This window comes from Mesoplodon bidens (genome assembly GCF_964165515.1).
Source record: "Mesoplodon bidens genome assembly, chromosome: 11".
Lineage (NCBI taxonomy): Eukaryota > Metazoa > Chordata > Mammalia > Artiodactyla > Ziphiidae > Mesoplodon > Mesoplodon bidens.
The window spans coordinates 3,488,852-3,633,030 of NC_138167.1; the positions used below are offsets into that span (position 1 = coordinate 3,488,852).

A 144,179-nucleotide genomic window follows, 5' to 3' on the forward strand; every position below is an offset into this window, starting at 1 on the left:
ATATTTGTGGTGGTTGACCTGTGATCCATGATCTTCGATGTTACCATTGCAAGAGGAATGCAACTTGCTGAAGGCTCAGATGATGGTTAGCATCTTTTAGGAATAAAGTATTTTTTAGTGAATGTCTGTATATTGTTTTTCTAGACATAATGTTATTGCACACTTAGTTGTCTACAATATAGTGTGAACAGAACTTTTCTATGCACTGGGACACCAAAAACTTCATGGGACTTGCCTTATTGCCATCCTCACTTTATTGCTGTGGTCTGGAACTGAACCCGCATTAATTCTGAGGTCAGACTCCACTCTACTTAAATATCCCCCTTGGCAGTCTCAAAGCTCCCTAACTCCCTTCCCCTGCTTGAGTTTTTCCACAGCCTTATCATCAATTGACATTATATATATTTCCTTTTTAGTCTTGTTTGTTTGGTTGTTCATGGTCTCTCTTTCCCTATAAAAAAGTAAGCTCCCTGATGGCAGGAATTTCTGTCTGTCTCATTCACTTCTGAATCCTCATGGCCTAAAATGTGTCTGACATGTAGTGGACACATAATACATATGTGTCAAATGACTGAATGAATTTCTCCCTTCAAAATGATTTTCATATTTCCCCCTGCATTTGTCATTCAAACTTACTAGCCCCAGTTTCGGACTCACCTCTTCAGGTCTGTATTACTGTAATATCCTACACTCTGGTGTCCTTATAAGAACAGGACCAAGAGCAGGACACAGGTTCCTGATCCCCGGCCTGGTTCTCCCCACTGTCTGGCCTATTTAGCCTGTGTACATTTTTACTGTTCTGTATTGTTCTGTCTGTAGCATCCAGCTGTGAGTGTGGGCTTAGCCAGAGATTCTGGGACAGCACAGAGCTTGATCATGCCTGAGACCCCCGTTTAAACAGTCATAGGAACAAACTCTTTTGCCCATTATTGGAGGTTACAAAGTCTTAAATGATCCTCTTATTAGACGCTGTGGTTTAAGTAACAGTACAGAGAGTTGAGTACATAACTGGGAACAGAGGACAAACAAGCACATTCTTTTAGGGACATCTTGAGTTTCTGGGAGCCCCCTTTCCAGGGCAATAATGAGGCTGAATTGAGTGTAAGAGACATATCTGTGATTTTCATATCCTTTGCTCCCTTCTTTTGCATATGGCAGCAGCCTTTCTCTCTGAAACCAGGAAAACCAGTAGAGCATCAGCATGGCCTAGGGCACTGCAAATGCAGATACCAGCAGGACCAAGTGGAGGGTGTAAATGAGGATAGAATAGGAGATTATGGCACCCTGGAGGGGGCGTGGTCTCTCCAAAGGGATCGCCATTACTCAGTTTGGCCAGTGGTCGACATGGGGAGAAATGTGGGTCCAGAGATTTTCAAAAGAAGCTGGAAATCTGGAATTTGATGTAAAATCTCCTACATTGTAAATGTTGGCAATATATTCAAAAATTTTAAAATACAGGGTGGGCCAAAAAACACATCTCTGGGCTGGATTGTCCTGTGAGCTGCTTACCTACAGCCTGTTATGTAGAAGAAAGCATGAGTTGGCAGAATCATACTGATTCTGAGTTCAACCCTTGGCTCTACCTTTTGGACCATGAACAAAGTTATTTCAAGTTACTTAACCTGAGCTTCACTTTTTTCCCACCTTTAAAATTGGGACGGTGCTTCCAGGATTGATAGGAAGATTAAATGAAACCACGTGGTTGGTACTCAATACTAATTTCCCTTGTTTCTCCATCTCTCCTCTCCCCTCTTTCTTACTGCACAGTAAACAGGAAAGAATAGCTCCTCCACATTCGTATTTGAAGCAAGTGAAGCAACATTTTTCATCATTTGTCATATGTTTTTCGAAGAAAATGTACCACGAGGAGCCTGAATGCCCACTTCCAGCGTCTTATCAGACCTCGTTTGCATCTGTGATGAGAAGCAAGCCTAAAGAGGAGCTTTTTGTTGCTGTTGTTATTGTGTTTTATTTTATTATGTTGGTGTTTTGTTGTTTAAAGGTAAGAGGACAGAGGATGTATTAAAGAAACATTCTTCCTGCAACCTAAAAATCCATCGACAGATGAATGGATAAAGAAGATGTATATACAGTGGAATACCACTGGATATACATAAAAAAGAATGAAATAATGCCATTTGCAGCAACATGGATGGGCCTAGAGATTTGCATACTAAGTGATGTAAGTCAGAGAAAGACAAATATCATATGATATCCCTTATATGTGGAATCTAAAATAATGGTACAAGTGAACTTATTTATAAAACAGAAATAGACTTACAGACATAGAAAACAAATTTATGGTTACCAAAGGGGAAAGGGGATTGGGAAGGATAAATTAGGAGTTTGGGATTAGCAGATACACACTGCTGCATATAAAATAAATAAACAACAAGGTCCTATTGCATAGCACAGGGAACTGTATTCAATATCTTATAATAAACTATAATGGAAAAGAACCTGAAAAAGAATATATACATATGTATATATATACACATATATATATTATAACTGAATCACTTTGCTATAGACCTGAAACTAACACAGCATTGTAAATCAACTATCCTTCAACTTAAAAAAAAATTCTTCCCGAAATTAAATTCTGACACCACGATCTCCCACGATCCCGACAATGAAGCAAAGGGAAGACCCAGAGCCGGCGAAGGAAGCCCTCCAGCAGGAGCCTTTACAACAGTGCAAGGGAGGGGCACAGAACAAGAGGAGAACAGCAAAGAGTGTCATGGGTTTGTAGCCATCGTGTTAGCAAGGCTGGGGCTCAGAATCTAGCTGAGACTTGCAAAAAAATGCTCCGGAACAGCTAAAAGAGCTTTGTGTGAGTGTGCTTTGAGCTGGGAGAATAGGGAAGGGCCGGGGCAGATGGTGTTAGGCTAGAAGATGACAGATACAAAGCAGAGTTGCTCCACTCCTAAGTAGCTGTCATGTCCTCTATCTCCAAGAAGGATCTTCAACATGGTTAAAAGGAAACTACAGCCCTAGGTGTGAAGCTCTGCAGGAAGTAAATACCTGGCCTCTTTAAATAAGCTCAGGTCTCCAGGTCCTGACAAATCTCATCCTGGGGGATGACAGAACTTGTAGGTTTCATCACAGAACCATTGTCGGTAATCTTTCAGGAATCTCAGGAGTGATGCCAAAGGATTAGTGATGGGAAACGGTCCGAGTTATCAAAAGGGGGAGTATGTAGGTTCCGGAAAGTTTGCACCGTTGAGTTGAACTTTGATCCCCAGCAAACCGTAACCTGGGTTATTAAAGAGGTAGATTGAAATCGCTTCAGAAAGGAAGCAGAAATCTCAAAAAGCCAGCACAAGTTTGCGTACAACAAACCACATCATACTAACATCATTTCATATTTTTTTCTTTCTTGAAAGGTTATCAAAAATCACCAGGTTGTCCCAGAGGTACTGAATCTTTCAGCAGGGGTTTGGGCAAAGTTTCTCATGGTAAGATGAATAGATAAGGAAGAGGTGATCTCCAGCTGGGTAAAGGCACAACTAGGCAACCCACTGTATCCAGAAAGCCCTGAATGATTGAGCCAAGTCATCCAAAGAAAGGTGTACAGTACAAGATGCCTCCGGTCCTTCTGTGGGGACCAGTTCTGTTAAATATCTTTCAATGACGTGAACAGTAGGCCAACATATAAATGAAGGCTGACACAAAATGGAAACGTATAAGTAATACACAGCATGGCAGAAACAGGATATGTTTGCTAAGCAAGGAGCCAAAACAAACACACGGAATTTAATGGGGGAAAATGAAAGATTTTCATTTTGATTTAAAAAAAAAAAGACTCAGTTATTCAAACTATTGACGGGAGTTCATGTGAAAAAAAAAAGTCTTGAGGATTTTAGTTAACAAAAAGCTCAAATTTCTGACAAATTTCTGACATGGCTCCAAAAAACTAATGCTTGTCATGGCCACACCAAGATGGTGAGCACCCCGTTGGCTGCCCGCATCAGAGCATCCGGGTTTGTTCCAGGCACCATGTTTCTCCTTCACATTCAGCTTTGTGGGCCTCCGTATTTTTTTTTTTTTAATTACAAAAGAAAAGTATAGTCTTGGTAGAAAACCTACAAATGTAGAAAGGTGAAAAAAAGAAAACAAAAACTGTCACCATTTAGTGATAACTCCTGGTATCATTTTGGTATGTGTCCTTCAAGTCTTTTTTTGTGTGAGATGGAGGAATATGGAGGGGAATTTTTTTGTTGTTTTGAAATGAAAATCATATCCTGAATTCCTACCCCCAACTCATTATATATTCTTTGAAAACACAGTTTTAATAGTCACACCATCCATTATCATATGCATATGCCTTAATTTGTTTAAATTGACTCACTCGTGGACATTTAAGCTGTTTCCATTTGGAGGCAATGGCAGGGAGGTGCCACCAGGTTTGAAAAGGACATTGACCAGGGAGTGGGCACCCCAGGGAGGCCAGCCTGTTTAGGGAAAGGTCTTAGAGGGACAGTTAAAAAGCTGAGAATGTTTATCCCAGGGAAAGGCCCTGATGGCCATCTTCAAACCCTTGATTAGCTGTCAAGGGTGGAAGGGAGTGAATTCGTTTTGTGTTGTTCCCGAAGGTTGAACTAAGACAAGTGGAAAAAGGTTGGAGGGAGTCTGATTTCAGCTCCATCTCTAACTGTCACTGCTGCCTGCCCGAGGACCGAGATGCTTTGAGAGGGAGTAACCCTTCCATCACAGAAAGTGTTCAAGCCAAGACAGGATGGCCACCTGGGGCCGGAATTTGTAGATAGGACTCCTCCACTGAGTGGGAGACTGAAATAATAACCTCCAAGATTCCCTCCAACTGGAAGATTTCGTGCTTCTTTCTTACCCTCCTCTGAGCCCACTCACAGGAAGAATTTATGGCAGGTAGGGAGTAAAGAAGTCGATGTCATTAATTTTACGGCTGGAGGAAGCGTTGTAGCTCAGAGATGCAATATACGTCTTTGTCCTCTGTGCGTTCTCACATCTAGACAGCATTTTACAGTCAACAAAGCCTTTTTCACGTAGACCTTAGAACGTAATTCTTGTAACAGTTTTGTGGAGTGGGTGTTGTCATAAGTGTTCTCACCTTTAGTTATTATGGCTTTACAAGGTATTTCGATCTCTAGTTGGGCACGTGTCCCCAATATTTTTCCCTTCCAAAATTGTCTGAGCTATTCTTGGCCCTTTTTTTCTTCCCATATTAATTTTTGTATAAGCTTTTCAAGTGCCTGGGAAAAAACTCATTTCCATTTTGATTGTAATTGCCCTGAATTCATAGACTTAAATTGGAGGAGCACTAATGCTATTGGGTCTCTCCATCCGTTTATTTGGGGGTAGCCTCTTCCTCAGTAATCTGCTCCACACCACCCCCTTTCTTATTGGAAAAACACACTTCCCACGATAGAGACTGAAAATATGAGATGCTTTCTCAGCCTCCCTTGCTGGTAGGCATGACCTCACAACGTAATCCCGGGGAGTGCGACTAGAGGTGACATTCTATGAGAACAGTTTGATAAACACGGATGTGTGAGGAGATACTTCTTTTACTTCCTTCAGAATGAGGCTGTACGAAGGGGACTTTACGCGTAGACTGTAGCTAATACAACCAACCTACAGCCATGAGAGGACAAATCTGAGGGTAGAAGCCCTGCCGCAGAAAGATGGAAAGATCCTGAGCGTCTGATGACATCTTTGCGTTGCAGGACTAACCTGTACCTGCCTGTGCTGGACTTCTTGTTACGCCAAATAATAAATATTCTCATAGTTAAGACATTTCTGGTTGGCATGTGTTACCTGCATGTGAAAGCATCCTAATTAATATACCATGTCTTTTTTCATTTCCTTCAATAATATCCCATCTGTTTCTCCACAAGCACCTTCTTCAGTTTTGTGAATAAGACATTTTAAAAAATTACATTCCTAATTGTCTAAGACTGGTGATTAGGTAGGCTACTGATTTGTTTGTTGGTCTTACATCCAGCTTAGTGATCACTCTTACTCATTCCAAAAGTTTACCTATAAAATTTCTTACAGACTATCATATTGTCTGCTAATAAAGACCGTTTTCCTTTTGCTTTTAAATTCTTTATCTGATTGTATTAGCTAAGACTTCTGGTACAGGACAAATACCGTATGCTAACACATATATATGGAATTTAAGAAAAAAAAAAGTCATGAAGAACCTGGGGGTAAAACAGGAATAAAGACACAGACCTACTTGAGAATGGACTTGAGGATATGGGGAGGGGGAAGGGTAAGCTGTGACAAAGCGAAAGAGAGGCATGGACATATATACACTACCAAACGTAAGGTAGATAGATAGCGGGAAGCAGCTGCATAGCACAGGGAGATCAGCTCGGTGCTGTGTGACCGCCTGGAGGGGTGGGATAGGGAGGGTGGGAGGGAGGGAGACAGAGGGAAGGGATGTGGGAACAGATGTATATGTATGACTGATTCACTTTGTTATAAAGCAGAAACTAATAAAAAAAATTAAAAAAAAAAAAGAAGCAGTGAGAGTGAGCAGTTCTGTTTCCTCCTGACTTGGACATGGGTGCTTACTGAGTTTCACTTCTCAGGACCCCTGCAAGGCAAGACTCCAGGGGCTCAGCTCACATTACTTTGCCACTAGATGTGATTTTGTAATATATTTTAATAAATATTCTTTACTAGGTTAACGTGTTCCTTTTTCCTATCAGTTAGGATTAGGCTTGGCTGAGAGTAACACAAAAAGACTAAATGGCAGTGGATTAAACAAGATAGAAATTTATTTTTCATGCTCAAGAGATCCAGTCTGTTTGGGACATCTCAGAGATCCAGGTTCTTCTTATTATGCTGTGCCATCTGAATGTAAAGGGTAAAATTTTATGCTTTTCTCAAGGGATGAAGAAAAAACATTCAATAAAATTTATCGTTGACTTACGAATTTTTTAAAAACTTAATAAACTAGGCCTACAAAGTATGGCTGAGATTGCTAATTTCACCCTGGTGTTCATTCTCCCTTTGTTCCATTGTAAAAAAAAAACCTTAATCCTTTCTTCTTAATTTTCAATTTTATTTGCATAAATGTATCATTTTCTCTTATGATCTGTTTAATCTCCCTTCTAAGGCAATATAGTTCTGTTCCCCTTTTTGTTTTTGGTATTGTTTATTCGTGCCTTTTTCTTTATTATGCTTACTAGACTTTTTTCTTTTATTCAAAAAATCAAATTTTAATTTTATTGATCTTTTGTATTGTTAGTTTTCTAGCTCACCCTTATTTTTTCCTTCCTTCTCTTTTTAGGGTCTTCCTGTTTTTTACCCCCCTTGCTTCTTGAATTGACTGTAGACTCATTTACTTTTTACCTTTCTTTCTTTTTATAAATTAAATTTAGGTCTTAATTGAACCTTATAAGTCTACTCTAACTGCATCACATGTGTTTATGTAATCCTTTCCTTTTTTCTTAGTTTAAATTATTTTAAACTTTATGATTTCTTCTTGAACCCAAAAGTTATTTAGGAGAGCACTTTTAAGCTACCAAACATGCTTTTTTCTCCACTTATTAAAAAAAAAAAAAAGACAAAACAAAAACCTCTTTCCCTGGCTTGTAGATATCGAATTTAATTTCATAGTGATCAGAAAATATGTATGATATAAATTCTTGGAAAATTGTTAAAATCTTCTTTGTGACATGGTCACGTTTGCAAATGTTCCATGTAACATGAAAATCAATTATAATCTTTATTTATTGTGTGGGGGGGTTCTGTATAAAGCTGTTAAATAAATTTACATATATTTTCTTCAAATATTCTATAGTCTTACAAAGTTTTTTTTACAATTCATCATTTTCTATTGGAAGAATATTAAAAATCTCCTATTATTTGTATAAAATGATCAGTTTCCCCCTTTTATATCATTTGAAGCCATGTTGTTCAGTGTATGCAAAGTCATGGTTGCTACATCATCTTGGCAGATGACTCATTTTTTACTATATGGTATCTCTCTTTTTCTTTATTTTTTTGCCATAAATTCCATTTTGTCTAATATTAATATTGCTGCTCAACGTTCTTTTGGAATTTGAATGATCTATCTTCTCTCTTGCCCACCCTTTGTTTTCAGTCTTTTGGACTGGTACTGTTTTAGGTGTATTTTTCCAGTCACTAGTATATGGTTGGATCTCTTTCTCTTTCTCTCTCATTCATTTTGATAATCTCTGCTTTCAGTTGTTGCCTTTAATCCAACTGCAAGTACAGAATTATGAATTCTTATTATCTTATTTTGTTTATTTTTAATGAATGAAATTTCTTTTCCATCTCTTTGATTATTTTAAACTTTCTATTTAAGCCTTCATCAGACTGCTTTGTAAAATTATTTTCATTTGGCGTGAATTATCAATTTTGTTGATTGTTTTTCTTAGCACTCACTTCCTATGTATATTCTGGAAAGTTTGCAGGCTCACTTTACACGGGAGGCTTTTTGTTTTGTTCCCTCTCTCTTGCATCCAGTTGAAAAGCTTTGTGCATGCTTCCACCCAGCACCCTACGCCCTCAGTCCATAGCCACGTTTATGATGGTTTTCTGGGGTCTCCTGCCCCACAGTGAGAATAAGAACATTGCAGAGTCACTCACAGAACCTGGACCAGTTCCTTGTTGGGAGCCTGGGTCCCACCTCCCTCATCCTACATCTTCTGGGAGAGTCAGACCCTGTCTTCGGACAGTTAGCCTACTTCCACCATCCTTTGCATGGACACTTAGCTTCTGTTACCCCATAAGAGCCAGGCTCCTTTCTGCTGTGACCTGCAAGGCCATGGCTTCATCCCTCCTCACTGCTTTGAGTGATCCATACAGATATTTTTTCTTCTTTTTGAGTTTGGCTATATATTTTTAGGTTTGTTTTTTCTTTTTATACTTTGTCTTTCATTGCTTTGTGCTTAGAGCACAGCGAATATGGAGAAATATGAAATGAACGGGAGCCTACTTGACTGGAGGTCCATTTCATATCATCTTTTTCTTAAAAAGTAAAATATAAACCCCTTGGGCTGGCACTCAAGGTCTTTTGCAATCCAGATGCAGTCCACTCCACGGCGGGCATCCTGGATTCTGCTCACTTGAAGTTAACTGCTGCTCCCTGAACATAGCATGTGCTCTCATTCTTCTGTGTATTTATATGTGCTGTTTCTTCTGTCAGGATGGCCATTCTGCCACATGTGTAATCTCCAAGACCTTGATCAAAAACCGTTTCACCTGGGAAGTTGGCTTGAGATCCTCTAGGCTAAGTTATTTCTTCTCCATACAATGCACTCAACACATGTGTACTGAGCGAATGAATGAATGAATGAATGAATCATATGGTGTAAAAGATTGGGTAGACACAAGTACATGTGGTTTACAGCCATAATGTTACCTCTATGGTCAGTTGCTTATCTAAAGGTCTGCTCTGATCAACTGTAGTGTATCATATTGATCAAGTGCATTTAGAAATAAGGGGAAAACAGTGGAGACAGTTTTTCCATGAAGCTTGTCTTATATCACGGCCATTATGCTAACTCTGCATGAAGCTGGTTAAGATAACCCATAACCCTTCTGTAAAAGTGTGACTTTTACAACTATTAAGGCAACATGATTAGGGACCAACTGTCTCACTTCCTTCCTCAATATCAGGGTATCCTTTTAAAGAACAGATGTTACCCTGAGCTCTATTTTTTTATTTTTAGAAAAGTTTAAAATATGATGGAGGGCTTCCCTGGTGGCGCAGTCGTTGAGAGTCCGCCTGCCGATGCAGGGGACACGAGTTCGTGCCCCGGTCCGGGAAGATCCCACATGCCGCAGAGCGGCTGGGCCCGTGAGCCATGGCCACTGAGCCTGTGCGTCCGGAGCCTGTGCTCCGCAAGGGGAGAGGCCACAACAGTGAGAGGCCCACGTAAAAAAAAAAAATATATATATATATATATATGTATATATATATATATACATATATATATATGATGGAAAAAGCTTAATGACTTCAAGCTCTAGTATGCTTAACTGTTGTAACACTATAAAAACCCGTTTGGGGCTTCCCTGGTGGCGCAGTGATTAAGAGTCCGCCTGCCGATGCAGGGGACACGGGTTCGTGCCCCGGTCCGGGAAGATCCCACATGCCACGGAGCGACTGAGCCCGTGAGCCATGGCCGCTGAGCCTGCGCATCCGGAGTCTGTGCTCCGCAACGGGAGAGGCCACAACAGTGAGAGGCCCACGTATCGCAAAAAAAAAAAAAAAAAAAAAAAAAAAAAACCCGTTTGTATCTTTCTATTCATTACGATTTCATCTCAGGAGAAAGGTTACTTTTTTCTTTTTTTTTTCTTTTGCTCCCTTTTTGACAGGGGAAAGATAATTTTTCAAGGAAAGTGATACCAAATGGCATGTTTTTTGAGCAAAAATATTTACCTAATTGTCCAGCTTTTTGGGAATCCTTCAGGAGACTATTTCTTCCTCAGGAACAGAATGAAGGCTCTGTGACATGCAAGAAACCAAAAGGGTTTCAGTCTGGTGGAAGTTCCTTGTGCTTTCTTTTTCTTCAGCTTGGTTGCACAGCTACGGCAAAAACAGAAGATTCAAAAATGAGTAGCATTTTTGTTCTAAAAACATCTAACATTCATCTCAAACCTGTATCTCTTCTGGGCAGAGAAATGCAATCCATTCTAACAAGTAATTAAACAAACAAACAAACGCCTAAAACCACAGTCTCCTCTGGTGCCTGGCTACACCCGCTTCTTGCCTGTACCTCTTCCCCCAAAGCCCAGCCATGGTGATCTCCTCTCCCACAAGCCCACCTTCCCCTGGTCCAGCACTGTCACGGCAGGGCTCCTGTGTCTGGCCCAGGCACGGGTTGGGTAAAACTACATATGCAAAACATGGGGAAGAGAATTCGGAAGCGAAGGTGAACTTATCATCCCATTTAACTCCAGAACTTTGCTCCCTGTTGCCAGGAGTCGTCACAGACTTCTGAAAACCTGAAATTTAATTTATGTGAGATTTTTTCTTCTTCTTTTTTCTTCTTCTTCAGAAAAAAAAAACCCTAAATTTTTCTCCAGATTGCTATTTCCTCTGCATTCCTAATCTGAGCTCAAAGCTTTATTCATTTAACGTTATTTAATAGAAGATGGTTAACTACTTACTCTGCTCTTTGCACTGTTTCTCATAGATACTTTGAAGCTGTCGTGGGGCTTCAAAGGGAAGGATGTGGAGTTTCGACAATTGAGAATTCTGATCGATTTCAATGTCTACAGAAAGGATCGAAATTCGATAAACTGTCTTTTCTCCTTGTATAACCAGCCATCTCACTGTACTTGAGAGATCGTAGTCCCTCCCAGAGAAGGGGATGAGGGAGTGGGACATGGGGATTTTTGTTACTTAAAGAAAAAATATCTGGAAATATCTTTTTGCTTATTGGCTTGATCTTTTGTGCTAAGCAACTATGTATTTTTGAAGAGGAGAACAAAATTCACAATATATAAACGTCCAACCATTATGTTGCGCACCTTCAACTTATACAGTGATACATGTCAATTATATCTCAATAAAACTCTGGGGAAAAAGAAGACAGAGGAGAGCAAACAATAGCCACAAGAAAAAGAAGGACTGTCTAAAGAGGATACATCAATTAGCTCTGAGACAGGTAACTGTGGTACATTTCAGTTCTTTTCATTTCAAATCACATTTACGAGCATCTGCTAAGTGCCAGGTTCTGAGCTGAGTTCTAGAGCAGTACCACCCAATAGAGATATAATGCAAGCCACATATGTAATTTGGAAGTTTCTAGTAGCCACATGAAAAAGATTAAAAGGAAATAAGTTTTGCAAATGTTCAAATATTGGAAAAAATAAAAAGATTAAAAAATAACATTTTGAACTTTGGAAAGATTTTTTTAAAAAAAGAAATAGGTGAATGTGGTCTGGCCCTGCTGACCTTCCCCCCAGCCCACTGCTCCCAGCCTCCTTCCTGAACTTCGGCCTCCCTGGCCTTCCAGGTCCTCCCACAAACCAGTCTTTTCCCCTGGGGTTTTCCAAAGCTCAGGTCTCTGTCTGGTGTCCCCTCCCCATCTCTGCCACTACTTCTTGTCGTTTGGTAAAGAGAATGCAGTGATAGATGGCCGACAGGAGCTGGATGGGTACCCAGTATCTGGGGGTGTTCACACTTGATGAAGTGGGGAATGATGCTTTCATCCAGGTACGTAGAATGGACCCTCGTGATGGAATTTTGGACTCCATGACGTTAGGACTTTCATCTACGATTGTGTAGATTGTTCTTGACGTAGAACTTGAGGCTGAGGGGTGAGTGAGACGGTAAACCCATCTGCACTCTGCTCACCAAGCCACGCCCCGCCGGCACAGAGCCGTGTCCTCCTGAAGGAAGGGCTGACTTTTCTCCTTTTCACAGAGCCACTGACCTAGCCAGGGGCAGTTTTGTGCTGAAAGGGGATTTGGGGGCTGGGGAGAGGTCTTGCCAGCCCCTCTTAAGATGCATCTCACAAGTGGCCCCCCTGCATTGTCTTTGTATAAGTTCTGTGGAGTCGAGGAGATACATATTTGTGTATTTGTGATCATTCGTAGGTCTTGACCTTGAGATTCTCTCAGGGAGAAACAGAAAAAGAATAGAAATATCAATCATTTCAATAAATCTTATTTTGGGCCCAACATGAATCCTCTCTCCTCAAGACTCTGGTTCCCTGGAATTCAGATGGGGTTTCCATGACAACAGGAGACATGAGCGTCTCAGACTCTCTCAGATGGAGTATTACTAAGAATTCAGGGAGGACAGGGTCCCATCCAGATGAAGGAGGCCTTCTGGAGAAAGGTCCGAGAGACACAGCCATTGGATATCACTGTCCTGATGGTAGAAAACTTCCCCTACGATATCATACCCACTGTATAAACTCACACCATTCATTTAAAAACCCCTACCCATTCAAGCAACATTAGACAATTTCCAAAACATCCCCTTCCCTTCTTCCTTCTTCCCATCTGCCAATAATCATCCATTAAAAAAGAAAAATTAGTGCCTGCTACGTGCCAGCAGGTACAAGGGGCCACAGTCAGTCTCTGGTCTCATAGATTTTTTTTTTTGCGGTACGCGGGCCTCTCACTGTTGTGGCCTCTCCCGTTGCGGAGCACAGGCTCCGGACGCGCAGGCTCAGCGGCCATGGCTCACGGGCCCAGCCGCTCCGCGGCATGTGGGATCTTCCCGGACCGGGGCACGAGCCCGTGTCCCCTGCATCGGCAGGCGGACTCTCAACCACTGCGCCACCAGGGAAGCCCTGGTCTCATAGATCTTAACAGAAGTTTCCAAGGTGGTTTCTCCAAACAGAAGATTTTAGGTCTGAGATGATCTCTGGGAATTTGATGCTCCGATTTCCAGAATCCCCCGATACCCCTTCACGCTCTGTAATGTGTTGCCAAATGCTGCAGGCACTTAGTTCTAAGTTGCTGATTACATGTCAAGGAGAACAAGGTGCCCAGCCTCTCCCCAAAAGGGATGAAGCTACTTCTTCCCTGTGCTCGCTCACCCCTTGGGAAGTGCATTCAGATTTCCCAAACGCCAAGTCGGTGACACTGACCTCCAGGACAGGACTTTATCCAACTTCCTCTCCAAGCCCCGGTTGCTAAGCACACCATTTAGGTTTTCTTCACTCTCTCTCCTTCATCAAAGGTTTTAGGCCATCTGTAGCCTCCTATTTATTGCTTTAATGTCAGATGTTGGTTGAGCTTCTGTGTTAATTTTGCAATAAGTTTGGATAAACAACAAAAATGATAAGACACAATCCCTACCACGTTTGAACTCATGGGCCAGTTGGGGAGGAAGAAAGTAGGTAAACTATTTCAGTTTAGGGTGATCAAAGCCATAGCAAATCCTACAGAAAGACAGAAAACATAGCTCTTAACTTTAGCTGATGAAACTGGGGAGGCTTCGTGGAGCAGTCATGTTGAGCTGAATCTTAGAGTACAAACAGGAATTAACCAGGTGGGGAGGGGAGGGAAGACGAGTCTAGGCAGAGGGAACAGTGTGTGCAAAGTGCCAAGGAGGTTGTGCTGGATGGTCCAAGGAGACACACCCTCCCTCCAGGGCAGTCTTCTCTTTCTGAGCACCTGGGAACTAACGAGACAAGTTATCTGCCCTCTCCCCTACACCCAACACACGGTGGTGGAACGGGCATGGAATAGCCACTAGAGACACTCCCATTCAAAAGGGGGGAAACAGGAGACATACTGGAGTCCCTGGTCTAAAGCAACTCTGAAATCTGATGGGAGCAGGTGGTCCGTTCCCTGATGAGAGACCAAAGCCCTGGAAATTACCTGCTGCGGTCTTGGCTCTGTTCTAACAGCCGTCCTTCCTTTTCCTGAAAAGGTAAAACCTATATTTGCAGCTGAGACATTTTCTCAGACTATTTTCAGTCTGTAAAAATTTGGGGGTCCAAAGACCTTTTTCTTTTTTCTTTTTTTTTTTTTTTGGTATGTTCTCTGTCTCTTTCAGTCCAAGCTAGTGGTGTTTCCGCTTGTACAATTTTCTTAAAACCTTTGGAAACCTCCTATGAATCTTACTGTGGTTCATGCCATTAGAAAGATAAAAAGTCACATCCACAAACCTCTTGGGGATAAATCATTCTCTCCCTTTGGCTTCTGCCAAAGCTACCAAGGATTCTTAAAAGTCCTGGATTTTGTTTGTTTGTTTTCATTTTTGTTATCGTTTTTGAATGAACAGTTCCCTAAGGCATTACATCTTTCCAAGGTCTTATCAAAGGACTTTACAATCGTACTCTCAATTTTGTCTTTACACCATGTTTTTCTGCCCATTCTCTGAATTTCATTTTTTTCCAGACGCTATTCTTGATGTAACATTGATGTCCATCTGGAGAGGCAGGAGACTTTCCAAACTGTGCAGAGTGTGTTTCCTTTATATTTAACTTTTTTGTTTCCTTGAGCTTCTCTCTCTCCTCTCAAATTTTAATATAAGCAGCAAGAAGAAGTCAGGGTGACCTTTAACCCTGCCTGGAAATCTTAGCTAGATCACCCACCTCAAAGGGTGCACTTTCTATTTTCCCCATTATTGCAGGCAAGAGTGTTGCTCAACTTTCTGCCTCTGCGTAATGGATCCTCTTCTGTCTAGTTGCCAATAACATTTCCCTCATTTTTCTTTAATCCTGAGAGCTAGCTTTCTCGAGGGACACCAGGCTTCTGCTAACAGCCTCTTTGAGACCCTTTAGATTTTTACTAATACTGTCCTCAAGGTCGTTCCAGCTGCCGTCCTCCACTGTCCCAAAGCCACTCTCTTATTTTTAGGTGTTTGGTGACAGCAACCATTCCACTCGTCTCTCACCTTCTGCACACCGACGACTTTGAACTCCCTTGTCTATTTCCACCTCCAGCGGCCGCCCAGGAAGCCTGCTTCCAGTCCCCTTCCAGGCAGTGGTAGACAATTTTCTTCCAGAACTTCGACTGCTTCTGAAGGTCCTGGGAAATCCTTCCAACATACCCCTCCAAAGATTGGTTCCCCAGAGGAGCTGTCTTGGGAAAGAGCTGAAAGACAGGCTTAGTCAAAGTTTTTATTGGAGGCTGTCTTCAAAAAACAAACAAACAAATACCTTTTCAGGGTACCAAATATTTCATCTGGAGAAAAGCATCAGAATTCTGTGGGAAACATTTTTAATTCTCTGTTTGCAAGCAAAACCCAGACAGTGAGATCCATTTCTAACATCTCAGGAGAGAGAAGGAAAAAAATGTGGGCTTAAATTTATGTTAGGCTAATGTAGGTTATTATTGTTTTACTTTTATTTTCAAACATTAGCTTGACAGTAGAAGGAGCGCATGGCCAAGTGGGGAAGGCTGAGGACTCATGCAGACCTGGGCAAGTTTCCTAAGGCCACAAACCTCAGTTTCTCCATCTCTAAAGTGGAATTATAATTACACTTACCTCCAAAGGTTGATGTGAAGGTTAGAGGAGATACAAAGTATGTAAAGTAGCAGAGCAGAACATCCAGCAGATGATCACTAACCTCCTCTGGCCTCATTAATATGGAAACTACAGAAGTGACTCCGCATGGGTCCTCTGAAACCTCCACTGGTCGTTCCTGAAGCTTTTGGAATCAGGAGTCTATGCTCCCACGGGGAGGATGCTTTGCTGGGGAGGAGTTGGGGGAAGGCAGCTTCCCTCTTGCCCTCTTAGGAAGTAGGATCGCTCCCATACTAAAAAAAATCCCCAGTTTAGGACTATGGAATGTGGACATCTCCAGGGACCACATTGAATCTGTTCCCAAGGGACTATTTCAGGGAAGAAACAAGACCCATTTAATTTTACGTCTGCCTTAAATCCACCCTGGATGTCATCTTTCTGGGTTTCTCTCCTCCACAGCCCAAACCTCCTCCATGCTGCTTCCCAGCAGAAGCCTTCAACTCTGTCTCCCAAGCAGCCCTGAAGCAAGAGGCTGGAAGCCAGTCTAGCCCCTGCAACCAGCAGCAGGTCCCGGCTCCCACTGTGGCATCAAGCTGGGAAAAGCATGGGACTGGGAAAAGGAGAGAATGACAAAGGTGAAAATGAGATTCAGAGAAGGACTTTTAGGAGATGAGAGAGGAAACATCGTTTGGAAGCACGATGATGTACCCAGGTGGGAGGAAGTTCTTGGGGGGAGATGTGAACAAAAGCAGAGACACAGGAGAGGAATTTGAAGGGGAGGAGTATGAAATACACTCGAGGGAAAAGCTGCGTAAGGCGGGAGTCGGACGGGGAGTTAGTTAGACTTGCTGGGATTCTGGCCGGTTCCTCTCCCTGCTTCTCCCCACCTTCCTCTGGACGATTCCACCTTTTTAGACACTCTGTCTTCTTTGCCCCCTTCTGGCTTAGCTCAGCTCAGGTTGTCTCTCTCTGGAGATGACGCAGCCTCTTGGCCAACCGGTCCCTCCCCACGCCCCGGCCCCTACCCATGCAGCTCACAGCCCCAGTGGCCTGTCTTTAGTCTGATCTAGTCCCCGACCCACCTCCTACCCCAAGCCCCTTGGTGGATCCCACACCCTCAGGATCAGGTCAGAGCCCCTCATCGTGGTGCGTCAGTCTTCTGTGATCTGACCTCCCAGCCCCATCTCTCTCCATCATCTGCTCCAGCCTCTCTGGGGAGCCCATCACCCAGAGCCCGCCTGGCCCCCCTCCCCTGTCCTGCATTGGTCCTGCCTCTCACCGTGTCCCTTCTCTCTCTCTGGCCGACTTACATGCATCTGAGCACATGGTGCGTTTCCCCGTCATGTCAGATCCATTTGCCCTGCTTCCCCAGCGAGTTCCCTTTTGGTTTTCACGTTTCGGCTCAGACACCCTCTTCTCCTTGACGCCTTCCCTGCTGGTACCACCCCTCACCCCCGCTGAAGCTGACCCAGGCGCACCCACGCTGGCTTCTGTTTTCCCGCTTGCTCGGCACCAGCTTGCCTCTGATGCTTCCGGACGGAGACGCTGCCTTATTCTCCTCTAGGATGGTTTCTGGAAGGAGTCCCACACGGACAGAGTGAACGGATGGATGGGCGCTCACCGGGTGGCACAGAAGAGGTGGTCGGTGGGGAAAGAAAAGGTGGGGGGGGGAGCCAGTGAAGGAAGGAGGTTTGGTGAGGAGGAAGGTGCGAGAAAATACAGAGAAGAAAACAAAGGGTTTGGGTAAAAGCAACACATATATTTTTGCGAGGGCTGGTAACTCCTATTTTAGGGGAGAAAAGTCCTGCACATCCAAACAGCACCTTGGGCTATTTCTGCTGCTTCTAAATGAAGACTGAGAGTGGGAGGGGGTCCCAGACCCTAGAACCAGCACCACTTAGGAATCACCGGCCTCCCCCCTTCAGGCCTCACTTCCTAGGCCTCCAGATGCCTGACTTCCTTCCCTTGGCACTAACTCCGTCCCTGCCCTGCCTTTTGCTGCACCCCCAAACCATCACACCCCACCAGGGACAAACCCCCCAGTCTTCTCTCTTACTCAGGGTCCCCACCTTCCTCCTCTTTTCCCACGCTGATTCCCTCCCCCAATTCATCTCCCTTTTCCACACCCTAGGAGGGCACGTCATTCATCCATTGGTCCGAATCCCCAACCAGAGGCATGCTGCCTTAACTGCTCAGCTTCCTAAAAGCCCCCCAAGTTCTGTTAAGACAATAGGAACTTTTAGGGACAATCCTTTTTTAAAACCTCCAAGGCACTCCATTGCCTCTGCTCAAGATACCACTTGATCCAATGTCTTGGACGTTGCAGGGCCTGGCCCGGAGCTGAAGATTAATGTCCCTGCATGTCCGGAGTCAATGGCTCGTGGGGTTTTATCAGCGTCGGCAGAGTGGGAAAGGTAACGGAGAACCAGTTCAAGGGACCCCAATCCCCCTACATCCGACCCTCACTCCTTTGGTGCAAACGCCGTCTCCAGAGCCTGTGCACCACCGTTTATTTTTATCTGTTGATTTTGCAATTAACAAAGAGAAGGCGCCTCTTTCTGATGCGCCGGTTCAGGGGTTCAAAGCATCTAGCTACCTTGACCTCTCTACCAGCCTCCGACGTCGCGGTGTGGCTGCCCAACTGGGAAAGATTTATACTTATTTTTCTATAATGGAAAACTCATTGCCGGACATCGAGTTACTCACTTTGATTTGTTTTCTTTGGAAGAAGCGGCCGGCGGCGGCGGCAGCAATGCCCCAAGCTGGGTCATTAATATGGCAGCAACAGCAACAAAGACCTTTACAGCCGCTGCCTGTAAACCGTGGATAAAGTTCAAGCATTTATTCTGTCTGAGGCCTCCCAGTGTCTATAAAAGCCCAGCACGATTATATGATCAGTGTCAAGACCCACTTTCCCTCTTTGTGCTCTGGGGTGCATTTCCTTGCCCTGTCCCTCCGTGTTGCCACCGCAGCTGCTCTGGTGCTAATAGCAACCCAAGGCACAGACGACTGGAGTGTTCCTTGGGCTTTGTTTTAAACATGGTGTTTGCTTGTGTTAACTACCGCCTGGCTCTCTGACACCCGTGAATGGAGCTATGCGGGGCTGTCAATCAACTACAATAATAATGCCATCTGGGTTTGAATAATACTAACGAGAAGAAGAAGAAGAGGGGTACTGTGTATTAACATAGCACCTTTGTCCCAGAAGCTCAGAGGGCGTTTGGGATAATAATTCATTCATGCTCGGAGCACTGCTTGGCGTTAGATATTATGATCCCACCGCGGGGGACTGAGACACAGAGAGGGCAAGTGGCTGGCCCCGAGGTCACACAGTAAGTCAGGGGTGGCATAGAACTTAGTTGCTGCGAGTCCCCCAAAGCACTGGCCCTGCAGGATCACACGGATCTATGCCTCTGTGCCTCTGGTTTAAGCTCTAGTTACAGGAGGAGCTATAAGACCTAGTTTTTCCATACCTTATGGGATGAAGGAAAGGAAGACGTGAAAAGAATGACCTAGGGTGGAGGACCCCTCAAAGATCCTCAGCGTTTTAATAGAGCCCATCCAAGCCACGGGCAAGGAGGGGACGATGACCGGATGTAGGGGTACCATGCCGAGAGACCGCTGGGATTTGCGAAGGGGTGGGAGGATGGTGGGAGGATGTTCAAGCGAGATGGATAAAGAGAAAGAGAGATTTCCCAAGGAGGGGAAAAGGTGAGCTCAGCACAGAGCCAGAAAGCTCTCAGAGGGCCAAACAAGGAGCAACAGCCAGCCAGAACGAAGGATAAGGCTGGAGATGCCAAGAATTTCCTGGTTTGGTCTAAAATCCCATTCTGCACTTTGCAGGTCCCACCGAGGTCCCTCCCTTCCCAAACCCCTTAGCACCCAGGGGGTTCAAACCTGTCACTTTAAATCAGCAGATTCTCTCCTAACTTCTCTGGGCCTCAGTTTCCACCTCTGTAAAACCGGTTAATAACATCGTCCCATTGGGTTGCCTCGCACAACGCAATAGCTTCCAAATTAATCTCTCCGACTCCAACCTCTCTCCGATCTCTGTCATTGGATCGTGATGAGGATGAAATAAGCTAATATATAAAATGCTGAGAAAAGTGCATGATACAGAGCGGTGCCCTATAAACATCGGCTGCTCTTATCACAAGCGGTAATAGGACTGTGATTGTCACCAAGTCATCTTCCTCTGGTCTGCTGGCCTCTTCCTCCTGGACAGCTAAGGAATGGAACAAGCACCATGGAGAAAGTGTCCAGCCGTATAAGGCCATATGATGAAAGCGTCCAGGGCCTCCTCTCTCGGCTGTGCTCTGTCGCTTTCAGGAACAGCACTCTGCAGCCCGGCACTGCGCTATCCTCACGCCGCTGTGTGCTTTAATCCTGTCTCCTCTGATAAGACTGAACCACGCACGGTAACACATCTAATTCTCCTCCATTCCCCAGGGCACCCAACGCCACTTGACAGGCAGCCTTTGCTTGGAAGACACGTGTCACATTTCCATGATTTCTTGACCACCTGCCATGTGCCGGCCTCTGAGCTGATGTATTAGGGAGGCTCTTCCCCCGGGGAGATCAACTTCCTTTGTAGAAGAGATAAGCCACATAAGGAATAATTCACAAACCTTAGTGGGCCTCAGAATTCCTTGGACGGCTTGTTAAAAAGAATCTAAAATGACTTCGAATGCCCATCGAAATTTTATTTTTATTCTTTTTCAGTGGAACTTGTGAAAGTTTGTAACAAAAGAAATGACGAGATCAAAGAGATAGCCCAGAAAATCAACCTTGCAACGCTGTAGAGCGTGGATGAGACCAAGGAGGGATTGAAGTTGGGGAAATCAATTCGGGAGTAGCTGTCGTATTCTAGGGAGGTGCGAAAAGTGCGGAACGAAATAACCAACGGATGGATTGGTTTTGAAGTCTTCTTAAACCTCTCAAATCCTTACTCTCCCGGTTCCCTCTCCCTTGCAGAGCTGGAGCTGACACCTTCTGCCCTATAAGTTCGTTATTTATGGTCTCGTCCGTCCTTTGCTTTTGTCCCTGACCCAGTTTAGAGACGCTTTATCACTGGGACTGCCTCTGCGGCCCTCTAGTTTCCAAGGCAAGCATTCTTGGCAATCAATAAACAGATTTACAATTCCTCCCCAGACTTTCCAGGCAGAAAGCCCCTGTGTCACATGTCTCCAGGGCGGAGGCAAGTCCTCCTCCCTCTTCTCCATCCCTCACCCCATGCCTTGAGTGGACCTTGAGTGGATTTGGGCTCCCGTTTTCTCTTTGCCTCTAGACTCTGAGCTCCTTGAGGACAGACCCCAACCTCTATCCCGCATTCCTTTTCAGTGTAGCGGCTGCCATAGCGTAGGTGCTGGAGAAATCTGTCTTGAACATAATTAAGGATACATTTTATTAAAACTATCTGTCATTCTTTGTGTATTAGATATGGAATGCCACATCCCCTGTAGGTATCCTTGTGAAAGCATATGGCTTACGGGATTTCTGTTTCAGACAGAATTTGTTAGATCCACACAAGAAGGCAGTGTCTGTGAGCACGGCCTTCAAGAACAAGAAATCACCTCCGTAACAGAGGAGTCTTCACAAAAATATATGACTTCTTCCCTCCTTCCCTCCCTCCCTCCCTCCCTTCCTTCCTTCCTTTCTTCCTTCCAGCAACACACGGTGACTGTGTGAGATTCTTATACAAGGCACTGTGGGAGATTGGTTCCTGCCCTTAAGAAGTTCAAAATCCAATGAAAGACACACCCCCACTCATCTTTTTATTGGATAAACTGAATTTTATTTTAAACCAAGGCACAAACCACACAGGTCTGCCTGTGCAGGAAGGAGAAACAGGATCGCGGTGCTGGAGCTAGAATCAGGGGAGCCAGCTGGACCGCTGGGCTGCTTCTCCGCAGGGGAGCTGCAGGCACAGCCTGGTGGGGTGCGGCCTAGGGAGCCAGAACCGCAGCGATAACGTGGTGAGCTGCGGCGGGATGGAGAAAGATATTGATGGACCTAAATGAGCCGCAGTGAGGACACGGGGTCCTACTCACAGGCAAGAACAGGGATGGAAGCTTTGGGAACAGTGACACGAACCCCAAGTCCAATAGCGCTGGCCCCAGTGGTCAGCCGGCCTTGGCCCTGTGTCTTGAGGCTGCGGTGCTTTCTACACTATCCCCCGCGGCTGCAGAACCCACTGGACGCTTCCCTCTGGGGCCTGGGGATTCATCTGGCCTGGGGCTGGATCTGTCTGTCCTTGGAGCGTTTTTCTTGAGAATCCTCACTGCCTTCCCTCTCCTCAACCAGGCCATGGTCCTGACCTTCAGCCTGAGCCGGCGCTCTCAAGCTGAAGCTCTCAGTCTTTGAAGCTCTGTGCTCCCCCCCAGGAGATAGACCACCACGATGGGCAAAGGGCCCCCGGGCGCCAGCCCCCTGCTCTGGCTGCCCAGTCCTCACCACGTCATGGATTTTCCTGGAGGGAAACAGAGGAATCCACACGCTCCCGGCTTGAAAAGATTCCACGCTGTCTGTACAAACAGAGCCTAGAGTCTCCCGGAGCTGCCTTGCTCTCACCTCACCCCCAGAAAGGCTCCCTTCCCAGCCCTTGCAGGCAGGCTGTGAATTGTGGCTCTGACTGCTACACACTGCTGTACTATGGGGCTGAGGCTTGGGGTTTCGGCCTTAAAAAAAAAAAAAAATACTCTCTGCATTTCCTCTCTGCACTGGTCATGCTTGTCTCTGAGGACCTTTACTTCCCAGGCAGCCCTGAGCAGCACACAGACAAGGGGATTCTCGGGAGGGGCCTGACCTCACTGCAGGCACCCAGGCATCGCTGTGTGGTCTGCAAACATGGTCAGCCGACGTCCACCAGAGCCACACACACGACTAACCGTTCACCACGCTCCGGCGCCTCTGCCCACAATGCCCCTTCTTTCCTGCTCTGCTTGGGGAACTCCTGTTCATTGTTCAGTGCTTAGCTTTAAGGGCGCTCACGTGGGGAAGACTTCCCCGCCTCCCAGGTAGAAAGATCCTGGCTTCTTCCTTCACTGTGCTCTTTGGAGGTGCCTCAGTGACAGTGCTGAGGAGGCTGATTTATGGTGGTCTGTTTAGAGATCACTTCCCCATCTAGACTATGAGCTACCTGGGGGAGGCCCTCAGGAGATAGTTGTACAGGTTGTGCACTGTTCAACCCTCTGGGGTGCCATTCACACTGTAGTCTAAATATATCCTGCACAGTTCTAAGCAGCAGCTTTGGGCTAGTTGGATCTTATTGTTAATAGGGCCTGGCACACAACAAAAGTTTGTTTATTCAACCTAACGTGAGGTCTCTGCTCAGATTTTTACTCCTCCTGCCCTGGTCCCATAAAAGATGAAAGAAACACGAGTTAGCCCAATAGCCTCACAGTGAGAAAATGTCCAGTTCCCCTTGGAGACAGTACATTAGTTATAGATCTAGGAAGATACTCAAGATCTCAATAAGGCCTTCAAACAGCTAATGGCTGGTCCAGGGGTATCAAAGGGGGTTTCAGCTCATGGGCCAAATCAGATTAGGAGACAGTGACTCCCTCCCTAAAGCGTTACACTGACAAGTCCGCTGAGTCAGCATCCAAGCTCAGTGGGAAAGAAGGCCCCATGGATTTGCGAAGTCTGTCCTGGAGGAGGGATGGGAAATGCAGGCTTGTGTGACACGTGGCTGTCACCCTTCCCAGTCTGGTCCTGGACGAGTGACAGGGAGAAGTCAGACAGTATAATAGGAGTCACTGTCCTATCTTGCCCTGATGTTCTCAGGGTCCTATGACTGGTACATGAATTTTTGTCCCAGTGCCTCAGTTTCCCATCTATGTAATGAGATATCCTTCTTTTAGGGTTTTGGAGGGTCAAAGGGGAGCTTCTAATCCCGTCCCCGCCTCCAGTAAAAGAAAAAGACTCTATGGGATACAGAGAGGCCCAGAACGCCTTTCAGCTCATCAAGCAATATAGGATCCGCCCCTATCCTCACTCTGACACCCATTTATTTTCTGGGCGGCCCCCCTACCCCTGTATCCTGAGATTAGGAGAAAATGAAGATGGGAGGGTAGGAAAGGCAGTTATAATAATAACAACGATTCTGACTACTTGAAATGCAGTAAACAGGCATCAGTGGGTAGGGCAAGGGTTCTGGTTTGCCCTCTGTCACTGAAGGCAGGGCCAGAGGGTCGTGATCAGGACCCCAGCCTCCAGGACCCCCTCGCCTGGGCTCAGCTGTGGGTCCTGATACTAGTCAGAGATGTGACGCTGAGCAATTTGCTTCACTTGACACTCCAGTTTCCTTTTCTGTGAAAGGGGGCTGATGTCGCACGTAGCTCACAGAGTCGTGAGGATTAAGTGACCTAAGAAACATGTGGTACTTAGAGCAGAGCCTGGTTCACGGTCAGTTTCCAGTTACTGTTACCATATGGTGCTGCTCTCCCAGCCCAACGAGGAAGGGGCCGTGGACACAGACAATGTGACAAGAGCACTTGAGGATGGACGGGGGGCCACCCAGTAGACCAGCAGTGACCCACTCCCACTGCTTCCACCCCACCTCCACCCCCGTTATTATTCTAGCTTTCACGGCCTCAGCTCAAGCTGTCCTCACCTCCCACTGCATCCTTTTCTCAGGTGGTCTGTGCATGAGTAAACGACCACCTGCCCCCAGCGTGCTCAGCTCTCTGCCAGGAATGTCAGAGCTCAGACACTTTGTCTTGAGTGCCAACCATTTAATAAAAGACCCTATGGACACTGGTACCTATAAGGTTTGCAAATCCCCTGGATGGTGCTGACTTGCTGCACTACTTCTAAGCTCATTCGCTTATTATTCTTTTATCACATGCTAAGTTGACTATGAGAGCAAGATCTTGGAGGAAACAAGAGGGATGCTTGCCCAGCCCTGGTGCATTTCCTGTGGATCAGTGTGTAGAATGCCCGGGCCTCCCCTGTCTGCCGGGCAAACGCTTCTCCATCCTTTCAAGCTCAGCACACCCACGACCTCCTCTGGGAAGCCTTCCTGATCATCCCCTAACCTCTGAGCAGACTTGGTAACTCTTCTGTGAATTCCTTTTGCCTATAATTTACAATAGACTATCTGACGTTATGCTTCAATTGCTTATTACATCCTGAGCATCCTGCAGCCAAGAAAATACTAATTTACCTCTGACTGCCCGGTGCCTGACAGGGCCCGGTGCACTGGAGGAGTTCATCATGTTTGTAGCGACACCTCTCTGCCCCCAAAACCTCTCTGGGGCCACGGATTTTCAAAGTGTAAGACTTGGTTTCAGGTATGAATCCCAGGCTGCCAGAAGGATTCAAAGCAAATATGAGGGAAGATATGTTGACAATTATGGTCATAAAACTCCAGAAAAACTTAGCAGAAATTCTGGAATCTTTTTCTTGGGCTTTACAAATGAGGGAGGATAATTTGGTCCTGATCCTGTTTGGTGGTGGGGACAGACCTGGCTCTCCACTGCCCTTCAGCTCCAGGAGTCTTTAAGATGACTTCTGGGCATATGTGGGTGCCCGTGGGCAAGAGGCTCACCCATTTCCACCTCTCCCTCGCCCTGTCACACCGGGTAGGGTGCCCAGCCCTGCCTTTCTGCCCAAGTTATAGCCTTCTTTCTAGTCAGGTCCAGTCCCACCTTCCCCACAAAGCCTCTTCTGATCAGCTCCATCCAAAGGGAAACTCCTTCCTCTGGGTTCTGGGCAGCATGACATTGACCAGGCCTCTGATTGGTTCAGAAATGTCACATGGGGAATTCCTCTGAAAGAAAACATTATTTCTCTTAGGCCTCTGTTTCGCTCCTCAGCGCTGAGCACAGTTTGGGATCCTGGTGTGTGTGTGTGTGTGCGTGTGTGTGTGCGTGTGTGTGCGTGTGTGTGTGTGTTGGCATGGCAACATAATATGTATAATCCGATTCGGAGATCCTGGTGTCACATCTGGAACAAAACAAACTCATTTCTAACATCTTGCAGGGTGCATGATGTCTCTGCCACACTAAGGTCTCAGAAAAACAAAGCAGCCCCCAAACAGGGTGGAGGGCTGACATTCCTTCCCTGCCTGCTGGCCTGCCCTCCCCCTGCCCACCACCCCAGATACAGAATGGAAACTTTCAGGGGAAAAGAATTCTGAACAGCTGTGTGAGAGACCACACAGATTCCCCACATCTGCTAGCATCCAGTCGGTGAGCTCATTTCCCCGGGGGCTGCCGTCTGAGTCTGTGGGGTCCACGTCAGTCTACCTCGGGAGGGGCTGCGGAGGAAAGAGGAAGTGGCCCCAGGTGGAAGGAGACCTTTCTCACATCAGAAAGCTCACTGGAGACAGGCTGAAGGGCGAGGGAGCCCACGGACGCCTGCCTTGACGAAGAGAGTTTGCTTTCGAGAAAGTCCCTTTGTCCGTTATGGTTGAAAGGAGGTATTATCAAATGTACAATGGATTTTAAAAAGAAACTTCACTCCCATCAAGTGCTCCTCCTCCCTCCCCAAAGTCAAGGTCAAGAAGCGACTGCTGGTTAGAAAATATCCTACAAAGGAATATGGTCCTGGACCACGACAGCTTTCTAGGGTTAAAAGTAATGTTTTAATGCGTACATGCCCCATAGTCCACAAAGAGCTTTCACCCTTTCACTTGTGGCATCTGATCCCCAGGTGGCCGTCTGGGAGAGGTGGGCAGATAGCGCTAACTTCCGTGTTGGTACCAGGATGGGTACTGATGTGGATACTGACGTGGGCAGAGCATCCACCCTGATTTTCTAACGTGGAAGCGGAGACTTACAGAGGCTTCCTGGATCGCCCAAGTTCACAGACCAGAGCAGAGGACTCAGGCTCTTGCATCTGACTTGTAAACCCACGTGCTTTTCCTTTTGCAAAACCGTGACGTGGTCTCTCAAGCTGGCTTTTTCTTCTTCTCCCACTTCTTGAGGCCCCTGTCTCACAAATCCGACCGAGCCCTGGGATTCTTGTGGGTAGGACACAGTCTCTTCCCAAGTTGAGTTTGGTGTCCACACACCCCGGCAGAGCAGCAGAGGGGGTTTTCAGCCACACGCTCCAACCCCTTTGGAAAGCCCACCGTGATCCTCTGGATGTGTGGCTATGGCCCCAAGGTGTGGGGAACCAGGCTTGTGGGAGATCTGGGTACCCAGGCAGCCTGGCATCTCCTGTCGAGCTGTAGGGCATCACCCATCCTGGGCCTGGGCGTTGTCACCTGTAAATTAAGGCGGCGGGGCCAGAGATTTCCAGAGACACTCCCAGCTCCCCGGCTTCCAGGGTTCCATGATGGACAGGGGACAAGGGTGGAGCATTTCCCTGGAGGGAGCCTGTGCCTCTGAGACCCTTCCCTCCAAGCTCGTCCTGCTGTCAGCCTGGAGCTGGGCCGGCCCTGCCTGGCTTGGGGACCCCTTTGTGCAGCATCGGTTGAAGGCTGGGTGAGGGCGGGCTGGGGCCAGCAGGGGGGAGACCCGCTGGGGTATTTTTGTCAGATGCATATGTCCCCTCTCAGGCAGCCCTTTCAGCGCTTGGGACAATGTGCTCTTTCTGTCCCCGCTCTTTCAGCCGCCGGTTCATTCTCTTTGCATCTGCTGTCATACAGGACATCCCGGCTGGCAGGCGACCATGGGGACACATTGTGCTCCCTTAATGAAGCATGGGGCTGGGGATATGGGGGTGGTTGGGGGCCTGTGAGGGCTAGGGGTGAGCCAGGGGCACCCCATCTTTCCACTCCAGGCTCCTCTAGAGGAAAAGGACCCTCAGCCCCTCTTTTACCTCTCACTGTCCAGACGGATGTGACTAGTTCCACATCAGAGGCTTTGGAGATGGGATGCTTGGTTTGGGGGGGGGGGGTGGATGTGAGCTGGAAGACAGAGGGTACCGTTTTCCCTCAAGGAAACTGAGGCACAGCTGGGCAGTTAGGAGGGAGGTCCTGGGAGAAGGGGGGTTCCACCAGGAGCACTGGGCCTCCATCCTTCCCACAAAGAAATTCCCTGTGCCATCCAACATCCGAGCAGGTAAGACAGGATGCTGGGTACCCTCTTTCATTCTGTAAAAACTTGCCATGCCATCACCCACCTGGGGTTAGTTTCTGAGGGGTAAGTTTTGAAGCCAGGGTGGTCAGGGGAATGATCTCTTGGGGTCCCCTCAGGCCCTCATGTGTTAGAGTTGGAGGTCTTCTCCATCCAGGTGAAGAAGGAAAAGCGGGATGGCTACAGAGTTTGCAGGAAGTGGCCAAGGGCCGTACAACGTACAATAGCACACAAGTGGGCAGCTGGGGGAGATGACAAGGTCATGCATGGGTCTTCCCCTCACCCCAAATGTTCTTTAAGAAGGTCCTGTCATCGCGCTCCACACCGCCCAACAGTAAAGAGAAATGAAATCGCTGGAATCCTGGGGGAAGAGAGGCTTTTCTCCCTCTGTGGCTTGTAGACACACATCTGTGATCTCTGCACCAGAGATGATGATACTACCAGAGCCTACGGCTGTCTGCACGGTGGGTGTGGCCAAGGCACCTCCCCGTCTCCCATCCTGGTGCCAGCGGGCAAGGCAGCCCCGACGTTTCCAGACAGCGCTGCCCTTGGTCGTCTGCGGCCCTCAGGGCCAGCAGAGATCCTTTTCCCCAAAAGGGAGCCCCTCACTCCAGGCCCTTCCCTACTTGCTAGAGTCACCTTGCGTATGCCAGGCTTCGCTACGACGTTCTGGCCTGTGCAGATGGCTTCCGGAGGGTTCCTGCAACTTCAGAGTTGGTCTTTCTGGTGCGTTTCCCGCCCCAGTCCACCCCTCACTCCTCCTGGCCTGCTTCCCCGCCGCCCACCACCCTAAAGAAAAAAGCCTGGGCCTTGTCCAACAAGGCCCCCTGTCCCCTTTAACAAGCAGAGTGTGCTGGCATTGCGATTGGTGGTCTTCTCCCTGAAGGTCGTTAATTGGTACAGAATGTAGACTTTAGTTGTCTTGCCAGCCCCGATGAAAACGCAGCTGGCAGGTAGCCGAGACGGAGGAATTTGTCATAGGTTAGATCAGCCCAAGCTCTAAGAACCAAGTGTACGGCTTATGCAAATAGTTTTGCTTAGCATGGATCCTGTGTTCCTCTCCCCCTCGCTCCCCCCGGCAACGTTTTTCCAACCAAGGGTGGGAGGGGTACAGGGGAGGGAGCACTGCAGGCGCTTACTTGCCAGATCTCATTCGACATCAGAAAGGAGCAAATTGCTTTCCCTAAAAAAAGAAAAAGGCAGGGGGAAAAGAAGACAAAACACCCATCCTTTGGGCTAATGTACAGAGCCGTTTGAAAGCTGAATGGCTCAGTAAGAAGGGCCAGCAGTGAGTGTATTTGGAGAGAGACTATTATCCCCCATCAAAACCCATTCACGCTCTCTGGGAGGGCTGCGAGCACCTGGGTGGGGACTTGGAACACGAGGATCTCTTCTTCCCTTGGCCACGATGATGTCACCTCCTCAACCCAGATGCTGACGTCAGCCTCATTTGGCCGGAGCATCTGGGCACCTGCAAATCCCAGCAGAGAGGAGGGTTGCAGTGGCTACTCTCAGCATGTGTATCCAGCAGATAAGCCAGTTCCAAGCTGTGTGATTTGGGATACATCGCTTAACCTCTCTGAGCTTCAGCTTTCTCATCTGCCGAAACAGGGGTAGAACCCTTCCCACATATTGAAGTCCTATACCTGGCACATAGTCAGGGCTCAGTTAATATCTAATGAGAATGAATAAAGCAAGATAACAAGAGAAAGTAATGAGCACGCTGCCCTGTAAGCCAGAAACAGTAAAATGTTGGCTGAATCTTGACTGGCTCCTAAGGTTGGTGAAAAGACCAAAAAACAATCAAGAGAAAAGTTGAATTTCAAGGCGTCAAGGTGGTTCAACCCTGGTTGTACGGAAGATGCGGGCGTGGGGTGTGATTGGGGAAGAAAACTGCGAGGTTAATCTAGGACAGGGTTTCCCAACCTCAGCTACTGACATCTGGGGCTGCGTGATTCTTTGTTAAGGGGGTTGCTGTCTTGTGCCATTAGGATGGTTAGTGTCCTCTACCAACTAGATGCCTGTAGCAGCTTCCCCGGTTTTAACAACCAAAACGGTCTCCGGGCATTTCTAAATGTTCCCTGGAGGACAAAATCTCTGTCAGTTGAGAACTACCACTGGTCTAAGAGAATTTCCCCCAGGCAAGCAGATGAGTGACCTGGTGAGCCCCTCAGATGTGGGCATGTGATGCTTACACTTCTGCTGCGACCTGACACTATGGCAGAGATAGCAGTTCCTTGGTTAAGGATCACCATGAAGGTCAAGGAGGGTGTGAACCGGATTTCTGTACATGCCAAGGAGGGAGAGGGTATCATTGACTTCCAGTATCTAGTCTCTCATGGAAAGAGCTTGGAAGTCATCACTCCATCCTGCCAACAAGTAAAAAGCTAAACAAACTGAACAATCAACAAATCTTAGATCCATCAGAGAGGTGAAGTCAGAACCCAAAGCACTGCCCCCCAAACTGGACAGACAGACAAGTGAATACAGAAAAGCACAACTTAGAGGACTAGAAACCCACCAGCCAGGGTAGGAAAACCTAAAGTGTAACTGACAGGTGCTGGAGCCTCAGGATGGACAAGTCTGAGAGGTAAAACTCCAGGGGGAGCCCCTCCCCATTTTTGTCAGTTTTACCTCCAGGATCTCTACCAGGTTCTCACAGTGATTATTGGGGGTGGGGGAGGGAAAAGGAAGAGCATTCTGTTCTTCTTAACAAGGCCTGGGGCTTCCCTGGTGGCGCAGTGGTTGGGAGTCTGCCTGCCGATGCAGGGGACACGGGTTCGTGCCACGGTCCGGGAGGATCCCACGTGCCGCGGAGCGGCTGGGCCCGTGAGCCATGGCCGCTGAGCCTGCACGTCCGGAGCCTGTGCTCCGCAGCGGGAGAGGCCGCAACAGTGAGAGGCCCGCGTACCGCAAAAAAAAAAAAAAAAAAGGCCTGTCCTCAAGAGAAACGATTTTACTGGAATCTATCCTACTGGGGTCTGATCACAGCCCAACCAGTGGGGGAAGGGAAATACCTACAGCCCACTCTAGACATCGTATCCCACCTAAAGCATGGAGGTGGAGGACTGAGAGGTGCTTCTGGAGCTCACAGTCCAGGGACACAAGCTCACTAAAGGACTGAGACCTATTAGAGGACCATAGAAGGCTTCCTCTCCCCCTAGTCTCACCACTACATCCCTAAAGTCTTTGCACCCAGGATATCATCTCCACTCATCAAGAACAAATTACAAGGCATACTAAAAGGCAAAGACAAAGTTTGAAGAGGTGGAATAAGCATCAGAACCAGACTGGTATGTGGCAGGGATGTTAGAATGATCAGACTAGGAATTTAAAACAACCACGATTAATAACCTAAGGGCTCTAATGGATAACACAGATTGGCAATGTAAGCAGAGAGATGGAAATTCTAAGAAAGAATCTAAAAGACAGGCTAGAGATAGAAAGCACTGTCACAGAAATGAAGGATGCCTTTGATGGGCACACTAGATCACATACAGCTAAGGAAAGGATCTCTCAATAAGCAACAAGGTCCTAGCACAACAAGGTATAGTATAGGGAGCTGTATTCAATACCTTGTAATAACTTACAATGGAAAAGAATTGGAAAAAGAATCTCTATCTATCTCTCTCTATATATCTCAACTTGAGGATATTTCAATAGAAATTTCCAAAACTGAAAAATAAGGAGAGAAAAAGACAGAGGAAGAAGAAGAAGAAGGAGAAGGAGAAGGAGAAGGAGAGGGAAGGGAGGGGGGGAGGAGGATGAGGGAGGGGGAGGGGGAAGAAAAAGTGTTTCAGACCTGGGAGACAACTACAAAGGGTGTAATGCCTGTGTAATGGGAATACCAGAAGGAGAAGAAAGAAAGAAAGAACAGAAGAAATATTTGAAGTAATAATGACTGAGAATTTTCCCAAATTAATATCAGACACTAAATCACAGATGCAGGAATCTCAGAGAATATCAAGCAGGATAAATGCCACAAAACTATACCTACACAGGTCATATTCAAACTGTAGAACATCAAAAATAAAGAAAAAATCTGGATAGAAGCCAGAGGGGGGCAAAAAACCCTCATCTATTCTATAAAGAAACAAGGATAAGAATTACATCCAACTTCTCAAAAAAACATGCAAGCAAGAAGACAGTGGAGTAAAAACATTTCAAGTGTTGAGGAAAAAACTCACTAACCTAGAATTCTGTATCCATCAAAATTATCCTTCAAAACGGAAGGGTAAATAAAAACTTTCTCAGACAAACATTAAGGGAATTCATTGCCGGCGTATCTGCCTTGGAAGAAACGTTAGAAGAAGTTCTTCAGAGAGAAGAAAAACAGTATCAGTCAGAAACTTGGATCTACATAAAAAGAGGAAGAGCATTAAAGAAGGAATAAGTGAAGGCTAACTTATTTTTCTTGTTCTTAATTCATCTAAAAGATAACAGTTTGTTCGAATTAATAGCAACAATATATTCTATTATGTATGCTTATGTATATATATATATATGCTTATATATAAGTGAAATGAAGGACAGCAAAGATACAAGGTATGGGAGGGAGGAATTAGGATTATTTTGTTAGTACAAAGTACTTATCCATGAAGCACTACAGTGTTATTTGAAAGTGGACTTGGATTAGTTGTAAATATACATTGCAAACTCTAGGACAACCACTAAACAAGCTTTTAAAAAAAGAAGAAGTATTACTGATACACTAAGAAACTATAGAAAATAGAATCACTGTAAAATGCTCAATTAAGCCCACAAAGGCAGTGGATATTACGCTGAGATCACAGGAAGTAAAAGCAAAAACTGAGAAACAGAACTACATCAAACTTCAGCACAGCAAAGGGACTCATTAGCAGAATTCAAAGGCAATCTATAGGATGGGAGAAAATATTTGCAAACCATATATATGATAAGGTATTAATATCTAAAAAAATAAGAAACTCCTAAAACTCAGTAGCAAAAAATTTTTTTACCTGATTTAAAAATGGGCAAAAGACGTCCATAAGCATTTTTTCAAAGAAAGCATGAAAATGGTGAATAAGTACATGAAAAGATGCACAACATCCCTTTATCATCAGGGAAATGCAAATCAAAAACCACAATGAGAACACCTCACACTCATTAGGATGGCTACTATTTTTAAAAAACACGCACGGAAAATAACAAGTGTGGTGCCGAAGGTAAAGAACTTGTAACCCTTGTGCACTGTCGGTGGGAATCTAAAATGGTGCAACTGCTATTGAAAACGGTATGGAGGTTCCTCAAAAAATAAAAATAGAACTACTGTATGATCCAGTGATCCCACTTCTGGATATTTAGCCAACAGAATTGAAGGCACAGTTCTTTTTTTTTTTTTTTAATTGGAGTACAACTGCTTTACAATTTCGTGTTAGTTTCTGCTGTACAATGAAGTGAATCAGCTATTTGTATACATATATCCCCTCCCTCTTGGACCTCCCTCCCTCCCACCCCCATCCCACTCACTTAGGTCATCACAGAGCACAGAGCTGAGCTTCCTGTGCTTTACAGCAGGTTCCCACTAGCTATCTATTTTACACATGGTAGTGTATAAGTCTTGAAGAAGTATCTGCACTCCCACCTTCACTGCAGCATTATTCAGAATAGGTAAGAGGAGGAAACAGCTTAAGCATCCATCAACAGACGAATAGACAGAGGAAATGTGGTATACACACACAGCATAATATCAGCCTCAGAAAAGAGAGACTCCTGTCATAAGCTACGACATGAATGAACTTTGAGACGTTATGCATAGTGGAAAAAGCCAGTCACAGAAGAACAAATACTGCATGATCCCGCATAGATGAGGTGTCTAAATTAGTCAAACCCACAGAAGCAGAAAGTAGAAGAGTGGTAGCCAGGGGCTGGAGGGAGGCAGATACAAGGAGTTGCTGGTCAACAAGTATAAGCTTTCAGTCATGCAAGATGAAAAATTTCCAGAACAGTTTGCATACAGTTAACACTTTTGTACTGTACACTTAAAATGGCTAGGATGGTAAATTTTATGTTATGTATTTTTTACCACAATAAAACACACACATACACACACCATAAAAGAGAGTGGAAAACAAAAATAGGAATGAAGAATAAAGACAAGGGATAGAAAACAGTAACATATATGGTAGATATTAATCCAACTATATCTATAAGCACTTTAAATGTCAGTGGTCTAAATATACCAATTAAAGACAGAGATTGTCAGAGAGGATAAAAAAGAAGACCCAACTATACGTTATCTACAGGAAAACCATTTAGGATAGGGCTTCCCTGGTGGCGCAGTGGTTGAGAGTCCACCTGCCGATGCAGGGGACACTGGTTCGTGCCCCGGTCCGGGAAGATCCCACATGCCGCGGAGCGGCTGGGCCCGTGAGCCGTGGCCACTGAGCCTGCGCGTCTGGAGCCTGTGCTCCGCAACTGGAGAGGCCAGAACAGTGAGAGGCCCACGTACCGCAAAAAAAAAAAAAAAGAAAACCATTTTAAATACAAAGACACATATAGATTAAAGGTAAAAGGATAGAGAAAGATGCTAACAGTATGCTAACAGTAATCAAAAGAAAATGGTGCTAACAGTAATCGAAAGTGGTGCAGCTATATTAATTTCAGACAGAGCAGATTTCAGAGCAAGACAGGTTCTCAGGCATAAGGAGGGGCATTACGTAATGATAAAGGGGCCAGTCCTTCAAGACGACATAACAATCCTAAATGTCTAGGCACCTAACAACAGAGTGTCACACTGTGAGGCAAAAGATTGAAAGAACGGCAAGGAGACGTAGATGAGTCCACTACTATAGCTGGAAATTTCAACACCCCTCTATCGGAAATGGGTTGATTGAGCAGAAAGAAATTAGCAAGGACAAATTGAAATCAATAGCACCATCAATCAACTGACTATGATTGATACCTATCAACTCTTTATCCAACAACAGCAGAAGGCATATTCTTCTCAAGCTCACAGGCAGTGTTCACGAAGATTACCACATCCTGGGCTATGAAACACATACTAATGTATTTTAAAATACAATGTCTGCTCTCAGACCACAGTGGAATTAAACTAGAAATCTATAATAGAAAGGTAGGTGGAAAATCCCCAAATACTTAGAGAGCAAACAACACAGTTCTAAATAACAGAAGGATCAAAGAAGAAATCTCAAGGGAAATTAAAAAAAAAATTTTTTTTAAACTAAATGAAAATGAAAATAGAACTTGTCAAAATTTGTGAGATGCAACAAAAACCATGCTTAGAGGGAAATTTATAGCAGCAAATATATATATTAGAAGAAAAAAAGATCTAAAATCAGTCATCTAAGCTTCCATCTTAAGAAACTAGAAAAAGAAGAGCAAATTACCACCCCACCCCCCCAAAAAAACAGAATAAAAGAAACAAGAAAAATTAGAGTAGAAATCAATACAATTGAAAACAGGAGATCAATAGATAAAAACCTGTAAGGCTACAGGCAAAGCAACTGCACATAAGCACTGTACTCCAGCTGATAAAGTTATTTCCTATGGGGGTAGGAGTAAACAATATGATTCTGCTATAACTGTGTACTGGAAATGGACAATTAAGTAAATGGAAGGTGGGGAGTGGGGGCCAATTGTTCACTGTTGGAGTGAGAGATTACAGATAAGCAAGGGGTGGAGGCTAGAATAAACCATGTGGTAATGGATTAGAGTTGAAGACGTTAGCATGAACTCATGTCCCCACATGGTTACACCTGGAAATCTTTACTGATATGTGTACTACATACATGAGATAGTATACACACATTTATCGCCTTGCTTTGCCAGCTGAAAGAGCCTAAAAGCAATGGCACTCCAGTAGCAATGAGCACAGCTAGTACCCAGATCTTGGTTTCTAACACCATCCTCCAGTGAAAGGGACAAGGCTTCTCAAAGAAATAGCCGATTCAAAGACTGGGTCAGGAAATACACAAAACAAGTCTGGAGCACCTTGCATTTCCAGAAAGTAAGGAAGTCCTCAAAAAGTAAAGGGAGTGAAAATTAAAGTGAGATAATATATATGAAAGCAGTTTATACAGCATTATGGCTTTTAAGAATTGTATGTCAGTAAGAACAAATGGATCTGAGTAAGGTCTGTGAGTTTCAGTGCATGGGCAGTATGATATCTGCTTTGACTGCTCTGAAGGTTTCCTGGTTCTAGGATGTTGAAGTTGTAGAATAAGCAAGGCTGAACAGAAGAGATATCACTGTATTTAGAGAAGAACAGGTCCTTGCTTTTGTAAATATCTTAGTACACAAATTATCCCATTCCCAGTTCACATAGAGATAAATAGCTGCTTCTCTTACATGTGCATGTTTTAGATTTATCAGGGTTGTGAAGCCTGAATCGTAAACTCTAAAAAGCCCAGACCCTTCGGCAAATATCTAAGAGGGGCGTCCTGCATTCTAAGCACCATGGTATTTTCTTTCTTGACAAGGAAGCCAATTCATTGCCCTCAGTGTCCCCCATCTAATCCTGCTCTACAAAGATCGACATGAAAAGGTACAAACGTTCTGTTTTCTTGTCTAAAACTCTATACAGTAAGCCCCCTACAAACAAACGAGCTCCGTTCTGAGAGCGTGTTCGTAAGTGCAGTTTGTTCACAAGTCCAACAAAGTTAGCCTAGGTGCCCAACTAACACCATCGGCTATATAGTACCGTACTGTAATAGGTTTATAATATTTTTCACACAAATAATACATAAAGAAACAAAAAATAAAGAAAACTTTTAATCTTACATACAGTCCCTTGGAAAGTACAGCAGTACGGTACAAGAGCTGGCACACAGGGGCTGGCATCGAGTGAACAGGCAAGAAGAGTTACTGACTGGAGGAGGGAGAGGAGGTGGGAGATGGTAGAGCTGAAGGATCCTCAGCAACAGGAGACGGAGGCGGAGGGCAAGCTGCAATTTCACTCACGCCTGATGTTGATGGCACAGGTTCTGGTTCCTTGCTGGATTCAATTCTATCCAACCTCTTGAAAAAACGATCCAGTGATGTCTAGGTAGCAGCTCTTTTTTTCTCATCATAGATGACACAGTAGCACTGGATTGCATTCTGAACGGCTGCTGCAACCTTCGTGCACCATTCTACGTTCGGGTCCTGTGCCTCAAAACCTAACAGTGCCTCCTCAAGTAAAGAAAATCCCCTTGCCATTTCCTGCATCATGCATCTCTTCAGTTCTTCAGTTACTTCTTGCTCCTCTTGTCTCTCTTCGTCCTTTTCTCTGGGCCTCCAATTCCATCAGGTCTTCATTACTCAGCTCCTCGTGTTGCATGGCAAGGAGTTCAATGAAGTCCTCCTCTTGCAGATCTAGCTTGAAATAAAGACACTCTACTACGGTACTCTATACAGTACTGTACAGTAAAGTACACAAAAGCACAACCACTTGTAGAGGATGCACGCACGTGACAATGTACGTCAGACACGTGAACTAACTTACGTGATTGGACATGTGAACGTTTGCCTGTTTGAAAGTTCGAAACTTGAAGGTTCGTATGTAGGGGACTTACTGTAATGGCTCCTTGTGGTCAAAAGAAGTGCTTTTCTGGACATTCCTTTGAACCGCAGCACAGTTTTTCCACATGAAATATTCACTAACCCATTAAATATAACGAGTAACAGCTGGAAACAACCTGCTCCACCACCCCCTTGATACTAGTAACTGCTCTTAAGGTACCTCCAAAGGACCACTGGCTTCACATGACAGAGCTTGAGAAACAATGGCCTAACAGACAAGAAGCCAACTCCATAGCATGACACAGAATGCCCTTCACAATCTGGCCCCAAGATTTCCAGCCTTCTACTGTGCTACATCTCATACCCTCCCTCCACACATGTGAGCATCTGTGTACCTCAGTTTCCTCATCATTAAAATGGGGATGATAAAACTCACATGGCTGTTGGGAGACTCAGTTCAGTTCCTACACTTAAAGTGCTCAGATAGTGCCTGGTACTTAGTAAGCACTCAATAAATATTAGTCTCTATTAATTTTTTACATTTTGACACAGCCCTACAGAACTTCTTATTGTCTCCAAACAAATAGTGTTTTTTAGAGCATCTGTATTTTGCATATGTATTCCTCTACCTAAAACCTCTTGTCTCCTTTCTTGCCTTTATGGCCTAGCAAACTCTTACTCATCCTTCAAAACCCATCCCAAATATTTCCTTTGGGATGCTCTTCTAGTTTTCAAGGTAAAAGTCAAGTTTTCATCCTTTGTTCTCCACAGCACCCAATACATACCTCCATCATGGCCTTGCCACACAGTACTGAGGGTCAATCCAGGCCAGTAGTGAAATATGCATCCACATAACCATGAGTTCTGACATCCAGCAATCATGCAAGAAACTTTTACTGGGGAGAAATGCAGTGATAAAGGCAAAATGGGGCTTCCCTAGTGGGGCAGTGGTTAAGAATCCGCCTGCCAATGCAGGGCACACAGGTTCGAGCCCTGGTTCGGGAAGATCCAGCATGCCGCGTAGCAACTAAGCCCATGAGCCACAACTACTGAGACTGTGCTCTAGAGCTCACAACCCACAACTACTGAGCCCATGTGCCACAACTACTGAAGCCCGTGCACCTAGAGCCCGTGCTCTGCAACAAGAGAAGCCACCGCAATGAGAAGCCCACGCAACGAAGAATAGCCCATGCTTGCCACAACTAGAGAAAGCCCGCGTGCAGCAACGAAGACCCAACGCAGCCAAAAATAAATAAATAAATAAATTTATTAAAAAAAAAAAAAAGCAAAATGGCCTAGTTGCAAACTGGTAAAGGATTAACTTTAGATTTTATTGTAAAAATATGCCCACAAGAGGGCAAGAGGTGCTTAAGAATGATTGTTTTAAAAGTGGCTTTGAGGGCTTAACTAAAAGGGCACAACTGAATGTTTTAGCGCTGGAATTATGACCCAATGGCAGCTTAGCAAGGACACTACTCCCACTGGCTCAGAAAAGCCTTCAAATCAGTAATTTGGGGTCCACTGCCTTCCCTCCTGGAACGTCTCTCAGCTGTTTGGATGACCTCAGACACCCAATGCCCACATTCCACTGCGTGCTCATGGAACCCTCTGCTCAAGACCCACCTCCTCAATAATGCTCTGACTTGGACCCTTCTCTGTCTGCTACTCATCAAAACTTGTTGTCTGATACCCCATCTATTTAGAGACTTTGAAAGATCTAACCGTAGGTTTTTTTTAAACAACTCTACTGAGATAACTTTGACATATAAAAATTGCATATATTTAAAGTGTACAACTTGATGTCTTGATATATGTATTCATATCCACTGAAAAGTTTAAGAGGAGGAGGGTGTCGAGCAGGTAGACAGGACCACGGGTAGTTCTTTGCTGGCACGGGCTCCTTTTGTGCTCTTCTGTCTATGTACTGGCCTCACGCATTCTGCAGGAAACCCTACTTCAGGAAAGCTTAGAAAGACTGCATGAAAGTGGCTTCTCCATATCCCCACTTCTAAGCCAAGATGTGACTAAGCGCTCAGATGCTGACCATCTTGCTGTTTAGTTGCCTGGTCAGTCCAGGCCAGGATCTGACCACCAGTTCTGGTCAGACACGTCTTACTTACACGTCCATTGATGGAAAACCATATTGGACCCCAGAATGGCAGTGATTGTGGACTCACTCATTCGTATCCTCAAAGACTTCTCAATCTTCTGTTCTCTTTACTGAGTACTTTTGGTGTCTTTCTTCCCAAATCCCATGTTCTGCCATGTGGTCATTTCCGGAGCTTTCTTCTAGATCTTTACACCCCCACCCTTGCATGTAGTTGCCACCCCTTCCACGGCCTTAGGACAAGCACTCCATCCATTCATCACCACCTTGGCTACTGTCCCCTCTCGGCTCCTCTGCTGATAACCTATTGAAATCATCAACAGAAGTAGATTATCCACCCTGGGAATCTATTTTCTTTGACTCTAATCACCCTGGTTGACTTCTCCTTCTCTGAGACTACAAGACTTTCTCCTTTCTCTCACAGCCGTCAATTGATTTGTCATCACTGATGTAGAATAATTCTTCTAGGAGTCTAGACAGAACGCGCACGCACACAGACAGTCCTTTGCCACTTAATAATAAAAATAACTTAATAATAATGACACTTAATAATAAAAATAACGACAACAACGTCACCAAATGGTGCTGCCTGGACTTCATTTTTATGAGGAGGCAGAGACAAAAGTAACCAGCTGATATCATAGAGTATTTTAGAGTAGACAGAGGACTTTATCTATTTCAGCAGAAGCCTTCTGCTTGAGTGCTCACTTCATAGTCTGTCTGCTCCCAAAGTAAAACAGTTCTGTGTATTCCAATGCCTGAGAGAGGGGCTCGAGGCAGATGATTTAAGACGACAGAGCCAGACCCAAAGGTGCCGGAGCAGGAACTGGTTCCCCTTATGCTCTCTCTCTTCCTTGGGGGAGAAGCTGACAGCGGCTGATTGTAGTTGCTACCCAGGAAGAGAGGCTGAGCATAGGAAGTGCTGCTTCCTCTCGAGGTCTCCTTCCTTGGACGAGGTGGAGCAGATTCCTTTGCCTGTTGTTTGCCCTTGGAGCCCCGCAGAAAGAACACCCCAAGTGTGAATGCTTGGGTAGGAGGGACCCAGGGCTATTGTGGAAAGTCTGTGGGTGTGGGGAGATGGGGGGGGGCATTGAGGTAGAGAATGGGGTGGGGAGAAGCAGGGTGGGGATTCAGTGGAGATCAAGTGTACAACCACTGCATGGGGTGGTTAGTGAGGAAGTGAAAGGCTCTTTGCCCCAAAATATGGCTTCCCCAAGCCTGAGAAAATAGCTGGAATGCCCTCATTACATATCCTGCTTCTTTAATACAATAAGAGCTTCTGATAAAATGCAAAGATTTAATCGAAAAGAAGTAGCATCTTATACTTCGTGTATTTAATGCTGAGCCAAGCATAAGGAAGTGAGACGGCAGACGGATAAGTTCTGACACGTCAGGAAGGATGGTTCAGGAGAGACGCCCGATGTGAGGAACTGCCCAGGTGATGGATGCAATGTGATAACAACATGAGCCCAAGTGGGGGGAGATGGCGGCTTTAGGGGAGGTGGAGGGACACCTATGACAGGACTCACCCATTCCCCTACTTTGCTTCAGCCATCCCAAGCCCGATGTGAATTTCACTGTGCATGTCAGTTACTCAGGGGGACCCTGAGCATGCATCTGGGTCAGGTTCTCCACGCTCACCTCTATTCGGGGCACTCATCTCAGACTGTGGCCACACACTCAGTCAGGAGAATGTTGACTAATGTCTCTCTCCCCTGCTGGCCTGTGGCCGCAGGAGAGTTTGGAAGGGGGAGGGGGTGGTCTGGTGTCGGTCCTCACTTTATTATCAACATCTGGCATGGGGCTTCCTGCATTGCGATGGAATGAAAGAATAAACAAATATGCCAAGAAAGAACACACAACATGGAGAAGCAATTGCCAAGTGAGAGAAAAGGTAAAACAGCATAGGAATCTGGAAAGGGGAAAATATCTGGAACACTCATACTGTTGTGAAATCATAGAATTGCAGCGCTGAAAACGCCTTGGAGATTGAATGTGCAGCTCAGTATATAACTTATTACTACAATCGCTAGCCCTGTCCATTGTCAGAGAACGTTAATCTTTGGAAACATCCTTCTCAAACTGAGCCAAAGATTGCCCGTTTACTTCTACTTGTTGGTCCCAGTTCTACCTTCTGGAGTTAGCCATTTAATAGTAATAGCTAAATGTATTAAAGTTTATGTGCGAGACCTTGTTTTAAGAATTTTGTATACATTACATCAGTTAGCCCGCAAAATAGTCCTATTATTATCTACATGTTACAGGTGAGAAACTGAGGCTCAGAGATGTTAAGTACCACATGCAAGGTCACACAGCTAAGTAAGTGGTAGAGCCAAGATCCAAACCCAAGTCTGACCAATTAGGTCTCTCTCTTACCTTCGACACCTCATTCTGTAAGAGTAATTTCTTTATGTGGCATCCCAAATGTGTGTCAGCAGTTGTGATATCTGCCCTGTGACAATTCTAACTACGTCATCGTTGCTCCATTGTTCACATGTCAGAATAACAACAACAACTTATTTTTGTATTTAATCACATGCCAGGCATTGTAATAAATTCTTTAATATATTATCTCACAACAAACTGTAGAATAGATATTCTTCTTCTTTTACAGATGAGGCTAAGAGACACGGAGCCATTTACCCAAGATGAGACAGATAGTAAATGACAGACTCAGGATTGAAACGTGACTCTCTCTTACACCAAAGGGAAGGTTTTCATTTATTTTTTTAATGTTTCTCAAGTTACCATCTTGACTTGGCCCAAAACTGAGATCCTCTAGGGAACAAATTTTTTAAAACCATAAACTTAATTGATAAACAAGAAATATGATTATTGAAAAGAACAATAAAATAAATATTTGCCAACTCTGGTAGAGAAAACTGTATTAAATATTTTTAGAAACTTAAGAATGAGAAAAGAAACATAACAAAAGATATACTGATATTTTTTAATTGCGAAAGAATACCATATATAATTTTGTAACAACTTTAACTTAGATGAAATAAATGATTTTCTAGGAGACTTACTTAAAAGATGTAGAAAACCTGACTTAGAGCAATAATGACAGCAAAACTGAAAAGGTAATGAAAGATGTAACTCTTAAAATGGCATCAGGAAATGCTCTAACCTTTTAACTTTCAGTCATGGGAGCTTGTTCCAGCCTGTTTTAGACCAAACCTGTCCCTGAGAACAAGTAGAAAAGCTGGATTAATAGTTAAATAAATAAAGAAATAATCTATTCAAGGCACTGGAGAGCCACCAGGGCAGCAAATATTTGTAAGAACAAGATCCCAGAGGGAAGTCCAGATTGGTGAGTTCAGCACTCGATGTGGCTTAGCGACATTTGATCAAAAATTGTGGCTGTGAAGCTGAGAGCACTTTCAGCACCTGTCAAGGTTTGGGGAACAAAGTTTAGAGATCAGAACCCCCCAAGAGGAAATACCTGGTTACCCTCCCTGGTTTTCCATTGAGATCCCAAAAGACTATACCTTAGGGGTAAGAGTGAACCAGAACCATACTGGCCCCCACCAACACGAAAGCCCACTTCAAATCTCTACTTGGATTACTGATCAGCCCTAATCTAACTGCCTACAAGAAACAACAACAAAATTCTATGGAAGAGGACACTACATAGAAAATCAAATTATCTCTCCAATATTTTATATAAAATATCTAGATTAAAAAATATACAATGAAAACACTAACCCAAACAAAACTTGCAGCTGTATTAATATCAGACAAAGTAGATTTTAAAGCAAGAAATATAGAAATATGTCTTTAGTAGAGACGAGGAAGGTATTTTAATATGGTAAAGGAAGCCATTTCACCAGGAAGACGTAAAACTTGTAAATTTGTATTTACCAAAAAAAAACCAGCCCACATACCTTCAAAATGCATAAACAAATATGGACAAAACTTAAAAGTGAAATGGACAAATTCACAACCACAGTGGGAGATATTTAGTGAAATTCTTATCAAAATATATCATATATAGAAAAGTACACAAATTATAAGTGTAATGCTTTATAGTGGGAGATTATAATATGTTTCTTAGGAACTATAGAATAAGCAGACAGAAGTCAGTAAGATTATAAAAGATTTAAACAAGATAATTAACAAACTTGACTTAATTTACATATACAATGTATGATACCCAACAAATGCAGAATTCAAGTGCATATAGACTTGATAAAATATATTTACCAGAACTGACTATATGCTAGTTCATAAAGCAAGTCTCGAAACATTTTTAAATTATGCAGAATATGTCCTCCGATCACAGTAGATTAAACTAGAAATCAATAATACAAAGATAATGAGAAAATCTCCATGTAGTTGGAAATTAAGCAACATGCTTCTACATAACCTGTAGGACAAAGAAGAAATAGTAGATATTTTAAAATTAAATTATTATGAAAATATGACAAATCAAAATATATAGGATACAGCTAATATAGTACTTACAGGGTAAAGTGTATAGCCTTAAGTGCATATATTTGGAGAGCTAAGTTTTTAATCTAAAACTCAATGATCCTACACATAAGGAAAAAACAAGTAAGTGGGGGAAAAAATAGGTAAACATCCCAAATAGGCACTCACAAAAGACGATATCCAAATTGCCAAAACATGTAAGAAAATGTGCTCAACTCAGCTATCAGGAGCAGCGAATTTAAACCGACTGAAATACAACTGAACACAGACCACAGTGGCTAAAATAAAATAAAAAAGAAGACTCATAATACCACCAAGTGTTGGTAAGGATACTGAGCAACTAAAGTTCTCATGCACTACTTCTGGGAATATGAATTTATACACCCACTTTGGAAAGCAGTTGGTGGAACCTAGTAATGGTCGACATATGCACATTCACTGACCCTATTTTTCCACTCCCAGTAGAAATGTGTGAGTGAATGCCGCAAAGACATGTACAAAAATGTTCAGAGCAGGGTTACTCATAACGCTCTAAAACGGAAAATCATGCAAATGCCCCTCAATAGCAGAATGAATAGATAAATTGTGGCATATTTTATACAATGAAATACTAGACAACTAAAATGAACAGACTCTTGCTTCACACCGCAAAAGAACACAAGAGTATATATACTGTATGATTCCATTTATATAAAATGCAAAATCAGGCAAAACTAATCCAAGGTGACAGAAGTCAGGGCAGCGATGATGTCTGGGGAGGAAAGTGGGGGGCAGCGGCTGGGAGGACGCAGGAAGGGGCTTCTTGGGTCTAAGTCATGCTCTATTTCTTGGGTATAAGTCATGCTCTATTTCTTGGGTCTAAGCCATGCTCTATTTCTTGGGTCTAAGCCATGCTCTATTTCATGGCCTGGGTGGTGGTCCTAGGAGAATGTTAACTCTGGAATAATTCATCAAGCCAAAACTTATGCATTGAGTGTTTATCTCTGTGTATGACATACTTCAATTAGAATGTTAAAAAAAAATTTAAAGTCACTAGACCCAGATGTATCCATGGATGAACTCTACCTGACCCTAAAAGTTGCAGATAATCTTTGTGATATATAAATTGTTCCAGAGCAGAGAAAAAAGGTGAAGGACACAAAACTCATTAAAAATGTTTAATGTAATCCCAAAGACAAAGCCTGACAAAGAAATTATAAGCCAGCCTTACATATGAACTAGATGCAAAAATCCTAAACAAAATATAGGCAAATCAAATTCAACCATATAATATAAGGATAATATCTCATGACCAAGTAAGATTTATTTCAGGAATGCAAAGCTGCTTCAACACTAGCGGCATAATTTATATATTAACATCATAAGAAAAAAAAATCCCATTTTCAAACTAGGAATACAAGGAAATTTTCTTCAGTGTATGTGGGTTATCTACCAGGAATGGTGAAAACAGAAGCCTACCCATCAAAATGAGGAACAAAAAAAGGATACCTCGATTATTGCTGTTACTCAACATTTTACTGGAGATCCAGACAAATGCTATACACACAAAAATATACACAGAAATAATAAAAAAGAAAAGACAAAAATGTTATTGTATGCAGACTGCATGATCACCTACTTTGAAAATCCAAGATTATATCTATCTATCTATCTATCTATCTATCTATCTATCTATCTATCTATATATGTAAAATTATCCCTGGCGGTCCAGTGGTTAACACTCTGTACTCCCAATGCAGGGGACGCAGGTTCAATCCCTGGTCGGGGAACTAAGATTCCACATTCCGCGAGGCACAGCCAAAAAACCAAAAAATTATTGGAATCAATAGATGTCAGATAGTGCTAAAAATATACAAGAATGAATTGCTTTCCTATAAATCATCAATAACCAAATAATAAATCTAATAGCGTTTACTATAGCAACAAAGTCCTAAAAATAGACATATACTTAATAAGAAACATATAAGATCTATAAAGTGAAACTATGACACTTTCTTTACTGAACAACATAAAAAAGATTTGAGTAAAAGGAAGTTTCTGTGCCACGGTAAAAGTGTTCTATATTATAAAGTTAATTTCCCCAAATTAATTCATGAATTTTAAAAAATCCCAATGAAAATTGCAACAGATGTTTTTAATGTATCTTGACAAATTAATTGTAAAATTAATCTAGCAGAGAAAATAAACAAATAAAGGCGGGACTTTTTTGGTATAGAACAATATTACAATAAAGGCGTCAATGAATTTTTTTAAAAATAAATTTATTTATTTATTTTTGGCTGTGTTGGGTCTTCGTCGTTGGATCTTCATTGCTGCATGTGGGCTTTCTCTAGTTGCGCGAGCAGGGGCTACTCTTCATTGTGGTGTGTGGGCCTCTCACTGCAGTGGCTTCTCTTGTTTCAGAGCACAGGCTCTAGGCGCGCGGGCTTCAGTACTTGTGGCTTGCGGGCTCTAGAGCACAGGCTCAGTAGTTGTGGCGCACAGGCTTAGTTGCTCCGTGGCATGTGGGATCTTCCCGGACCAAGGATCGAACCCACATCCCCTGCATTGGCAGTCAGATTCTCAACCACTGCGCCACCAGGGAAGCCCCAGTGATCACTTATTTAGTGAACACCTACTGTTCAAAATAATGGTGTTTAAAACACAATGGGACCTCCCCACCCCTTAGGTATGGGCTACGCATAGTAACTGTTTCCAAAGAGATCAATATGGAAAGAGTGGAGAAAAGAGTAAGTTTACAATGAAGAAACCAGAGAAACACTGTGACAGCCAGGTGATCCAGGCCAATGTCAGCAGTTAGAGGTAATGTTGATAATATGCACCCTTGATATGACGTGAGGAAACTGGCACTTTACTTCTGTGATCTTCCTCCCCAAATTTATAACCCCAGCTAAATCATGAGAGAAACATCAGACAAATTCCAGTAAAGGGACATTCTACAATATACCTGACTAGACCCCCGCAAAACTGCCAAGGTCATCAAAAACAAGGGAAGTCTGAGAAATTGTCACAGCCAAGAAAAGCCTGTGTGACATGATGACTAGATGTAACGAGGTTTCCTGGATAGGATCCTGGGGAAAGGACGTTAGGTAAAAAATAAGGACATCTAAATAAACTGTGGACTTTAGTCAACAATGTATCAGTATGGGTTCATTAATTTCAACAAATGTACCACACTAATGTAAGATGTTAATAATAGGGGAAATTGGGTAAGGTAGTATATGTGAGCTCTCTTTACTATCTTCTCAATTTTTCTGTAAATCTAAAACTGTTCTAAAAGGTAGTCTATTTTAAAAACAAATAAGCAAACAAACAGTATAAATGATATTATTACAAATGACCAGAAACCTCTCCCTGGGTGATGGACTTAAAGAGAAGGTTCAAAAAGCTCTTCTTTGTGTTTTCTGCCGATTTAAAAGTTTCCACAATTAACATGCATTACTTCTGTGCATAAAAAATACAATTTAAAGCCAAAGCAAAGAAAACTAGTATCCTTTTGTCTCCTTCCTCCTAGGCCCCCTCATCTCTCAGTCCTTTGCATATTCAGCCTCATCCTAGGCTTTGAGACCGGCTCCAATCTGTACCAAACCCCAGCAGAGGGGCCTCGAGTGAAGCAGTAAAAGGGAAAGCTGACACTTGGCTGGAGCAGAGAGTTTATCTTAAAAAGAAATTGTGCAAACAATGCACTTCCTTGCATGCTCCTCACAGTGCAATTCACAGTAGCCAAAAGGGGAAAATAACCTAATGCCCATCAATAGATGAAAAGATAAACAAAATGTTGTCTATCTATACCATGGAATACTACTAAGCCATAAAAAGGAATGAAGTTCTGATCCATGTTACCATAAGGATGAACCTCAAAAACATCACGCTCAGTGAAAAAGCCAGACACTCTAGGTCACACAATATATCATCCCATTTAAGTGAAATACCCAGAACAAGGAAATCCATAGAGTCAGAGCAGACTGCTGGTTGCTAGGGGCTGGAGGGAGGGGGAAATGAGAACTAACTGCTTAATGGGTACTAGTTTCCTTTCTGGGGTGATGCAAATATTTTGGAAGTAGATGGATGTGGCGGTTATACAACACTGTGAAGATACCAAATGTCACTGAATTGTTCACTTTAAAGTTGGTAATTTTATGTTATGTAAATTTCCAATAAAAATTTTAAATTCTCTATAAAATTTTAAAAGAAATTGTGGAGATGAGCCTCTCTGGGCCCTTTGTTTCCCTGGGGAAGTGGTACATATCCCGGTTTTGGAAATCCTGGATGCCTCTCCAGGGAATGCGTGTGAAAGGCAGAACTTCTGACTCAGTCTAAGGACTTCACAACTTACCCAGGAGGGAAAGGTGAGTGAATGTAGTGGATGGAGTCAGAACAGTGGGGATGCAGACCCATAAAGCTGCAGAGAAGGCTGAGCTAGCTGGAGGGAAGGAGAGTCAGTCCCTGGTAAAAGCGTGGGCTCCAGGTTCAGAAAAATCTGTGTTTGTACCCCAGCCCTGCTCCCAGCTATAGGAAACTCTTTACTTCTCTGAGCATCTGTAACTTAAGAATACTGATATACCACAATCTCTCATCCACAATCCCCGAATCCCAACAGGAAGTTCTACTGTAAATTTGGTGCAAACTCATTTGGTTGCAAAACCGGGCTTGACCAGAAGTAAAGCTATTTATAGGCTTTGTTTATTCCACTTAATATGAATATTCATACATTTCATTTTAGACATATTAATGCATTTGATTAGAGAATGCTCCCTCCGACCCAGCTGAGGGTGTTTTATTAATGTTCAGTGCAGGTACCTCATTACCTTTCTTATATCTGCAAAATTAATTAATAAATTAATTCCAAAACTCATCTGGCCCTGAGGGTTTTGGATAAGCACTGAGGACCTGTAAATGATCAAATGTATTACATGTTTGTTACATGCTAGTCTAGTGCCTCACGCTTTGCATAGATTTTCTCATTTGATGCACATAAAACCTGTAACAAATTGGAACTCAATAAATATGAGCTGCTATTATGGAGTGGCATCAATATGGGAAATCTCCATAGAACAAGTGAACTTCAAGGATTTAAAGGTGGCGAGTTGGGAGGGGAATGGTGGATAGCGTGGGAAAGGCTTCTATAAAAGGTGGGAAGAGGGGCTATTTCCATTCTCATTTTTCTCTCATCTCAACCGCTGAGAAAAGAAAACAGTTGGAGACAGTCAGGAACCCATGGCAAGGAGTTTGTATTTGCTAAGGAAAGGTGGGAGGGTCTGAGGAGGAATGACCATGTATTATGGATTTCATAGTCCAGCTGGAAACTGGATTTCCATCATTTCCCCTCACTCTAGTGCTTCCACATAAAATCAAATGAAGGTAAAATGTAGACACGACCAGGATGTTTTGTGGATGGAGAAAAACCATATGTGGGTAGTTCTTTAAGGATGTTGAATTCAATGGCCACGTTCGTGTAAGACGTGTTGCAGAAGGTGTCCTTCCTAAAAACCTGAAAAGATTTATATCTTAGCGCTTGATGGAATATCCATCAAGGTATTCCTGGATAATTGAGAGAGGGCACAAAGAAAAGCAAAATCAGAGTCAAAATTGAGGACCACAGATTCAATTTCCAGCCCAAGGTCACAGATCTGCCTAGAATAAGGCCAGGGAGGGGACTCAAATATCCTTCCTTTCAACAACAGATGTATTCACTGCTCTAGGGTGCACTTAGAAATGGTTGAGTCAAGGACAGTTCTGGGGAGGATTCATCACAGAAGCCCCACTCTTAACACCAATCCCTAGTAGCTGTTCTAAGTGTCTTCTTTTGTCATAGGTTACATTATCCAAGTTTAAACCAGACAATGAAAGATCCAGAAAGATCTCAAAGGAGAGCCCACAGAACAATTGGCAATGAAAGGCAAAAGGGTTTTGCCTCTGTCTCCCTGGATTTATGGCAGGCGACAGAGGTAGTGCCCAGCCTAACCCCACCACCAGCCCCTTGGATGTCCTCGGGCAAGACCGCTACCATCGAACAAGAGGATTTAACAACTAATCGCCAAGACCTCTTTCAAAAGTTCTTAAAATGTAGCTTCAGATATATAGAAAAGTTGTGAAAGTAATACAAAGAATCCATCTACACTCTTCATCCAGATTCCTCAAAGATTAACATTTCACTCTGGTTTATCCTTTTCTCTGTGTGTGTGTGTGTGTGTGTGTGTGTGTGTACTGTGTGAGATTAAATTGCAGACATGAAGCCCCTTTACCCCTATTTACGTCAGACTGTCTTTCCTAAAAATAAGACATACTCTAATACTACCAAAATACAACTCTATAAATCAAGAAATTAGCATTGATAACAATACTACTATCTAAATTACAGACTTGACAAAGATTTCACCAATTGCCCCAATAACGCCCTTTTATTGAAAAAGAAAATCCAGACTCGTCTTGTGTTCATTTATCACGTCTCTAATTTAGTCCCCCTTCACCTGGAAGAGTCCCTCAGTCTGTCTTTGTGTTTTCACGCCGTAGACATTTTTGAAGAGTAGAGCTCAATTTGTTTGTAAACTGTCCTTCAAGTTGGGTTTGTCTACTGTTTCCTGGTGATTAAATTGTACATAGTTGGCAGGAACTCCATTTCGGAAAGCACATAAAGTCAATTTGTCCCATTATTGCTGATGGTAATTTTGATCACTCATTTAAGAGGGTGTCTGCTAGGTTTCTCCACTGCAAAATGACTATTTTCCCCCTTGTAATTAGTAAGTGTATGATGGGTAGACATTGAGATTATATAAAATTTGAATACTCCTCAAACTTCTACCAATCGGTTTTACCATCCATTGATGTTTCTTGCCTAAATCAATTATTATGATGGTTGCCAAATGGTGATTTTCTAATTCCATCATTTCTTCTACATTTATTAGTTGGCTTTCCATGATAAGGAAGAGCTTTTTTTTCTTTCTTTTTCCCTTTCTTTCTTTCTTCCTCCCTTTCTTTCTTTCTTTCTTTCTTTCTCTCTCTCTTCTTTCTTTCTTTCTTCCTTCCTTTCTTTCAGGTGTTGATTCATGGATTCTTAATTATTCCTTTAGTATTATTATTCATTTTGATGTTCAAATTGTTCTAGATTCTCTAAGACCTTCTTTAATATTCTATAAGAAGAGAAGGATGAACATTGTGTGTTTGTAAACACTCAGTTATTTTTAAGGGTGATGTTTAAATTATAAACCAAATGTTGAACCACGGCCTAAAATTCACCAAGGAAAGAGATGCCATGGGTGAGTACCCAAGCCTTAAAAAAAAGGACTGAATGCTTTGAACCTAAGTGTTTGTGTGGGGCTGGGAGAGAACAGCTATGGGAAGGGGACCCGTGAGTACAGCTAAGTCCGTGAACTGTGGAAACCTCTCTGATACAATGGGAGGTTTGAGTTTCCCGTTTCACTCAGGTCATAGCTGAAGGTTATTTACTTAAGCTTTTCCAGGAGCTGAGTCTGATGGGCCATGCAACCCTTCCACTCTTGTATTTATTCTGACCACTATCCAGTTGGCTTAATTTCCTCCCACTTCTTCTTCCACACCTGCCCACAACTAGCAGGAAATAGAGCCTCTGGCCATCACCGTGATGCTGAATGAATTATCTGGAAATGGTTTCTTCAAGCACTTGGAATGGCATTTGTAACTTCTGGGTTTGGTTCATGTGAAAAATACAAAAACCTCACTGGGTAGGAGAACTCAAAGGTAATCTACAGGGCTACAAACTGTGTGCCCCTTGTGTTGGTCAGAACTTGAAAGTGTCATTCACTGTCCACCCTCATCCCACCCCAACTTTAGATAAATCTACATATACGTTGGTTCAGGCTGGAAGGGAACGGTTCTCTTCTTAAGCTGGGCTCCACTAGGAAATAACAGCATGCCTGAAAATCACTTGGAAAAGATAAATACCTCTGCCAAAACCCAGTCATCTAAATTGGTTTAACATCTTCGGGCCGGGGCAGAGGATGACTAGTCATAGGCGCCTAGGTAACCTGCATTTTCTGGACTCTCTGGACAGAATGAAGAGGTGGGGTGCGTGGGAGGGGGCAGCCTCATTCCCTCTTGGTCACCCAGCTCAGTGGCCAGGCAGCACAGGAATCTGCACATGTGCTTTCAGGAGACCAAGGAGCCTGTGCTTCAGTGGTGGCATTTAGATGTTCCTCTGAAATGCTAATAAAGACTCAGTTTGGGGATTGCTAACAAAGTTCTCAGACTTGTTAATGGATCACTCCCTCTGAAGGTCAGAGATAGCAGCGTTGAACGAATGGCTCAAAGTACCCAGAAGGAATTATTGCCTCAGCTGAAAGACTTCCCAGGAAAGACATTTCCTGGTTTTCCTTGATGGCACATTCTGCTCACTCAGTTTCCTGGCCGCCAGTGTGTTGGCTACATCTACCCTCCATCTCTCCAGCTGATTTTAACCTTATTTCCAGCTCATCACCCTCTAAAGAAATATCCAAATGCTCTCTCTCCTTTCATGCTATCTCCCTCTTCTCAGATTAAGGAGAAAAGGAAATTGAGGGGTAAGAGGGACATGGAAACTGAGACAGAGTGCTGCTAGGGTCCGGTTGTTGAGCGGTTCTTGCATTTAATCCTCACAACCAATGAGGTAAAGCTAAGGAAACAGAGACTTGGAGAAAATATGTGATTTGCCAAGAGCTCTGAGATCCAACTCTCTTTCCGGGTGCTGAGCTATGTCTGGTGAGTCAGAGGACTAGTTTATGGTCATAGCTTGGCTACAGGTTTTCTGTACAACTTTAAGTAAATCATATAATTTCTCTGAACCTGTTTTCTCAACAATAAAATAGGGATTTGTTTGTATTTATACAAATGTATATAGAGAGATAGATATGACTATCCAAATGGATATCCATATATATATCCACATATATTTGTGTAAATATATCTATATATCTATATCTATCTCTCTATCTATCTCTATCTATCCATCTATCCATTCATCCATCCACCCATCCACCCATCGTCTATCTATCCAACCATCATCTATCTATCCATCCAGCTATCATCTATTTATCCATCCACCCATCCATTATCTACCTATCTATCCATCCATCATCTATCCATCCATTATCTATCTATCCATCCATCGTCTATCTATTCATCCATCCATCATCTATCTATGCATCCATCCATTATCTATCTGTCCATCCATCCATCATCTATCCATCCATTATCTATCTATCCATCCATCATCTATCTATCATCTATCTATCTATCTATCTATCCATCCATCTATCTCTCTATTTCCCTCCTAGAAAGGATTTGCAGAGCCTCCATCTCCTTATCTCCTACTGCCTAATCAACCCACTCCAATTTGCCTTCCTATCCCATCCCTTCAGGAAACAGCTTTCTTTAAAGTCATCAGTGACCCCCAGGTTGCTAGTTTCAATGGATATTTACAGTCCTTATTTTTTCATTATATTAGTTTCATACAACATAATGATTTGATATTTGTGTATACTGAAAAATAATCACCACAAAAAGTCTAGTTAACATCCATCACCACACACAGTTACAAATTTTTTCCCCTGTAGTGAGAACTTTTAAGATTTACTTCCTTAGCAACTTTCAAATATATAATATGGTATTATTAACTATAGTCACCATGCTGTACATTACATCCCCAGGACTTACTTATATTATAACTGGAAGTTTGTGCCTTTTGACACCTTCATCCCTTTTGCCCACCCCCACCCACCACCTCTGGCAATTACCAATCTGTTCTCTGTATGTATGGTTTCAGGTTTGGGAAGACTTGATAAAGGTAAGGTACCAAAACTCGCTTAGCAGTGAGTGAAACAACTATAAAAAATTGGGGAGGGCATTATCAAAGTACAGAAGAATTCTGCAGATTTCTTTTCAAGTCTGTCTTTAACTTCTCCCTCCCCTTTCAAGAAATGAAAACAGGAAATCATGGACGATGCATTAAGGGTGTGTTTTATACAAGAAGGATGACAGAAAAGGCATTGGCTCTGCATCAAAGGATTCATGCAGATGTGTGTGTGTGTATGTACACACACATATCTTTCATGTTAAAATACATATTCATGGTATATATCTTTTCTTAGAATTCCTTCCTCCAGATCAAACCTTCATATAGGTAGTAACACTGGAACATCCCCATCAGGACTCATCATAGAATTCACAGAGCCCAGTGTAAATGGAAATATGGGCTCCTCATTCAAAGTGTATTAGGTATTTCAAAATGGTAACAGCACAGCCTTCAACCAAGTGTGGCGCCCTGTGAGTCAGCAAAGGTCACATCCCCATGAAACAGGCTCTGGTTCCCATCTCCTAGCACAGAATTTGGCATGTGATAATTGACTCTTTCACTCAGTAGGTATTTATCAAGGGCCTTCAGTGTGCCAGGCACTGCTCTAGACTCTGAAAATATAGTACAGAACAACAGAGAATCAGTGATGTTTGAGCTATAAATTTGGCTCTGAGCTTCCTGGTAACCAAAGCAAAACATGAGATACCATCAGTCACATCATCCTTATTATCAGAAAGGAGGAAGCAAGCCAATGTCCCAGGGATAAAAAGAGATAGCAGTCGACCTCTTACTCCCTGACAGAACCAAATGAGATGGCAGCTGTGAAAATAACCTAAAGAAACAGAAGGTGCTATGATACACAGGGAGGTATTAGCATTAGAATTCTTTCTTTCTATTTATTTATTTATTTTTGGCGGCGTTGGGTCTTTGTTGCTGCACTCGGGTTTTCTCTACTTGTGGCGAGCGGGGGCTACTCTTTGTTGCAGTGCGCGGGCTTCTCATTGCAGTGGCTTCTCTTGTTGCGGAGCATGGGCTCTAGGCACACAGGCTTCAGCAACTGTGGCACGTGGGCTCAGTAGTTGTGGCTCACGGGCTTAGCTGCTCTGCAGCATGTGGGATCTTCCTGGACCAGGGCTCGAACCCGTGTCCCCTGCATTGGCAGGTGGATTCTTAACCACTGCACCACCAGGGAAGCCCCTAGAATTCTTTCACAGGATGAAAGGGAAAACTTTTCATTGTGACATCTGTTTTTCCTGGAAGGGTGCTCAGTAAATTCATCTTCGTAGGCAAAGAAACTTTCAAATCGCCTAACGTTTTAATGTTGGAATCCAACCATCACTTCAGCCTACAAAAATTTCAACCAGTCTGTACAAGTTTCACCAGTCTCCCTTCCTGACCCTTACAAGAGGAAGAAGACTGCCCAGTGCCAGGCGGGCAGACATTAAAGATACCCTGGGTCTCAGTCCTCCCCTCCCCTCCCCCTCCCCCATTCCAGGAGGATGGAGGCTGGAGATGCTGGAGTCTTTTCCTGCTGCTCGACCCTCATAAGCCCAAGGCCCCAGTGGGTCCATCCTCAGTGACGTGGACAGGACTTGTGAACAGACAGACATGAAGCCAAGACAATGCTGCTAAGAGCAGACAAAAGGAACGTCTGCCATCCTCACCTTCCTGCCATTTCACTTCTCTCTTCCTCTCTTCCTGGCTTGCTACTCATTTCTTGGTGTTTCTGTGCTCTCTTCTCACCACCATCACCACCATCATTGATTTAGAGGAAGTCCTATGTAGTCTACGTTTCACAGAGACAGACAGTCGGCAGGCCAGACATAGGCAGGCTGGCTTTGCCTTTCTTTGTGGCTGTTATCCTGTGCCTGTGTATCTCTCTCCCACACACAGACAAACCAAATAAAGACCTGTGTGTACTTCAAAGAGAGAGAGGGAGTTTGATGGGAAACCAATAAATAAAAAATACCAGCTATCTTGACTAGTAGACTATCTTTTATCTAGATGGAAAAAAAAACAAAACCAAAAACCTCATTAGGTCAGAAACATCTTAGGACCCTAAATGGGGCTCAGAGAAGTTCATTTCGTGACTATTTGAAACGTTAAACAATGAGCCTACAGATTCCCTCAGCCACCTGTTTTAGGCTTTTCAATACCAAATGTCAACCCATAGAGACCAGCTACAGCCAGAGAGAAAAAGATCTGAGCATTTCCACCGAAGATGTCACCAGACTATGAATCTACTGCCCTTTGAAGTCCCCCAGAAAATGTGAAAGAGAGAGAAGAGCATCCTCACCAGCCACTGGCGTCAACAAGTGACACGGGCCCCTTCAGTGGGTACCCACGTAGGTATCAAAGAGACACCTTTAATGAGAGAAGAGCTTGCTGCGGGATTTCTATTTTAGGCCTCGTGCTAGTAAATATAATTCTGTTTACACAGTCTTGGGTCTGGGACCAGCTCGAGCTGCAAAATGACTGTTTGAAGTGCACCTTAAGTGTGGTCTTTGAAGCTCTGAGCTGTGGTACATGTGGTCGTGTCTCTTTCTTTTTCTCCACCGTGGCAGAATTGTCAACTGTTCTTCAGTGGCTTATATAACATCCATGTGAACAAGGTGAGGACCTGGGGGCTGGGGGCCCAGCCCACTGGATTGTGGGTGGCTGTCCTTGGCATTGGAAGAGAGCAGCACCCCTGGCCTCCACCCACTAGATGCTTGTAGATCTGCCCATAGTCGTGACAAACAAAGAAGTCTCAAGACGTTGCCAAATGTCCCTGTGAGGAGCAAAACTGCCCCCAGTTGAGGACCACTGCTCACAGCACTTCTTCACGACATCCCTCAAGCTTTATGAAGTAGGATTTTAAGTTTTGTTCTAAGGCTCACAGATCTTGAAATCAAACTTATGGTTACCAAAGGGGAAATGTGGGGGAAATGATAAATTAGGAGATTGGGATTAATATATACACACTACTATATATAAAATAGATAACCAACAAGGATCTACCATATAGCACAGGGAACTCTACTTAATATTCTGTAATAACCTATATGGAAAAAGAATCTGAAAAAGAATCGAGATATATAGATATAGATATATAGATATATCTGATTCACTTTGCTGTACACCTGAACGAACACAACATTGTAAATCAACTATACTCCAATAAAAATTAAAAGATATATATAAATAAAAAATAGATTTTGTTCTAAATATTTGTTCATTGATATTATGCTTTTTTCTTTAACCTATGAATCAATTCGAAAGGTTTTAAATTCTAAACGTATCTTGCTTTTTTTTAGTTGCCTTTTTGTTGTTCATTTATAACCTAATTAGACTGGGTCAGGGAAGGTGGGCTCTACAATCCTTATTCTTTTGCATTTGTGGAGACTTGCTTTGTGGCTGAGTACCTTGTCGGTTTCTGTAACTATCTCTTCTGTGTTTGAAAAACGTGCATTCTTCAACTGTTGGGTACATGATTCTATACAGGTCTGTTAGATCAACTTGTTCATTGCGTTATTCAAATCTTAGACAGTCTTGTCAATTTTTATGCCTCCTGACTTACCAATTACCAGAAAGGTGTATTTTAAAATCTCCTGTAATGATTTGTCAGTTCCTCCCTGAAATTCGGTCAAATTTTTGCTTTTGTACATTTTGAGGGTCTAAAATAGGTAAATACAAATTTGGATGTGTTATACCCTCCTGATGAATTGTTGCTTTTATCACTATATAATGACCTTCTTTTTGCCTTAAAGACATTTACTCTGCTGCAGGCTTCTAGTTAGTTTTGTTTTGATTAGTATTTGCCAAGTATACCTCTTTTTATCATTTACTTTCAATTGTTTTGAATCCTTCTGTTTTAGATATCAATATGTATTTTGAAAGCGGCATAAGTAAGTTTTCTTTTTATTTTTTTCACATCGAACCTGACAACTGTCTTTCAACTTGTGAGTGTAATCCACTTAGATTTATTGTGTTTCTTAATATATTTAGATTTATTTCCTCCATTTCTTGCGGGACTTTCTATTTACTCCGCTTTTTAATGCCTTTTCTTCCTCTTTTTTTGGTCTTCTTTTGGATCGGTCAAGGTTTCCGTATTTCTCTCTTTCCCTCAATTAATTTAGAAATTACATGTTCTGTTTCTACTCTTTCAGGGGTTATCCTGAAACTTTTGTCAAGCCAGTTGGACCTAAATTCTAAAGTTAATATTACTACCCTCTTCCTAAATAATATAAGGAATTTAGAATATTTTAACCCATCTTACATATTATCGCTATCCAACATTTTAGATAGTTCCACTTTAGTTTTATACCCTAAGTGTTATTATTTTCATTATTGTTGGCTTTGAGCAAATTAATGCATTTTTTGGCTTTGCCTGGATGTTTATCAGCATCTTTAATAACCATGCCTTCTTGCCTCTGAATCTTTACCTCTGACTTCAATTTCTCCTTTCCTAAAACACATACTCTAGAAGTCTTTTCCATGAGTGTCCTTGAATAATACATTTTTTTGGTCATTGCTTTAGAATATCTTTATTTCCTTTTTTTTTTTTTTTTTTGAGGTATGCGGGCCTCTCACTGTTGTGGCCTCTCCCGTTGCGGAGCACAAGCTCCAGACGCACAAGCTCAGCGGCCATGGCTCACGGGCCCAGCCGCTCCACGGCATGTGGGATCTTCCCGGACCGGGGCATGAACCCGCATCCTCTGCATCGGCAGGCGGACTCTCAACCACTGCGCCACCAGGGAAGCCCCTTTCCTTTTGTTTTTAAATGATAGTTGAAGATGGTAGAAATGAAGACTGACCATTTTTTTTCTCTCAGCACCTTAAAAATATTATTTCATTGACTTCTGTCTCCACTGTTGCTTTTGAGAAGTCAGTTATACGTCCAATTATGATTTCTTAGTGAGCAATCCATATTTCTCTCTTGCTGCTTTTAAGATCTATTTCTTTTTGGTTTTCAAAAGTTTTTCTATGATGTTATGGGTACAAGTTTCATTCAATCTTTCTTAGGACTCATTTCCTGCCTCTGAAGATTTGTTTCTCTCATAGGTTCTGGAAAATTCTCAGCCTTTTTCTCTTTGGTTGTTTTCTTTCCTCCTTCTCTTAATATTCTCTACCTGAAACTCTATTACTCATACGTTTCCCTTCTTTCTATCCTCCATGTCTCTTCATCTTGTTTTTATATTTTCTATTTATGTATCTATGCTGCATTTGGGGCAGTTTTCTGAAATCTGCCAGTTCTTAAACTCTTACTTCAGCTATGTGTAACCCATGTCATTTACTGCACTTTGCTTTTCTAGGTTCTATTTGTTTCTTCAAATCTGTCTGGGTTTCTTTTGGTAGTGTCTTAATGATTTTTTCCCCTTTATATATACCTTTAACGATTTAAAGAAAACACTGATGTCTAGTCTGTCTCCAATAGCTCTATTTTCTGAATGAAGATTCTCGGTGATCTACACCTATTGTTTGTTGTATATGCTGATGTTCGCCCATGGGGGGTTGTGAGACTATAACTTCAGAGTTGAGAATTCACTATGGTGGGAATGAGAATTCTGAAGGGGCTGCACTGAGCGTGTGTCCTGCAAGGGCCATCTGTGTACAGTTCTCCATAGGATCCCAGCAGCACTGTCCAAAAGATGGCTTCTCATTATTTTGTTGATTTGAGGGTTCCTGGACCACTCAAGTAATGTCAATGCAAACCCCTGTTCCACGTGAAGGTCAGCATGTAATTATGAGATTACAGGGGGCACTTGTTTTCCTTCCACTCATAGCCCAGCCTCAACAGACAAGCTTATACAGCATCTCCCTTTGTAGGTGAGCAGAATGTTTCCTTATAAACCTTTTCCTCGCGTTACGTGAAAGCCTTCATTCCAACTCTCCATCTGGCACAGACCCAAGGCCTCATATTCAAATTTCTGTGGACCTAAAAACCCAAACTAAATTAGAAAAATTTAAATCCTAAAAGCCTAAAAACCCAATCCTCCCCATACCTGTCCCAGCATCCAGGGTCACCCCACATCCGTTCACTCATTTTCAATTCCTGCTTGTTTTCTCCTGCGGGATCTTTCTTACTTTCTGTGAGCTCATCTTTGCATGTAGAAAAAACAATTTTTTAATATATATTTTTTGTTCAGCATTTCTAGGGGTTTTGAGATAGGAGAGTTTTCAGGTCATCTAATGTGCCATATTGTAGAAAATAGGGATCCCCCCTACCCAGACATAACAGTCAAAAGCACTAACTTGATGATTCCCCATTACCTAAACAGTAACTACCCAGCTCATTAGCATGACCTGGAGAAAACAGTCTGGCTCATACGTGCTTTTCCTGTTCTGTTTTCCATCTCTCTCTTCTTTTTAAAAAATTCTTTTTTATTTTTACATAATTTTTAAAGTTTATTTTCCATTTACAGTTACTACACAATACTGGCTATACTCCCGTGTTGTAGAATACATCCTTGAGCCTGTCTGACACTCAATAGTTTGTATGTCTAAATTCCCCACCCCGATATTGCCCACCGTCCCTCCCCACGGGTAACCATTAGTTCGTTCTCTATATCTGTGAGTCTGCTTCTTTTATGTTATAGTCACTAGTTTGTTGTATTTTTTTAGATTCCACATATAAGCGATATCATATGGTGTTTATCTTTCTCTGTCTGGCTTATTTCACTTAGCATAACTCCTTCCAAGTCCATCCATGTTGCTGCAAATGGCAAGATTTCGTTCTTTTTTATGTGTGAGTAGTCCACTTCTTCTTCATCCATTCATTTGTTGATGGACACTTAGGTCGTTTCCATGTTTTGCTTTTTGTAAATAACACTGCTATGAACAATGGGCTGCATGTATCTTTTTGAATTAGTGTTTTGGGTTTTGTTTTTTTTTCTTTTTCAGATATATACCCAGGTCCATCTCTTCTTAATGCCCTACATTCTAGCCACACAGACAGCTCATGGTTCTACCAACTTCCACACACCTACAACTGCCAGACGTAGGCTCTGCTGCATCCTTCTCTCATTTCACAAACTGCTGTTTTCTGGCCAGAGCAAACCCCAAATATTGGCTCCAACACTCCAAAACATAACTAATCAAGCCCCACCCCAATGCTCCCACTACATACATACCTTGTTTAGAATCCTTATCACATAGAACAAAGCATTTTTACATCTTTAGCTAGATTCAGATCTTTTATGGGGCCAAAGCAAGATTTTATCCATCACCCCCAGCATGTAGCACAATATCTGGCACATGGTAGACACTCTAAGATGCAATAGCAATTGTCTTGAATTATGAGGCTATTCAATTCTTGCCCAGAGATATATAGCTTGCAATTATGGTACCTTTGTGTGTCATTAGCAGCCTTATTTTTGAAAATTTCTGCATAACTGCTAATTGTCACTGGTGCTAGGTTAGTCACAATACAGGGCAAATAGGCTCAGTCTAGCCTCTGCCCATAATTTTTATTGGATATTAGTCCTGACTCATGACGAAATTCCATTTCGATAGCTGAGTGAGGGGTCACTTATAATCTAGGACAGACAGTACAGCTGCAAGACATGAAGACAACAATACAAAAACATAACCAGGCTGTCTTACTCACTGTTGTAACCCCACAGCACAGTCACTGACATGGAGCAAGTGTTCAATGAACACACGAATAAACACAAACGAGTGGGCAAGAGATTATGTGATAAAAAAAGGGAAACTTTAGCCAAGTGGCAGACAGAGGAAGTTAGAAGGTATGTCTGACCACTGGACTTATGGCTTGGATCGTATCTTATTCGTCATGGTATGTGTCTCGCATGTACAACACACTGAGTTGAGTGTGGACTAAGCAAACACTTCATTTGCTTGGATGGATGAATGAATGAAAAACTTAATTATGTGCAAACTGAATGAATGAAAAACTCCCAGATCTGGAGTTATGGAGAGAGGGAAACCAAAAGGCCAACATGTTGGATAAGAAGGAAAAAATTAATTTTCATAAACCTTTTGGGTTTGGCCTCATCCATGCATGCTAGCCTTACTTGCTTGACCCTCCTGTCCATCCATCCATCTATCCATCCATCCACTTATCAGCCATTCACTGAAGAAACATTTTCCAAGCACCTACTGTGCACCAAGCACCATGCTTGGGGTTTACAGATTTCAGTTTTGTATTGAGAAAAACTTGCTGATTCTCTAACAGTAAAATGGTCCCACCGGCATGCTGGGAGCTGCTATTTCTCAAAATTTTCATTCATTCCTCCTTCATTTATTCATCCAGCAAAAATCTTTGAGGACATCCTCTCTGCCAGACATTGTGAGGCACCAGGGGTTCATTCCTTATTTTATGTATTTATTCATTCAATAAACAATGTGTAAGCATCTAATGAGTGCCAGCCATAGACGGGGTCTCTGCTTTCAAAGAGCTTAATGTTAATAGTATTAAGACTCAGGCAAGAGACAAGTAAACAAATAAACAAATAAGTAAACAAATAAACTAGTTGAGATAACGATAAGGCAAAATAATAATGAAATCAGGATGTGCTCGAGAGTGATTATATCATATGCATATGATATAAAATCACTGTGGTCCCTGCCCTCAGAGGCAGAGACTTCTAAGAATGCAGAGCGCTCACCAGATGCTCTGGGAGCCGCCCACCTGGATTCTTTGGACAGGCAACCCTGATGTGAGCACACGGCAGTGTGACCTGGCCTGGGGGCAGAGAAGTGGGGTCCTGGAGAGAATGGACCAGAAGGACGAGCCCCCGGTAGAGGCCTCTCTGCCTGCACTGCGTTGTCACCAGGGACACAGCTCCTCGCCCCGTGGCCCTGGCTGACCTGCCTGCGCTGTCTTCTGAGAGCATGAATATCTGCCTTCAAGCCATTCAAATGAACCACCACGGCCTCCGTGGTCAGGAACTTTGACTCCCGGTGGACCTGGTTTTGAACTAGTGGTCTGGAGGTGAATGACTCCATATCTTGTTACTAATTCCCTACGGCCACCACTTCTTCCTGCCGACCCCTAGCAGGAGGGCTGGGCGGGGACGGGCACAGAAGTTCAGCCAGGGGTCCTGGACATATCAGTCCACCCAGCTCTGGCCCCTGCCATCTGGCCTCCTGCTTCCCCCCTCCCCCCGCCCCAGTGCTTTAGCCTGGGCTGACCGCACAGGTTTTGGAAGAGGCCAAGGTCACCGTGGGCCGACCTCCCCAGATGGATGCAGCCCGACACCGCAGCTGTGGTCCAGCCTGACCATGGATGCTCGGGGGCACTTACGCCAGATGAGGGCTGGGCCTCCACAAGTGAGGCTCTGATTAGACCCAGAGACCATGGCTTGATTCCCCTCCTCGCCCCCACCCCCGGTTCCTTCCGGACCCCAATCTCCTTACTTCCCAGGCCTGCTCCTTTTCCTGACCCTCAAGACACCATCAACCCTTCTCTGAGGTTGGTGTTCAAGGCAGAGGCCCTCCACCCAGGAACCCAGGCAAACACTGGTGAGAACCATCACTGGGCACCATTCCAGGGGATCAGAAAGTGGTCCCCTCAGTTCATGGGGCCATGGAGGAGCCCGGCCCTCCTGGACTGCAGGCTGGGCAGTCTCCTCTGAGGGGCCAGGCTGCAGCGATTGGAGGCTGAGTGGGGTAGTGGTCTGGACCCCAGAAGCATCAATTCTTGTTCTAATGGGCATATTTGCTCTGTGCTTTGACTGCACCCATACAGCTTGGCCTAAAATATATTCTTTTTTGTAGGGGCTTATGATCCAGGGAAATGGAGGTACTTCGTCTTTTCTAAAAATTACAGCCTTGACCATCACCCTTTGAATATACGTCTGTAAGCGCATGTATCGCACTGTATTGAGATATTCCCCTTGTACATCCATTTCCTCCACTAGACTGTGGACTCCTCAAAGACGAGGACCCTTTCTTATTTGTCCTTGACCCTCTCGTTGGTGACTGTGGAAGGAAATGGTGAGGATGACAGCTGCGTCGCTAGCCCAGAGCGAATCCAACTTTCATTCCAGGTCTCTTTGGATTTATCTTGGAGTTTATTTCAACTATGGTCACATCCAATGGTTCAGACACTAAAAATAATCTGGCATGAAACAATCAAAATCAACATTTGCTGGAAAGATAGATTAGGGTGTGATGTCTTAGTTTACAAAAGACTAATAAAATGGTGAGACAAACACTGTGTGATATCACTTTCATGTGGAATCTCAAAAGTACAACAAACTAGTGAATTTAACAAAAAATAAGCAGACTCACAGATATAGAGAACAAACTATGGTTACCACTGAGGAGAGGGAATGGGAGAGGGGCAATATAGGGGTAGGGGATTCAGAGGCACAAACTACTAGGTATAAAATAAGCTACAAGAATATGTTGTACAACACAGGGAATATAGCCGATAGTTTATAATAACTATAAATGGAATATACCCTTTAAAACTGGTGAGTCACTATATTGTACACCTGTAACTTCTATAAAATTGTATAGCAACTATACTCCAATCAAAAAATAAAAAATAGCCAGTGAATTGAAGTATAACTGACTTTTGTGTACTAATCTTGTAGCCTTGCTAAATACTGCTTTAATATCTTTTTTAAAGAAAACTATTCTATCAATAACGACACAATTATTTTGTCTGTGAATAAAGATGATCTTTTTTTCAAAAAATAAAATCAAAATAAAAAATAAAAGTAAATTGCAGTGAAAAAATAAAATAAAATAAAATGGTGAGCTTCAAAATTGTGTATGATTCTGTTCAGATAAATGATTCTGTTGAGATTTTCTCCTAAGATGCTGCTGAGATGCTCTGCTTCTGATTCTCTTCTACTAAGGTTTCTCTTAGAAATCAGGTCTTTTCTAAACTGAGAGGGGGCATCAAGGACCCATTGGTATCCCTTTTCTATCTGGTCCCTGGATTTAGAGCGAGAACCACAAGCTGGAGAAACAACACGTGACTTCAAGAAAGGGGGCCTCCTGGGGGCCTCTAACCAACCATTTCTCTTTACCTGCCAAGTGGAGATAACCAACCACTGCGTAGGCTGAGTGACGTGGGCTGATCCCACAGCCCTGCTGAGCCAGGGCAAGCCGTCTCCCCCGAGAGGCAGCTTGTGTCTGGGCTGCTGGCACAGCTGTCTGCTTGTACACCCTCCTAGTGTGGGAGCCAGAATCTAGAAAGGGACCCTGACCGGACAGGCTTGAGTCAGAACAGCTTCCTTCAACTGAAAGCTTCTGTAAGGGCAGAGATCGTCTCCATGCTTACGGACAGGCTATGGCCCTGGTGGCTGGTTGTCTGCTGAGCTGGAGAGCGGATGTTCCTCCCGTGAGTTCGGCTCTAGCTGCTGCTTCCCGCTGCCCTGAGGAAAGATCGTCCTCACCTTCTCCTTACCTGGCACAGTGACTCAGGGGGAGGCTTGGAACCAGACCCCAGGACACCGATTCCCAGCACACAGTCTCGCTGGCAGAGGGACCTCGGAGTTTGCTGTGAAAGGCATGGACTTTGGCGTCAGGCAGACCTAGATTCACATCCCAGTTTTGCCGGTTACTGGCTGTGTGACTTTGGGCTAGTTATTTGATTCTCTCCGTGCTTAGTTTACTCATCTGTAAAATGGGCATAATAACAGCTACCTCGTGAGATTGTTGTGAGAATTAGGGATATAATATTTCTAAAACACTGAATAAGATACCAGAAATACAGTAAATGCTAAATAAATGCTCACTAAGTAATTCTGTGGTGCCCCTGGAGTCCTGAGATCTTTCCCAGGAGTTTAAGAGCCCCTTGGATGGGGAAGAGGGCAGGGAGGAGAGAAAAAGTGAGCTGGGTTATCAGCCCCCCTTCAGCTAAAGCAAATGCTCTGTGTCTGTTGTCTCTGTCTGTTCCACGTCTAAGTCTGATGCGTCTACTCTAATCCAATCCCCTCATGTGGCAGATGAGGAAGCAGAGGCCCAGGGACCGTAGGGATGTCCCTTGGCTGGTCCAACATGAGGCTGGGAAGCAACATCCTGTGATGTCTAAGAGCACAGGTTCTGCAATGATGCTGCCTGGGTCAGGTGTCTGCCTGGGTCAGGTATCACTGCCTATCTTTGTAATCTCGAGCTTGTTACCCACTTCTTTGTGCCTCAATTTCCTCTTCTTTAAAATGCCTGCTTCTATGTGGTATACACACACACACACACACACACACACACACACAATGGAATACTACTCAGCCATAAAAAAAGAGTGAAATAATGCCATTTGCAGCAACATGGATGGACCTAGAGATTATCATACTAAGTGAAGCAAGTCAGACAAAGACAAATATCATATGATATCACTTACATGGCATCTAAAATATGACATAAATGTACTTATCCACAAAACAGAAACAGACTCACAGACATAGAGAAGAGACTTGTGGTTGCCAAGGGGGAGGGGGGGAGGGAGGGAAGGACTGGAAGCTTGGGATGAGCAGATGCAAGCTATTATATGTAGAACGGATGAACAAGAAGGTCCTATTGGACAGCACAGGGAACTATATTCAATAGCCTATAGTAAACCATAATGGAAAAGAAAAAAACTGTAAAATGCCTGCCTCTAAGAGTTTTTGTGAAGATTAAGTAAAATTTTATATCTAAAATGCTCAGAATGTCATCTGACATAGTGTTAAGCCTTAGTGATTATTTTTAGAACACCTGACCCTACTTCACAGTCTAGGAAAACTTAACTGTGAGTAAGATATTGACTTTAATGTGTGCTCATCCTTCACGGCAAACAGGATGCTTCATGAGGTGAAAAGAGCTTCAGCGGGCTGTGACCAACCCAGAGAAGCGTCATGTCTCCTCCAGCCCTGAAGGTTACTGACTTGGGTCAGACACTTTTGCTCAGAGAGTGAGCAGACAGATTTAGCTTAATGAAGAAGGAAAGCCCGTGGAGGGCAATAAAAGGAGCGGCTGGAAGGACAGAGGCTCTATTCTAAGCAATTTCTTGCTCCACCGTTATCCCTGGGGATAGGTTTGTGAAGTAGGGGTATGTGGGACCATTTCGGTGCCATTTTGACCACTAGAGATCCGCGGAATGTTTGCTATCCTTAGAGGGTGGATTCCCAAGGAGAGGTAACGTCCACAGCAAGACCAGCCATGGTACCACCACCCCCGTTCCCTTGCTGGACCTGGGTTTGGTCTGTTTTCCAGGAATCCAAGTCATCCACTTCTGTTCCCTGGTTCCTTCTGTGACCGGGTAGTGTTGGCAAGGCACAGACAGCTCTGGGCCAAGGATGGAGAGAGGCTTTTCTCCTTTAAAGCAGGCTTCCCGAATGTTCAAGACCATAGGTGCCCCCATGTTCTAACCAATACAGTCCAAACTCTTCCAGGGCCTCCCGAGGCTGCCTTCCCTGAATTCCATCCTCCCATCCCCTACGTCACGTCATTCGGTCCTCTCTGCCCACCTACACTCTTTCTCCACTCTCCCCTTCCCCATCACACACCCATCCTCAAGATTCTCACCCGTTCTCCAACGCCTGCATTGAACCCCATAATTGGATGAGCTCCATACCAGGTATCCTATAACACACTGTCCCTCTCCTATACCATTTACCATGTACTGCGAGCAAGGAAGTTGGAAATTCAGCTGAGGAGCTTTCTAAGCCAACTGTAGAAGGAGCAGCTTGATTCCTCCTGACTCTCTACAGCAAAGAGTGAGGAGAGAGATAACACGAAGAGAGGATTATAAGCCAAGAAAAACCCAGAAAACAAAAAACAGAACTTGGAAGTTTGGGAAATTCCCAGCCTGTCCATACTGCAAAGAATCAAGTTTGTTCTGAGGAGAACACTAAGGGCGTGGCTGGGCAATGATGTGACAAGGAGATGGCGAGTGTGACTCACAGATTCACCCAGCCTGCTCAGGAGAGGCAGCATTAGAGGTGAGATTATGCCAGCAGATACTCCGGTATGAATCAGAGGGAGCCGAGGAAGAGGCATGGGGTAAACGAAGGCTGTTAGACGTCCTGGATGCTACAGGTTGGGACCATAGAGCTCTCTGGCTACACATGTGAGCTATCCTTCCAGAAAAGGGAGGAGGGACCCCAAAGGCAATTCAGAGATGACCAGGGCTGCCACTCCCACCACAAGGCCCAGAAAGCACAGGCCAGGGGTCTGAGGGGAAAGGGGAGGGCGAGGCTATCTCCCCTTCTGTGTCAGAGGAGAGGCCTGTGGCCCTCAGCAGAGACCCACAGTGTGGGCTGTCCCCCCATCCCCCAGAGAGCCACCTTACGGACGGGGCCTCACCTGGAGCCCCTGCACCGTTGTGGGGATGACGTTGCCACCCCAGTGGGGCTGGAGGGCACAGCACTGAGTCAAAGAGGATTCTTCTTGAGGCCTCGGATCTCATGGAATTTGCCCTGCTAGGTCTGGGACTTGCTTGGGACCCATCACCCCTTCCATCTTGCCTACTTCTCTCTTTGGGAGGGAAGATATCTGTCCTATGCTTGTCCCATCATTGTAGTTTGAAATCACGTCTTGTGTGGTTTCACAGGTTCACGGCTAGAAAGGAATTTAGCCTCGGGATAAATAACGCCTCAAATGTCATTCATGTCTGATTTAGAGGATATTTAGATGAGACTGAACTTGAGACATAAGAGTTGATGGTGGAATGAGCTAAGAATTTAGGGGCTGTCAGGATGGAATGTATGTATTTTGCATGCAAGAAGGACATGATTTGGGGAAAGGGCAGGAGCAGAAATCTATGGACTGAATTGTGGTCCCCCCATTCATATGTTGAAGTCCTAACCCCCAATATGATACTGTTTGGAAATGGGGCCTCTGGAAGGTAATGAGGTTGAGATGAGGTCATGAGGGTGAAGCCCTCATGATGGGATTAGTGTCCTCATGAAAGGAGGAAGAGACCAGGGCTCGCTCATGATCTCTCCTGCTCTCTCTCTCTCTGCCATGTGTGGACCCAGCAAGACTCCGCAACTGTGAGAAGTAAATGTTTGTTGTTTCAGCCATGCCATTGATGGCATTTCGTTAGAGCAGCCCAAGCACACGAATACAACAACCAAAAGGTTTTGCTGGGACCCTCACAAAGAGAACCATGGGCTACACAACTTACAGTAGAGAAATCAACAAATGACATTCATGGGTGGAAATTCAAGAAAACACATGGAACTTGGAAGAGAAATCAGAAACACAAGTCACGATCTTTATGGGGGTCAGAGATAACCAAGGTATTTCGGTTTTGAAAAAGTGGGGTTAAGGGCCAAGGGATTAGGCATCTCTGACGTTTTTCAAAATCACTTCCTTTGGGAAGTCTTCCCTGGTCTCCTGCTGGTTTCTCCATGAAAGTTTAGCAACTTATTCCACAGAGATATTTCCAGGACAGCATCATCTACCCAGCCCTGTCTGCACAGAGTGGGAATGGATGCATGTCCTTTTTCGGTCCCCACTGAGTGCCAGGGAGAGGGAAAGCAAGATGCTCCTGTTCACTCATCCGAGGATGCTGTGTTGGCAGCAATAACTGTGAAGTGCTCTTCACAGGTTTTATGGCACTTTTTATTATCTTCATCGATCCTCATAACAAACCCTGGAAAGTGGTTGGTGTCATCATCCCATCTTACAGATAAGAAAACTGAGGCTCAGAAAGGTGAAGTAACTTGCCCAAGGTCATTCCATTCATAAGTGGAAGAAATGGGTTCCTAGCCCAAAGCATCTGACTCTAGAGATCACACTCATCACTATGCAGGACTGTCTCTCAGGCACGTGTGTGCGTGTGTGTGTGTGTGTGTGTGTGTGTGTGTGTACACAGGCACACAGGTGAAAGAAAGGCATGTGGTGGAAGGAGGCGGGAGTCATTTATTTCTGTCCTTTCAGACTCTTTGAGTGAAAACTCCACACTTAAGGGGTAGATTGCAACTGCTTATTAATAAAATAAGTTTTATTAATACATGTGTTTATAAAATACTTTTTTACTTTGAAAAACTCTTCCAGAAATGAGGACTGGGGAAGGGGTATGACACAGAGGCAGCTGGGGTGGTCATTGCCATTCATTCATTCATTCAGAAAATCCTCATTAAGTCCCTTTCCTGAGCTAAATTCAGTGCAGGTGGCGGAGGCCCCTCTGGACATCAGGCCCTGTCTCTGCTCTGGCCCACTGTGCTCCAGGCCCCGCACTAGGGTCCTCTTCCCGTGATGCTGACTGGTGGTCAGCCTCCGTGGGGTTGCTGGTACCTGTGCAGACAGCCTCTGATGGAGACTTTGCCCAGGCATCCAGCGGCGCCCAGAAAGGAATGTGCTTTCATTCTTCCCAGGCTCTACCTGGGTGCGCTGGGGCTGCTGTTGCCAGGAGGCTTCTGTAAAGAAAGCTGCTTAATCTCCTTAGCCGGATGGTGGTGTCAGCCGGCCGGGAGCCGGCAGGAAAGCAGCATCGTGCCTCAGATTCCCCAAATTGTTGGGAGTGGTGGGTGATCCCACACAATCAGAGGGGCCTGCACTGGCTTGTCCGAGGGAGGGGAGCTGGGTTCAGGGTTTTCTCTCAGTCTGCTGCTCCGGGCATGCTCCGTGAGGCGTCTTTGCCAGCCCAGAGGGGCTGAGCAAACTCCCTGGACGTCAGGCAGCTGGGTGGTTTCCAGAAGCACTAACACTGCCACTTCCTCCCACTGGCGAGCTCCCCAGGGGCTTACACGAGAAATCCCAGCTCCCCAGCCCAGCCCTTGAGGCTCATCGCCCTATAAAGTACCCAGAGCTATGCATCTGTGGGTCTCTGAGGCTTTTGCAATTTGTGAGGCCGTCTTTAAGAAAAAGGACACCAACCAAATAGCTGGAGCCTCGCCAGGTTTTGGGAGGGGTCCATGGCTGCAAGGAGGCCTGAAGCTCAGCTTCATCAGAATCATGTAAAGACCTCCATTGCCCACACTTGCCTTTTCAGTCTCTCTCTCTTGACTCCTACGTGGATCCCTCTAACCCAGCCAACATCTGTGCTCAGAGGGCATCTTCCATATTCTGTTCGCCATCCTTACTCATGCTTCTGTGAGATAAATCTACATGCAAACGACACTTAGCTCCTTGAGATACTAGATTAATGACAATTACTATTAGAGCAACTATTTTTCTGGGTGCCTCCTATGCATCGACTTTGTGCTAGATGCTTACATCCCACAAGGCAGGGAAAGATGAAAGGCCACTCTGTTCACATGGGGCACTACATCTCAGAGATGTTAAGTCAGTTGCCATGGGTCCTATGGCTAGTAAGTAGCCCAAAAAAGGTGTAAGTTAAAAATCACATCTTTCAGACTTCAAAGTCTAGGCTCTTTTGTGCACACCAAACTGCCTTTATTCTTTTCTGTGTTCTCTGTAAAGTCCTCCATGAAGCCCAGTGCCAGACACACAGTAGTATTTTCCAAATCACTTACACCTGGATGAGAATGTTCCTTAGAGGGAAACAGTGCCACATATTTGCAATTGGGTCCCAGAAGAATTCAAGTCTTAGTGTTACCACTATACTAGACTCCTAAATGTTTACTATTTGATGCTTATTCACTGGCTTTTGCATCAGGCGCCCCATTTCTGCTTTTCACATGCAGATCTCGTCTACATGTACCAAGCAGCTATATCACAATCATGCTGGGGGGAAATCCCTTGAAATTCAACAGTGTACGGCTCTAAGCATCTACTTCTTGCTCACGCCTCCGTGACTCAGCTGGGCTTGGCTTGGTTTCTGGTCGGCTCCATGTGTCTCTCTTCCTCCTTGGGCCAGTGGTTTCCCAGGGTAAATGCATCTCAGGGCAAAGAAAGGCACACAGAGGACCGGCCCCATCGCTAAAGTACATTCAAGCCTTTGCTCGTGCTACAACCTGTTGACCAAAGAAAGTCATATGGCCAAGATCAAGGTCCAGGACGGGGAAGTCCACCCTGCCTACCATGAGAACACACAAGGGCAGAGATGCCTGACATCACTGCAGGGAGACCAGTGCTCAAGGACCTCCGTGTAAAGTCTAAGAGAAAGATGCCCCCAGCTAACCTTCAAGCTCTCAGAATAGGCTTCCAGTCCATTCAAAGGGTGTCAGGATAATTCCTTTCAAAGTTCTCCAAATCACTTTAACTTCAAATGCCAACAGATCTATGCTATGAAGTTTTTTCAGAGACGAGTAGGAAGAAAATGGCAAGCACTGAAAACTCAGAAATGCTGGGTGACCCAGCTTCCAAGAGAAAGCAGCCCACAGAAGCTGAAAACTACTTTTTAGTAGGACTCCAAAGGCACATAACTGGGGAGTAACTCAAGCTCATTTCCAAGTCTCTTGGGCTCGAGTAGGTGGGACCCTAGTTAAAGGAGAGCCCCCCACCTCTCCACCTATAAAAGTTTCTGCTGAGGAACTTTTTCAGTCATTTGATATCGAGAAGGGAGGCAATTTTCATTCTTTCCCTGCACTGGGCCGTGATTAAAAGTTTGGTGTCCTACCTGTATTTGAACTAGTAATCTGTCTGTTTAGTTGGACTAACTCTAGCCTAGGGGGGATGTCAGGTAAACAGAGGAAAGCAACTGGAATTCACTCACAATAAAACAAAGGAACAAAAGGTAATACAGCACTTTGGAATTCGCCAAGAAGAACCCCATACTTAAGTTGTCAGGGACGCATTCTCCTTTAAAACTGTTTTGTCGGGCTTCCCTGGTGGCGCAGTGGTTGAGAGTCCCCCTGCCAATGCAGGGGACACAGGTTCGTGCCCCGGTCCGGGAAGATCCCACATGCCATGGAGTGGCTGGGCCCGTGAGCCATGGCCGCTGAGCCTGCACGTCTGGAGCCTGTGCTCCGCAACGGGAGAGGCCACAACAGTGAGAGGCCCACGTACCGCAAAAAAACCAAACAAACAAAAAAAACCAAAAAAACTGTTTTGTCATTGTCCCTGGAAATCAGTGTCAGTGATTACTTTTTTAAAGTAGAGAGGGATAAATTAGGAGGTTGGGATTAACATATACACACTACTATATATAAAATAGACAACCAACAAGGACCTACTGTATAGCACAGGGAACTCTGCTCAGTATTCTGAAATAACCTATATGGGAAGACAGTCTGGAAAAGAATAGATACATGTATATGCATAACCGAATCACTGTGCTGTACACCTGAAACTAATACAACATTGTAAATCAACTATAGTTCAATAAAATAAATAAATTAAAAATCTTTTGAGAAATATGTGTAGTAATTATGCATCTTTTAATGCAGAAACAGATGCACCAAAAATAGTCAGGGGGTTATTTCTATGTATGGAATCATTAAAATAAACAGTTATTTATTTATTTAATATGTGATGTTATTTCTCCTTTATTTTATTTTTATGTTCTGTTTCTTCTCTATTAGCCATGTGTTAATTATATACTAAAAAGAGGAAAAGGTTAAAATAAGAAAAGGAACAAGCTTAAAAGTTTTCTTCTTTTGGAAATGGCAAGTCATGGAGAAAATGTGTTTATAATGTGTCCCAAAGTGTATTCTGCAGACACTGGTTCTTCATGCATTAATGAAGGTCCCTGATAATTAATGGGGTCCTTGATAATTAAATTTGGAAAGATCTGTCTTAGACCAAATTAAAACCTTTAAAAACTGTAAGAGGGAATAGCCAAGAAGAGGGCAGAGAAAGCAGCATTCCCAACCCTACTAGACCAATGATCCTTTTTTATTAAGAAGCAGCCCTCCTGGGGCTTCCCTGGTGGCGCAGTGGTTGAGAGTCTGCCTGCCAATGCAGGAACATGGGTTCGGGCCCTGGTCTGGGAGGATCCCACATGCCGTGGAGCAACTGAGTCCGTGTGCCACAACTACTGAGCCTGCGCATCTGGAGCCTGTGCTCCGCAACAAGAGAGGCCGTGACAGTGAGAGGCCCGCGCACTGCGATGAAGAGTGGCCCCCGCTTGCCGCAACTAGAGGAAGCCCTCGCACAGCAGCGAGGACCCAACACAGCCAAAAATAAAAAAAGTTAATTGGAGCAAGTACTGTTGTTAGATCTCAATTTAAACCTCAGTGGTCACTGTTAGGTCCTTGATTAAAAAAAAAAAAAAAAAAAAAGAAGCAGCCCTCCAGAGTAGTGATCTTGGGAATTACTATTTGAGGCCATCAGTGCCAAAGCATCAGTTCTGGTGTAGAGACAACAGACCATTTAGCAAGACTGGTGGACGGGACCGCTGCTAGCCACGATGCCAAGCAGGTCTGTGTTGCCCTCTCCTGGGTTTAGTGGACCCTAACCGCCCCCCCAATCCCATCTCCCGTCTTCTCCATCCTGCACACCCTGCCCTCTGCCCCGCAAAGCTTCGGTATCAGAACCAAGATGGCAGAGTGGACATGTGAGAACTCTTCCGTTGAGGCGAGATGCTGCTGCTCTGCGCTCTCATAGCAACGTGGGCTGTCCTTTTACATAATGATAATACATCTCCATTCATCCTTTCAACCCCATTATTCATTCAAAAACATGGGCTTTACATGAGCAAGATGCTGCACTAGGCACTAGGGAATCAGTGGTAAGAAAAACAAACACTCTCTTTACCTTCCTGGAGCTTAAATTCTATCGAAGAGAATGAATAAGCAACAAAAGAATCAGTAAGATTGGTCCTGAGTTAATAATTGTTAAAACTTGGTGGTGGATACACGGAGTTATTTTTACTATCCTCTCTACTTTTGTATATGTGCGAAATTTTCCATAAAAAAGGCTTTTTAACATAAATAACAGAATCACACAACTAAATGCAAAATTCCATTGGTGACAAGTATTCTGAAGGACGGAGAGAGATGGTATGACACGAGCACGTAAGGGAGAGAGTCATGGTAGGTGGGGAAGGTTTTCTCAGATGAAGCAATGAGTGAGCTGATTTCTCTGGAAACAGGGTCACCAAATAGCTACAGGACGGGGAGGAGACTTCCAGCGGAGGGGACAGCAAGAGCACAGGGCTTGAGTAGAGAGCATCACACACATGGGACCCAAGGAAGCCGAGTGGCTGAAACCCTGGGGTAGAGAGGATGCTGGGGGAGAAGCCAGAGAAGTGGGAGGAGCCGGGCCAGGGCTAGTCTGGGACCACCCAGGAAAGCAGTAAGTCCGCTCATCTCTAGCCCTGCGTAGCCTCTGTGTCTGTGGAACAAGTCTGCAAATGGATAAATAAAGCATGAGTGAAATGACCAAGGTTAGACAGAGGAGGGGCCAGGGCCAGGTGCAGCCAGGTAGTCGAGGTCCTCAGATGTTCTGCCCTTTAGGAACCCACTACCCTGGTCCATCCAGTCCCGCCTCTGAGCTGAGCCGTGGTTGGAGGAGAGCCGATCTTCCCGCTCTGACGCCTCCTTCCACCTGGAGCTGCCGCTGGCCGCCCTGACACCCCGCCTCTCCACCTCCCCACACCCACTCTGTCCCAGGGAGGTGGAGGGTGTATTTCACTGGCAAATTTGGAAGGAGAAGCTGGTGAGCCCTTTCCTCTCTTCTTCTTTTGGAAGCCGGCTGCCCACACAAGCCTGCATCCTGCCCTCTACTCTGTGCTCTCAGTTTTGCCAGAGGCCTGGCCCCAGAAAAGGCAGCACAGCCCTGCTGCGGCTGAGTGGACAGTCTGCCTAATACTGGTGTTTCACAGAGTGAGCCCTCTCGTCCATAGATGTAAATCACTTTCTCCAATTTGTCAGTAATGAAAGGGACAGTTCAGCTCCCATCACTTCCTCCTTTGCCTTATTCCCCTGATGGCTCTGAATCAGGATGGGACGGAGGAATGGTACTTATTGAATCAAGGCTCCCACTGTGTCTCCTAAAGAAAGTCACCCTTGGGGGGCTCCCAGCATTGGACTGGTCACCTGTCCATGACCCCCCAGGTCACAGTCCTTGCTCTCCTGAAGCTTCTGCTTAAACTTCCTATTTCTTTGCTTTTAGTCCTTGTTGGAAGATCTGGCTCTCATTCTTTTATTCATTTATTAAGTAAGGTGGAGAAGGTTCCTTCTCCCATGGGGCTTACAGTCTAGTGAGAATCCACAGAAAGAAACACAATAAAAAGCCAAGATAGGGAATTCCCTGGCTGACCAGTGGTTAGGACTTGGTGCTTTCACTGCTGAGGGCCCGGGTTCGATCCCTGGTCAGGGAACTAAGAACCTGCAAGCTGCGCGTCACGGCCAAAAAAAAAAAAAAGCCAAGATAATTTCAGAGAGTAACAACTACTACAAAAACAATCTAAGGCAACATGATAGAGAGTATCCGTGGGCAACTTTAGATTATGTAGCAGGAAGTGGTATTTAAGTGTAAACGCGAATGACAAGAAGGAAGTAGCCATGCAAACCTCTCGGCAGACAGAACAGCATCTGCAAATGCCCTGAGGTGGGAATGAGCTTCATGTGTCTGAGAAAGAGAAATAATGATGTTACGGCACAGGAAAGATGGGGGCAGGATGCAGGCTGAAGGCGAGGTGGCCGGAGCAAGCCACAAGGGGTCTCGTGGGCGTTTTTGGTAACATATCAGGAAGAACCCTGGGCCTTTCCCACAATCGTCACTGTGTCCATGATGGGTCATCCCTCTTATTCAGTAGAAAAGTTAGACTATAAATGAATAAGAGCTCAAAGTTTGAAGCGCCGCCCTTTCGGTCATATCCATCGTTGCTTGTTGGGTTTTTGTTTGTGTTTGTTTTGACTTTTAAGAATTACAGTAAAGGGTCAATGCTTCACCCAAATAAGTGAGTCAATAATAGTAGAATTTCAGGCAGTTCTGGAGAAAAACTTGGGGATTCCTTCAAGTCTCCAGACTAGGGCCGTAGGCAGGGACAAACTAGGACTGAAAAAATGCAGTAACAGTGGGAGGAAAAAGCAAAACACAGTGCCAATTATTTCAGTGAAAAAGCAAAGACACTAGCAGTGCATCCCCCAAAGAGAGAAGCACGTGGTGACACCTCTGGGGAAGTCCCCTCCGTCACCTGCTGAGTGCTTGGAGAAGTAGACCTGAAGAGCCGAGGGGAGGGTACCTGTGTAAGCTGCCTTTAGGGGTTCATTGTTCAGAGCAGGTGCTGTTGGGGAAGATGGGTGTGGGGAAGATTCTCACGCTCAGGCTGGAAAATATCCCACCCGAACGAAAAACGCCATTTTTCTCTCTCTGCCCTGCCAAGAACCAATCTCCAGGCACTGCAGACACACAGGAGAGGGGTGCCCACAGTAAAGCCCCTAACCCTCCAAGCAGCCAGAAAGCAGCCTTGCACCCAGCTAACCTGACTGGCTGTAGAGTCTTCAGACTCACTTGTCACTTCCTGTAGATGCGGATGAGGTTTTGTTTCTAGGAACCAAGTCTCCCCACCGGGAGAAGCCTTCCGAGGTCACAGTCTGTCTCTATCACAGGATAGTTAGGATGTCCCCTCATCTTAAAAAGCCCCAGCATCCCAGGGGTCTCTAATTCCTACATCTGCAGAGACCTTCAGCGAGGTGCCCTGTATTCTTCTCTGAGCGGCAAACCTGCTAGATTCCCACACTTCCCAAACAGGCAGAAGCTCCCAGCGTGATTTGGAGCACTCCGTCCTTTGATCTGGGTGCCCTTGTGCTATCAGGAGCAGAAATCAGAAAGAAGCGCTCTGCTTTGCCAGGCAGCCAAATGAACAAGCACGGACTCCCCTGGACGGTCCCCTTGGCTTGCAGTGCTGGGGGCGCTGATTAGCAGGGAGTGCCAGAGAGCAGCCTGTTAGCCTGTCTTCTTCCCTTCTTGGTCTCTATCTACAGGTTGAAGCCTGAAACCTGCCCTACAGAGAGAGGGAGAGGGAGCGAGCTCACGGGGGAGACCCACATCAGCCAGGAATCAGCGCAATCAAAAGCGAACAAAACTATTCCGAATAGCCAGGGCGGCATGCAGGCAGGCAAGGCTGTCCCCCACTGTTTTGAGTTTAGTTCCTCTCTGAGCCTGAGGCTGGAAGGGCTTTCTGAAAACAACCCCCCCGCCTCCTTTCCAAGTTCAGTTCATTTCCATCCAGCAAACTTCCACTGAACGTCTGTAATGTTCCAAGCTGACTCTGATACGCTCTCCCCTCCGGGAGCTCCCAGGGAGGTGGAAGGGGCAGCTAGAGTGAGGTTGGCAAACTGGCGCTCCCCGGGCCAACGTGGTCCAAGGCCTGGTTTTACAGGACCTGCCAGCTTTTTACTTGGTTTTGTAAAAATCAAAAGAGGAATTGTATGTGGTGGCATGTGGAAATTAGATGAAATTCAGATCTCAGTGTCCACAGGTAAAGTTTTATTGGGACACAGCCCTGCCCTTGGTTTCCCTGTGGTCCATGGGTGCTTCTGCCCTAAGGTGGCTGCAGTGAGTAGTTGCGACAGAGGCCACATGGCCCACAAAGCCCAGAGTGTTTGCTCTCTGGCCCTTTACCGAGCAAGTTTGCTGACCCTTGGGCTAGAGTTCTGTCTCCAGCAGTAATAATGTAAGGTCATTTCCAAAGATAAGAAAACTCTCATGACGTCGAAGCGTTCTTGGGTCTCTTATTATTTATAACAAATGACTTGATGACTTGGTGAACTGCCACTCTGCTATGTGGACGTGGGGTTTCTAATAGTCTGGGGGGAAAGGACTCAGCCTCTCCAAAGAAGGTTCTGAAGTGAGATTACAGTAAGTATTGGAGAGGGAAGAGTGTCCTGGGTGACACTCAGAGTCAGACCTCCTGGGTGCAAATCTGAGCCCCACCACTAGCCAGAGGGACCTGGGACAAGATGCTTAACTTGGCTGTTTCAGTTTCTTGACCTATAAATTGGGCATAAGAAAAATATTTACCTACTAAGGCTTTCCTAAAGATTAGTTAATTAAAAGATATAAAGCATTTAAAAGATTGCCCATGATTATTAGTGAGAAATGTCACAACTCTTGCATTTCTTTAAAGCTTATGTGCTTGTACACTGTCATTTAGTGACTAGTGAAGCTGGCTAATGTTTGCTATGCTCTTCTAAGGAAGTTGGTTTGCTTGTTTGTTTTGAAACAATCTTTGCCTGGAGAAAAACAATCTTTGGATCCTCATGCATCGTTGGTAGTATTGTAAATTGGTACAGCCGCTATGGAAAACACTATGGAGGTTCCTCCAAAAATTAAAAATAAAACTGCCATATGATCCAGCAATTTCATTTCTGGGTATTTATCCAAAGAAAATGGAAACACATATTTGAAAAGATATATCCACACAAATGTTCATTGCAGCATTACATACAGTAGCCAAGATACAGAAGCAACTTAAGTGTCCATTGATAGATGAATGGATAAAGAAGGTGTGGTGTGTGTGTGTGTGTGTATATATAAAGGAAATACTACTCAGCCATACAAAAATGAGCTCTTATCATTTGTGACAACGTGGATGAATCTAGAGGGTATTATGCTAAGTGAATTGAGAAAGACAAATACAGAATGATCTCACCTGTGAAATCTAAAAAACAAAACAAACAAAAAAACAAAATGAAAACAGTCTCATAGATACAGAGAACCATCAGTAGTTGCCAGAGGGAAGGGGGAAATGGGAGGGCAAAGAAGGTGAAGAAGAATAAGAGGTACAGACCTCTAGAGGGAAAATACATGAGGCACAGGGATGTAATATACCACATAAAGAAGACGGTCAATACATGAGGCACAGGGATGTAATATACCACATAAAGAAGACGGTCAATAGTATTGTAATACTTTGTATGGGGACAGATGGTTACTACATGTATCGTGGTGATCATTTCATAATGTATGCAAATGTCCAGTCACTATAGTACACCTGAAACTAGCATCATATTGTCAACTGTATTTCAAGTAAATAAAAGAAAGTAAACAATCTTTAGCAGTAAGTTAAGGGAAGTTAACTGGTTGTACAATGAAGCTGAAATCTCTCTAGAGAAAAACCATCACAAAGGAATGACGTAATTTCATTCACTGTAGAGAATAGGGGTCAGCTGAGTGCTAAACCCCGCGAGATAAGCAGGATGTGTTTTTCTGCTGAACATTAAGAGAAGTTTCTTGTGGCAGCAAACTACAGAGCAGAGGGTGAAAAGAGGTAAAGACTCATTATCCCTGAAAACCAACCACAACAGAATAGAAAAGCTAGTTCATAGCTGTTAAAAATAAATCCGATCAGCTTGGTGCTTTGTGACCACCTAGAGGGGTGGGATAGGGAGGGGGGGAGGGGGGGAGATGCAAGAGGGAAGAGAAATGGGAACATATGTATATGTATAACTGATTCACTTTGTTATAAAGCAGAAAGTAACACACCATTGTAAAGCAATTATACTCCAATAAAGATGTTAAAAAAAATAAAAATAAAAGATAAATCCAAACACCCCAGTTAGTGAAAACTGTGTTCAGAACTGTTTGATGAATGTGAAGTTAGACATACACACACTACTATACATAAAATAGATAACTAATAAGGACCTACTGTATAGCACAGGGAACTCTACACCGTGCTCTGTAATGACCTATATGGGAAAAGAATCTAAGAAAGAGTGGATACATATATATGTATAACTGATTCACTTTGCTGTACAACTGAAACTAACAAACATTGTAAATCAACTGCATTCCGATAAAAAATTATTTAAATGTGAAGTTAACTACAGATATACTTAACGTTTTTCTGCGTGTTATATCATTTTTGAACTTTGATCTCATTGGCACAAGCAGACATTAGGGAGTGATTTCAATGGGTGTTAAGACTTTCATAAAGAATGACATTTTTGTAGAAAATTCAAGAACTTTTTTTTTTTTTGCAGTACGTGGGCCTCTCACTGTTGTGGCCTCTCCCGTTGCGGAGCACAGGCTCCGGATGTGCAGGCTCAGCGGCCATGGCTCACGGGCCCAGCCGCTCCGCGGCATGTGGGATCTTCCCGGACCGGGGCACAAACCCGTGTCCCCTGCATCGGCAGGCGGACTCCCAACCACTGCGCCACCAGGGAAGCCCTCAAGAACTTTTGAAAGTTATCTTCGACTGTAGGAGAATCTTGAGGCCCGTAGACCCCCGGCAGGCATCATAGTCCTTTGAGGTGGTAACTCCCCCAAGTGCACAGAGACTGCTAGGGAGAACTCCCTGGCATCTCCAAGGCTTGCTTTGTGACCCTCAACCTTTTGAGTCACGGTCAATATCCCAGTGTGACAAAGAGGGTGGTGATTCTGGTGAAGGAGCCACGAACATCAGCCCCGTGACCTTTGACAACCCGGTTACATCTCTGACCTCAGTCTTCTCATCTGACAAAAGAGGGCAGCCGACGGGTTGAAGTTTAGGTTTCCTCTGAGTTATTAGCAGCCATGACCTTTAAGTTGCAAACTGGCAGCATGACTTTTGTCATCTCTGCTACTGTATTTGGTCAACGTTTGAGGGTCTATAGCAGGGGCAGGGAACGGGTAAAATGATGATTTACAGATATTCTAACACTTATTTTCTCTTTCTGTGAAAGAAACTCGAAAGAAACTGAGAGGGTTGGTTTCAGTTTGAACTTTCTGCCTTCTGTTAAACATCTGATCTGGGCTGATCTGAACGTGACACGGTCCCTCCCTGATGGGAGAGTTGCTTATCAGTGTGTCCACGTATTTCTGTATTAATTCATAGCAGGATGGCGAGGAAGGAACCAGGAAGAACCTGGGTAATCCCATGAACGCATCCCCTTAGTTAGATGATCTATAGTATTTATGATTTGGGGGAACCACAACTTAATGCCCCGTTTCTTTTCCCAGCCTCACCTCTTCCTACTCACCCCCCTGCCTCTTAACTTCAGTCAAGGGAATCTGCTCCTCTCCTTGGCCTCTAAAAGGTCAGACTATTTTCTATACATCAGGGTATGACACTCAGCCCCGAGGGGAAGAGGGATGACCGTAGCCACCCGCTGCAATTACACTGCTTAAAAAATTCAGGTGTGCCTGGGGCACTTCTGCTACAGTCCTGTTAGAGCTGCACGGCTCAGACTTGGGGGGTCTATAACACCCTTACTTTGAAACCAAAGAAAGAAAGATCAGTGCTTTGGGCGAGTGTCTTAAGTCAGTTCTTCAACAGGCACCTGGAGATGGAGGATGACAGGGGAGTGACTGTGGGAAAAATACTTATGGGGAAGTCGGACAGTCCCAACAGCCCCAGATGCTCCCACGGGGAATTCTGGAGAATTGAGATGCCTTCTAAGAGTTGTCCTGCCCTGAGGAAAGGGGGCCAGGCGTTCATATACCCACATCCACCTGTCATCGGATGTGGGCTGCCCCTTTGGAGTACGTGACCTTGGGTCAGGTGGCTGTCTTCAGCAGAGGGCGGTTCCCAGAGATGGACCAGCCCACTACACTTCCAGCATCTGGGAGAATAAGCGCTTCATCTGGAAGGTGGATTCAGGGCAGTTTGTCACCGCACACACCACAGTGTGCTTTCCCTGTGAGTTTGGAGGAGGCAGGGGAGATTTTCATCATTTGCGTACCACACACAGGAGGGGGCTGTTTGTTTCACCTTGGGGTTCTCAGTGGCACGCCACAGAAACCAAGGCAGGATCCCTTCAGCTACTGATGGGACCAGAAGGACAGGAACCTGCAGAACTAGGTATGGACGCAGAGGAGAAACTAGGACTGGCATCACCACAGCTTCTGCACCCCTCACCCGGCTACTGGCCTGGGGATTAACACCCTCTGGTCTTTGTGGTGATGGTGTTGGCTCACGCTTTCAGCTCTCGGCTCAAGATCTCAAGGACTGGGGAAGAGAATCTGATTGGCTTAGTTTAGTTCACGCACCACCACTTAGTTAGGGGCGGACAAAGGATGGTCTCCCCCGAACTGCACACAATGGGGGTGGGATGCCATGAGGAAGGGGATATATATGCTGAGACACACACACACATTCACATATGTACACACAAACCCACAAACGTTTAAAAGTGGCCCATAATTAGCCAGGAGGACGCATCCCTTTTCCCATCCATCCTCGAAAAGGTATGAACAATCATGCTGGCTCAGACATCACGCTGGTGCAGAGAGGATGCAGGACACCTTGGTGACAGTGACATCACACCCCCAGGTCCCCAAAGGAAACGGCATTTCAAAATGAGCAAGATGAAGTTCTAATCGTCGAAACAGGTTTCTTTCTTAAAGAAGAAAAACAAAGACAACGTCTTCTCACTGGGAAGTTTCCCATCAGAATTTTCTAGAGACCAAAACAGCAAAACAGTTCTTCAGTAGAGTCAGAAATTAACAGTGGACTTTCCCTGCAGTTGTTTTGCTGCCCTTTCCCCCCTTTATCGCAGGGAGGTTAAGACTAAGGCAGGCGACGCCCAGGAGATGGAGTTTCTATTCACTGCTGGCAGTGCCAGGTGGGCCAAGGTTCACAAAGGGTATCTTCAGGTCACTTCTTGCATGTTGTAAGTTATATATCAGGCGGCTGTTTCCCCGGGGAAAACAGGGAGACCTCTTCACTAAGTGTTGCACAGCGCAGGCTCTCAATGTGTGTTGGAAGGAAGGGAGGAAGGACAGAAGGAAGAAAGGAAGGAAGGGAGGGAGGGAGGGAGGGAAGGGAGGGAGGGAAGGGAGGGAAGGAGGAAAGAGAGGGAAGGAGGGAGGGAGGGGAGGGAGGAAGGGAGGGAGGGAGGGAGGGAGGGAGGGAGGAAGGGAGGGAGGGAAGGGAGGGAGGAGGGATGGAGGAGGGAAGGAGGGAGGAGGGAAGGAGGGAGGGGAGGGAGGAGGGAAGGAGGGAGGGGAGGAAGGGAGGGAGGGAGGAGGGAAGGAAGGGAAGGAGGGAGGGAATGGAGGGAGGGAGGGAGGGGAGGGAGGGAGGGGAGGGAATGAGGGAGGGAAGGAGGGAGGGAAGGAGGGAAACAGAAGGGGGTAAGGAAGCCTACCCTTGACTCATCAGCATCTAGATCTCAGGTGGATCACACATTCTACTCAGGCATGAACTTTTCTGACTAGATCCCCTGTGCAGAGGTCTAGGGTTATGGAGGAACCTCCCCCTCATTAACACAAGAGTACGGGTTTGAGTCAGGGATAGGGAAGAGCGTGTCCCGGGAGTTCTGCGGCTTCGTGATTTATCCGAAGAACTAATGACTGAGAGGCTAACAGTTTTATAATAGAAATGTGTACACCCTTCTAATCCAACAATCTTATTTTACAAATGAAGACACCAAGGGCTAGAAAAATAATGTGCGACTTCTGCTTCCGGCCAAAATGGAGCAGCAGGGACCTTATTTATCATCTGACTTAGACAAAAAAAAAAAAAAAAATCTCTCTGGATCTGCATGTCTTTCTTTTCTCTGAAAACCAGCTCAGGACTGGAGGGCAGGGCTGGGACTAAGGTGAGGCAAGTGAGGCATTCCTGCCCAGCTCTGAGGGCGAGGGCCACCTCAGTCTTGCCCGCTTGGCACTTTGCTTGCCTCCAGGGGACACTCGTGTGTGATTGAGGTGAAGATCCAGGTAAAGATCTTGGCTGAGTGCTTGGAGCTGCACTTTCTGCTTCCTCTTTCACGTGGTTTTGGTTTGGACTACCTTTGATAAAGACGTTCATTCCCATCAGCCTCCCTGCCTCTTCCACCAGAGCCTCCCCCCACCTGACCCGCCTCCACTCGGCTGCCGGCTTCGGGTGGCCCAGTGAGGCTGCTGCCTTGAGCCCCACCCACTGTAGTTGCGGTCACCTCTCCTCCCCTCCCCCCACTGTCCCAAGAGGTCCCCGGAGCACCGGCCACTGGGCGCTTCCTTGGACCTGTCCTGCTCTTTCTCCCCAGCTTTGCGTGTTGTGCTCCTGGCCTGTGTCAGGCCTGGGCAACATGGACTCCAAGTAGAGAGGAACTCTGAGCAGATTTGACTGGACCAACCTCGTCCCCTCTTTGGAGACACTGATGCGGGGTGACAGGTGGAGTTTGGGGAGGTGTGGACGGGCGGAGGATGCTAACAGGCCAGCTGGGTGCCCCTGTCGCTAGCAGGCTCTGTTTCGAGCAGTCGTGGGACAGCGGGCCTGCCCCCTCTCTCTAGAAGTCAAAACAGAACTTGCAAAGCCGAGTGCAAACAGCCTTCCTGCATCTCCCAAGGCCCCCGCTGATCTGCTTGGAGCACGAGACCTCCACAGATATCAGTTTCTAGCCGGCACCCTGGGTCACTCCCTACGCGATGGAGGGAGGATGCTTTCCCTTATCAAAGCCAAGGTCAGGAGTGATGATAAGAGAATCCTGGGCTGAGAAAGCCCCCTTAAGGGTCATTGCTTGCATCCCCCTCCAGCTAAGGCTTCCCGTCCTCCTCTGCAGATAGACCCCTGGCTGCGGGCCTGCCCTGAATCAGCCCCTGATCATTCACACTCCAGCGACGGGCAGCTCCACAAACACGGGACAGACAGGGAACGACACCTTTTTGAGATCTGGGTTAGATGTCACCTGCTCTAACACAAGACCAGTCTCTCCTGTCTTATCTCTTGCGGAGAAGGGAACAGGGCAGCAGCGGGCTGGAGGAGGAGGGACTGAAGTCAAAACCAAGGCAGCCGCGTCCAAGGCTGAGGACGCTTGGCTCCATCTAAACCCTGGCTCCTCAAACTGTGGTCCACGGCCCAGGAGCATCTGCTTCCCCTGGGAGCCATGGAGAAATGCAGAATCTCGGGTCCCACCCCAGACCTACTGATTTCGCTTCTGCAATTTTATCAAGATCTCCCAGTGACTCATCTGTCCATAAAAGTTTGAGAAGCCCTGGGCTAGGGCTCAGTCTCCTCATTCACCGTGAGCTTTGGGGCAGGAGCCTCGACCCAGAGCCAGATTCCTACACCACACCCTTCCCTGAGCCCCTGAGGGCAGTGGGCCCGGCTCCAAAATCATCCCAGCCATCTATCTCGAGGTCCTCCAGGCGATGGGTCTCTCCATCGATCGCTGTTTCTACTGGAGAAGCCCGAGCTTCTCACCCAGCTGGCGTCCTGCTGGCTGCAGCCCCACGTTGCCCCACTTTGGAGCTGTTTTTGCGCTCAGTACAGGGCACTCGGTTTTGTGGGGTGGTGAGGGTTTTTTTTTCTTTACGTGTGTATGATTCACTTGGCTTGCTTTTTTTTGTTTTGAACAAGCGGTGGGTTTTATGTCTCTGAATGACACCCTTGTGGCCTGTGTCCCCCCACCCGGCCCCCTTTGAGGCGAGGCCTCTGTTTTTAAGCATCAGGGTTCTGCCACCCAGACCTGGGGAGGCATACTTAAAGCTGTTTAAATTGACAGACCAGGCAAACAGGATTAACTCTGTGGGCCCAGAAGGGGAGGTAGGGGCCAGAGGGGGCCACAGCATGGCCTACATGGATGAGCAGGAGGACAGCCAGCCGGGCTGGGCCGAGCCGGCCAAGAATTCTCGATCTGGGAGGTAGGCAGAGAGCTTGCAATCTGCCGGTGATTGGATTAGACATGGTGTGAAATTCGGAGCAGGGCCGCACGGCTGGGGCTGGGGCCCAGGCTGCTGTGCGGGCCCCAGACCGCGTGGGGATGCCTGGCCTGCCCCAGCAGGCCTTGGAGACGGCTTGGATGTCACGGCCCTCACAGGCTCCCCAGCGCCTGGCCTGGCATCTTCCCGCCCCACTGAATCTCCCCTGCGTTCTCAGGGAACATGGGGCCCCGGGCCCCTGCTCAGAGCGACCCTCACTCAGCCGTGCTCTCAGCAGAGGCCCAGCTGCCGAGGAGGGAGAGGCCCCATCTATCAGGCCTCTCTCTTGCTACCCTCCCTTTGCCTTTTGCTTTGTCTCTTTTCTGTCTTCCTCGTGTTCTCTCTCCCTCCTGCATGTCTAGTCCGTTCAGAGGATTCTGCTCCATCTGGATCTGTTCAAGACCCCACTCCGACTCATGTTTTCCACTTTCTCAGGGGTTGGGAAGTTCTGATGGACACATCTCTGAGGATTCTGCAACTTCTTCCTGAAGCCTGATCGGGCAACTGGGGCTGGGGGAGCCGGAGGGTGCGTGGGATTTCTCATCGCTGAGAAGTTGACAAGGTTTAAGCCTTTTTGGCAAAGGCGAGAACACCAGGTGCAGGTCGAGAAAGGGAAAAGGGGGACCAGAGGAAGAGGTTGAGTGGGTGGAACTGGATTTTAATGGGCATTCCCAGACCCCAGCCAGACCCCAGTTGGGAAAGGGGCTGTTTTAGCCAGAAGAGTCAGCCTCTGGCTGGCGTTGGTGATGCAAGCCAGTGGTCAGAGTATGGACGCCTGAATCCCAGGCAGAGGGCTGATGCCCGTCATCTCCTGCCCTCCCTCTGACTCTTGTCATAAAAGGCAAATTAAAAAAAACAATCTCTAAGCCATCCTGCCATGCGGAGTAGTCTCTGATTCTAAGTCTGCCCCTTAGCTGCGGCCCAAGTACAGCGTTGGCCAAACATCCTTCCTTGTCTGTTTCACTGTGTCTGAAGCAAGAAAGTCAGGGATCACACCCCCTTGATCTGCTTTGAAAAGTCGCCCATCTCTTGCTATAAGAAAGACCTCCATGGTTCAGCTAGTTCTAGGACCACAGCATGTTAGAGCTGGAACAGGGCACAGAAACAAGCTCCCTTACTTTACAGATGATGACACTGAGGCCCCTGGGGCCCCAGGGTCACATCAGAGTGTCCAGACATCTATCTCTCCAGCTCCCCTGTTAATGACCAGTCCTCTCACCAGTCAGGGGAGAGCATGCCATGCCCAAGGTCTCCTGCCCCTGGTGCATCACTTTCCTCTCCTGCTGGCGCCATGACTCCACCTCCAAGGGCACCTGAGCATGGTTCCCAACAAACCACAGCAGGTGTGTTCCCCTGTGGTACCTGGGAAACACCTGTCAGGAGGGCATCCTCCTCTCTCCCCCTGACCTCTCCCCACCCCAGGGGCAGCTAGACTTTCTTTCTTACTTGGGGATTGTGAGTGCCTCTTTGGTGCCTTTCAGAGAGGACAGCCTGTATTAGTCTATAGATTTCAAGGCATGCTACACCTCAGATCCGCCTGCATTGTCTACCTAGGTTGTGTGTTAACAAGAATTCCAAGGTTTACTAGGAAGAGTGGTCCAAATGTCTGCTATGGGTGAGGGGGAGAATAGTGACTCAAACTGCAGCCCCTGAACTTGGCATAGAAACAGGCAAGCCAGTGCACCCCGGAAGAACACACGTCCCCAAGCCTGCAGAGCTCCATCCGTAACTCCAAAGAGGTGCCCTCCCTTTCTCCAGCCCACGGCAAGCATGCTCGGGGCTCCCCAGCCCTTGCTTGGCCATTGAGACGAGTGATTTTCCAGTGGAGAGAAAAAGCTTTTTGAACCTTCCAATCCCCAGTATGCAAAGAGAAACCAAATTACAGAGACACCAACAGCCCCTGGGTCTTATTCAAAATGTCCCCAAATTCTGAAGGCACCTCCTACCCGCAGCTTTCTGTCCACTGTTTGTGGATGCCAGTCTCCAACACTGACCCCCCACCAAAGCTCTCCCCACCCTGTGCTGGTAGGCATTTCTCCCTGGTGAGGAGATGGCGTCTCTTTCCTTTCCTCTTGATCTGGGCTGGCCTGTGACTGGTTTTGACCTACAGAATTTGGCTAAAGTAACCTGGGACTTCCAAGCCCTGATTGTCAGAGGACTGGAAGCTCCTGCTTCCTCTCTCTTTGGAAGCCAGCAGGGATGTAAAATGCCAGAGAGCCCAAGCCCATGTGCTGTGGGGAAGCCCAAGGCAGCCAGAGGAGAAGCCACGTGCAGGACCCCAAGGCCCCAGACACAGGACTGAGATCTTGGTTTCCCGCCAGCTCAGAGCCAGCAGAATGCAGCCAATGAATGACCCCAGATGACTCCTCATGGCCAGAACTGCCTGGCTGAGTCCTGCCCAACTTCCTGACCCTGTACAGAATTGTCGTTTTAAGATGCTAAGTTTTGGGGTGGTTTGTTACACAGCAGTAAACACACTGAAACGCTCTGTGATCGTGTTTGCGGCCGGACACCAGTGAAGCCGTGACTTCTTTCGGTCATGTTTCAAAGTCAGTCTATCACTGACTGCCGCATGGGCTGCAAACCACCCACAGGACTGCCTCATTCCTCGGAACTGAAGGAATCACCCACGCATCTTGACACTGTGTAGACAGGATCAGGAGCGCGTTGGAATGCTCTGGTGCAGCTTTGGAAAGGACAAGTGGGTCTCTTACATTTCTTTTAAGTCTGACAGTGTTCCGTTCCATGCTCGTTTCTTTGGCCCCTTCACTGCCTGGGCTCCTGTGCCCACCCAAGGACTATAAAGTTTCAATTCCCTGCAGGTGACTTGTAGCACATCCCAGGGTCATTGTCTCCATCCATCCCCCCAGAAAGTCCCATCATTCTTCTCCTCGGAGTTCTGGAGTAAAAGTTCTCTTTACCAAGCCAGGTGCCATTTATGAGCAGACCTTGTCCGAAGGTGTGGCATTCTGCCCACGGCCATGGAGAGCTTGGTCCCGCAATCTGCTCTCCTGGGGACGTTCGCAGAGCTCTTAGTGTGCAGCTGGCGCTCAAAAGTGAGTCCCCAGGCAGGTAAACCTCCAATGGTTCAGTAACACTGTTTCAAACCGTATTAGATAGTGAAAAGGCTGGGGAGAAGAAGGGAGCAAACATAGTATACTAAGATGAGCTCGAAAGTACTTATTCTTTAAAAAAAAAAAAAAAAAAAAACCTAGTTCCCATCAATAGGAGACTGGTTATATAAACCACAATATTCTCACACAATGGAACATCAACAGCTATAAAAAGAATGAGGAAGTTTAAAAAATATATTGATATGGAAAGTTATCCAATGTACACTGTTCTGCAACAAAAAGTTTCAAAATGTGTACAAAGGGTGCTTCCTTTTTGTCTAATGGGGAAGGGCAACAATAATGTATATTTACACGTGTTTGCGTTTGCATACAGAAACACGAAGAGAATACACATGAAATTAACAACAATGGTTTCTCCTGGCAGAGGAGAGAGGAAAGAGGGACCTGAGGGTAGGGATGTGAGGGTCGGTGGATGACACGGTGAACTGAAATTTACCTTAAGCTTTTTTATTGTTTTGATTTTGGGCCATGTGAATTGCATTACCTAATCCAAAAAAATGTTAGGGGGAAAAAGGATACGTACTTTGCCTAATTTGATTAAAGAAAAGCACAAAAAGCAAAACCAGGATCAGAAGCTTTGGATGGAACCATGCCTATTTAAGTTGCCCAGGAAAACCCCAGGATTTACAAAGAGCTTGAAAATCTTAGGAAGGTGGGGAGGCAAAGGCAGCCCTTTAGCATGGTTTCCAAGAATCTGAAGCCACATTGGGGTCTGCAGGGAGAAGTGGGAGAAACAGGCTCCCACACCTGAAGGAGGTGTTAGACTCTAAGAATTGTTAGGAGGTGTTTCCATCTGGACTTAGAAACCTCACACTCTGATTTGGCTGAGTCTTGAATGAGCTTCCAGATCCATGATTCCAAGATAATTATTCCAGTCCAGATGTTCCTTGACAGTGAGAAAGAGCTCCTTTCTCCAGCTGTATCCTAATGGCAGGTGAAAACTGGCAGGTCTGAACCTGAGCTCCATGGGTCGGGGGGCTTGTGCCTTGGGTACTAAACCTGGACAAGGTGAAATGACTTGCACTCATTAAAGTAGCATTCCTTTCCTCCTTTTAGAAATAGAAGAGGATAACTTCCTGGAGAGCGGGGACACACACGCCCTTCCCATTTCCGTTACTACTTGTGGAATGAATGAATGAATGAACGCACTGTCTAAAACCTATGAAATACAGTTTATTTGCAAGTTGTGTGAAAAATCATGCAATAAGCCATCAAATTATTTTCTGAAGCAACAAAGGTTCCAGGCGGTTTCTAACACTGGGAGAAGGTGATAGCTTTGCCAGTAGAGGGCAGTGGTGACTTGTCAATTAATACAAGAGTGTGTGTGTGTGTGTGTGTGTGTGTGTCTCTTACGTGTGTGTCTATGAGAGTGTGTGTGTGTGTCTGCGAGTGTGTGTGTCTACGAGAGTGTGTGTGTGTGTCTACGAGAGTGTGTGTGTGTCTACGAGTGTGTGTGTGTCTACGAGAGTGTGTGTGTCTACGAGTGTGTGTGTGTGTGTGTGTGTCAATGTGTGTGTGTGTGTGTGTGTGTCTACGAACTGCAGCCCACACTCTTCTCTATTCCTTCTCTCCAGAGTCAGCTTCTTCCTGCTGTTTCTGTCAAGACAGAATGACCTGCCTTCGGTCAATACGTACACTTCAGTGATGGACAGTTGAGGTCATAGTCCTTGACCCACAAAACCCCCTTGGCTGGACTTGGCAAACCCACTCTGTGCTGGAATGAACTTGAATTCTACATTAATACCTTCTTAATAACCTTCAGAGACCGTGGGGATTGTTTTCTGGGAAAAGAAGATGCCGCCTCCTTCCCTCTTCCCCTGGGGCCTCTGACCCCTCTTTATCTCCTGACAGGCACCATATCTAATCACAGGAATGACGGGCAGCCCAGCAAGACCTGGGCGCTTCCCGGGTGGAGGGAGCCGGCAGTGACAAGCCCTCAGCCAGGATCCCAGGATCGCAGGCTGCACAAATATTTAAGGGTACAAAGAAGCAGCTGTCAAGCACTTGTGCATTCGGGAGGGAGAGGGAGTCGGGCATAATTAGCCTGCACTGGTTCCCCGAAAGGACTTCTCCTCCCCTGGGGCCCCTTGAGCCCAACCGACTGCATGCAAATCAGCACCAGAGGAGGTTGTTTCCCTGCATTCCTTTCCTGCAAAACTCTGGGAAAGAAGACTTTCTACTCCAGGGTAATAAACGAGGGCTCCTCCACAGACCTGGAGGACGTCCTTCACCCCTGACTTTTTCTGGACCTCAGTTATTTCATCTGATAAATGGGAGAATTGAATTCACCAACTCGCCACTTCCAAACTGAGGAGCCACGTGGTACCCAGCAGAATGCAAACAGTGACCCTCTGGGACAAAACTAACTCCAGAAAGTCAGGTGTGTGCAGGGTCAGGTCAGGCCTCACGGGCTGAGCGTGGTGTGGACTGGAACCTCTAAGGGCGGGGGAGGGGGGAGGCAGGTGTCATACAGGAAGGGAGAACAATGACATCCAAGTAATCACCCTGCGATCTGTGTAACTGCTTACAAAGCGTGCTTCCATGCCCGGCACGTCCCTGAAACCTCAGGATGGACTGTGATGTTGACCAGGGCAGGGACGGCCCCATTTTAAAGATGAGACTGGAGCAAACACGGGGTAAGCACCCTCCCCGTGGTTCTCCAGTTTGCTGATTTCACAGCCAGCACTCCTGTAACAAATGGGTAGAAGGCACTGGTGGAAACAAACAAGGTGCCCGGCTTCCACACAGAGGTGGCAGGAAGCTCAGGATGGCAGATCCGGGCAAGACCTTCTGGGGTGGGAGGTTCCCCGTAGGTAACGCCACAGCACCCCAAACATTGTGGGTGGGAGGGGGCTCACTGGCTGTAAGCTGCTGGGCTTACAGAGCTGCAAGGAAAACTAAAAAAGAAGACGCCATCCGTCTTGGTTTTCAGAGGTACACACTAAAGGCTGTTTGGTGCTTAGGGTTGATTTGACTCCAACATGGCAAAAAACTAAAACCCTCTGTGTACTTAGCCTGAAAGGGGCTACATCAAGGGATGGATGGCACTGAGTATGGACCAGCGTCCAGCTCTCTCCAGCAAGGAAGAACGACAGTCTTTATGGGGAGCCTTTAGGATCATGGCTGGAAGCGCTGGTTTGCCTGTGACCTGGGAGAGTTGGAGGGGGAGGTGTGGCCAGGGAGAGAAGCCCTGGTAAATGTAGGTGGAGTCAACACCCAAAGTTATGCGTGGCTGGTGCCCATCTCTGTCCTACAGATGTTTTAGAAACACTGTAGGGCACAGTTAACTGGGTACCTCACTCTTCTCAGGTACAAAATCACTGAAAATGATCGTAACGATTATTGTCATATTACTATGCCTTGATATAGGTATCACGTTTCCTAGTCTCCGTACACATATTATCTCACTTGATCCCCCCAGACCTGGAACACATACAAGGCAGGAACTATGACTGTTCTTTTACAGAGGAGGAAGCCGAGTCCCAGGAATTGAAATGATTTGGTCAAGGTTACACAGCTGGAACATCATTGAGCTGAAGCTCAAACACAAAATTCCTGATTCCATCTTCCAAGTTGGGAAGAGGAAGAGAGCCAGACCCGGCAGCCTGGCCTCCCAGCCCTTTCCGAGGGCCTTGCTGGGTGCAAGCTCCAAGTAAAGGCAGTACAGAGCTATCTGTGCAGTCCCCGTGACTTCAGGAAGCTTGAGTGGCCTTTCCCCACTGGATCAGGAGGAAGAGGGAAGGAAGGATGGGGTGAGGGTGCAGCATAGGAGTGCAGAGGGAAAGGAGAGAAAAAGCAATGGACTGGGAATCCACGGCCTTTTTTTTTTTTCAATTGAAGTATAAGTGACGTACAGTATTATATTAGTTTCAGGTGAACCACATAGTAATTCAATATTTTTATACGTTCCAAAATGATCACCACGATAAGTCTAGTTACCATCTGTCTCCATACAAAGTTATTACTATATTATTGGCTATATTCCCTATGCTGTACATTACATCTCTGTGACATTTAAATTTTATAACTGGGACTTTGCACCTCATAATCCCTTTTGCCTATTTTGCCCATCCCCCCTTCCCTTCCCTCTGGCAATCACCCATTTGTTCTCTGTATCTATGAGCCTGTTTCTGCCTTTTTGTGTGTGTTTGCTCCTTTGGTTTCTTTTTTTTTTTTTAAGATCTCCTATATAAGTGAAATCATATGGTATTTGTCTTTCGCTGACTTATTTCACTTAGCACAATACCCTCTAGGTCCATCCATGTTGTTGCAAATATTCTTTTCTATGGTTGAGTAATATTCCATTGTATAAACATATACCACATCTTCTTTATTCATCTATGGATGGACACTTTGGTGTCCATGTCTTAGCTATTGTAAATAGTGCTGCAGTGAACATAGGGGTGCATATAACTTTTCAAATTAGTGTTTTCATTTTCTTCGGATAAATACTCAGAAATGGAATTGCTGGATCATATGGTAGTTCTATTTTTAATTTTTTGAGGAACCTCCATACTGTTTTCCACACTGGCTGCACCAATTCACGCCCACCAACAGTGTAGGAGGGCTCCCTTTTCTCTGCACCCTCACCAACACTTGTTATTTCTTGTCTTTCTGATAACAGGCATTCTGACAGGTGTGAGGTGATATCTCATTGCGGTTTTGATTTGCATTTCCCTGATGATTAGTGATGCTGGGCTTCTTTTCATGTGTCTCTTTGCCATTTGTATATCTTCTTTGGAAAAATGTCTGTTCAGATCCTCCGCCCGTTTTGTAATTAGATTTTATTTTTTGATATTGAGTTGAGTGTTTATAAATAACTTTGGACATTAACCCCTTATTGGTTATATTGTTTGCAAATACCTTCTCCCATTCAGTAGGTTGTTAATGATTCCTTCACTGTGCAGAAGATTTTTATTTTTGCTTTTGCTGCCCTTGCCTGAGAAGACAAATGGAAGAAATATACTGCTGACACTGATGTCAAAGAGCTTATGCCTATGTTTTCTTCTAGGAGTCTTATGGTTTCGGGGCTAAGACTCTATGGTCTCGGAGTTTAGTCTGACTGTGCTTTTAGCTGCAACTTGGGGAAGGTCACTGCATCAATCTGAGTCCCAGGCCCACCTTGCGTAAAATAAGATGCTGGAACAAATGATTCTAAAGTCCCTTCTGGCTCTAAAACGTTAGGGTTAAATATTCATCTGTGTACACATGGACACACACACACACACACACACGGACCACTGCACCCAGATTATGAATGTTAACACTAATTCATTCATTCATTCATTCATTCGTTCGTTCATTCAGTAGTTCTTTGTTATATGTAAAGCAATGTTAGTGCTCAGTTATGACTTAAAGATGAGCATAAGCTAGTTGTATATTTGAATTTCAAAGTAAACCAAACTATTTACGTTGGTATTTCAGCCTGTATGTACCAAGAAGAAGGTTGGAAATTTAGGATACGTTATCAGTGACTTGAGCTTGCAGGAGATGATGGGTCCCCACACTCATGCTAGCTACGAGTAAGCTCAGAGAGTATATCTTGCTCAGGAACTAAACCACGTATCCAGCACATAGTGAAACTGAACGCACAGGCTTGATGAACTATTTCACGTGCCAGGTTCCCCAACAAGAGCTGAAATTGCCCTTAAGACACAGATCATCCTAAGAGGTACCACGTCCTGTGGACTTTTTCCCACATTAGTATAGTGAAATAACTGCAGATGGGAAGGGGTTAACCAGTGGTGGTATTTTGATGGGAGAGAGGATGTTACGAGCCCTGGCAGGGTGACCATCTCTCCTGACCACTTCTGCCTAGTGCCACCGTGGAATGAAACACTTCCTTCTACTTGCCAGTTGCATCTGCCCCCCTAAGCTCACCAAGAGGCCGGGGCTGAGGGTGGAAGCCAGGAAGGAGAGACAGCCAGTTCACCAAGACACAGAGAGGGTGAGCCAGTGGTCTTGGCCCACACAGGAAATCAGATGCAGGGGCCCTGGCGCAGCCCTGGAATTCATGAGCTCCAGGCTTCGCTTCTAGACAGATGCTTGTGTTTCCTCCGATGTTTGTTTAATGGCAGAAACATTTCAGTGGAAACCAGAGACCTGGCTTCTCTGAGGCTCACCTGTTGCTTTGGAATGTATTTATTTGTACACGGGGCCCCGTCTCAGGCAGACTGTTCCCTTCCTCCAGCCAGAAGGCTGATGTGCTCACGTCACGGTCTCCACGGCAACGGACCCTGATATTACAAACGGCAGATTGTGCCTCCAGGTAGATAGAAAGTGACCCCGGCAGGTAAAGTGGGCCAAACAAACTTCCTGGTTCCAGGCAAAGGTCTCAGAGAAGAGCAGTAAAACGTGCCCTCACACCCCACCCCTGGACACGCTCTTCTCCGGGGCAACAAACACCTCACCATTTGAGGTCTAGCTTTTTTCTCCCATTATTCTTGCGAAGGGAGGCAAAAGCATTTCTGCTTTCCTTCCTGATCGCCGCCCCTCCCTCAGTCCCTCTGCCTCCAGGGCACTCATAAAACTAAAGACAAAGGCTAAACGCCAGCTCCCCTGGGTATGGTCATGTCTGAGCATGGACCCTGGGTATGGAGGTGTGCGTCCTAGGCATGGTGGTGGTGAATCTTTGTGGGTCTGTGCTGATTCATCCTCGAAAGGAAAGGGAAGGAGAGGAGAGGAGGAGGAGAAGGAGAAGGGAAGAGAAGAAAAAGGAACAGAACAGAACAGAACACTGGAATTATGGGAAGCCACTCCTCCCCCAGCCAGCACATCTATGTACCATGAAGCCCCGAGCGCCAGGGGTCCTCATGGTTTGCCTCCAGTGTCCCCGACAGCCTGACCATCAGTTCCTACGGCCTCCAGGGCCAGGGGACCCGGCCCTCTTACAGCCTCTCCCAGGCACTAATCTGCTTTGGTGTTTCCCGTGTCCCTAAGCTTGGAGCTGCCTCCTACACCAGACCATGGTTCTAGGGCCCTGGAGATGGAATGATGGGCTCGGGGGAGGCCCGGCTCCCGCCCCCCTCACGACCACCTCCCTAGGCTTCTCCTAAGGCCCGCCTCTGAGGCCTGGCCACAGCTGGCGGGGCCATCTCAATCCAAGCCTCCAGTCCTGAGGAGCTCGAGGAACTGAGCTGAGATGCCAGTCAAAGTGTGTCTACCTCAGAAACCGAGGGCTGGCCTGGTCCTTCCTCTTCCAGCTTTGGACCATTACGACATCCCCAAGCCACCTGCGTCTTATACAGAACACACTCCTGCCCGCAGCAAACAGCGACGGTATCCATAGCCTTGGGAGGGGCTGGTTAGTCATCACACTGCCAGGAAGTGGACATCTTACCAGTGGTCTGGAGAAGGGGGGACCCGGGAGAAGGCACTCTCTGTCCCCACCGGGCCTGCACGTCCACACCTGACCCGCCCTGCAAGACCGCAGACAAAGCCCATCCTCCGCAAAGCTTCCCTGAAACACGCCTGGCAGGGACCTCTTTATGCTCCGCACACCCACAGCACCTGATCCAGCCCCTGCCCAGGTGTGTATCACTGTATCTCGGGTTCACAGGTAAGCGACATCCTACCTTCCCTACTAGGCTTCACAAGCTGCATAAGGACAAGGTCTGTGTCTGATCATCGTGTCCTCTTTTGCCTTGAACTTAATAGCTGCTTAATAAACCAGAGTAAATGCATAAACGACTATAATGCGATGGGCCGTGTATGGCTTCAGTGTCTGGACTACTTCCACCCACCTCCTCCTTCCACTCCTAAGGGCTCTTATCCCTGCCCCCCTGCCGGCCACACAAAGATGTTACTCCACACCCAGCTGTGGATGAATGTGCGGTAAGGCTCCCCTCCCCACTTTCCCAATCCTAAGTGCCACACATAGGTTAACGTTACCTAGTCAACCTCTTTGGGGCAGTGACCTTCCCAAAAAGGCATTTCTTTTTATTTTTCAATCAATAAAAACAGAGCTCCCCTTTTGAAATTTTTGTTTAAGGTTCTGGACCCTGGCCTTGAGCTGTAGGCAAGAGACCGCCTCTTGCAAGATGACGAGATCCTTTCTTCTACGCAAATTAAACTATAAGCTTTCCTATGGAGCAGATCTCTAGAACTGGCTATTTCTTCCAAATGAACCACGTACTGTCTTCTTGGTACCATGAGTTTTAGCTTTGATGGCAAGTGACAGAAATAGTATTGGCGCAAACAAGATGGACGGTTATTTCTCCCTCCAATAGAAGTCTGGAGGAGTTAGTGCAGGGGTGCCAGGGGGGCTTCCTAAGGTCATCAGGGACCTAGGATCCTTTTATGTGGATCCTGTTATTCTCCCTGTTATTCTCAGAGCTTGGCTGCTACCTCATGGCTCAGAATGACTGCTGAGCTCCAGCTCTCAGGCCAGCAGCCCACCTGCCGAAACAAGGAAGCAGTGAAGAGGGACACACTTCTTCCCTTTAAAGACACTTCCAGGAACTTGCCCACGACACTTCCCCTAAACTCTACTGGCCACAAGGGAAGTCGATAAATGTCATCCATCTTCTGTTTAGGTTACAGATTGCGTGTCTAAGGAAGAAGCAGGTAATAGCTACTAGAGACACTAGCAGACCTAGCTCTACTTTGTCCTGAATAATTATTTTTCCATCTTTGAGAGACCCGTTTTCTCATTCCTCAATGGCCAGAATTGGCAGAATCTCTACATCCACCTTTGCTTTTTTTTTTTTAAACCATTGAATCATACACTTTTTAAAAAAAAATTTTTTTTGGCTGCACCACCGCACAGTATGTGGGATCTTAGTTCCCCGACCAGGGATCGAGCGCGTGCCCCCTTCAGTGGAAGCGCGGAGTCTTAACCACTGGACCGCCAGGGAGTCCCCACCTTTGCTTTTCATAAACCAGGTGTTTAGATGGAGCTGGGGGATCCAAGGTACAGCAGGTCAGGTGATTTTCTCAAAACACGCAGCCAACTAAAGCCAAGACAGGAGGGACACACGGAGGTCCCGACCCCCGGGCTCACTAGAGTCACAGCTTTAGGAGGCTCAGCTGGGTCTGAGTCAGGAGAGGAGGCTGTCACTGCACAAAGCCCTGGGTGCCGATGAATGCCAGGACCGGGAGAGACATCGAGGCCTGGCTGAGAGCAACCCCCGGAAGCTGTGGATAAGAAATCTGTGCCCGGGGCTTCCCTGGTGGCACAGTGGTTGAGAGCCCACCTGCCGATGCAGGGGACACGGGTTCATGCCCCGGTCCGGGAAGATCCCACATGCCGCGGAGCGGCTGGGCCCGTGAGCCATGGCCGCTGAGCCTGCGCATCTGGAGCCTGTGCTCCGCAACGGGAGAGGCCACAGCAGTGAGAGGCCCACGTACCGCAAAAACAAAATAAAAATAAAAATAAAGAAATCTGTGCCCGGAGGCGCCGGGTGCCAGTTGCACAGGGACTGCGGCTCCCTGGTGCCATCTTGCCCCTCAGCGCCCCACTCTCCTTCCAGGGCAAGACCTGCAGCGCCTGCTCCAGCCGTGGCAGTCTCCTACCACCTGGCCGGGAGCTTGGGACCCCGAGAGGCAAACCCCACAGCTGCACCCATTCTTGGGGGCACCGAGTTTCCAGGTGAACACATCCCTGCCTGGGCTGGTGGCTACGTGCAGACTTCCCTGTTATCGTCCCGAATCTGGCCCGGCCCCTCCAGCTCGTGCCTCCCTGAGTGGGACGTGCCCTCCCACTGATGGGTTCTCCTCCCCAGGGCCTCGGGAAAGGTATTTGGGCTGGCGGCTTGCCTGCCCCTTCTCCCTGGGTGCCAGGTCCTCTGAACATCCCACAGACTGTGGGAAGGATGGTTTTGAAAGATCTTATACACGTAGGCTTATAGTGTCCTATAAGGTGGGGATGTGCCAGGTCCGGACTAGCTTGGGCTGGAAGGCAGGATGCCTGGCTTCTATTCAGGGTTAAGTGGACCTGCAAGGGAAGAAACACACTGTCCTGCTCGAAGTACCTTTCAGGGGAGAGCAGGGGCGAGCCCATTCAAATGGGGAAATGGAAGCTCTCCAGGCATCCATCCTTTGGAAATGCAGCCTCCCTGCCTGGGCCGGAAGATCACCTCCGGACTTCAGGTGGGTAAGTTATTCTCACTCCCCTTTCACAGTGGGGAGAACACGGAGGCCCAGCCATTAGGATGGGGTATAATTTCCCACTTCATCTGTGTCTTGCACAGCTCACAGGCCCTCTCTAAAGGGGTGCTGGGCCACCATCCAGGCATGCCCTCATGCTGGATCTGCAGTGGTGAATCCTCTTTTTTTGAAAAGCCCAGTGTAGGAGGGTTAACTCCTTTTTTTTTTTTTTTTTTTGCGGTACACGGGCCTCTCACTGTTGTGGGCTCTCCCGTTGCAGAGCACAGGCTCCGGATGCGCAGGCCCAGTGGCCATGGCTCACGGGCCCAGCCGCTCCGCAGCAGGTGGGATCTTCCCGGACCGGGACACGAACCCATGTCCCCTGCATCGGCAGGCGGACTCTCAACCACTGCGCCACCAGGGAAGCCCCCTGAGCTCTATTCTTGCATAGTTAGAATTAAGACTTTTCCATGTCCTGTGCTGTCTTAATATGAAATATGAAAGGAGAATAGATCTTATGCCTCCTTGAGACTTGTAAGTTTAAAAGATTCCCATTCTGGAAGGAAGAGGCTAGGAATGAAAGTAGCAACAGGCACTGGAAACACTGGTCTTCAAACCCCCCAACTGTGGTCTTCAGGCAGGTTGTGTTTTTTGCTTTTTTCGTTAATTGGTTGTTTTCTTAACATCTCCAGTTCCTTACCTATCTACTTAATTTTTTCCAGTTTTAATACTTTTCTACTGAAGTATAGTTGATCTACGTGTTAATTTCTGCTGTACAGCAAAGTGATTCACTTATACATATATATATATATTATTCTGTATATTCTTTTCCATTATGGTTTATCATAGGATATTGAATACAGTTCTCTGTGCTATACCGTAGGACCTTGTTGTTTATGCCCCATCTACTTTAAAGTAATTAAATGGGTCTGAGGATTAAATGAGATGACACTTACAAAAGGAGCTAGTTTGAGACCTGGCACATGATGGGTATTCGGCAAACAGTGGTTTCATAACCAGTCTCACTTTCTTTGAGAGGCGTGGTCTTGCCCCAATTAGTTTAATCCAGTGGACATCATGCATTTTTTAAAAAATGAAATTTGGGACTTCCCTGGCGATCCAGTGGTTAAGACTTCGCCTTCCAATGCAGGGGGTGTGGGTTCGATCCCTGGTCAGGGAGCTAAGATCCCACATGCCTTGGGGCCAAAAAACCAAGACAGAAAACAGAAGCAGTATTGTGACAAATTCAATAAAGACTTTAAAAAAATGGTCCACATCAAAAAATAAAATAAAAAAAAATGAAATTCTTTCCACACGTCCAGGTTTGTGGACTGTCGTCATAACCCCCAATCTTAGTGGCAGGCTGGAAGGTTTTAAAAAAATGTATGTAACAGTGGTTCATTGAGCAAGCACCGAAAATGAAGTGGACAGCTGAGGCAATTTTCTAGATAATCCCCACCCCAAATCGGGGACGCCTGGGGCTGAGTGATCAGGACAGTTGTGCCAGTCCCTGCCCTGTCTTGCCCAGTATAGACCTGCTTGTTTCACTGATCCTTTCCTTAATATATTTATTTAAAAATACAATGTTGATTCACTATTTCAAACTGTATGCAAAGATTCTTCGGAGGAAAGAAAGAGGGTTGTGTCTTTTAGCACCTTAAGTGCTAGTTTTTCACAGACATTAAATCTGGATTAATAATCATAATCGCCTGACTTGCTGTTGCTTTTGGAAAAGCCAGAAACACAGCCTTGTCTGCTACCTCGTTGTTGTTGTTTTTAAATTAAACTATAGTTGATTTACACTATTATGTTAGTTTCAGGTGTACAGCTGCAGATTCTTTTCCATTATAGGTTATTAGAAGATACGGAATATAGTTCCCTGTGCTATACAGTAAATCCTTGTTGTTTACCTAGCCTCCTTTGTTTCCACCATGTCTCCATAAAGGGCCCAAGGTGTCTATGAACACTGCCTATCTGCAAAGAGAAAAGTGAAACTCGGAGAGGTTATGGGACTGGTGCATGGTCACACAGAGAGGCTATGATTACATCTGAACAACAATCCAAGTCTCCAGATTTCAGGTACATTTGAGAACATTTGAGAAGCCTCCTCCCTTCCTCTGGGGAGGGTCCAGCTTCACAGGAGAGAGCTGATGCCCTGACAGCCTGATGCAATTTAAGGAATGCTGGAGGACCAACCAGTCTTCCTCCCTCTCTACCCTCTACACCCAAAAGCATTCCTCCCACTTAGATGCCTGAAGTGATTCATTCCTTGGAGGATTCCCAATCACTGGTCCAAAGATGATCTGGGGCTGGCTGCACACTGACTCAGTATGCTGGGCAGGGGTGGAGAGCAGGGATTCACATTTGTTAAATGCTCCCCTGGTGATCCACAGCCAGGTTTTAGTTCACTTTGATTTGAGTCTTGCTTTCCCAGCTGTCCTAATTTGAAAAGGAAGGACACCTCAGAGGAATGAGCCCAGATGGCTGGAACCTTAATGCAAAATTATCCTGGTCCTGAGAGATGGCCCTCGATAAAGGGTCTCCCTGATCAAATATGCTTGGCAATGCTAATCACACTTTTTGCTTTCTTGCAGATTTGCTGTTCATATTAGCGTGGTAAAGGCTCTCGAAATTCTTGATAAAACTTGGTCAGCACCGCGTTTCCCAAATGGAGTTGACCCAGAAACCTCCCCCATTCTTTCCCTAACACCTGTTAGTGTTCCACGGGACACACTTTGGGAAACGCTGACTTTGTGTAAACCACTTCTGCAGCTTTCTCTCTGGATAATCCAGAAAAGTAAAGGGAGATTAATGGGAGCTGGAAAAGTTCCAAAAGGTTAAAAACATGACCAGGTAAAAATTTTATCTGTTTCATAGTTGTGCTTGAGACCAGCTCGATTTTAAGGTCTCATGCAAAATACCATGCAGGAGATTCCCACAGACTTGGGTGCGAGCTTTCTATATTTTCCCTATGAAGTGAGTTTTTGTACATCAAAATTGTCTTCTACAAATATTGATATTATTTGTAGGTGGTTTTAGAGTTGATGAAGTCCTCAATATGTTGATATAATATATATGACTCAGAGGTGAATATTAATATCTCATTTTATGACAAGAATATTGACATTCCGTAAGCGTAAGCAACTCATTTGAGAGCTGGAAGCGCTCAAAAATAATTTAGTCCAATGTTCCTAAGCCTGATTCCACATCAGAAATACTTAGTGCCTTTGTTAAAATCATGGGCCCTGGAAATTCTGCTGCAGTACTTCTTGTGTAGGGCCCAGGAAGCTGTCCCTTTCATTAACTCAGGTGATGCTGATGCTGTCTGCCTGTGGACCCATGTTTGGGTTTAATCCTCTCTTTTTTTTTATTAAGAAAACTTAGACCCAGAAAGATAAAGGGAAGGCCCCCAAATCACAAAGCCAGAGCTCAAACATGGATTTTTCCTATTCCAAGTGTACTGCTGTTGCCCCTGAATGCTTGCTGCCTTACCTTGGAGCAGAAGGTGTCAGGGTGGATCGTGGTGGGTGAATCGTGGTGGTTCATGTAAGATATTCAATTAGCACATCTGGAGGCAAGAGGTAAAGGCACTTTGGTGGGGGGCGGTCAGCTAATCTTTATAGGACGCATATCTGTGCAAAGTCGTTTTCTTAAATGAATAAAATAAGATTTTCACGTTCGACATTTAATTATTTTCCCTTTACAAGTGACTCAGCAAGAACATAGAGAAGAGATTGGTGGTTGCCAAGGGGGGAGGGACTTGGGGGAGGGATGGAGTGGGAGCAGATGTAGGCTTTTATATACAGAACGGATCAACAACGAGGTCCAACTGTAGAGCACAGGGAACTGTATTCAATATCCTATGATAAACCATCATGGAAAAGAATACAAAAATATATATGTATAACTGGATCATTTTGCTGTCGAGCAGAAATGAACACATCTTATACTTCAATTAAAAAACTACTAAAACAGGGCTTCCCTGGTGGCGCAGTGGTTGAGAATCTGCCTGCCAATGCAGGGGACATGGGTTCAAGCCCTGGTCTGGGAAGATCCCACATGCCGCGGAGCAAGTAAGCCCGTGAGCCACAACTACTGAGCCTGCGCATCTAGAGCCTGTGCTCCGCAACGGGAGAGGCCGCGACAGTGAGAGGCCCGCGCACCGCGATGAAGAGTGGCCTCCACTCGCCGCAACTGGAAAAAGCCGTTGCACAGAAACGAAGACCCAACACAGTCAAAAATAAAATATAAAATAAATAAATAAATTTATAAAAAAAAAAAACTACTAAAACAGAAAAAAACAAAGAAATACAAGTGATTCAGCCTCTCAAAATCTGTCTCCACACTTCCATCTTTCAGAAATCCTTCCTAGAATCATCCAACCCACAGCCCAGGCTTTGATCTCACCCCTCGTCAGCAGCTGGATATCCTACTACCCTTGAAGATATACTTTTGCTGATCTGTTGAATGTAAATATTCCTGAGACCTTTTCCTGACCTGTGTCCAGCCAGAGGTAAAATCTCTGCCTTTCCTCACTCTGGGTCCCCACTGGGTCTATACCAAGCTAATGAACATCATCAGCCAGGCGTGGTAGAAAAATAGAGCTGAGGGTCAGGAAGACTGGGTTGTCATCCCAGTTCTGCCGCTAACTGGCTGGCTGCCCTCAGGCAATTCCTTCCTCACCCTGTGCTTCCATTTCCCCGTTAATAAGTGAACACATCGGACTTGATTAGTATTTCCCAGGAGACGTTCCAAAGGACAGTTCCTCAGGAGGTTAATGATTGTTACATGAAAGAAGGCCCTCTGTGGTTAAGTACCTTTCAGAAACACCAGGACACGTGGGTCTCTACTGCAGGATGCCTCAGAGCCTTGACCGTTCCTCATGCATCTCCACGGGGTGGGGGGTGGGGGGATGGATTGTACAGAACTCTTGCTGGGGAGGCATCCTGCTAGATTAATGCTCTACTTGGCCAGAGTCTGGGCAGGACTAGCTCCAGGGTCCCTTCCAGGATGAACAGATGTGAACAGTGGACTAAGAACTGGGCCAGAAGCCAGGAGACTGGTGTTCAAACCTCCCCTACTTACAGGTCGTGTGATGGACCCTGTCTGAGTCTGTTTCCTCAAGCACACCTCAGAGGGTTGTGCTGAGGTTGTGCACTGCACCGAACACCTGCCTGGCCATGAAACAAATGCTGGAATTCTACTAGGACCTGGCTTTCTCACCGGCTGGCGTTCGAAGTCTTACCTCTCACCCAGGTCTTCGTCAACCGCTCCATTGGATTTCCTTTCTGAAATCATTCTGTGCATCGACCCTAAAACTGCCTATTTTATTTTATCCTTTTAAATTAATTTTTATTGGAGTATAGTTGCTTTACAATGTTGTTCTAGTTTCTACTGTACAGCAAAATGAATCAGCTGTACGTATACATAAATCCCCTCTTTTTTGGATTTTCTTCCCATTTAGGTCACCACAGACCACTGAGTGGAGTTCCCTGAGCTACACAGTAGGTTCTCATTAGTTATCTATTTTATACTTAGTATCAATAGTGTATATATGTCAATCCCAATCTCCCAATTCCTCCCACCACAAACTGCCTATTTTAAAGAAGAGTTTGTGACGGTCCTGACCACTGACTCAACCTGCCCCTGGGCATGAGCTCCCTTTCCTTCGCCTGTTCTCTGGAAGGGGGATCTTACAACCAGACATGGCACTGAACACAGCCAGGTATGCGTTCTAACTCCAGGCTTGAGAATCTGTGCGCCAAGGCCACTGAAGCTCTTCTAACCGAGCCAGAGGCCTTGGGGAGTTTGCTGGGATGCCCGGCCACCTGATGAAGGGGTCCTCGGCAGTGAGCAGACAGGATTGCTGCTGACACATAGTGTAGCCCACTCAGGCCTCAGGAATGCTATCACCTGGCCTCCCCGGAAGGCAGGTGTTTGTCTAGGCTGACCCAGGGTCAGCCCGTCTTTCCCCTGGGCTGAGCCTCCACATTCTGACCCGGTCGGGGTCAGGGGTCACAGGAGATAAAGGTCAGGAGGTGCTGATGGTGGTGGGGAGTGGATGTTCAGTGCATCTTGCATTCAGGGAAGACCCAGAAAAAGTTTCTCCATTAACAGGTATATCAGCGTGGCTTTTTGGGAAGCAAGACCTCAGTAACTTAGGATCGAAAGATGCTGTCTGAATGCCGATGCTTTCATCCATGAGCACCGCCCGGGCACTATTCTAAGAGCCTTCCACAGGCTCAGTCCTTCAATCCTCTGTATGCTAGGAGGCGGCTTCTATTCTTTTCCTCATTTGCATATGCACAGAGAGGTTAAGTAACTTGCTTAAGTTTCCACAGCCATTTAGTGGTGAATCTAGGAAGTGGGTTCTAGAACCTGAGATCCCACCCACCTTGCTAGACTGCCTCTTGAAACTTAACGAGGGGCTCACTCTTTGAAGCCCAAAGTGGGGCTGTAAAAAAGCAGGTTTGTTCAAGCTAGTATTTCACAGAGCAAGGCCCTGTGACCTTACAAACAGGGCAGGCCAAGAAACCAGAAAATGGGACCCAAGGGTTAGCACCCACGTGAATTCCATTCCGCTAAACTGTCCGCCCATTACTTTACTTCCTGGACTTCCCTCCCCTGGGGCGCTGCACCCTCATCCTGCCTGCACCGTCAACACAGGCGGCCAAAATAGGTATTGAAGGCGCTTTAACCTTTGCCTCCTTTCTCCTGGAAATAACTTGGGGAGGTGAGAAGGCCAGCACAGGTGACACGGCCATTTATTTCTTCATTGAGTCAACAGTATTTATAGACACTCAACCAATGCAAGAAAAATGAGATCAGGATCCTTCCTGTTATCAGCTGCCAGACTAGTAAAGGGAGAAAACAACGACGCAAGCATGAGACTACAAAAGAGAGTCTTAAGTGTCCCCAGAAAAGCTCTACAGGACTTGGGAAGGGAGCACCTGGCTGGGGAATCCCAGAAGGCTTCCTGGAGGAAGTAAGATTGGAACTTCTGCCATCACCCAGCAGCTGTTCTAAGCTCCAGAGCCAGTCACCAGCCCTCCTGGAATTCCTCGCAGGATGCGTCACAAAGTTCCGGCTCCCAGCTGAGAAAGTGCAGCCTCCCAGCTGAGGCAGCCCAGAGCCCCACCAGCCACAGGCCCCGTCACAACTCTGAGGGGCCTGTCAGAACTTCCTGAAGAAACAGCTGCTTTAAAGTAGGGGATGAGAAAGAGCTCTGCAAGTTAATCCACCAGCATTTTGCCTGCCTCTCCTCTGGGTTGCCAGGCCCAGTCCCTAGGAGACAGCCTAACTGTGCGGGAAGGCAGAATGGATGCTGCCTGGAGACAGGACGGCAGGGAGGGAGATAAAGGTGCTCTCTTGGGCCCCACTGCCCTACGGTGACGTGTCCAGTTCACTTTTCCCCCGTCATCCTCTTCCCTTCCCCTCCCTCAACTCTGTTTGCTCTAAAGGCCCCAGAAGGATATGTGATCATGTTCATAGGCGATTGGCCTGGGAGGCTGCTGAAGGCCCATGTCCCAGGTTGTACTCGCCTTCTAGCTCTCCTGTAAGATGCGGAGACTGGGGATTGTGGCGCTTCACGCCTCCGATTTGGGGGGCAGGCAGGTGGAGGAAGAGAAGGTAAGAGGCATCGCAAAGGCCATATGGCAAGCTGGTACCCAGACCCCTGAGAAGTACCCAAGCCCCAGCAGCTCATATAAGCACTGTTCCCATCGCCGATGGCTAATCTGTCACTCATCCATTTCTCCACCCCGTAGAAATATATCCAACACCTAACAAGATACAGACGCTACAATCTAATTACGTGCTGTCAGTGGCTGGAGCTCTTTCTCAAATGTTCATCTCCCTAAAAACTAACCCAAGACAAAATAGGAAAGTCTTCCTCCTTTTAAAGGTCCAATTCAGTTGTTTCAGGCCATGGTTTCCATGTGCCTGGTTCAACTCCTTGCGAGACAGTGACACTTCAGAATCAGTGAACTGATTCGTTCCCTGAGGACAGATGCCCACCTATATTTGCTGCCATTAGCAATGCATTTATTCAGTCATTCCTCTGGAAAACATTTTTCACGTGTCGTGTTTCATGCTGCTGGTGGGGAGGAGGACAGACAGGAGGCTCCAAAACAGGGAATTACGATCTCTTGTTGCTGTTCGCACTTGACGTCTGCCCTCTGTGCAGCTCCCCGCCAGCCCCAGGAAGGGGTGCCGCAGGCCCCTTGGTGCAGCTTGGAGAGTTTGGGTAACTGCACCAGGGACCCAGAGCTGCAAGCAAGTCACGGGCCTGGGGAAGAGACTCCCATGTGGGCAGGCACGGGAGGCACACGGGGAGGAAGAGGGGGAGGAAGCGAAGACCGCTGCCTTCCTCCTGGGCCGCCATTCAAGGCCCTTGGAGAGAAAGGCAGGAAGCGATCTGACCCGAGGAAGGAAGATCAAGATGACGTAGCCCTTGACAAAGGTGTGCGCCTGACCCCTCCATGGCTTTGTTCATCATCCCTAGAGGGAGATTTGCACAAACACTCAGGGTGGGGAGAGGAAGAAGGTAACCAGAGGCTGCACAGTTCGCTGACTCAGATGGACACCAGACTTGCCCCATCATTCTCCACTGTGTCATAAAAGCAGAGTGGAGGAGGAAAGCCTTTGGAATAACTTTCATAAATGACTCAGACCGAGGCATTTAGGTGAAGGGGGTGGGAGACTCATGGGAGGGGGGGGTAGCAGCAGAGAGGATAAAGAGGAAATAGCCCCCTGGCCTTGGCCTGCGCAGCTCCAGCAACCTCAAGGTCATCCCAGGGGCACGTCCAGGGCCACAGATGGACAAGGCTCCCATTACTCATTAGCCAGCCTGGGCACTGGTCCCCTTGTCCCTGTCCTTGGCCACAAACAGAGATGAAAGCCGAGCCGCCAGCTCGGGGAGCGGGGGCCTGATAGCTCAGGGGCCGCCTCGGCCACCGGCATTATCAGAGCCTGGGACAGCCAAGGGCAAGGGGGGCGCTGGGCTTCCACACACCCTGCACCCTTCACACCTCCGCCTCACTCAGACAAACGTGGGCAGAAAAGCCCTCATTAGTGGAGAGCGGATTTTAACAGACGGTTCCCAGGGCAGACTCCTCGAGCCAGCTTGGCAAGGACACGCCAGGATGTGCTGATGAGAGGGAAAGAAGCCTTCCCCGAATCCTTCCACCAGACCCATGGGATGGATGTCTCTACTCTCACCTCAAGGCTGAGAAAAAAGCACCTTGGCTTCAGGTGCAGCCACACTGTCCTGGCCTTGGTCCTGCCCAGCCTCTGCTCCCCACCACTCCCCCCACTAAGGGGGTGTGGGTAGGTGCCCTTGCTTTTCCAAGCTTCTCCCACCCATCCCTCACCAACTGAGATCACGGAAATCTAGAAAGCAGCAGGTCCTTCCCATGACCTTGTCTGAGTGACGCAGGTGGCCTCGTAAGTCCCCGATACCCCCCTCGGAACCAGGCCTGGCACCAACCACATCTCAGGGCTGCTGTCTTGGCCCCGGGTCTCTGCCCACGGCCCTATCAATGGAAACTTGAGGCTGATATTCTAGGCAGAGGAAACGAAGCAGAGAACAGGAAGGGGCTGGCGTTCAGAGCCTCCAGAGGGTCTGGTTCTTGACTCTCAAGCTCTTCCCTGACTAACAGACAACAAGGGCTAAACGATCAGGGTGGCAACAGGAAATCCTCATCCATCCCATCTTCTCAGCACTCGAGAGACATCTGAAGAGTGACTATAATGTGCCCGGTGTCAGCCGGGGTACATATCTGGCCCCTGATCTCGAGGAGGTCCTGAACTTGGAAAAGAATAGGGTAAATAGACAACACTTACAACCATGAGAGCTGCCAATGAGTGAGCCCCTAGGAAGTGCTGTTTCTCCAGCCATCATGTAAGATGCCACACTCATGCCGTGTTTCCTTTTACAAAATAGGACGCTGATGCTCAGAGTACAGGCCAGGTGGAAGGGTTGGCAGTCACGCCCCAATCTGGTACGTGAGTATCAAGCAGGGACAAGACAGAGTTGACTGAGGCAGCCACCTTGGAATTTACTTTCTCCCCTCCCACTGCTTCTTTTCCATCTCCTTTGCGTCTCCCCTTTGCCCTCTGACCTTTGAGTCTAGATCTGATCCCCGCCTCTCTTGTCTTCTGTTACCCCTGTTGCTTAAATCCATTCCTAGGGTTTCAGGCATCACCTTTCTTTTTTTTTTTTTTCCTAATTTTATTTTATTTTTATTTTTATTTTTTGGCTGCATTGGGTTTTTGTTGCTGTGCACGGGCTTTCTCTAGTTGCGGTGAGCTGGGGATACTCTTTGCAGTGCATGGGCTTCTCATTGTGGTGGCTTCTCCTGTTGCGGAGCACAGGCTCTAGGCCCGCGGGCTCAGTAGTTGTGGCTTGTGGGCTCTCAAGCGCAGGCTCAGTAGTTGTGGCGCACGGGCTTAGCTGCTCCACGGCATGTGGGATCTTCCCGGACCAGGGCTCAAACCTGTGTCCCCTGCATTGGCAGGCGGATTCTTAACCACTGCGCCACCAGGGAGTCCGAAGCATCACCTTTTAAGTTGCAATCTCCAAACCTGAAGCTCCAGCTCACACCTCACCTCGTGCTCCAGACCCCCATTTCATCCCCAAATCATTTCAGATACTTAACACCATGTTGCCATTCGCAGGCTACCTTTTTCCAGATCTCTTTGCCCCTCACTGGGATTTCAATAACCTGAATCTCCTGCGTCATTTTACTCTCTCCCCATCCCAAGACTCCTTACCTACGTCTTCTTGAGTTCTCACATCACTAGCTTACTCAAACTTTTTCCATGTTCCCCTAACACCTACAGAACATGGCCAGATGCCTACAGACGCATCTGTGTTCTGGTGCCCACCTACTCTCTACTCTCTTCTCCTCAGATCCTGGACTCCAGGATTGTAACCTATGGGGGCTTCCCGGGGCAGACCTCTCCCCCATATCCTCTGCTTTAGCTCTTCTCTGAAGGACTTAGATAATATTGGGTTGGCCAAAAAGTTTGTTTGGGTTTTTCTGCAAGATGTTACAAAAAGCCCAAAGGAACTTTTTGGCCAACCCAATAGTATCTGATGCACATGTCCCAAGTTGATTTACAGATGTGAAACCGCCCTCGCCCCCCATCAAATGGGAGACGCTAACTACTTGATGACCATGAGCACATAGACCCCAGGCCTCCTGGAGCCTAAGGATTGATGTGAACCCCTGCGACACCACCCTGTTACCTCACCATCAGCCAGTCAGAGAATTGTGCATGAGCTGATCACATACCCCCGGACACCCCTCCCTTACTTGGCCTTTAAAAGTGCTTTGCTGAAACCCTTTGGGGAGTTCGGGTGTTTGGAGCACGAGCTGTCCCGGACTCCTTGCTTGGCACCTGCAATAAACACTGCCCTTTCCTTCCCTACAACCTGGGGTCAGTAGATGGGCTTTACTGCGCACAGGCGAGCAGCCCCACGTTTGGTTCGGTATCAGGATGACTCACTGTTTCTCTGGTGCACCTCAGTGCTTCTGCTCCCTGAGTCCTCTCTCCAGAGATGCCCACCCCCCTTGCATGCACCTCCTGTTCCCAGAGCGAGATAGGGGCGCTCCCTCCCTGGATTCCCCTGCACATGGTTATTTTACACCCTCTGGTACTTGGGCTGAGCCTCGTCTTGCACTTTGGTGCTGGGGAAGGAGCATGGGCCATGAACTTCGAATGGGTGTAAATTCTGGCTCAGCAACTTCCTAGCCGTGTGACCTTGGAGCCTTTAATAGGAGCCTTTTTTCCCCCATCTGTAAGACTGGCACCAGAATATAACCTTGCTGTGAAAGTTAGAAATAATGCATGTAAAAACACCCCACACGAGCAAGTGATCGATGGGCAGTCATTATTAATAATATGATGCATTTATGTATTTCCTACTAGAACATAAATACTAGGAGTTTTAGGCTCACCAACTTCTTTTTGTTTTGTTTTGTTTTGTTTTGTGCATCAACCTTAGTCACCAGCACAGAGCCAGGAATACAGAACTCTTCCCAGCAATGCTAGCTGAATCCTGACAAAACTGGAGGAATCAAGATTTCCTCTTGTCTCCTTTGCTGCTGCCCTGGATGGGCCCGCTGGCGCCCTGGAGTCAGAAGCCTCCAGGATCACGCCCCGCCCCGCCCCGCTCCCCTCGCCCCCGGAAGTGCCTCTGTTTCCCCAGTCCAAGTGCCTCAATAGCCGCCCCCACACCATATATATAAGATGTTCCGTAGGGTCGCCGCATGGAAGGAACTCCGCTGTAGGTGGAAACGGAGGTGGAGAGCTTCTCAAAGGAAGAGGAGTCATAAATCACTCTGAAGTTGTGATGCAACCCCAGGAAGCCCTGCCATGCAAACCACAATTCCCTAAACCTCTGTAAGAAGTGGCCTCGAACCCCCTGGAGACCTGGCAGGAGATTCCTTTCTCTCAGTTGCTTGGCACTTGGCCGTTCTAATTCTGGCTGAACCCCAGAAGCCCAGAGGCAGAGAAAAACTAAAAGCCGGAACACCCCTGCCCTGGGAAATACTGGCTGACTAGGCTTCTTTATCCCATCCTCGTGGCTTTTCCTAGAACCGAGGCTGGAGATGGTTCATGTCGCAGGTGGGTGTCCCGGCTAGGGGTGACACCGCGAACCCCAGTCCCCGGCCTCCGCATTGTGCTGCGGAATGCTGGAGGCCAGGTCTTGGAGCCTGGGAGGAGAGAACACTGGTTGCAGATGCGAGCCTGCAAGAAGCTTTCACGTTCCGAGCAGGGCTGGGAGGCGGGGGAAGTGAGACTTCTGTTCGCCGGAGCTCCTACAGGCAAAGCCGCCCCTGAGCCTATAAGCCCCAGCGTAGCCTAAAGGTGCTGGCTTGTCTGTCTTGACCCAGAGTAAATCAGGGCCAGAACCAGAGAATGCACTGTTGTCAAAGTGGAAAATGAGACTGTGCAGGAGAAAGCTCTCCTCTCCAAAATATATAGGCATCAAAGTACCCCTGTCTAGCTGGGACAGGAGCCATCAAAATGCAAATGTGGGTTTTGAGAATGCTAATGTTGGAATTGGCGAACAATACCGAGACAGACTTCTTGGGGCCGGGGAGAGGGCCCCAGGGCAGGATGTGGGAGCCGAGTGGGGGGCAGGGATGAAAGGGGCAAAGGAAGTGAGAGAGCCCGGGAGGAGAAAACAGCAGGAGTCAATTGAGGTTGAAAGACTGCTGGGCCGGCCGGGAAAAGGGGAGTGCTAGAGGGGACGGGTCAGAGAACCTGACCGCTGACCGCTGACCTGAGGCTGTGCGCCCAGGAAAGGGGAGGGGGGAGCTCAGCCCAGGGGGCGGGGCGGCAGGACGCGCCTGGAGTCTGGGCTTGGACTTGAGGTCAAGGCCTGCGGAAAGAGACAGAGGGACCCGTGTTTCTGAAAGGCCGGTGATGCCAGGAGACGTGCTCTGCTTGGGTGCAGCTGGCCTGAGAGGCTGAGAGCAAGGGGGCCTGGGAAGGGGGCCTGAGAGCCGGCGCGGGCCAAAGTCAGGCTTGGGCTGGGAGCTGCTTCCCAGGGTTTCAATTCGGCTCTTGCCCCTGTGGACGGGTTGCTCCCTCCCTGGGCCTCACTTTCTTATCTGTAAAACCAAGACCATTGGTGCTGGGAGGACCAAATAAGTCAAAACCAAGCCTGGCACAGGGAAACGGCTTGTGACGTTGGCTGTCATTTTCGCAGATTAAGAAACTGAAGCTCCGGAAGGCTGGAGAACACGTGCAAGTCAGACAGCAGGGGACTGATGGAAACTGGATCCCAACTCCACGGATCTGTGCCTGTCCCCGTGCGGAAAGCACACCCCCGACGTGGGTCATAGGACCCCAGGGAGGCCGTGGAAGCTGTGAAGCCTGGAGCCAGTGCAGAGGCGGCAGGAGAGGAATCAGTGACAGGACAGGGGCTCATCCTGAGGGTGGAGTCCTCATCTGCAGCAGGGTCACCTCCAGCCCTGGCCTACAGTTACAGCTTGGGCAATCACTCTGCCACAGCTGACTCTCCACCCAGACTGGGAGTTCCAGAAGGCAAGGACGGTGTCCTGTACCTGCCTTGGGTCCTCCAGGGCCATGCACGGCACGGGGTGAATGGTCGCCAAATGGGTTCATTCACTGAACACGCTCTGTGCTCAGAGGCGGGAGTATACAGGTGCATACGATATGACCCTGCCTTTGGGTAACTCCTCTTAGCCTGGTGAGTGATGAAGGCAAGAATGAACGGAACCTGGGAGGGGCCAGTCAGTAGAAAGTGTAATACTATATTAACAATCTAAAATGATTTTTGAAAACCCCATTGTGTGGTGATGGAAATGTTTTGTATGGGTATACACAACCGTTAAAACTCATGGAATTGTACTTTGAATGTAGCTCATTTTACATAAGTCTACACAACCGTTAAAACTCATGGAATTGTACTTTGAATGTAGCTCATTTTACATAAGTCGTTTCTCAATAAAGTTGAAAAGTTCCACCCCTACAAAAAAAAAAAAAAAAAAAAAAAGCCGCCTGCTCACTGCTTCCTGATCAGAGTCAAACCCATCAGGCACCCCACTTTCTCTCCAGCACAGACCCGAGCCAGACCCACGTGCTGGCTGTTGCTAAGTGGATGCTGTCAGAGTCTCAGAACTCCGAACAAGTGCTGCCTTTATAGAAAAGGGGATGCTCACCCTCCTACACACACCGCAGTCGGGAGGGAGGGTCCGGAGCTATTCACATCGCTCACCTAGACTCTCTTGGGACAGGGACTGCCGGGGGCCCTGGGGGGCAGGAGGCCAGGGGAGCTGGGAAGATGTTCTCTGGTATGGGGCTCCCGGTCCCCGAGGCAGCGCACTGGGTCCTCACTGGGATCCCCACCCCAGGGAGCCCGCCAGTGGAGCTCAGGGCTTGGCTACCCGAAGAATTACCTTTTCAGGTGGAGTCAGCAGAAGGATTCCATGAAGATGGTGGTTAAAGAGGGCAGCTTTGTGAAATAGTCAAGAACACACATATGCACGCATTTTCTCATTTAGACAAGACTCATTTTGTATGGAGCAGGTGACATGTTCCCTCTTGGGTGGAAACGCCACAGCCTGAGGCTGTGGGTGTGTGTGTGTGTGTTAGAGAGAGAGAGACAGAGAGAGAGACAGAGAGAGAGGCTGGGGAACTGAAAGTGAATCAGGCAAGGGGCCTTGCTGGGGCTCACAGGAAGGATGAACAAAGGGCCAAGATGGGCCCAAGAAGGGAATGGCTGACTCCAGTGAATCATGTCTATACAAGGGCCTTAGGGTGAACGTGGAAAATGGCCTGCTCGCCACACCCTTCCCCACCAGCTCTGCCCACAAGGAGTCCACACTGCAGGCTCTCAACCTCCCCCATGTCACCCACAACAGAAGTCAAAGCATCAGGAGCAATACTTGCTCTGGAAGTCAGTTCAAGGGAAAGGCAGACATCCCCTCCCAAAGCGCCCACAGAGGCAACGATGTGTGGTGACTTGTTCACAGCCAGGGGAACAATGAGAGAGGATACAAATATATCTTTGTAGACTCTCAGCTCTGGGATCCACGCTGGGTGTCCAGAATCCACAGTCAATGGGAACCAGTACAAGAACATATAGACCAAGTCTGGTGCAGTGTCAGGTATGGAAAGGGCTGAGTTTTACAGTCTCGCATGCACTCTTTACTGGGAGAAAATGGAAAAAAAATGAGAAACTGGGCTTTGAAGATAGACCAGTGTTGATGTACTCTCTCCAGTTTGACAGCTTCTTGCTCTTCCCCACCGTCATCACCTCTTCCCCTCCATCATCGCCTCTTCCCACCATCATCACCTCTTCACCATCTTTTCCCCACCATCATCACCTCTTCCCCTCCATCATCGCCTCTTCCCCTCCATTATCGCCTCTTCCCACCATCATCACCTCTTCACCATCTTTTCCCCACCATCATCGCCTCTTCCCCTCCATCATCGCCTCTTCCCCACCATCATCACCTCTTCCCCTCCATCATCGCCTCTTCCCACCATCCTCTTCACCATATTTTCCCCACCATCATCGCCTCTTCCCCACCATCATCGCCTCTTCCCCTCCATCATCGCCTCTTCCCCTCCATCATCGCCTCTTCCCCACCATCATCACCTCTTCCCCTCCATCATCGCCTCTTCCCACCATCCTCTTCACCATATTTTCCCCACCATCATCGCCTCTTCCCCACCATCATCGCCTCTGCCCCTCCATCATCGTCTCTTCCCCTCCATCATCGCCTCTTCCCCTCCATCACCTCTTCCTCACCATCATCACCTCTTCCCCACCATCATCACCTCTTCCCCTCCATCATCACCTCTTCCCCACCATCATTGCCTCTTCCCCACCATCATCGCCTCTTCCCCTCCATCATCGCCTCTTCCCCTCCATCATCGTCTCTTCCCCTCCATCATCGCCTCTTCCCCTCCATCACCTCTTCCTCACCATCATCACCTCTTCCCCACCATCATCACCTCTTCCCCTCCATCATCACCTCTTCCCCACCATCATCACCTCTTCCCCACCATCATCAACTCTTCCTCACTATCATCTTTTCCCCACCATCATCACTTCTTCCCCACCACCATCGCCTCTTCCCCTCCATCATCGCCTCTTCCCCTCCATCATCGTCTCTTCCCCTCCATCATCGCCTCTTCCCCACCATCATTGCCTCTTCCCCACCATCATCGCCTCTTCCCCTCCATCATCGCCTCTTCCCCTCCATCATCGTCTCTTCCCCTCCATCATCGCCTCTTCCCCACCATCATCGCCTCTTCCCCTCCATCATCACCTCTTCCCCTCCATCATCGCCTCTTCCCCTCCATTATCGCCTCTTCTCACCATCATCACCTCTTCACCATCTTTTCCCCACCATCATCGCCTCTTCCCCTCCATCATCGCCTCTTCCCCACCATCATCACCTCTTCCCCTCCATCATCGCCTCTTCCCACCATCCTCTTCACCATATTTTCCCCACCATCATCGCCTCTTCCCCACCATCATCGCCTCTTCCCCTCCATCATCGCCTCTTCCCCTCCATCATCGCCTCTTCCCCTCCATCATCGTCTCTTCCCCTCCATCATCGCCTCTTCCCACCATCCTCTTCACCATATTTTCCCCACCATCATCGCCTCTTCCCCACCATCATCGCCTCTTCCCCTCCATCATCGTCTCTTCCCCTCCATCATCGCCTCTTCCCCTCCATCACCTCTTCCTCACCATCATCACCTCTTCCCCACCATCATCACCTCTTCCCCTCCATCATCACCTCTTCCCCACCATCATCGCCTCTTCCCCACCATCATCGCCTCTTCCCCTCCATCATCGCCTCTTCCCCTCCATCATCGTCTCTTCCCCTCCATCATCGCCTCTTCCCCTCCATCACCTCTTCCTCACCATCATCACCTCTTCCCCACCATCATCACCTCTTCCCCTCCATCATCACCTCTTCCCCACCATCATCACCTCTTCCCCACCATCATCAACTCTTCCTCACTATCATCTTTTCCCCACCATCATCACTTCTTCCCCACCATCATCGCCTCTTCCCCTCCATCATCGCCTCTTCCCCTCCATCATCGTCTCTTCCCCTCCATCATCGCCTCTTCCCCACCATCATCGCCTCTTCCCCACCATCATCGCCTCTTCCCCTCCATCATCGCCTCTTCCCCTCCATCATCGTCTCTTCCCCTCCATCATCGCCTCTTCCCCTCCATCACCTCTTCCTCACCATCATCACCTCTTCCCCACCATCATCACCTCTTCCCCTCCATCATCGCCTCTTCCCCACCATCATCGCCTCTTCCCCACCATCATCGCCTCTTCCCCTCCATCATCGTCTCTTCCCCTCCATCATCGCCTCTTCCCCTCCATCACCTCTTCCTCACCATCATCACCTCTTCCCCACCATCATCACCTCTTCCCCTCCATCATCGCCTCTTCCCCACCATCATCGCCTCTTCCCCACCATCATCGCCTCTTCCCCACCATCATCGCCTCTTCCCCTCCATCATCGCCTCTTCCCCACCATCATCGCCTCTTCCCCACCATCATCGCCTCTTCCCCACCATCATCACCTCTTCCCCACCATCATCAACTCTTCCTCACTATCATCTTTTCCCCACCATCATCACTTCTTCCCCATCACTATCATATCCTCCCCACCATCATCAACCTAATTCAAGTTCCCAACATCTCTCACCTCCCAACCTGTCTTCTCACTTCCACTGTTAACTCATGCCCCGTACCTCAGCTGGAAATATTTCTAAAATAAAAACTGGAACATCGAATCCTCCTCTGAAAACCCTCCCGTGGTTTTCCATCGCCGTCAGGATCAAGACTGAAGTCCCCAACATGTCCTTCAAGGCCCTGCAGTACTTGGGCCCTCCTCTCCTCCCAGCTCTCTTCCAGCCATGCTGGATTCCTCTGGTTCCTTCAGTGTGCAGGAGGCTTCCTGCCACAGGGTTGGTGCACACGCCAATGTGATCACCCAGCGGCACTCAGTTCAATTTGTAATTCTATGTGTATGGTGATTGTTTGATCAGTGACTGTTTAATTGATGGTTGTATCCGCCACTGGAGCGTAAGCTCTCTGAGGACAGAGACCATAGTTAGTTTTACACCCAATTGTAGTCCCAGTGCTGGACAGAGTGCCTGGCCTATAGGAGATGATTAATAAATGTTGCTGAATAAGTAAAGGAATAAAGTAATGGAGCCAGTTCATTTTACAGATGCTTCATAGCTGGAAAGCACTGGGGCCAGATTAGGAGCCTGGGGCTTGGAAGGGCAGAGACTTGCCAGAGATCACTTGGCTTGGCTATATGGGGGAGCTGGGACTTGGTCTGAGTATTATCTCCCTCCCCTTTTATGTCATTTTGACTCAGCCATTTGGTGGTGGCAGTGGCAGTGGCCGTGGCAGTGGTGCTGGTGGTGTGTGTGTGTCTTTGGTGCAGCTGACAGCAGAGCCAGCTTCTAGATCACAGCTAAGGGAATGGTACCCAGAAAAGTCTCTTGCCATGTGTACATTTCCCTGCTGTAGCATCTTTCTCCTTTAGAAATAACCATGATTGGTTCCCAGACAACACTGTTAATCCAAAGAAACAGTAGGTTAAACTTTAAAAAATATATTCCAGCTTTGGGAATGCATTTTTTTAGTCCAGTTAAAAATACAGGTTAAACCTACTACATACCAGAACAGACACTGAAATCAACAAAACATCAGAATAGATGACCACATTTTTTTTACTAAATGGACACAGTAGATTCTGCTCTTTGGTAGACAAGGCTATAGCTTGTGGTCTGGAAGCTCACACTTACCAGTAAGTTCTGGAAGGGAACTCTCCTGTTTAACCTTGGGCTGCTGGGCTCATCATAACTGATGCTCCATAAATATCTGTAGAATGAATAAGTGAATGGAACTTTCAATGGGCTGGAAAGAGTCCTGGATAGCAGAAGGAAAACCACAGCACCCAAAATGCTATAACCATCTGTTCTAGTATTTTTTTGCTACCTCTTGGAAGGCCTATGATCTCCTAATACAATTGCCTAACAGAAACTGAAGACCAGAGATAAGTTTGGTCACCTTTTGACCATTTGAATGTAGGTAAGTTACTTAACCTGTCTGAGCTTCCACAGCCTCATCTGTTAAATGGGTACAATGATTCTTTACTCTCCTGAAGATAATTTTTCAATGAATTCAACCTAATATTTACCGAGTGGCAGGCACTGTGGTAGACACTGGGGATGTGGTACAAAAAAAAAAAAAAAACAAAAACCAGAACTGGCCTCTGTCCTTTCTAGTGGAGGAGACATTAAGCAAATAAATACAAATAAACTTATAAAATTACAGTTTAGGGTGTGTGCTATGATGGAAAACCACAGGGTGCCATAAGAGGGAATGGCAGTGGGACCAATTCAGATCTGGAGGAGTTAGGAGTTGGCCAAGGGAGAGGCTGGGGTGGGGATGAAGGGAACAGCATGTGCAAAGGCCCTCGAGGGAGGAAAGAGGTGGGGGCGGGGGAAGGGGACAAGGCTGGGTGTGGAGGCAGAATGCTGATGCTCAAAAGGTTTTAAGTGTGGGTGTGGGTGTGGCGGGGTGTGGCGGGGGGGGGGGGCGACTTGATTCCATTCATGTGTTAAGAAAAGCCCTTGGGCTGCCAGGTGGAAAGCGGTTTGGCCTTAGAACCAGACCTCAATGTTCCTCTCGGTGTTGAGATAAGAACCAGAATCTTAGAGGTGACAGGGGCCCAAACCTCTCATTTTAAAATGAGAAAAATCGAGAACCATAGTTGTGAACAGACTCAGCCAGGCTCACATGTGTATTTATCTGTGAACACAGAGACACCTCGGACGTTTGATATCTTTCCAGCACCTTCTGCACTCTTGATGGGTCAGTGCCTCTTCTTGCCTCCCACAACTGCAGGAGAAAAGACTGACGGGTGCTGGAGCTCTGGGGCAGCCTGGAACTGGATTGTCAGCTCCCAAGGATGGGTTCCCAGGGATGCGCCCCGCGCCGGCGCCGGAGCCCCCGGCAGCTCGCTGCAGCTCACGTGCCGCAGTGGCACTTTGCGGCTCAAGGCCCTGAGGCAGCCTCCCTCCCTCGTAGGCGGCTCAGCCCTCACTCTTCACTTCCCTCCGGGGCCCTACCTGCCTAAACACAGAGCCGAAGCCTCCCGCTCCACCCCCGCCCGCGGGACAGAAAACAAGCAGGAACCGCCATCCGCCGCACCTCCCTAGGACCCGGGACCCGGATAGCAACCGGCGAGGTGGCGCTGCGATTGGCTGGCCCGACTAAGCGGCGCTGCGGTTGGCTGCGCCGGGCTAAGCGGCGCCACGATTGGCTGGCCCTGCTACGCGGAGCCGCGATTGGCTGGCCTGGCTTAGCAGCGCGGCGCTCGTCCAATCGCGGGCCGGGCCGGGCTGGGCCGGGCCGGGCAGCTGCGGGGCCTGGCGGCGGGGCCGTGGGGAGCGGGGTTTGACATGCCTGTGGTATTTGCTCAGAGGGGCATGACCACTTTGGGCAAGTCTTTAAATGTGAGTCAGCTTTCGGCCGATCCCTGGGAAAAATTCCTTCGGTGTTGTCAGGCAGGGTTCACTCGCTGCAGCTTTTTTTTTTTAAAAAAAAACAATTCAAAAGGGATAATCCCACTGAATGGGAAAAGGCCTTCGGACCCGGTCCCCACCTTCCCGAACAGGGGCCGCGGGCGGTGCTGGGGAACCAGGCACCCCACCCCGGGCGGGCACCCCCGACATGCCGGGCCCAGGGGCTGATTGTCAGCAGGATCGGGGCACCTTCCTCCCCACCCTGCGCCCCCAGCCCAGTCTCCAGCGGGGCACATACTGGCGGGGCGGTACGAACAGCGCCCCCTGGAGTTGTGCAGGCGTCTCCCGCCGCGTGAGAAATGCCTGGCCAACCCCTTCCCGGTCCTCCCTTAGCTGCCGCTCCCATCGCACTGTGGGTCCAGTACTGAAGCCCGCACTCTGTAGCTCTGGGGTCATGGCTGATATCTTCACCTCTCTAAGCTTCAGTTTCCGCATCCGCAGAGTCAGAGGCAGCGGTCCAGAAAGTGAACTAGTCCGGGAGAGGGGCCCCTTGGGGTGCTCTCCTAGCTTGGGTTCCCCAATTGCAAAGGCAAGTCGTTCTGCACTCCGGGCCTCATTTTCCACATCTGTAAGACGAAGGAGTTGTTCTAGAAGAGTCCTTAAGGGGCGTTCCAATTCTGTGAGGGTAGTTGCATCAGGCCATCCCTGTAACCCCCTCGGGGAGCCTGTGCGCTTTGGGCGGACGCGGCCCTGGGGCTCGCCCACCGGCTCCAGCGCGACTCCAGGATGCTCCCCTAGACCGCCCAGCTTTCCCTGCCCGTGTGTCATCTCAGAGACTCGCAGCAGACAGGGTTGGGAGCAGAGAGGGGAAAAAAGACCAAAAAAGGCCAAGGGCTGAGGGAAATGAGCAGAAACTGGAGGGATTTATGTGCAATTTGATTTTAAATGAACATCTTGTGCAAAAGAAGAGGCAGCTTGGCACGAGTTACTGGTGAGTTCATAGCTTAGGCACTCTTGGTCATAGGGATATGATACTGTGAAGATCAGCTTAGCTCATGTGGCAGCAAATTTTAAGAAGGTTGACCAGAGGGAGGCTGTAGAGTCTTGCCTGGGAATCACACTGCTTCCTTGAGGGGATTTGAAGTGCAGGCTGTGTAAAACTGTGAGAGCCCTCTGAATCCACGGGAACAGGGGAGCTCTGGGCACCCGTGTGTGCGAAGCAGGCTTGATAAAAGAGCATCCCACTCAGCTGCTAACTCAGGGATGTGACCTCGGACAAGTCACTTGCCTGCCTTTTGACTTGCTGTGGGAGGAGGGATAAGGCTAATTGACCTCTGAAAGTTCCCTCCAGCTCTGACACCCCATAGTGAAATGGAATAATGTGTGGATGATTGCTCTGAAAACAACAGAGCACCGGGGGTCTTTCGGTTAAACTCTGTGACTAGTTGTAAATCAGGGCCTCTACTGCCTACCATCTTAGGCGGCCACAGGGCCTTTGTTTGGCATCAGGGTTTGCTGCAGCCCGTGAATCAGTATTTATTCCGTTCCTCACGTCAGCGCCTTTGCCAGTGTTCTCACTCTGCTTTGGTTTCTCCACCTCCCCTTGCCTTTTCCAACCTCCTGTGACTCTGATGGATTGCGTTGTGCCTTTACCAAGCTTGGATTCCCTGTCAGTCTGGAGGAAGAGAAACTAGAACCAGACTGGTTTGCCACCACTAATTTTGACCGTGCCTCTTCCTCCTAATCTGACCTTCCCAACCTCTTGGTGCTTCTGAGTATCCTGGAGATGGTGGTGGAGCGAGAGGTAGGTTGGAGATAAAGAAGGAAGAAGGCAAGGGCCAATCATAAAGGAAAGAAAAGACCAAAAGTGGTATTTTTTTCTTTTAAAGCTATATCTACCAATTCAAAAATAGAAAAGGCCAGCTCAGCTATGACAAGGAGGGTCAGATGATCACTAAATGTTAAGCAAAAGGGGAATTCCTCAAGACTGTGGGAACCTAGTGGAGAGTTTGTCTCTGCTTGGGCAGGTCAAGGTAGTCTTCAGAGGAGGTGGCATCTGGGATAGTTCTTAAGGATGGAGAGGAATTTTCCCTGCAGCGAGAAGCACATCTATGCTGAGGGTAGGGCACGAGCAAGGCAGAGAGATGGGAGAGTGCATGGTGGGCTTGAGTCACCTAGGAGTGACTCAAGGTGTGTTGGGAGCATAGGGTGCTTAGGTGAAGATGGCAGAACTGAAATGGAAGATAGAGACCACTTAAATGGTCTTATCTGTCGTATTAAAGAATTGGGGCTTTATTTGAGAGGAAATGGAGAGGAATTGCAGGCTTTTGAATCGGTAGGCAAGATCAATGGTGAAGAACATAGTTCAAAGGTCAGGTTATACAGTGAAATTCAGGTCATGAACAACTTAAAAATGGAATGGATAAGTATAGAATGAAATAGAAAATATCAAAGAACATGCACGTAGTATGTACTGGTTCACGAAGTATATGTCTTTGTGCGTATGATTGTGTGTGTGTCCTGGGTGACGATATAAAAGGTACTTATTACTGTCAGCCATGATCTTAAAAGTCTGAACTCCATTGTATTTACAGCCCCTCCAGGGGGGTGGGCTGGAGGGTGGAGACACAGGAAGTTCTTGCAAACAACAGGCGACCTGCATTCTCTCCCACTTCAAGTTCCTGAGAAGGAAGTTGCTTAACTTTTGAAGACAGTTAGCTGATCTCTTCCAAGGCCTCCTCTGCAGAGGAAAGGTGATTACATTTGCCCTGCATGACGGAGGGAGCTATTGAAGTATTTGGTAGCCTGCTGCACTGGCAGGACACCTGCCTGACAGAGCACATAACATGGCCAGGAGCTGGAATTTGGTTCCTTCCAATCTCTGCCGCAGACCCTCATGATCCTGATACAAATCATGATGCTGTGATTAAAACCATGGTGTCTTCCCATTCTTCCAATGAAACATGATGCACCTACTGCAGCCATCAGTGGGGGCCAGTAGATGTGTACGGTTCCCTGATATAGTGTGATTGGTATCTGGGTACCAGTTCAGTGAAGATGGGAGACAGACGTCATCCCCCACTCGTGAGTAATGGCCTTATGTTTAAAGCACTGAAGAAGATGACTTCATAATGTCTGTGGTCAGTAATACCAGTGTCTTAACAGACCTGAGTGTGGGGAAGCCCTGTGGGGATAATGTATGTCAACTGAGAAAAATGCACAACCTAAAAGTTGAGAATTATGTTTTATTTGGCAGACAAAACTGAGGGCTTAAGCCTGGGCTACAGCATCTCAGGTCACACCGAGGGACTGCTCTGAACAGGTAAGGGAAGAACCAGGATCTATGCGGGTTTTTGCAAGAAAGACTGGGTAGCCGGAACATCAAAAGATCATTGTTGATTAAAGAAAAACCAGACATCTCAAGTTAAGGAACCGTCGGGGGTGGCTGCAGGGGCTGATGGCTTGATGCTGGGCATCCTGTTTCCATCCTGAGTTTCGTCAGCGCTTACCGTCGGGGCAGCTGTAACGCGTTGGCTTGGTGGCTGCCACACCCTTGGTTTACTGATAGGACAGCCCCGTTTTTCATTCACATGTAGTTTCCCATTTATGCAGTCATAGGACATCTCCCTTCTGCTGGCCTCACAAAAACCAGACCTGCTGCCACCATAGGCCCTAGGACATACTCATTGCTTTAAGACTGGTTCTCAGGGTCTACGTCTGTCCCAACTCGGACAGCCTTACATGCAACAGGGTTTTGTTACTTTCCAGAGTTCAGCCACGTGGAGAATGTTGATCCCTGGCTGTAATGCAGCATGGTCCAGTCTGTTTCTTTATAAGGTGGCTGACACTGCCTGCGATGACACACTGTACACACCCACGCCCTCCTCTCCCTACCCCAACCAAACGCTATGGTACAGATACCAGCCCATTTATGTAGCTCCAGACATACAGCTTCCTGGTTACAACTTCAGGGCAAACATACCCATGCCTCTCTTGGACTCCATAAATCTGCATATCCTTCCTATCTGAGCTGGGATTTTTCCAGTTCCTTTGCCCCTTGTTCCTGACTGGTACCAAATTTGCAATAGCAAGACCAACCAATCGTGGTCTGAACACCACTCTGTGCCACACCCTATACTGGACACTTTATATATTCAGCAAAATTCCAGGAGATATTATTATCTCTCTTTTACAGATAGAGGCACCAAAACTTGGATATTGTTAAACGTTTCACATCTTGCGAATGATCAAGCTGAGTCTCAAAACCAAGTTTCTCGAGATGGTAACCCATGCTTTGACCCCTGAGATATACTGCATCTCCTGATTCCTTTCAAAACCATCCTTCCCCAGAGCTGGGAATACCTTCTCTCTCTTGGCCCATTCTATCTTAGAAAAAGCAGGAAAACTCACTTACCTCCTTAAGATAGAAGGTCCAAGTGGAAGTTAGTCTTGCACTGGGACTCACACAGAGGAAGAATTTCCAAAAGTTGTATGTTCAGACTTCTGCCTTTTTATGGGGTTCCCTGGTTGTGAAAAAAAGGATTGTTCTCAGCGTCAGATAGAAGAGAGGAAAGGAAAGTGCCCCAGATTACACAGTTCCTGATCTAAATAAGCTTGAACTCTGAGCCAACCTATCCCCTTTTCTTCAGCACGTATTCACTCCTTATGCACAGCTTTGCCCTCCATCCCTACCTTTCTCTGGACACCACTACTGTGTCAGAAACACCGATCAGTCATTCCAAAACTATCGGAGTGAGTCTATACTAACCATCTTTGATATGCATAACCCTACTCCTGGCACAGAAGTCATCATTCAAGGCTTAAGCGCCAGCCGCTCGACGTGCAGGAAAAAGACCAGAGGTGGCTAGATGCATAAAGAGCAGATGATGTAGGAAAGGTGTCACAACCGCCAGGTTGGAAAACAGACCATCCTTTTCACCAGCCTGACATAACAATGCTGTCCCTTTTGTCCCTTTGCTTGGAACAGAGAATAATAGAACTTCCTGAGTTGGAAAGGTTCTTGCGGGTCACCGAACCCAGCCCTTCCCACCTGATGCAGGAATCTGCCCTCACTTCCCTTCTGTCGCTCAGCCGACCTCTCCTGGGACACTGACTGCTGTTTTACAGGGGCTACTTACTCCGTCTGCGGGAAGCTTTCATGGTTGGAAATTGCAGTCATTCTCTAGCAAGCCTGACCTGATTCCCCAGTTCTGCCATTCATGAGTCCTCTTTCTACACCTTGGGGTGATCAAAGTCCTAATCATAATAGTCCTTCACATATTTGAAGGCAGGGGTGATGGCATTCTTAGCCTTCTCTTCCTCATGCCCAGTCTGTGCCAGTTTTGCAATCGTGTTGCTACTCTCTGTAATGTCAGTTTCACGTGTAGGGCAGATTCTAGTAAGTGTGTGAATCCTGAGCTTTGACCGTGTGCCAACTCCCTTCAAAGACATGAGCTCATTCAATTCTGCATCCAGCCTCTGAGATAAGAACACTTTACCTTTTATAGAGGAGGGAATTGTAGCTCATGAGGTTAGGGGTTTAGGCCAAGGCCATATAGTTAGAAATTGACAGAACTGGCCCATTAACCTGAGCCTTTTGCCAAACACGTGTGCATTAATTTTTTCCCTTGATATACGAGTTTCACCAGGGCAAGGGTGGTACAAGATATCCAAGATACAAGACTTCTTATCCTTAGCTAAATATAAATACTGAGAAGAGGTGATGTCTTTGTGAGATCTCAAGTCTGACTCAGTAGAGCCCTTTTCTCCCTCTCCTGCTCTCCCACCTGATTCTGGCTGTGGATTGTAACAAGATATGGGGCCACCTCTCCATTTTGGCAGATAGAGGAACGGAGCAGGGAGGTTGATACTTTCTGTCCATGTTGACTCAGGGACCCTGTCGAAATCAGAATTGAATCTGCAACTCTCAAAGAGAGTTTTCTGTATGCATACACAGAAAGGGCTAATTTCACGTGTGTATGCTCAGAGTGGAAAATATTGGAGACATTTGCCAGTTTTCCATAATATTTTTGGAATACAGGAGCCCTCTGGTGGCCAAAATAGCAGGATGGTGTCCTTGGGAAAGGCTGTCTGAGATTTCCTGCCAGGACTCCCCTAAGTCATCTCTGGCTTCATTTTGAGGTCACTCCTTTGCCATTTAGCCTTTTTCTTCCTATGTTCATGGAGGGTCCTTTGCTTTTTTTCGCACATTCTCCTTTCTTTTTTCCCCGTCAAGTTCCTCTCCGCACCTTCCCCTCCAGCCCCAGCTGTCGCCCCCGATCCCCCTGGAATCTCTGCTTCCTGCGGTCTTTGGCCTCAGAGGACCCTTTCTGAAATCTGGCCAGTTCCCCTGTGGCAGGTGCCGATCGACAGCTGGTGCCTCTGCTGCTGCTTCAGTCGTGTGGAATTCAAATCCCTTGTGGGTGGTTAGAGCCTGCAGATGGATTAACTAATGATGCCTGTTCATCAAGGAACATTTGCAGCATCCCGTTAAGCTCACGGGGGATGCTGATCATCACCCAGGACCCAGCTTTCTTAGAAGAGCAGATGACTTTCCTCTCCCTTAAGCCCGAGGAGCTGACCACACAGCACCTGGTCCCTGGGGTGGGCCAACTATCCAAAGCTCGGCCATTCCAAGTTTCTGCGTTCAGCTCTCTGTGGCGCAGACGCCTGCTTTCCTCTTATAGTTTGCACGGAATGGCCTGGCTTCTGGAAGTCCTTGCCACGCTGATACCAACCAGGGTTCTTGGCCTTCTCCAAGCAATAGGAATTGACTAGAGGCCAGATGAGAAATTCAGGCAAGGCTTTATTGGGGTCCCTGCTGCAGCAGGGGGGAGTAAAAAGAAGTCACAAGTTCCCTTGCTCACTCCCCAAGGTGGGGATGCAGCAGGCTGGCTCCTTCTATGGGTGAGGGTGTCGGGCCAGGGGGGTGGGTTAGGGGGCTTGCTCACCTCTCCGGTAGCGTTGTGTGCAGGGGGCATGCGCAGTACCCTGCTTTGGCGCCCAACACCTTGTGTTTGCTCCCAGCTCTTTAGAAGTGGCAGTTGGGTTTTTTTGGTCTTTTTGTGTCTTGTTGTCCATAATTTGGCCCAACTGCACATGCACACCGTTATTTTTAGTCCCTCATGGTTTCTTTGTATTTTGTTGCTCCAGGAGACGTTTATCCAGGTGCAAGCACGGCAGCAAAGGGTCCCGGGTCCCAGGTCCCAGCCTTAGGACTGTGTCTCAACACATCAGCACATAAAGACCCACAAGATAGCCATTCTATATGTGGATAATTGAGAACTGACCATCGATCCAGAGGCAGATAGTGGTGGCTTCAGTGGACTACAGTGAACCCCATGAGGGGAAAGGACACTAAGACAGGACGAGGCAGAGATTTTGGTTCAGATTTTCAACACTGTCTTGCTGGCTTTTCGTGTAATAAGGGGGTGTGACAATGTAACAGTTAGGAAGCACATTGGACTCGGGGGAAAAAGAGCTCCTTTAAAATGAGCTGGTGACTGTTACTTTACGATGCTTAACTATTCGTGGCTTAATCATAGGCTGTGATATTGGCCAGTTCGTGACCCTCACTCTGGAGACAGTCAGAAAAGCCCTCCAGAGGATCCAGAATCTGCCACAGGAGGGTGGCCAGGGTTGAATGTAGAAGCAGTTTTTCTGGGCTTGTACGAAGGCGAAGCAAGAGGAGGGCTCTGGGAGGGTCATGACGTTTGGAAAGCTGCATCTCTATAATCTGCAGAGGAAATGGCTAGAGAGGATGGAGAGGGATATAGAGGGCATAGTTATTATGAGGGATGGTGCGGGAGCGACAAAACGCAGCTAAGTCTCTGCTTCTCCTCCCTCCAAGGCAAGCAGGAATGGCCATCGGATGAAGCACGCTGAATTGAGGCTCCCGGGGATGAGGGTTAGGGCAGCATTGGAGAGGGCTCCCTGCAGGCTGCAGAATTCTCTTCTCTCTCGATTTTGAGACAGTGTAGATAAGTCTTTTTAAAAGCCTGCAGGTGTATATGGGTGGAGCCCTCCCTCCGGGAGGGATGGGCTGGCCTCTGGGGGTGCTCTAGAATGCTCTCCAAACCTGGCATTCTAGAACCTCCCGAGGCTTCCCACTTTCTGGCATTTTATGGATGTTTAAAGTACATGATGTCTAGGGGTTGGGGGTGAAAGGGTGATGCTGAAGCGTGTGCAAAATCTGTCATCTGGACCCAGGGTCTCTCAATAGGCTGCCTCCTTGCCTCTATCACTGCCCAACAAACCACAGCTACTCTCCCATCTCTCCGCTCTGACACGACTTACAGGAATTGCTAGAATGTCATCATTCCACCAAGAACCCTGGCAGTACAGCAGCACGTGGTTGACTGCATTCCCCTTGGCCAAGTGTATGTGCTCTGACCACAGCATCCTTTCCAACAGCGCTGCCGCCGTGGATGCGTTCAGCCCTCTGTCCTCACGCGAGACTTTGGGCAAAGGGCCTGGACCAGGTCTATCAACTGTGCTTTGTTTAGCAGCTTCCTCCAAAGACAGGTGCTCAATCAATTATTTGTTATCGCGATCCTGATGTCGCAGTGAAAAGTGCACTGGATTGGAAGCCAGAAGCTCTGGTGGAGTCCCTGCCTGCCACCCATGAGCTGGGCGACCTTGAATCCAGTCTCACTTTGCTTCTCCAGTCTCCAGGTTATTCAAGGAGGAGATTTGGACCAAATCACCTTGAAGGGCACCTACAGCTCTGGAATCTTCTGCTTTCGCAGGGGTGCCCCCCTCCAGAAGACTGTAAGCTCCTCAGGGGCAGGGGAGAACCTCACCTATGGGGTTCCTGGCATGACCAGCCCTGGAAGGTGGTGGTGGAGGGGTGGGAGATAGATCCCACCCACCCAGTCACCTTCCAGGAGGAAGCCAATGATGCTTTAGGAGTAAGAGGCACTAGAAGAGGCTGGGGGCATTGCCACCTCTTGTTCGCCTGCCTACTGTGCACCCTGTTCTTAAACTCCCTCCATCAGGAGATGCTGAGAGGCAAACACCGGGCTGGATCTGGAAGAGGAGGGCAGCCCATGCGTCTCACACTCCAAACCGGAAGTTGGGGCTGAGCTGTCAAGACCTGTAGAAAAATGCTCCCCACCCCACTAGGCATTGGGAGGACTCTGCTTTCTCAAGACAGGACGAGATTTAGGCTTTTCTATGAAAATGTTCATGTAAATGGAAAAAATAGGCGAGAAAGTTCGGGCATGGAGCCGAGGCTTTCGTAAAGGGTAAGATTCCTCAGCTGTCATAAATATCAGTGGGAGGGGGAAACAGGTGGTGAATCCCTGCTTTCCTTACACAAATATTTTAAGTGGATCATAAACCCCCTCTGTTCTCCCAACCAGTATGTCCTTGCAGTGTTTTCGTGCTTGCAGCTTAGAATGCCAGGAATTTTTTTTCCCCCAAATCAAGCTGGTGCATCACTCTGCTAGTGACTGCTGGTGTTTGGGGTAAATAGACTTTGGTTCTAGGAGGAGGGCTTGAGTCCTAATTCCCTCACTTTGATAACTGATGAAGAAGGCTGGCCCGACCTCCTGGGCTTGATGGACTTATGGGTTGTTGGTGGAAATGTGTCTTGTTTCCTTTCCGATACCCGAGCCCTAGCCCACAGGAGTTGTGTTCGCCAGACAGGCGAGGTGGGAAGTCGTGGCAGCAGCTGTGGGCGAAACCAGGAGGACGTGACGGGGCCAACTGAGAGAGTGCGTCGCTGGTTTCTGATGAGGGTGTGCGTGTCGGGGAGCAGAACCTGGGGGAAGCCTTTTCCTGGAGAGGCAAATAAGATCCCAAAGGGGATCCCACGACCTTTTCAGAGGAGGAAAATGCTCTGAGAAGTAAAAAGAGGTGTAAAGCCAGGAGACATTATCTGAGGGTCTTTTGAAGTCATCAGATCTTGCCGAGAGAGAGAGAGAGAGAGAGAGAGAGAGAGAGAGAGAGAGAGAGACAGAGAGAGGCAGGTGGTAAAGCTCGTTATGTGAGCATGAGATGATTCTGCTCACACCAAGGCAGAGGGGAGAGAAAATCTAGAACTTAAAACTGCAAGGTCTCTTAGAGGTCTCTGGGTACTTTATTTTATCCATAGTAGCTTGTATCTACTACAAACTACTCTGTATAAAATTTAAAAAAGCAATAAGGATATATTGTACAGCACAGGGAAATATAGCCTTTATTTTGTAATAACTTTAAATAGAGTATCATCTATAAAATATTGAATCACTGTGTTGTACACCTAAAACTAATATAATATTGTCAATCAACTATACTTCAATAAAAAAATATTTCTTGCATTAAAAAAAAAAAGTTCTCTCAGGCCAGTGCTTTCATTTTACAGGTGAAGAAACCAGGGCTTATTCCAGGAGTAACTGAGAGGACTTTTTCTAGGACAGGGCATGTTTAGTACAGACGTGAGTGGGAATACCAGCAACCTCAGATTCTAACTGTGACCTTGGAGGATGAGAATGCCTACGTCTTGGGGCTCTTGAGAGAACTGAATAAGGAAATGTACTTGAAAGCCCCCAAAACTTGGTGTGTGCCCAACAGACCCCACCTGATGGATGGTCACAGCTCCTTCGTTGTGACCGTGACCCTCTTGACTGAGAGCCTGTACTATCTCGAGAGCCAGTGAACAAAGGGTAACCGAGCTGCTGCTGTCTGCCAGGCGCACTGCTGTTCTATTATAGGCATCTCATTAATTACTAAGATCATATTAGTCTAATGAATCTTTGTGAAACCATTAGCCATCGTGCTGATAAACAAATAATAACAGCCGTGGTGGTAGCAGTGGTGACAATGACTGCTCTAGATATTGCACATGAAATGAGGCCAGGAAGAAGGAGAAGTGCTTTGGGAACCTAGCCCTTGAGTTGGCTCCAGTTTTTGGGTTTGGTTTTTTTTTTTTTTTTTTTTTTGGTGGTACGCGGGCCTCTCACTGTTGTGGCCTCTCCAGTTGCGGAGCACAGGCTCAGGACGCGCAGGCTCAGCGGCCATGGCTCATGGGCCCAGCCGCTCCGCAGCATGTGGGATCTTCCCGGACCGGGGCACGGACCCGTGTCCCCTGCATCAGCGGGCAGACTCTCAACCTCTGCGCCACTAGGAAGCCCTGGTTTTGGTTTTTTTAATTTATTTATTTATTTATTTGGCTGCACCAGGTCTTCGTTGCAGCATGCAGGATATTTAGTTGTGGCATGCAGGTTCTTAGTTGTGGCATGCGGGATCTAGTTCCCTGACCAGGGATCGAACCTGGGCCCCCTGCATTGGGAGTGGGGAGTCTTTTTTAAAAAAATTAATTAATTAATTAAGTTAGTTAGTTTGGGCTGCACTGGGTCTTCATTGCTGTGCGCGGGCTTTTCTCTAGTTGTGGTGAGCAGGGGCTACTCTTTGTTGCGGTGTGTGGGCTTCTCATTGTGGTGGCTTCTCTCCTTGTGGAGCATGGGCTCGAGGCGCGCAGGCTTCAGTAGTTGTGGCACACGGGCTCAGTCGTTGTGGCTCACGGGCCCTACAGTGCAGGCTCAGTAGTTGTGGTGCACGGGCTTAGTTGCTCCGCGGCATGTGGGATCTTCCCGGGCCAGGGCTCAAACCCGTGACCCCTGCATTGGCAGGTGGATTCTTAACCACTGCGCCACCAGGGAAGCCCAGGAGTGGGGAGTCTTAACCACTGGACCACCAGAGAAGTTCCGACTCCAGTTTTTAGTTGCAAGTGATCTGAGGAATGGGAACTCTCCGTGTCACTCATTCACTGGGCAAACATTTGTTGAGCGCCTACTATGTGCCAGTCGCTTTCCTAAGAACTGGCGACATAGTGGTCAACAAAAGCAAGATTCTTTCCTGAAGTGGAGATTACATTCTGGCAATAAACAGAGAAGGAAGTAGATCTGTTGTGAGGTAGGGGTAAGAAGCAGGAACACAAATGGATCAGGGCCAGGGGACAGAATAGTCGGAGGGATGACGCCTAGTGAGGGACTCTCTCTTGGAGGAGGTGTAGAGGCCTGGATGGGGAGGGAGATGGTCACGTGATCACCATGGCATGGGGGCAGGGGTGGGTTCCAGGCCAAGGGACGTGCTCTGAGGTGGAACCACAAGGAGGCCACGTGTCTGGAGTGTGGCTTGATCCCTGGCTAAAGGTAAATGTTCTGTTCCTGCTGGTTGAGGAAAATGAGTGCTTCACTGCTGAGAGGCTCTTCTCTGGAGAACTTAGGGACAGGCCTGGGGCAGGGCAAGGCCCACAGTGGAGATGCAGGCCAGAGGGACCACGCATCTTGGGACTTTCCAAGAGATGAGAAGAGGCCATGAGGACTGCCCGTGACTTAGCAGGGAGTCTGAGAAATGGCCTCGTGCGTCAGAACACAGAGCCGCGTGGCTCTGGCTCAGTCCGGGGTCTGTCACCGTTCAGTGTCCAAGGCAGTTTGGGTGGAGGAAAAGCAAAGCCAGTATCAGCTTCAGAGGACTGGGAAGCTTTCCCCGACTCCCCACTTTTCCACTAAACTATTTGGGATCATCAGATATGACTTCCCAGTTGCCTTTAAAGTTTTTTATATTTCCCATTAGCATCATCTCTTAAAGTAGACCCATGAGGGCAGGGGCCCTGTCCAATCATAGAATTCCCCTGGGAAACAAAGCACTAGCACAGAGGTGACACACAGTGGGGCTGGATGACCCTGCTATTTCTTTCTTTTTTTTTTTTTTTTTTTTGCGGTACGCGGGCCTCACACTGTTGTGGTCTCTCCCATTGCGGAGCACAGGCTCCGGAGGCGCAGGCTCAGCGGCCATGGCTCACGGGTCTAGCCGCTCCGCGGCATGTGGGATCCTCCTGGACCGGGGCACGAACCCACGTCCCCTGCATTGGCAGGTGGACTCCCAACCACTGCGCCGCCAGGGAAGCCCCTGGCTGTGGAATTTTAATTTTTTTTAATGGACAAGTGAACACTGGATTTGTCCAAAGGATAAATATTTTCCCCCTTGATTCTGACCTTACCTCTCCTCCTGTCCTCCCTTCCCTTTGGGAATCCCTGGAGCCCACTGGGTCGATGGCTTCAGGGAATAATCTATAATGATCCCTAGGTTTTTCCCAAGGACATAAATATTCAGAGCCCATTTCCCTGTCATTCAAATAATTTCAACTCAGTACACGTGGCGTGAGCTTCCAGTCTGGATTGTGTGTTATAACTGGAGGCTGTGAGGAGTTAAAGGTGAATAAGGGGACATCACAGAGCACAGGTCGAACGGGAGTGATGGATGCACACAGCACGGGGAGACCTTGCACAGCAAAGCAGGTGAAGCTCCACCAGAGCAAAGTGCTGGGGGACCCGGAGGCCTGAGCCATCAAAACCGGCCGAGGGGATTAGAGTCCCCTCCTCAAGGTGGCCACTTCTCTTGCTGGGCCATTGCCTGTGTCTCTTCTGTACTCATTTGCAGCCTGATAAAGGCTGACGGAACAGGGCAGGGGCCTTTCTTACCCTATGGGGAGAGGGTTCGATGGGGAAAGGGTACCCCATCCTGAGAGCAAGAGCCCCTGAGCCAGTGGATGGAAGACCAGGCGGGAGGGGCGGGGAGGCTAGATCAGGGCTTCGAGAAAGAAAAGAACTTGGCCTGGCAGGGATCTGTCCTGTCCCAGGACCGCTTGGGGTTTTACACCAGGGCCTGGACTGTGCTACTCTGCTTACACCAGCCCTGGCAGGAGGCTCCAATGTGCCGTGAGTGAAAGGAGCCTGGACCCGTCATTAAGACTGTCCAGCCGGGCTCTCTGTCCTTTGTCAGGCCCGGGAGGCTCCGTATCATTACTCCAGAGCACTGGCTCCCCTCCGCCTCATTACGCAGTGCATTAGCTGTGGGAACTAAACCCATTACAGAAAGGAGGGGGGAGTATTGGCACACGGGGAAAGAAGCCTTCTCAGATCCAGCTAACAACTTGTGCCTATTAACTAAAGAAGATCATTAGAAAACTCCCATCTCCTCCTTTCCTCTCCCCTGCATCCCCCCAACTCCCCATCACTTGCCACGTCAGACGTGGAGGGGGAGGGGAAGAGAGAGAGAGAGAGAGAGAGAAAGCAAGGCTCACACTCAAAGATGGTGCTTTTTGGCTTGGTGGAGACACTGCCCAGGATAAATTAAGTCCCACTTCATGACTATTCTCTATCCCCCCCATAACAAAACAGACCGGGGGTATGCGTTTCTTTTTTCTTTCCTTGTGATGAGAATTTTTTTTTTTTTTTTTGCCACACCACAGGCGTGATCTTAGTTCCTTGACCAGGGATCAAACCCACGCCCCCTGCAGTGGAAGCCCGGAGTCCTAACCACTGAACCGCCAGGGAAGTCCCGAGAACTTTTAATGTTTACTGCCTCTAGCAACTTTCAAATTCACAATACAGTATTATGACTCTAGTCACCATAGTGTACATTACATCCCCTTTGTGTTTAGTTTCTCTGTGGAGAAATAAGCTTCAGTAAGTAATAGCCCAATGTGCTTGTCCACAGCAAAAGAGGATTTTAATTTAAGGAGAATTCTTTGGTTTTGTTTTATGTGTTTTATTGAAGTTTAGTTGATTTACAATATTGTGTTAGTTTCAGGTATACAGCAAAATGGTTCAGTTATACGTATATGTATCTATCTAGTCTTTTTCAGGTTCTTTTCCCTTATAGAGTATTACAAAATATTAAGTATAGTTCCCTGTGCTCTACAGTAGGTCCTTGTTGGTGGAATGCTTTTATTTCTACTATTCGGTAATGTAGATACCAGGGCTGGAAAGTCACTTTGAGATTCACCAATTTAAACCTGTTTCTGCAGATGAGGACAGCAGAGCCCAGAGGGAGTAAGTGATGTGTCCCATCCCTTACGAGAGCTGCGCGTGAGTTGTGTGCGAACCTGGGGTTCTTTCCTTTCTGACAAGCTTCCTCCTGTTTGCTCATCTTCTCTTTCAATTTTCCTCCCTCCTCCCCAGCTAGGGGTTTGAGAATATCCTCCAAGAAATCCAGTAAAGCACCTTGGATATCAGGTCACACGGGATTTGGAGCATCAGCTGTGGCCTTGCCACTTGCCCTTCCTCTCCCCCACGTTAAAAAACAAAAGACCAACAACAACCCCCAAACCCTCTACGTAATACGGTTCGTGCCGCTGGTCTCAGGGCAAAGGTCCACCTGAGCTTTCTCTGTGTTTCCCAGCTGAAGCAGAAGCAAGCTCACGGCTCCATTGCTACCTGGACACCTCCTCTGGCGCCCTTTCTAGCTCCCCCGGCAGCCCCTAGCCAGACATGGAGCTGATGAATGTGCCTTCGAGTGTACGTGCACTTTTCCCCCTCCGAATGTTCCAGCTCAGTCTGAAACCGCTCAATGAAAGAGGGGACTGTGGAGAGGACAAGCCATGCGTGGCTGTCCCCTGGCCTCCTCGGAGCACTGGAGGAAAAGCATATCAGGAGAATGTCAGAAACCCCACCATCCTAGTAATGTGGGATACTGAGAAAAGATATTTTTCTCCTTAAATCAGAGCCCTTTTTAATTTGTGTGCATGTGTGTGCGTGTGTGCATGCGTGTGTGTGTGTGTTCACTGTACTCTGCAAAATGGTCTGATTAGCATTTCCTTTTCAGTTGGTCCTTCTCTATCCCAGCTGCACCAATTGTGGTCAAGAAAACAGAATTGGTGCAGCAGCCATTCAGGAAAGCAGCTGAAAGGGAAAGAGTGGGGAAAAGACAAGGGGTGAGTTTTCTTGCAGCTTGAAGAAAGTCTTCCAATAAAAAAGACAGAGAGGAGATGAAATGAGATATTTGGGGGGAGACAAAACGATGCCAAAGACTCAGGAACCTGAATTAAATGATACAAGTGGGGAAAGGTGACTACAGCTACCTATGGGAAATAAATGAAAAAAAATGTAGAAAAATGCAAAAACATTTCTTTTTTTCAGAACAATGGGACAGAAGAGGCTGGTGTTTTGAGAAATGAAAAAATAGAGATGGAAATTTGCTTATTTCCTTTCCCTGTTTTTTTTTAAATTAATGCTTCTTTTAACATATCCTTTTTTTTTTTTTTTTTTTTTTTAACGGTACGTGGGCCTCTCACTGCTGTGGCCTCTCCCGTTGCGGAGCACAGGCTCCGGACACACAGGCTCAGTGGCCATGGCTCACGGGCCCAGCCGCTCCGTGGCATGTGGGATCCTCCCAGACCAGGGCACGAACCAACGTCCCCTGCATCGGCAGGCGGACTCTCAACCACTGCGCCACCAGGGAAGCCCTAATATATCCTTTTCTAATAGAGGGAAATGAAATTGTCTGGCCTTCAGCCCCAAAAGACAGGTGGCTTCTTGCCTTTGAGTGACAATGCAGCAGAGTTAGGGTTGATCTAACCATCCTTGCTTTGGGACGGGATCTGGATTCTTGTTTCCTAAGTTTCCCCCTTGGTCTTGAGCACACTTCCTTCTGCTCAGTTGCCTTCTTCTTCTCTCTAACATTATTGGGATGTTGGGAGAAGTAATCTGAGATCAGCAGAGTGAAGGCTCTGGAGAAAGTGTAAACCATGTTCATAATGATGAGTCTTTTTTTTTAAAATAAATTTATTTTATTTATTTATTTTTGGCTGCATTGGGTCTTCATTGTTGCACGCGGACTTTCTCTAGTTGCGACGAGCGGGGGCCACTCCTCTTTGTGGTGCACGGGCTTCTCATTGTGGTGGCTTCTCTTGTTGCGGAGCACAGGCTCTAGGCGTGCGGGCTTCAGTGGTTGTGGCGTACAGGCTCAGTAGTTGTGGCTCACGGGCTCCAGAGCTCAGGCTCAGTAGCTGTGGCACATGGGCTTAGTTGCTCCACGGCATGTGGGATCTTCCTGGAACAGGGCTGGAACCCGTGTCTCCTGCATTGGCAAGCAGACTCTCAACCACTGCGCCACCAGGGAAGCCCATAAACTTTCTATTTTTATGAGTTTTCTGTTTCAAAAATGCCTATTAAATAGAGAATTGCATTTCCAGAGCTGTTCCCAGGATAGCCTACAGAAGCACCTATTCCTTGGTGACCATCTATCCACCTCCTCTTAGCCCATTAACTCACTGACCTAACACTGGCTTACACGAAGAGCAGAGACTCCCTGGAAGAAGAAATCTTCCTGCGCATGGTGACCTACAATGTATTGAAGACAGATAGCTAGAGACGCAAGAAAAAAGACAGAAGCTCTAAGCAAATCCCATCAGTTTAAATTAAGGTGGCGATTATACAGAATCAGGATGAAGAGCAAGGGCTCTGAAGTTAGTCCGGGGGATGGGTTCGAATTCTGGCTCTGTCACTTACAACAACTGGGCAGACTCCCTCACCACTGACTGAGTCCTGGTTTCCCTTTCTATATAGTGAGGCTGTTAAAAGTGGAATCGTTCTTAGGAGGATACAGGGAGAGGATCCACGTAAGGTGCTGACGCAGTGACTGGCATAGCACTATGATATGCCCTCACCATGTTAGCTATTACAAGGATTACTATTGCTCTTGTTGTTACCGTAGTGAACTAGAAGAGCATCACAGAAGAGACATGCAAAGAACTGGGTTTTGAAGGGGGGGCGGTGCGGAGACTTCAGTAGGGAGGGATCAGGGAAATGGTCATCGTCACGTGGCAGGTTCGTGTGACTCTCCTTGAAGGAACCCAACAGCTGTAGGTTTTAAAAGCTTTCCAGGTGATCCTGACACCACGCCAGGGCTGACAGGAGACCAACACAGTCCCAGAGGATTCATTAAGTGTGGACCCCTAGACAGGGAACTGAGATTCCTGGCTTCTGCCCCTAAGGAGCTGCCTGGCACTGGCAGCGACACCTCATTGGATTCCCGATCCTTCCTTTGTAAAACAAAGCATCTCTGAGTCTCCTGCCAGCTCTCCTCTTCAAGGATCTTAAATGGCTTCTCTTGGCTGGGTGAGAATCCGTGTCCTGGAGGTATTATTCATCCTTCCAGTTCATCTCTTGGATGCTTTTCTCCAGCTGAGAGGCTCTCAGTGAGCCCTCTGGGTCTTCCCACCGCACCCCTCCTGGGTCACTGCATGGATTCTGCTAGTTCATTCCCAGCCTGATGAGCCTCTCTTTACCTGGTACCATGGAAAGAGGCCATACATGGGAAGGCAGTGTGCGGGGACTTGGGTGACAATCCAGTGACCGGCTCTCTGAGCGACTTGGAACTTGGTAATTGTGTAACGTGGGGCTCCTGATAACAGTAATGGCTCACACTTATTGAGCATTTACCATGTGCCAAGCACTGTCCTAAGAGCTTTAACTCTATTGTATAGTGTAATCCTCACACAATAGCAGGGTGATGTTCTTCCCATTTTATAGCTGTAGATGTAGACTCTAAGGCTTAAAGAGATTAAATAATTTACCCAAGATCACAGAACCCGTATGTGGTGCAAGCAGGGCCACGCCTCAGTCTCCCTGGCTCCAACATCAAGGCTTTCCTCTGCCGGACCACGGGACCTCTAGGAAACAAGTCACAGTAATTTCTCTGTGCCAATGAGTGGATCACACAAGAGGGTGCAGGCTCGCTTCCCATATAAGGCAGTGCATTTGTTATCTCGGGTCCACAGGGGTCTCTAGAAGCCATTTACCCCTTCACCTGCCCCAAGGAACCTTCCCCAACCTGCCGCAGCTAACCTCCCCCGTCTCGGCACCCTGCGACCACCGGGGTTTGCTCGAACTGAGGGTGTGCTATAAGTGTAAAGCACGCACCAGATTTTAAAGACTTAGTATTAAGAAAAGGTCTAATAGCACATTCATAATTTGTATGTTGATGACATGTTGAAATGATTATATTTTAGAAATTTGGGTTAAATAAAATATTATTAAAATCAATTTCACCTCTTATTCCTTTTCACGTTTCATGTGGCAACTAGACTATTTAAAATTACGTACGTGGCTGACATCTGTAGCTCACATGATATTTCTCGGGTCTGGAATGAAACCACCAGCGTTTGAGACTCCGCTCTGCCATATCCTCCCAGTGTGACCTTGGGCAAGTTCCTGAATCCCCGTGGGCTTCCATTTCCCCATCTGGGAAATGGGGATAAGAATAAGACCGACCTCGTACGGTTATTGTGAGCATTTAATGCCTTAAGTTTCCTCTCTTGGAAGGCGTTCCACTTCCTCTCCACCTCTTCGGGATCTGCGTCGTCCAAAACAGCACGGTTTCTTGGAACTCCTGGGACTTTAGATGGTCCTTGACTTTCTTGCCTTATTAGCTGACAATGTCAGTGCGCATGCCTGAAGTGGCATTTGAAGCGGTCTGTGAGTGCCTTGGAATCAGGTCCTATGTTTTGATCTTTGTATTTCCCTTCCTGTCAAGTCTCCCGTGGACCTAACCTAGGGCCTGGTCAAAGCGGTGTTGCATAAATGCTTATTAATGGACTAGTTGATTAATATGCCTGCCCTGCCCCCATGCCAGGAAGTTGGCAGTGCTTAAAAGGAAGTGATTGCCTTTCCTCTGGTCATTCTCAAGCCATCTCTCTTGGTTATTTTCTCCAGCACAGAACAACCCCATCTCTTTCATTCCAATTGCCCTGCCACTTCTTAGGTTTTCAGAATGGACGGTGGCTTTTTTTTTTTCAGCATGTGAATATTAAGATCAGCTGTAATTTGAAGGCTTGAAGGAAGTGGCTGGGTCCATTAAATTTGAATCGTGCTGATGGGTAGGCAAGATAGTTACTTTAATTAAGGAAGCCCTCCCTTGGCTACTTCTATGGTTCTGGTGGTGGTGGTGGAGAGGGATGCTGAGCGCGATGATTACTGATGTGGTGTTGAAGGGAGTTCAGAAGCACCACTGCTCACCACCCTCTGGCAGCTCCATCTTCACGTCTGCCAAGCATCGCAAGTCTGTCACTACCCTTCCTGGGAACTTACGCAGGAGGGGAAACTTTCACTAGCTTTGGATCTCGCTCAAAGTTCAGGGAACATGTCTTCTGGGGAAATAAAGTCTCCCCAAACAGCTTACCTTTGAGGGAAAGGATTCTGGTTTTGATTTCTCTCTAACAATCTGGACTGTAATGGAAATTGCACCACTAACGGCCTTTTCTTTTGAATTAAACATGACATCCCTTGGAAACACCCTTAAAATGCTCCTTGACATTTAGGAGCTGGCAACATAGTGAGTTCTGAGCCCTTAGTATGGAATTATAAGGAGATATTGAAGCTCCGCGATGCTAGAAGGACAGGGGGATGTAAAAGATGAGGGGCACCATGGGAACATTCTGCCAAGTTTTCCCAAGGCCAGTCCGCAAGTAGAATCTAGGTGAGCTGTGAAGTGTCTGACTGACAGGTGTAGGAGATGCTGCATTGTACTGCGCAGATCTCCCTTCTGGACCAAAGGATTTCCTCCCCTTCCCGGCAGGGATGCAGTTGGCTCACAGCACTCAGCCCTCAGCTGTCTCCGGAATTGCCCTTGCTGAGCAGAGATGCCTCCTCCATGGACAGATCCACTTCCCGAGGCAGCCTGGGCAGTAAGGGTACAAAGACATGGCCCCGTGACTCAGTCTGAGACACCTCTGGGGGCACGTCCCCTGTCATCGACGGGCCAGCCGAGGCCTTTAGGACTGCACTGCAGCCCAGCCCACCCTCTGCTCCTACCTGCTTTCTTCTCTTCCCCCGTAGGTGGCGATCCAAAGAGCACTTCCCAATAAATGTCCTTCACACGAATCTTCATTTCAGAATCTGCTTCCTGGGAAGTCTGACCTACAACAGGTCAGGCCCCCCTCTCGGCAACCAGGTGACTGCGCGTTGGCCTCTAACACCCTTACTACCCACCCGATGCAGAAGTTTTCAGAATCTGCCTCTTCTCTTGCTCTTGGTTCCCTGTGTGGGTAGCTCTGACATCATGTCTGCAGCTCCACACACTAACTTTGAGTTCAGTCTGCGTCTTAACAGATAGGCATGCACTGCGGGCATCTCCCGAGGTCTCTCACTCCATGTCAGCTGGGACGCCCCCGGAGGGAGAGAACTGTGTCTCCTCTGCTCATCGTACCTTCCCACCAAACTCAGTTTCAGACTCATTCCTCTTTGGGGGAATAATTAGTGCTGCCTGTCAAGCCTGGCTTCCAGAAGCCTCTGGGACTTAGTGCTGCCCTGAGCCCATCACCAAAGCAAAATGTCATGGACTCTGGCTGTCAGTTTCTGAGGACATTTCGTCCACTTCTCACTGGAACAGGAGTTGTCCTAGGCATCCCTGAAAGGTAATTGTACTTTAGCTGGCTTTTTAATCAAGAACACTCAAGATGTCAGCTCGACTCACTGCCAAGCACGGGTCCTGAACCATGTCATGAATCCCAAACAGAGCAGCCTAGAAGGGCTGAGTCCACTGACAAGAGCACTCAGGCAGCCAAATGGTAAGATGGAATTATAATAAAAGGCCAAACACAAGGTATTTTGGTTTGCTCAGTGACGCACGCTGAAAATGCACATCTAAATCCCAGGTAGCCTCGCCAATGTGGAGTGATCCTTCCCGGAGCCAGCTACAGCACCTTGTGCTTAAACCTACAAGCCCGGCAGCAGTTATGCTTATTCTTTACACTCAAAGAGTTTCTCCAGACTCCCTGGCCACCCCTCCTGGTGCCTTTCCACCCAGACAGACAGGTAGGAAGTTCCTTCAGTTCTCCGATCAAAGTTCTCCTGGTTTCCGCAACCCCTGTCCTCCAGGAAGGGCAGGGGAGAGTGTGTCCCTCATTCCTCACAGACTTGCCCTCACTTGCCTGTCAGTCCTTCCAGGGAACTGGCTTCTCTGGTGGGTGCCTGTGTGTCCACAGCACCATTCCCCAGGGCCAAGTGCCAAGTGACGAAAGTGTCAGGGCTTTTGAAATTGTCAGAGAAACTGATTTCCTTGTCAAGTCTCGTCCTGTACAGTTGGAGGGCCAAATTCTACTTTCGTGTCAGCTGCCACGCAGATCAAAGGCTGCTGACAAGGAGCTGAAGCGTTGGTGCCTGGCCTGCTTCAACCTTTCCTCGGCCCAGCATGGGGAATGCTCCTGGCTTTCGGCTTCCTTGAACTCTCTTATCAATCCTCCTTTGTGGGCCAACAGATGAAGGGCCTGGGAAATCGTTTTGAGGGACATAACTCAGAGAGAGCATTCATAAATTGCAACACGAGGCCCTTTTCTGGTGCAGTGAACTCCATCAGATGGAAGTCCCAAATAGCCATCTTTTTTTAATTTATAAGTCTCTCTGGAGGATTTTCTTTTCTTTTTTTAAAATTTTATTTATCTTTGGCTGCATTGGGTCTTCGTTGCTGGGCGCTGGCTTTCTCTAGATGTTGTGAGCAGGGACTACTCTTTGTTGCCGTGAGTGGGCTTCTCATCGCGGTGGCTTCTCTTGTCACGGAACATGGCCTCTAGGCACACAGGCTTCAGTAGTTGTGGCTTGCAGGCTCTAGAGCGCAGTCTCAGTAGTTGTGGCGCACGGGCTTAGTTGCTCTGTGGCATGTGGGATCTTCCTGGACCAGGGCTCGCACCCGTGTCCCCTGCATTGGCAAGCGGATTCTTAACCACTGTGCCACCAGGGAAGTCCCTGGAGGATTCTCTTGGTAGGTGCTTTAATAGTTACTAAATCTCCCAAAGGTTGGTTATTAAAAAACTGAAAGTCTCCAATATAGCTACCTTGCCATCCATTATTATTGTTGTCTTTGTTATTAGTTTAACAAAGTATTAATAAAATTTATGGTTGGAGTCAAGTGCAGAAAAAATTTGCAGAAGGAGGGAGGCCAGAGGAAAGAGGAGACAAAGATGAGGATGGGCAGAGTCAGCCATGCCTTGGGAAATGCAGGCGTATGAGGAGTCCAGAACTGGGGGCTGGGCTTCAGCGCCAGCATCAGAGGAGGTGAGATACCAGTCCTGGTGGAGAATCTCCACCCACGGATCCCACAGAGCAAGAGTGGGTCTTCCCTCTGCTCATTGTCGGGTAGGACACAGAAGAGATGACTTCTGAAGCCCCTTCAGGTGTATCCTAAGACCATGAGGTAAGTGAGTGATGGACAGGTTCACGCTATCGGTAACGGCAGATGTATCTGAAGATATATCAAAGTCACGGTTAAGACAGGGGATGGGATGCAGATGAGCAGTTGTAGAAAGCATCCAAGTGCCCCGGGAAGGAGGTATGACAGTCAACGGAGAGTGTGGAGAGTGGTACCCGGAGCGTGTACTTCTGGACTCTACAGGGACGACTGCTGGCTTCTTAATTAGAGCTTTCTCTTCAGTCTTTTGATCCGTGCTAAGCAACATCCTTTGATTGCCCTCTCCTTTATACCTACTTTTCCTCCCAAATACCCCAATTTTTCTGACTAGTCACTGGCCATCTGCAGGACTCAACTAAACCAGACAGGGGAGATTCTCAGCCTTTTCTTTGAAAGTACATTCAGGTGCTACTGGAGACACCCAAGTCTCAAACATGAAAAAAGAAATTATCTCCAGCTGAGACTGAGCACAGCACTGGCAAACTTAGCCCAGAAAGCTTCCTTTCTTACCCAGCTTGGCTACTGGGAGCTGTCAGATTCCCAAGACCAGGGAGCCTGACTCCTCTGGGTGGCCATTCCTTCCTGCCCATTCTCAACTCATTCTCCTCCACAGAACTTACAAGAGGGTTCTTTCCCAGTCTGTTTAGGTCTTGAGCCTTAGCAAGAGGTTGGATGGTAAATTTGTGTAGAGAGGAGTCCCACATTATCTTAATCTGTTTGGTTTCTGAATTTCAGGTAGCAAGCTGTGAGAATCCAGACAGCACGGTGTGATCCAAAAATTTATCTGAATCTCTTAAGTTCTCGAGTTTAGGCAGCAAAGTTTACTTGTACCTTTATTTATTTCCATAAAAGTGTCTCTCACTTGACAGTGGGTTTCTTGAGGGCAGACCACCAGATTTCT

General features: G+C 46.9%; 1 long non-coding RNA gene across 3 annotated transcripts; it reads right to left on the reverse strand.

Moving 5' to 3' along the window:
* Positions 1-6,791: 6,791 nt before the first annotated feature.
* LOC308624988 lies at positions 6,792-121,136 on the reverse strand. 3 transcript variants are annotated; one of them, XR_014017031.1, is made up of 6 exons: positions 120,800-121,136; positions 119,658-120,390; positions 118,604-118,679; positions 15,332-15,531; positions 10,406-10,552; positions 6,792-6,843 (listed from the first exon to the last, which is right to left on the reverse strand). It is a non-coding gene; the product is annotated as an uncharacterized lncRNA (long non-coding RNA). The 3 variants fall into 3 exon arrangements; XR_014017032.1 differs by having other exon boundaries at positions 119,601-120,390; XR_014017033.1 differs by lacking the exons at positions 6,792-6,843; positions 10,406-10,552; positions 15,332-15,531 and adding an exon at positions 86,546-89,170 and having other exon boundaries at positions 119,601-120,390.
* Positions 121,137-144,179: the final 23,043 nt, after the last annotated feature.